This window comes from Euleptes europaea, chromosome 14, assembly GCF_029931775.1.
Source record: "Euleptes europaea isolate rEulEur1 chromosome 14, rEulEur1.hap1, whole genome shotgun sequence".
Lineage (NCBI taxonomy): Eukaryota > Metazoa > Chordata > Lepidosauria > Squamata > Sphaerodactylidae > Euleptes > Euleptes europaea.
In genome coordinates this window covers 53319758-53462053 of record NC_079325.1, presented here as the reverse complement: position 1 = coordinate 53462053, position 142296 = coordinate 53319758, and the positions used below count along the sequence as shown (strand labels likewise).

At 46.9% G+C, this 142296-nt stretch overlaps 4 protein-coding genes across 6 annotated transcripts in view; 2 read left to right on the top strand and 2 right to left on the bottom strand.

Annotated features, from left to right (window-relative positions):
* Positions 1–27829, top strand: part of ZER1 (zyg-11 related cell cycle regulator) — a 30171-nt gene extending 2342 nt beyond the window's left edge. The window contains exons 3-15 of the mRNA XM_056860971.1: positions 1966–2396; positions 6027–6203; positions 8138–8252; positions 9077–9223; positions 11141–11314; positions 14741–14956; positions 15451–15492; positions 17167–17286; positions 19280–19395; positions 20281–20469; positions 22352–22449; positions 26191–26293; positions 27641–27829. Of these exons, the coding sequence (XP_056716949.1) occupies positions 1966–2396; positions 6027–6203; positions 8138–8252; positions 9077–9223; positions 11141–11314; positions 14741–14956; positions 15451–15492; positions 17167–17286; positions 19280–19395; positions 20281–20469; positions 22352–22449; positions 26191–26293; positions 27641–27698 (1986 nt within the window). The 3' untranslated portion in view covers positions 27699–27829. The remainder of the gene's footprint in view (positions 1–1965; positions 2397–6026; positions 6204–8137; positions 8253–9076; positions 9224–11140; positions 11315–14740; positions 14957–15450; positions 15493–17166; positions 17287–19279; positions 19396–20280; positions 20470–22351; positions 22450–26190; positions 26294–27640) is intronic.
* A 12384-nt stretch (positions 27830–40213) lies between these two features.
* ZDHHC12 (zinc finger DHHC-type palmitoyltransferase 12) lies at positions 40214–47933 on the top strand. The gene is made up of 5 exons (XM_056860181.1): positions 40214–40445; positions 44688–44824; positions 45806–45895; positions 46354–46520; positions 47624–47933. Exons 1-5 carry the CDS (start codon positions 40214–40216, stop codon positions 47931–47933), a joined length of 936 nt encoding a protein of 311 aa, XP_056716159.1.
* Positions 47934–54659: 6726 nt separating this feature from the next.
* On the bottom strand, positions 54660–118227 carry PKN3 (protein kinase N3). The gene is made up of 22 exons (XM_056860180.1): positions 118204–118227; positions 95111–95396; positions 88118–88269; positions 85835–85926; positions 84511–84658; positions 79130–79328; positions 77901–78092; positions 77055–77164; positions 74355–74498; positions 73538–73613; positions 71430–71619; positions 70106–70262; positions 65656–65723; positions 64074–64140; positions 62136–62227; positions 61288–61464; positions 60021–60083; positions 57815–57891; positions 56689–56831; positions 56393–56500; positions 55548–55628; positions 54660–54872 (listed from the first exon to the last, which is right to left on the bottom strand). Exons 1-22 carry the CDS (start codon positions 118225–118227, stop codon positions 54660–54662), a joined length of 2859 nt encoding a protein of 952 aa, XP_056716158.1.
* Positions 118228–122975: 4748 nt separating this feature from the next.
* On the bottom strand, positions 122976–129667 carry SET (SET nuclear proto-oncogene). 3 transcript variants are annotated; one of them, XM_056860456.1, is made up of 8 exons: positions 129559–129667; positions 127612–127669; positions 126443–126591; positions 126242–126345; positions 125988–126101; positions 124745–124915; positions 124503–124649; positions 122976–123858 (listed from the first exon to the last, which is right to left on the bottom strand). In XM_056860456.1, the coding sequence occupies exons 1-8, from the start codon at positions 129629–129631 to the stop codon at positions 123835–123837; spliced, it is 840 nt and encodes a 279-aa protein (XP_056716434.1). In that variant the 5' UTR covers positions 129632–129667; the 3' UTR covers positions 122976–123834. The 3 variants fall into 3 exon arrangements, with proteins under 3 accessions (XP_056716434.1, XP_056716436.1, XP_056716435.1); XM_056860458.1 differs by having other exon boundaries at positions 124559–124649; XM_056860457.1 differs by having other exon boundaries at positions 126449–126591.
* Between the last annotated feature and the right edge of the window lie 12629 nt (positions 129668–142296).

Below are 142296 nucleotides of genomic sequence, written 5' to 3'. Positions count from 1 at the left end.
TGAAGTGGTGAGAAATTACGATCCACTCAGCTAAAATCCACATCTCCCCTCCAAGGAGATTAGCGTGGAGTATGGGGTTGGTAGCATTTCCTTTCTCTTTCATGCCAGAAAGAATACCTCTTCTAACACCATCTTAGAAGAGGTGTTTCTTTTTTCTCTCACGGCTTCTAAAATACCATTTTAGAAAAAGCATTCCCACTTCCTCTCACAGCAGAGGGCATGATTTTCCTAATACCATCTTACAAGAGGCATTCTCACTTTTTGTCTCACATCTGATGGAATTCCTCTTATAAAGGAAAGGTATTCCTCATTCACCTTGACCTGGATGGCCCAGGCTAGCCTAATCTCATCAGATCTCAGAAGCTAAGCAGGCTCAGTCCTGGCTAGTACTGGGATGGGAGACCATCAAGGAAGTCCATGATCACTGTTCAGAAGAAGGCAATGGCAAACCACCTCTGCTCTGACCTGGATGGCCCAGTCTCGTTAGATCTTGGGCTAAGCAGGGTCAGCCTTGGTTAGTTATTAGATGGGAGACCCCCAAGAAAGTCCAGGGTTGCTTTACAGAGGCAAGCAATGGCAAACCACCTCTGAACATCTCTTGCCTTGAAAACCCTATAGTGTTACTGTAAGTCAGCCAGCATTTCCCCACTATGTTAAAGAAACAAAGCAATAGCAAAATACAACATAGGTAGACCTACATGTAACACTAGCTGTAAATCACAATAAACACTACTATGAAGCAATGTAAAGTGTTATGTTCATTCACAATGCAGGCATATACATCAACTGCTGTCTTCTCAGGTACAACGGGAATTGATATTCCCCACAAAAGTGACTAAATCAAGTCCATCAACTGAAGGCACTCCGCATAGCGTTTTCAGCATTTTTGTGTGGAGTGCCTTCAGTTGATGTACTTGATTTAGTCACTTCTACAGTAATGCCTTCAAAAACAGAAAGTTGTTATTCCTATTCTAATGTATTTGCTCGACTAATTGACTAAAACTCACACAATCAGTCCCTTTTTACTCAAATGCAAGACTAGTGTTTCCCCAGGTATCCATAAAAAAAGAGGGGGTCATCTTATATTTGCATAGATGTAACATTTATGTCCAATTATCCATTTTTGTGTGTGTATATAACATTTTTTTAAGGGAAACATCTTCCTTTCAAGTAAATCCGGTCCTTCTCTGATTGGGGCAATAGCTTTCCTTTTTCAGGCTCCCATGAGCCAAAGGTCTTGAGCAGTAAATGGGGAGCCTTTTTTTCTTTAAGGAACACATGGTGGAGAGAAACTAGGGCGCCACCAGTGTTGTTCTTGGCTCTCTACCCACCAGCAAAAAGGGGACTATTTTATCTTTTGTTACGGTGGCAGGTAATTTAATTAAAATAGGTGTAATCCATTGATTGCAGTAAGAATTGTATTGGGGACATTCTAACATTATATGAAATAGTGTGTCAGCTCTCTTCAGATCACATGGACAATGTCTGCCTGAATAAGGTAAGTTATCGTATCTTCCATTTAACACCGCTGAAGGAGCGGCATTCAAACGAGCGAGCATAAAAGCTCTGTGGTAACAAGGCACTGTTAGGTTGCTAAAATAAGTTGGGGTTCGCAGAGTTGGAAGGATACCCAAAAATTGGGTAGAGCATACTCTCCGAGCACGCATTATGGAGCTGGAATAATCTGATTTTTTAATATAATTTTTGATGGTTAATATAGATTCTTTCCCCCCCATACTTAATAAAGTATTCTTAGATAGGCCTAGATATGATTACTTATCAGTTTCTTGCATCCAATGGGAGCATTGGGGCAATAACCTTGGTCCTGTAGGAACTCCTTCTTTCCTGCATAACGGACGTTGGCTTCCTAGGGAGGCAAGCCTCACACTCGGAGAGCCCTGTGCGCAAGCCATTTCTAATTCCTAGAATTAGGAATCCTAACTCTCTGTGGTTCCCTGCTCTTAGGACCTGGTGGAGCTCTTCCTAACGAACTGTGAGAAGCTGACGGCCAAGAGCTTGCAGACGCTGACGAGCTTCAGCTCCACGCTCGTCTCCCTCAGCCTCTTCGGCTGCAGCAACATTTTCCTCGAGGAGGAGAACCCAGGGGGCTGTGAGGACGATTTCAACCCCAGCCGCCAGGTCTTGGTCAAGGACTTCACCTTTGAAGGCTTTAGCCGCCTGCGCTTCCTCAACTTGGGCCGGATGACCGAAGGGGTGAACGTGGAGACCCTGATCCGGCCGTTGGCCTCCCTCACAGCCCTGGACCTCTCTCACATCCAGCTGAACGACATCATTTTCCTGACACAGTGGAAGGACAGCTTGGCTTCTTTAGTGCTTTACAACATGGACCTCTGCGAGGAGCACATCCAAGCGATAGCACAGCTGCGGAAGCTCAGGTCAGCAAACGCTCTTCTGCCATGTTTAGCCTCAACCGCATGTGTGCATTGCGTTGCGGAACTTGCTGCCACAAGGTGGTGGCTTCAGCTCTTTGATGAAAAATCACCGAGGACAGATTTATCAGAGTGCGCTAGCAATGATAGCTAAAAATAGAACCTCCTTATTCTGAAGCAATAGACCTTTGATTGCCAGGTGGCGTAATCAGAGCAGGAGAAGGCAAACAAAAGAGTTTTGCACGCTAAAAAACATTCTGAAGTTGGGCGGTGCACATTCTGTGCCGAGTAAAACTGAAATCTGTAAATGACACATACTGAACAAATTTGTACTTTGTCTTTTTTTGCATGATTTATTCTGCAGTTTAACTTTTTTGCACATTTTAGTCTGCTTTTTTTTTAAGTCATGGGGAACATCAAGGAGCTGTTAAGGTACAGAAGCTGTCTCCCAACCACTAGAATTATTGACTGTCCCCTTCCTAGGTTCTCAGGCAATGAACCATATTTTTCACATGCGTAAGAGTTAGAAACTTGTTTCAGATTTTGTTTTTTTAAAAGGTTAATTCTGTAGCCAGAGCCCTCTGTTCTTCACACTCACCAGACTGTGCCACACAGGCCGCTCTGAATGCCTTTAGTACACTGCCTCGTGACATGGTAGTAGCCACTTTGAGGCTTTTAAAAGATGAGTTCATGCAGGAAAGTTCTGTCAGCGACTATGATGGGTAATTTCAGCCTTCCTTTTCAGTAGCAGTCCACCTCTGAATACCAGATGCTGGGGGACAAACAACCTGGAGAGGGTGGTTGTCATTTTGTTTGTGGGTTTCCCAGAAGCATTTGACTGGCTGGAAGCTGGACTAGATGAGTGTTCTACGGTTCCCTTAAAGGATGAGATATATTTATGGTCTGTTCCTAACTACAGTAGCTCAGAATGGAACCTCCGTGGTCAGCCTGCCTCTACCAGACCCCTGGAACAAGCAACAAGAGAAGGCATGTATGGGCTTGCTGGAAGTACCAGGCTGATCACTATTGGGACACAGGGATAGCTAGGGCTGGGTGGGCCTTCAATCCAGTCCAGTGGGGATTCTTCTGAGAGGCATCAATCTGGCTGCTCTTGGGGACGTAAAGCTTTGATCTGATTCTACAAGGCAGTTCAAGGGATCTAATTCTTAAATATTTAGCTTGCCATACTCAAAGCTCATTGCGGTTCATAACTCCAGAGTTAAGGTAAAAGTAACTACCTCAATTTAATTTAATATGGGGGGAGGTAGTTGTGAATTTTCTGTATTATGCAGGTTGGACTAGATGACCCTGGTGGTTCCTTCCAACTCTATGATTCTAATATATTTTTTTACCCTGATTTTCAGCCAGGTTGGCTTCCAGATTTGTAATTAAAACCAAGCTGTACAGCTCATTTTGTTTGCTTGTTTTACACTGTGAAATAAGCTTCCCCATATGCAACACATGTTGCAGCCAGTAGGAATGGCATCATTTAGGATTTAAATCCCTCTTGACCACAAAGCTGAACGGGTAACCCTGGCCTGCTCCCTCTCGGCTGGACCATCAGAATGGGATCTGGAGACCCATAATTGAATCCCACTCTGCCATGGAAGCTTGGCAGGTGATGTTGGGCCAGGCACGGACTCTCTGCCTCGCCTACCTCACAGGGTTTTTGTGAGGGGGGGAAATGAAGGAGAGGAGAAGGTTGTAAGCTGCTTTGGGTTCCAGTTGGGGGAGAAGGGTGGGTATAAATGAAGTAAGTAAATTAATTAAAAACAATTTACCTCACAACATTGTTATGAGGATAAAATGGGGATGGGAGAATTACGGAAGCTACCCTGATTTCCTTGAAGGAAGAGCAAGATATAAACCAGAGATATATATGCACAATTTATGGGATTCCTTTCTTTCAAGTAGCTTAGAGTAACTATGTGGTCCTACCCTCTACCATTTTATCCTTGCAACAACCTAGTAAGTTAGGTTGCAACAACCTAGTAAGTTAGGTTAGGCTGAGAGAATATGACTGGCCCAAGCTAGGGATGTCGGCCTCCCAGTGGGACCTGATGATCCCCCAGAATTACAGCTCATCTCCAGACTACAGAGATCAGTTCCCCTGGAGATATTTGATTCTTTGAGGGGTGGACTCTATGGAATTGTAACCCACTGAGGTTCCTGTCCTCCCCAAGCTCAATCCCCAAATCTCCAGGAGTATCTCAACATGGACCTGGAAACCCTACCCTCCACTCCCCCATTGGTAGCCAGGGGGACCTGGCCATCCTAGCCCAATCTCATCTGATGAGCGTCATGGCTGAACAGGAATTTTAATCCCGTTGTAACATTCTCACAGCACTGATTCTCATTTTATCAAAGTCCCTAAAATGCTTTTCAAAAATGTCTGGAAACTAACACTAGAATCACACAGGAACTCCATTCTTAGGAACAGGAGACATTTTCCAATACCCTTCTTTTTTTTGTACCAGGAAAGTTGGCTGGAGTATGATACCTTGTTCATGTCACAGGTGACATTACCTTTGTGTACCAATGACTTACCTAGCATGGGGCATTTCAGTTACAGGCTGTACTGCGTATTGTTCCAAGCCTTCCCAAATTCTTCTCCAGTGCAAGCTAAATTCTGTAATTTATTCTACATTTTAGCATTTGTTTTATTTATTCTACTTCTGTTTATCATAGGAAGGGTTAACAGTCTATGTAGGGCCCTAAGTTCCCCCTTCCTTCTCTTCCTGAGATTTCATCAAGCATAGTTTAACCATATTTTAAAGAGTAGCTTTCTCTTAAAAAACATGAAAGTCAAAATTGCCAGTCTGAGCTTGCAGAAATTGTGACAGCTGTGCTTATTTCTTGGCCTGCCACTAACTTAAGGAAATCTTAGTTCATTAATTATATGAGTTGTTATTTGTTTAAGTAGTTTGGTCTGCATAAATATACAGATAAGTAAAGCGGTTCTAAAGCAAAAGGCATTCTTTGTTTTTAGATGAGCCTTACATAGCTATCACCATCCTTTAAAAGACATTCCTTCCCGTGTGAGAGAGGTAGGAATATATTTTCAAGATGGTATCAGAAGTGGGATTCCCTCTTGGGTGAGAAAGATGGGGAATGCCTCTTCTAGAAAGGCACCTGCCCTTCATGGATTTGTAAATTCTTAAATTTCAAATAGTTAACATTTTGAAAGGTTAATTAATAAGGGACTCTTTTTTAATAGATCAAAATATTCAATCTCATTGGTTAATTGACCAAATGTTGCAACTCTTTCTTGTCACCCATTAAGCCTGTCAAATAAGAGTCTCTAAAAAAACAGAGGTCGTAATCCTGCAGCATGTTTTCCATCATTTGGGTGGAGAGCAATTGACGAGCGGTGCCTCATTTTCAGGCATTTGGACATCTCCCAAGACTGTCTCTGTGTTAAGTGCCATCAAGTTGCCTCTGATTCATGGCAACCCTATGAATCAGTGTCTTCCAAAATGTCCTATCTTTAACAGCCTTGCTCAGATCTTGCAAATTGAGGGCTTTGGCTTCCTGTATAGAGTCAATCCATCTCTTGTTGGGTCTTCCTCTTTTCCTGCTGCCCTCAATTTTTCCTAGCATGACTGTCTTTTCCAGTGACTCCTTGTTTGTTTTCAGGCATTTGGACATCTCCCGAGACCGTCTGTCTAGTTATTACAAATTCAAGCTGACTCGCAAAGTTCTGAACCTCTTTGTGGAGAACCTGGTGAACCTGATCTCGCTGGACATCTCGGGCCACACGATGCTGGAGAACTGCACCATCTCGAACATGGAGGAGAAAGCAGGCCAGACGAGGTGAGGCCGGTGGGCCAGTTTATTTTGACATGTTGCTGCCATGATCTCACTAGCATTGCAGGTGGCAGGCACGACTGTTTCAGCTTAAAGAAGCCGTTGAGTGCTACAGTTTTAGCATATATTGAACAGCAGCAGCGTGTTGGGACCTGTCATATTCCTGCACTGGGGATGTGTTTTGTCACATATATGTTATGCTTGCATGTAAAAAGCGTGTTTCCTGTTCCTGCCACCACCCCAAGATATAAAACCCAGCCTCTCAGTAAACCAGGGCCTTGGGGAACCCTGAGAAGGTTGCCTCTGAGCATGTGCCAAGGGCAGAACTTCCAACTACGTCAGCTCTCCCTGTGGGTGCATGTTCTTTAGCATGTAAGAGCGGTCTTTAGTGTGTGGGTGAGATTTCTAGACATAAGCTGCTTTCTTAAACATAAAGAAGCTTTATTACAAAATATTATCCTTTGGGCTGTGGCTCAGTGGTAGAGCATCTGCTTGGCATGCAGAAGGTCCCAGGTTCAATCCCCGGCATATCCAGTTGAAGGGATTAGGCAAGTAGGTGATGTGAAAGACCTCTGCCTGAGACCCTGGAGAGCCGCTGCCGGTCTGAGTAGACAATTCTGACTTCGATGGACCAAGGTCTGATTCAGTATAAGGCAGCTTCATATGTTCATGTGTGTTCATTAAGCTAGAGCACAGATATGGAAAATAACCATCAGTAAAAGATACAGTAAAAGATACAGACCTAAGGAAATAAAAGTAAAACCGTGTTTCTAAACTTAATTGCATCATGCTAGTTACTTTCAGCTGGATCAAGCACATTTCCCTCCATCCCAGCATCAAGGATGGGTATCCACGTGTCAGAGCAGAGCTGACCTTCCATCTCTGCTCTCCTCTCAACCCACATCTCTCAGCTTCTCACTTCGCTCCCCCTTTTCACTCTCTCAGACAGAGGAAGGGTTCACCTTTTAACCTTTCTGCCTGCTGAGGTTAAAACTCACCCTCCCAATCAAGAGTCAGATATCTCTCTCGCGTGGGCTCTTCTTCCGCCATGCCACAAAGTTCTTCCTGGCACATAGCATCTGAGTTTTATGATGCTCGTCCATCACCCTCCTTTTGGCAGGTGTGCCCGATGGGGAGCTCTCAGACTGAGCCGGTTTCCTGTTCTCATGCCTTCTCCCCCCACCCCTTGGGAAAATAGTTTGCCATGGCTCGGGAAGCCCTGACCACAACAGGACCTATGTAGATCATAATAGTGAGGATTTCAGGGCTGATGGACACGTGAAGCTGCTTTTTTCTGAATCAGACCCCTTGGTCCAACAAAGTCCGTATTGTCTACTTAGATTGGCAGCAGCTCTCCAGGGACTTATGCAGAGGTCTTTCACATCACCTACCGCCAGATCCTTTTAAGTGGAGATTCCAGGGATTGAACCTGGGACCTTCTACATGGCAAACAGATGCTCTACCATTGAGCCACAGCCCCTCCTGGTCATCAGTTAGTCTGTGCCTGACTTACTTGCTCTGACTACTTATTCTGAATGAATAAATCCTTGTCTTTTTTTTTAATGTTCCCATTAATTCAAAAAGAGAAAATATTTCATAGGAGTTCCCCCCGCCCCCGTGCTCTCCCAAATTTCCATTGGAAAAACTAAAATAAAAAGTCTGGGGCTGGGAGAGCTCCCCCACCCCTAAACTTCATATCTCTGTGCCAGACTTGCAAGGACCTTTGGTCTAATCCAGGATGGGTGTCCTAATATTCTTAAACAGGGCTGAAAACAGGAGTCATCCTGGCCTGGTTAGGATAGGGTGGCTGGGAGGAGCTCATGCGTGGCATCGATGAGAATGGACGGGAAGCCTAGGTTACAGTGGTGATTGGAACCCAGACGCTAAGGTGGCACAGGCTTCTGGCGTCATGTAACCTTTGTTTCTGTCTCTCCCTCCAGCACCAATCCAGAGAAGAGCAGCATCACCCCGTTCCGGAATCTGAAGCGGCCACTCCAGTTCCTGGGCCTCTTCGAGACCTCTCTTTGCCGTCTCTCGTACATCCCGGCTTACAAGGTAAGGCAGGAACAGAAGAGAAAATGGCTGGTCTTGGCCAGTTTTTGTGAAGAATGGGACTGGGGCCGGAGCAGTCTGATCTGTTTCCCCTCCTTCCCTTTTTCTCCTTTAACTGACTCTTAGCTGCTCTCTAAATTCCAAGCCCCAGGAGCATATTCGTTCTTCATCAGGTCACATTTGATCCCTGCTTTTTTCTTTTGGTGATTTTACAAGGTCCTATTTTTCTGTATACTTGGGAGTCCTCTGGGTATGTAGAGACCCTGCCTGGTTTTGCTGCTTTTGTGATCTTTTCAGGGGTCAGCAAGTTAGCTTGTATATAGTAATAATAAAGTGGCAAGCCTCTTATTTATCAGTTTCAATTTGTGCATTTTTTACTTCATTTATACCCCACCTTTCTCTCCAAAGCAGCTTACATTGGTTTCCTCTCCTACATTTTGTCCTCACAGCCCTGTGAGGTAGGTTAGGCTGAGTGTGTGTGACTGGCCCAAGGTCACCTGGTGAGCTTCCATGGCAGAGTGGAGATTCGAACCTGGTTCTCCCAGGCTGTAGTCCAACACTCTAATCACTACGCTATGCTGGCTCCCTGCTTTTGTCCCCAGAGGGGATCCATAGCAGTTTACATTGTCGTTCTCCCTCATGTATAGAGCCATGCCAGCCAAATATAGGTCCCTGCCCCAAGGAGTTTACAGGCTACGGTTGTCTGCAGCTGCCCTGTGAGTTACATCCACGGGAAAGGACTGTTTGAATCTGAATCTCCCGCATCCAAATCCAATGCTCTGTCCACTGCACCGCACTTCTTTTCTCTTTTCCATCCCCCATGCCAGGTGACTGGGGATAAGAATGAAGATCAGGTGCTTAACGCCATTGAAGCATACACTGAACACCGGCAGGAGATCACGTCGCGTGCCATCAACCTCCTCTTTGACATCGCCCGCATTGAGCGCTGCACCCAGCTCCTGAGAGCCCTCAAGGTGAGAGGCGAAGGGGTCCTTGCTGTCTCCCGCACCCTTTTGAAAGTAGCAGCGCCATCAGGAAGTTTCAGTCTTCACTGTGTGAAATGATCAGATTCTTTTCCTTTCAAAGCAATGAAACTGACTGGTGGAAATGTAACCCAGGGCCAGGGGTCGTTTCGGTGCATCGCTTCTTCCCCCTGGTCTGACTGGGCTGTTGACTTCAGGGCAGGATCCACTTTTATAGCTGTGTTTTTGTCTTGCAGTTTCAATCCACCTGTAGCCTTCTGACGCTTTCCTTCCTCCGCACGTCCCCTGCAGACCAGTAACTTGGTTGCTAGACCAGCAGGATAGCAGGAGAACAGAGCCATCAGCTTGGACAACAGCAGCAATGGCTGCTTGTTTCTGTATTTTTCCCAATCGAGAGAAAATGATCTGGGGGCCAGAGCAATGGCCCTATGAGGAGCGGTTAAAACGCTTAGGGATGTTTAGCTTAGAAAGAAGGCGGTTGAGGGGAGATATGATAGAGGCCTATAAAATTATGCATGGTTTGGAGAGAGTGGACAGAGAGAAGCTTTTCTCCCTTTCTCATAATACCAGAATGCGGGGTCATCTGCTGAAGCTGGAGAGTGAGAGATTCAAAACAGATAAAAGGAAGTATTTCTTCACACAATGCATAGTTAAATTGTGGAACTCTTTGCCCCAGGATGTGGTGATGGCTGGCAACTTGAAAGGCTTTAAGAGGGGAGTGGACATGTTCATGGAGGATAGGGCAATCCATGGCTACTAGATCAAAATGTCATGATGCATACCTATTCTCTTCAGGATCAGAGGAGCATGCCTAATATATTAGGTGCTGTGGAACACAGGCAGGATGCTGCTGCTGCAGTTGTCTTGTTTGTGGCCTTCCTAGAGGCACCTGGTTAGCCACTGTGTGAACAGACTGCTGGACTTGATGGGTCTTGGTCTGAACCAGCATGGCTTTTCCTATGTTCTTAAATGTGGTACAAGGCACTGTGAGAAGTCAAGGGTCTGTAAAATGAACGTTCAGGCTGCAGGCCTCTCAGAGTCTTAAAAAGAACCTGCGCTCTGTCCATTAAACTATGGTAAGACCTATGCCAGCAGCCTAACAGCCCAGACTGGTCTGAGCTCATCAGCTCTCGGAAGCTAAGCAGGGTCGGCCCTGGTTGGTACTTGGATGGGAGACCGCCAAGAAAGTCCAGGGTTGCCACACAGAGGTAGACAGTGGCAAACCTCCTCTGAATGTCTTGTGCCTTGAAAATCCTATAGGATCCCCATGAGTTGGTTGTGATATGATGGCAGTCAATTATAAAAATAATAAAAATATAAGACCTGGGCCACATCCTTTCCTTTAAGGGACTTTCTGGATGTAACGTGGCCCAGAGAAGGGACACTTTAATGTAACACACATAGACAGATTCACAGAGAAGAGGTCTATCAACAACTATTAGCCATGTTGGTTAAATGGAAACTCCATGTTCAGAGGCAGTATACCTCCAAATACCAAATGCGGGGGGTGGGGGGAGAACCAGCCCTCCCCATGAGGTTCCCAAGAGATCTAGGTGGCTGCTCTTAGAAAGAAGACTGGTGTTTGGCCTGAAGCGACAAAGTGATTCCAACATTCCTATAAAGCATTATATAAATTCAGGACCTTTCCATAGATTTAAAGAGCTAAAAGTGGAACCTCCTAATATGGAGGCAGTCTATTTATGATTAGTAGCTGCTGGGAAGGCCACCATCTAAATGGCCTACTTGTGATCAACCAGAAGCATCGAGCTGGCCACTGTTGGAAACAGAATGCTGGGCAACGTGGACACTGGTCTGGTTCAGCAAGGCACATCTTATGTTCAGCCATCTGTTCCTTTTGTTGTATAAAACATACACGCATAGTAGAACATTGTGCCTTTTGTTTTGCAGCTGGTGATCACAGCTCTCAAGTGTCACAAATACGACAAGAACATCCAGGTGACGGGGAGCGCTGCCCTCTTCTACCTCACCAATTCAGAGTACCGAATGGAGCAGAGCATCAAACTACGACGACAGGTCATCCAGGTGGTGCTGAACGGCATGGAGTCGTACCAGGAAGTGACGGTAAGTCTTGTTCCACATTCTTCTATGAGAAAACATCCCCTGCTGGGATTGTAGTTCTACACCCCCATGCAGTTCTGCACCATTAAAATAAAAAAACCTTTGGGCTGGATCTTGCGTCAGCCTTCTACCAAGTTGGATCTCACGCCGACCTTCTCTGCCAAATCGTTTTGTCATTGTTACAAATCCTGAATGTTAAAAATAAAAACTATCAGATCTAAGAACAAAAAACCAGAGCCAACATAGCATAAAAAATTCAAGAGCAGTTCCAGGTAGGCGTTACAACCAAATGCTCTCTGGAGTAGTATTTTAGTCTGCTGCTTGAAGGCTGTCATGGAAAGAGCCACAGGGCCTCGCAGGGGAGGGATTTCCAAAGTTTTGGTGCCACTGCTGAAGAGGCCCTGTCACAGATGCTTACCCAGCGCATCTCAGATAAAGGAGGCCCACAAAGCAGAGCTCCTGAGAAAGAGCTTAAAATCTAGATTGCTTTGCATGGGAGAGGGTGGTACTTGATGTATCCTGGGCTCAAATTGTGTAAGGCAGGGATGGGGAACGTCCGACCCGGGGGCCGGAAACGGCCCGCGAGGACATTTTCAGTGGCCCTGGTGGCTCCAGGGCCCTGCCATAGAAACATGGCATGGCAGGGCAGCTTCAGGAACAGTTTTGGGGAGGGCCCTGGAGCTCCCGAGGGCCACTGAAAATGTTAATCAGCAAGTGGAGGGGGGAGGGAGAAAGTCGCTTCCCCCAAGGCTGCCCCTACAGCCGTGGTGTGCAGGAACGCTACGGCACACTTAAAAAAACCCTCTCACCACCTCAGCTGTTGAGCAGCAACATGCGCAACCGGGCTTCAACCTTCCCGCCGCCCCGCCCCCAGAGTCGCCTAATTGGCTCCCATGCAGATGCTCCACCACCGGGAGCGGCTGGCTTCTTCTCCCCCCCCTCGCCACTCAACAGCTGACAGGTGGCGAGAGTGGGAGTAAAGAAGAAGAAGGTTGAAGGGAAGGTTGAAGCCCGGTTGTGCGGGGTTGCGCGCACCGCCGGGTATGTGTGGAGAGGCTTTTCTCTCTTTCTCCCTCTTTTTCTGTCTCTTTCTTTGTCTGTCTCCCTCCGTCCTTTTCTTTTTCTCTGTCCTTTTCTTTCTTTCTCCCCCCTCCTTCTTTCTCCCCCCTCTTTCTTTCTTTCTTTCTTTCTTTCTTTCTTTCTTTCTTTCTTTCTTTCTTTCTTTCTTTCTTTCTTTCTTTCTTTCTTTCTTTCTTTTCTCTCTCTCTCTCTCTCTCTCTCTCTCCCCCCCTTCCTGCCTGCCTTCCTTCCTTCCGCCATTTATGCATGGGAGGTTTTGCCTTGGATTTGCCACTCTCTAGACTAGATGCACATTTTCCCGATCTGAATTCTCAAAACTCAACAGTAAGCCCCCATGCAGAGTTTTGAGAATTCAAATGGGGAAAATGTGCATCTAGAGAGCAGCAAATCCAAGGCAAAACCTCCCATGCAGAAATGGCCTTTCTTTTTTTTCTTCCACCCCAAAAACCTCCCTAGCCTCTCCCCTCCCACCCCCCACCCCCGCCGGGAGATCTACGATGTGATAAATATGTTAATGCTAGAGGAAAAAGCAGCTTTTTATATAATCAAACAACGACTCTTAGATCACGAATACCAGAAAATATGCCCACTTACTCCGCCAGTATGTTCCCCACTTTAAATGGGTTTGTCAAAATTACCCGGAAGGATGCAGCAATATTTTAGTACACTTGAGGAACCTCTTCAACGGAGAGCATTTATGCTAGCTCGACTCAATTCCTTTCCATCTAAGGTTTTAGACGGGAAATTTACTAAGACTCCCTTTAACAAGAGGGTATGTCCATGCAGAACGGGCCAGCCAGACGCCCTACATGACATTATTTTAGATTGTTGTTTACATGAAGAACCCCGTAAAAAATTTATATTACTCTTAATCAGCAAATGGATGGCCCCTTATAGAACATCCACTTGCCAATTCTTGCTGAACGACATTACAACTGATGTTACGGTGAAGGTGGCGGAGTTTTTAGCAGAAGTTGTTAAGGTTAAGATTCAAACTCAGTTTTAATCTAGATATGTATTATCTGTTTATCTCTGACCTTGTGACCATCAATTTTATTATGCCAATAAAGGTTATCTGATTCTGATAAATATGCAAATGGCCCTTGGCAGAAAAAAGGTTCCCCACCCCTGGTGTAAGGTTTTAAAAGTCGCACTTTGAATTAGGCCCAGAACCCAAAAATGGAAGCCTGCGTGGATTTTGCAAAACTTACATAAATCTACACCTGTGTAGATTCATGTAATACCATCCTGACCTGGATGGGCCAAGCTAGCCTAATCTTGACAGATCTTGGAAGCTAAGCAGAGCCTGCCGATGATAGTACTTGGATGGGAGACTCCGAGGAAGTCCAGAGTTGCTTTGCCGAAGCAGGCAATGGCAAACCACCTCTGTATGTCTCTTGCTTGAAAAACCGAGGGGGTTGCCAGACATCAGCTGTGACTTGAGCTGCAGCCAGCTCCAGTAGGTACTGTAGCAGCAGCATTTTGAACTACTTTCGCTTCTTGATTACTTGAAAAAAACAGCCTTGCCTAGAGTGCATTACAATAGAATAATATGGACATCGCCAGCCATTACCAAGCTCGTTTATTTTCAAGAGTCTTACCTGCAGGGTTTACAGGGGAAACCAGTGGGAGCCAGCGTGGTGTAGTGGTTAGGAGCAGTGGACTCTAATCTGGAGAACCTGGTTTGATTCTCCACTCCTCCACATGAGCACCATCTTTAATCTGAAGAACTGAGTTTGATTCTCCAGTCCTCCACATGAGTGGCGGATTCTAATCTGGAGAACTGGGTTTGATTCTCCACTCCTCCACATGAACGGCAGACTCTAATCTGGAAAATCGGGTTTGATTCCCCTCTCCTCCACATAAGCGGCGGATTCTAGTCTGGTGAACCAGGTAGGTTTCACCACTCCTCCACATGCAGCCTGCTAGGTGACCTTGGGCTAGTCACAGTTCTCTCTGAACTCTCTCAGCCTCACCTACCTCACTAGGTGACTGTTGTGGGGAGGGGACGGGAAGGTGATTGTAAGCCAGTTTGAGACTCCTTAAAGGCAGAGAAAAAGTGGGGTATAAAAAACCAACTCTTCTTCTTCTGGGCTGCCTAGGTAGGCAGAGCCATTCTTGAGCCTGGGAGAACATCAGCAGCCCTAGGTACCTTTTGATCTCCTTTAATTGATTAATTGCCAATTAAATGAGTTTTCTGAGATGCTGAATTCTACCGATTCCGGTGCTTGTGTGGTGCGCGCTCCTGGAACTGTGGAATACACGGGGCCCTGAGAGTAAGCATCCGTGTCGATAGGATGACCCTTCTGGACAGCCCCACCATCGGTCACCCTTGCTTCCCTTTCCCAGGTGCAACGCAACTGCTGCCTGACCCTCTGCAACTTCAGCATCCCAGAGGAGCTGGAATTCCAGTACCGTCGGGTCAATGAGCTGCTCCTGAACATCCTCAACCCGACACGACAGGACGAATCCATCCAGCGCATCGCCGTGCATCTCTGCAACGCCCTGGTGTGCCAGGTGGACAACGACCATAAGGAAGCAGTCGGCAAGATGGGCTTTGTCATGGTTAGTGTCGTCCCAAAGGCGGCTGCTGAAATGCTCACTACGTTTGCCGTGGTTTTTATAGGTGCCTGTGAATTTTTGTTGCACACATAATCCAGCAGCTGTTGGAAACCACAATCAGACTCTATTCATTTACTCCTGCTGTTAAGATATCACCTCTTCATTTAAGAAAAAGAAATCCTCTCAATCAGTTGATCCTGTCATTCAAAGTGCACTGGAGTTCTGTGAACAGCATTAGAGTGAATTGAACTTCATTGTGTGCTTGTTCAAAGAACACTGTTGTTTTATGTAGCTTCACTTGAAGGAACCCTCTGGTTAAAGCATTGCCCACTATTTATTTATTCATACCCCACTCTCTATCCCTGCCAAAGCTGGTCTCTGAGCAGCTAACATCCATTAAAAAATATTTCCTCTTTCTCTGGTGACTGCCATTGGCCTTCATTGTCCCTTCTACTCTGTGACATCTCATTTTGTTTTTGCTTGTCTCTTGCTAACAGACGATGCTGAAGCTGATTCAAAAGAAGTTGGTGGATAAAACGGTAAGATCCGGGTGTCTCAAAGGGCTCAGAGTAGAATTCAGGCATCCGGCCGCCTGTGACTCAGAGGCTGGTAGCTGGCTCAGCCCCATCGCTGTTTAGATTGAGATAAAGGATGTGATTTGTTTTGTGGCTGTGCAGGCAGCGATGGCATTCTGCATCCAGTGAAGTCAGATTCGGGTGGGGTAACCATGTTAGTCAGTAGTAGATTAGAATTTGAGCCCAGGAGATCCTTCAAGACCAACAGCATTTTCCAGGGTATAAAGCTTTCGTGAGTCAAAGCTCACTTTGTCAGGCACTCAGAAGCTCCCATTCCCTGGAAAATGCTGTTGGTCTTTGAAGGATCTCCTGGACTCACATTTTGCCACCTGTGGCAGTCTTCCATATCCAGGGTGGGGCCAGCAGGAGCACTAGTTTGCCCCACCAGAAGATGTATTTGTTGAAAAGCAGCTGCCCTTCCTTTTAATCAGGGTCAGGTTTGCAACTTGATAGTCTCCAGTTAAAGCATCAAAAACTTTTATTTTTTTAGAGTGAGAAAACGTCTGGTTCAAAAGCAAGGGTGATATCAAGTGATTATGCTCCAATGTCTTCCCTGGCCCATTGAACTGTATCTGGCTACCATTCCCCTCTGGCCCATTGTGATTGTTCAAAATAATCTGTTTTAGGTTCAAGCACATTTACAGCGCATTCCTGAAAGGAATGCCTGCACCGGTTTTAAGAGGGAACCCAGCGGCGTTGCCTCCTAAAGAGGTTTTGGCACCGCCGAAGATACGCCAGCTTCATAGGGTTGCATGGGAGATATGCCAGCAAAAAGCTGGCGTATCTTTGTAAAAACAAAAAGGGGCGTTCCCGAGCCAAAACGGCTCGGGAGGCCGACTAACATCAGCCCCGCCCGGTGCCAGAACGCCCCAGGAACGCCTCCCAGGGCGCCGGAACACCTCCCAGCTCGCCGCTGCAGTCTGTGCCGGAGGCTGGCGGGAGGCTGTGCCAGCGTCTGGCCCAAGCGCTGCTGCGTTCGAGGACCAGCGGCCGGGCCTGCACGCTGGCTCTGGGGCCACTCACGCCGGCATGTGCCTTCCGGGTGCCGGTGGTGTGGGCCCCTACCCCGGCGGAGGCTGGCGGAGGCCTCCTGAGGCCTTTCAGCCCAAATTTCAGGAATGTGCTGTTAGGGATTGAAAGGTTCGGGTTCAAATTTATTGTGTTTGGCCAAAGGCCATTACAAAAGTTAATCTAAAAACACAATAAGTCCAGGTAACAAGCATTAATAATAACAGAAAAAAAGCTTCTCAGAACCACCAAAACTTGTAAAATACTATGCAAAGAATTTTATTAAAAATTAAACATTCAGAATTATCTAGAATCTGACAAACTAACTAGAATTTGATGTACAGACCTTATAATAATTAGCAAAACCAAACAGAATTTGAAATTAAGATTTTGTGGTATCAACCTCTTGGCCATGGGATTTGCTGTTCAATTTAAGCTCCAGCACTTTGAGCCGAGCCCGGAAATGAACGGCCAGAGAAATTCTTGAACTTAAAATATTTACCAGTAGTCAGCACCCTCTAGCAGACTTATATTCCTTTCTGAACCCACTGAAATTTCTAGACTCTCTTCAGGTACATCTGCAGGACTTGATCCCAAGACATAACCCTTTTCCTTCCTCTGCTCCGGCAGTGCGATCAGGTGATGGAATTCTCCTGGAGCGCTTTGTGGAACATCACAGACGAGACCCCCGACAACTGTGAAATGTTCCTCAACTATAGCGGCATGAAGCTATTCCTGGAGTGCTTGAAGGTGCGCAAAGTTTGGGGGCTCTTGCTGCCAGCAGTTCATCTTGTGGGCAAAAAAAAATGAGAGTACAGGCAGGGAATCTAAATTGGTCGTCTTGTCCAAAGTCTGCAGCTTCAGGCAGAACACTCCATTGCTAAAGCATCTTGAATTAAGTCCTATCTGAGGCAGAAAATCCAAATAGTACTTAGCAGGTATATGGTATTTTCAAACTTTGGAGGCCTGCTTGTACTTTCGAGAGCCAGAATACTAGTTAAGAGTGGTGGTTTAGAGTGATGGACTCTAATCTGGAGAACCGGGTTTGATTCCCTGCTCCACACGCACAGCAGACTCTAATCTGGTGAACTAGGTTGGTTTCCCCACTCCGCCACATAAAGCCAGCTGGGTGACCTTGGGCTAGTCACAGTTCTCTTAGAGCTCTCTCAGCCCCACCTTCCTCACAGGGAGTATGTTGTGGGGAGGGGAAGGGAAGGTGATTGTAAGCCGGTTTGAATCTTCCTTAAGCAGTAGAGAAAGTCAGAATAGAAAAACCAACTCTTCTTCTTTATATTATGACAACCACATATTATTAATTTCCTTGGATTGCAGACTGGTTAGGGTAGAGGCAGTTGGGACATCTAGTAAATTCACGGCACAGGTGATATTCGAACTGGGGATGTCCTGCTATGTGCAGCTCAGTCTCTTGAACATACGAAGCTGTCTAATGTTGGGCAGACCATCAAGCCATCTAGAGGAGGGGCTGTGGCTCAGTGTGGTAGAACATCTTATTGGCGTGCAGAAGGTCCCAGGTTCAATCCCTGGCATCCCCAGTTAAAGGATCTGGCAGTAGGTGATTTGAAAGACCTCTGCCTGAGACCCTGCCAGACCGAGTACTGACTTCTGTGGACCAAGGGTCGGATTCATTATAAGGCAGCTTCCTGTGTACTTTAGCACTGTGGTGGCTCTCTGAGGAATCAAGGCAGCGAAAGACCTTTCTCAACACCTGCTGCCTGAGATCCTTTAAGGAGAGATGCCAGGGGCTGAACCTATGATCTGTTGCTTGCAAAATGGATGTTCTGGCCTTCCTCCATTAGGATGAAACACCATGTGTGTGGGGGCAGTGGTTCCTCGAGATGTCAGCAAAGAGTCTTTCTCAGCCATCCTTCCTTAGGTCCTTCAAATGGAGAAGCCAGGATATGCCTGGTTTTCTGCATGCAAAGTAGAGTTTTCCCTCTTCTAAATCATGAAGTAACAGTCTGAGAGTCATTAGCTTCTATGAAGGCTGCCTTAGTCAGAGCACTGGTCCACCCAGTAAGTCTGATGGACAGCTGCTCTCCAGCATCTCTTGCAGAGAATGATCTTCCCATCACCTGCTACCCGAGACCCTTGGAGATTGAACGTGGGACCTTCTGAATGCAAAACATGTGCTCTGCCATCAAGCCATGGCCCCTCTCCTAAAAGCAGGGTGGACGTAGGAGACTGCTTATGCCAAGTTCGGGCCATTGGTCGCAAGTGTATACTCTATTTGGCAATAACTCTCCATGAACTCAGAGGCCCCAGGTGACCTCGGAGCCTCACTTCTCGGGGAGCAGTCATATGGAGGGGAAGGAGCCTCACACGATGGCCCTGCAGCTCAGGCAGGTTCCTGTGGGAGCAGAAGCTCCTTTGGGTATCCTGGTCCCAGCTAGGAATGCCAGGGATTGGTCCAGAAAGAGCATGAAGCTGCCTTATACTGAATCAGGCCTGGTGGTCCATCGAGATCGGTATTGGCTATTGAGACCGACAGCAAGTCTTCTGCGTCTCTGGTGGAGGTCTTTCACATCACCTGATCCTTTTAACTAGGGATGCCGGGGTCTGAACCCGGGGCCTTCTGCATGCCAAGCTGATGCCCTCCCAGTCACGTCCCGTATGCAAGGCCTGGGCTCTGCTCTTGAGCCAAGGTCCCTCTGAGCTACAGCAGCTCTTCACTCTGCCATCCCTTTTTCCCCAGCCAAACGTGTCATTTGTTGTCTTCTCTCAGGAGTTCCCGAACAAACAGGAACTACACCGCAACATGTTGGGTCTTCTGGGAAACGTGGCAGAGGTGCAAGAACTCCGCCCACAGCTGATGACCTCACAGTTCATCAGTGTGTTCAGGTGGGTGCATCCCTTACAGGAGCATAAAGAACCGAAAGCAACTGCTGCTCATATTTTAATGTGTGTGTTTCATTGCTCGAATGCAGTTCTCATCTGGTCTGATGGCAGAGGCCAGTTCAACCTTGTAGGGCCCATAGCTGACATCAAACTATGAGAAACGGTTGCAGAATGAGCCTTCTTTATTCGGATCAATGGTGCTACAACAACTGCCGGCACGGCCTTCCTTCCCCTAGACGCCTGGCCAGTACACCACTGTTCGGATCCTGGGACTGCCACCTCCGGGATGGCAGATCGCGATGGGTAGTCTATCCATAGCAGTAGAAAAGAGCCAAGAGTCCAGTATGACCTTAAAAAAGAATAACAAAATTTCTGGTAGGGTATGAGCTTTTGTGAGTCACAGCTCACTTCTTCAGCTACAGCTAGAATGTGTCCATGTATCACTTCTCTGTACTTAAGGACAGATGGACTCACATTCTAGCCAGCGTGGTGTAGTGGTTAGGAGTGGTGGTTTGGAGCGGTGGACTCTGATCTGGAGAACCGGGTTTGATTCCCCACTCTTCCATATGAGCGGCAGAGCGCTAATCTGGTGAACTGGATTTGTTTCCCCACTCCTACACATGAAGCCAGCTGGGTGACCTTGGGCTAGTCACAGCTTTCTTAGAGCTCTCTCAGCCCCACCTGGGCGACACTCCTAGCCCAAGGGTTAGGGATCATTGTGAGGCAAATGGATAGTATGCAGATAGTTTTGCTGATTTTGTATTTACTTATCCCCATGACAGCCCTGGGAGGCAGGCCTCTAATATTTTCATTTTAGTAATGGAGGAATAGGGTCCATCTAACATTACCAAAGGAGTGGTTGACTTTTTGTGATATGTTTCGTGACAGCAACTTGTTGGACAGCGAAGCTGATGGGATTGAGGTGTCCTACAACGCATGTGGGGTTCTCTCCCACATCATGTTTGATGGGCCGGATGCCTGGATGATTGCCGAGCCGCGCAGAGAGGAAGTTGTGGACAGGATGTGGGCAGCTATTCAACGCTGGGACGTGAACTCCAGAAGAAACATTAATTACAGGTGAACAGGAATTGGATCACGGCTGCGAAAAGGACGTATCTTTGTTTCCTGTAGGACCTAGACCCTAAGAATGAATCTTTTTATATATATACATTTTTATTTTTCTTTCATAAAGAAGAAAGGGAATACAGAAATAAAGGAATTTTTTTTTGGGGGGGAAATACAAATAATAAAGACAGGAAAAATCTATTACAGTATCATACATACTTTGCATGATTATAAAATCAAGATTCCTTTCCTATCTTATAACTATAGATATATATTCCGTTACCAAACAAATATTTCTTTTGACCACTGAGTCTAGTTGCTTATTTTTGTCAGAGGCAGGCTGACTTCTGAAGCGTTTTCTTTAAAAAAAAAAATAGAATCCCCATGGTCTGCTGACACCTTTTAAATCTACAAAGCATTGATGTCTATCTGGGATCTCGTCACAGTTATGGCTAAGTAATTAAAGCTGCCTTATATTAAGTCAGGCTATTGGTCTATCAAGGACAGTATTGTCGAAGGCTTTCACGGTCAGAGTTCATTGGTTCTTGTAGGTTATCCGGGCTGTGTGACCATGGTCTTGGTATTTTCTTTCCTGACATTTCTCCAGCAGCTGTGGCTGGCATCTTCAGAGGAGTAACACTGAAGGACAGTGTCTCGCAGTGTCAAATGTGTAGGAAGAGTAATACATAGTCAGAAGGGGGTTGGGTTTGAGCTGAGTCATTGTCCTGCAAAAAGTATCAAAGGTAAAGTGCTAATCATTGTCCTGTAAGTATCAAGATAATGTTCTAATGAGGGTGTGGTATGTTAATATGGAACCATTGTATCCTGAAGTGATCTGTTAACATGTGGAATCCAAAGCTAATCTGCATGGCTATATTGGACTGTAGTCTTCGTTAGTCTGGAGGTTTTCAGGACAGGAAGCCAAGCCTTATTCATTCTTAAAATTGCACAGAGAACCATTGAAATTCATAAACATCAGCACGACTTTAACAGAAAAGAAGAGAGTTTAAGAATGAATAAGGCTTGGCTTCCTGTCCTGAAAACCTCCAGACTAACAAAGACTACAGTCCACAATAGCCATGCGGATTCGCTTTGGATTCCACATGTTAACAGATCACTTCAGGATACAGTGGTTCCACATTAACATACCACACCCTCATTAGCACATTATCTTGATACTTACAGGACAACGATTAGCACATTACCTTTGATACTTTTTGCAGGACAATGACTCAGCTCAAACCCAACCCCCTTCTGACTATATATTACTCTTCCTACACACTTGACACTGAGAGACACTGTCCTTCAGTGTTACTCCTCTGAAGATGCCTGCCACAGCTGCTGGAGAAACGTCAGGAAAGAAAATACCAAGACCGTGGTCGCACAGCCCGGATAACCTACAAGAACCAAAGGACAGTATTGTTTACTCTGACTGTCAGCAGCTCTCCAGGGCCTGGTCCTTTTTAACTAGAGATGCTGGGCATTGAACCTGGGACTTTCTGCATACCAAGCAGACATCCTGTCCACTGAGCCATGGCCCAGTCTCTGAACTGTGTTAAGTGGGCCTGGGTATACTCTCTTGCTTAAGAAAAGTAGACCACGTCCCTCTGTGGAACTCGCTAAGAGGATATGCAAAACTCACAAAGAGGATATGCCAGAAATAATGAAATAATTCCACCAATTGTGATAAACCCAGAAACACATGTTTCTGAAATCAAAGATAGTTTTGAACTTTATGGGATAAAGAATATGCCTGAATGTAGTCGTTAATAATTTTAATTCTTCCTGAGATGTGGCAGATGTGGCCCTGTCTGTCCTCCCCATATGACTGTGTTCCCTAAATCAAGGTGCATTTTTTTGTTGTTCATTGGTGCTTGAATTTCTGTCTGTGCAGGTCCTTCGAGCCAATTCTTCGACTCATTCCCCAAGGCGTCTCTCCAGTCAGCCAGCACTGGGCGACGTGGGCACTCTACAACCTTGTTTCTGTCTACCGTAAGTCCCTGTGGCAGCCATCATAGAACCAGGGTTATTAAATATGTGTCTTAACTAGGGCTAAGCCCACCCCCCCAATATACAATCTTGTGGTAGACTCTTTATGACTACAATCTTTGTTTTACAGCAACAGTCTAACACAGCTATCACTCTGGAGTCAAAATAGGGCTCCAGCGTTTAATTGATGTGACCAATTAATTGATTAAAACAAAAACCTTTGATCATTTAACCATTGTTTCCCATTACAAACAAACTTGCCAGCTTAGGTGTTGCCCTCCCGGGCCAGGGTTGGAAATCATCGTTTGAAGCTGGTTTCCAGGCCAACTTGAGAGAACAAGAGGATATGCCACAGTTGGCTGTTTGGGACTGCAGTTTGCCTGAACCAGGAAGTGATGAATTAACTCCGGGTGGGGGGGACAAGGGCAGACGTAAGCCCCCACGGCTCATTCCTGATTCTTCTCCTGGTAGTTTGGAGGATTGGAAATTTATGTATGAACTCACCTACGATGTATGTGAAGCTCTTGGAAGAAGGGTAAGGCTAAGTCTTCCTGTTGCTGTTAACTGCCAGCAGTCAGTTATCAGTGCAATCTTATACAGGGTTATTCCAGTCTGAGCCCATTGAAAGGAATGGGCTTAAACAGGAGTAACTCTCCTTAGGATTGCTCAGTAAGCAACGTAAGGCAGGGGTTTGCAGCCTGTGACTCAGCACAGAACCAAATGTGGCTCTTTGAAAAGGAAAACAAAATCTTTAAGTTAAGGTATATTGGAGAGGGTAGGATCCCCAGCATGCAAAGGGAATGGCAGGCAAAGCAGGGAATAAAGGGCTCCTGAGTGATGCTTTCAAGACAGGGAAATGATAGAGGTGAGTAGTTGCCAGTAATTCCAAGTGCAAACCATGCTAAAACAATCACGCAGGTGCTCCAGTATATATTTATGACTTTTTGTGAGGCCTCGCGTGTGCCACTTCTTGATAAAGGACTCACAACAGCCAGTGTTTGGGCTGTGGAAACTTTACGGCTTATTAATCAACATGTCAGTTATCAGTAATGTTAACGTATATTTTCAGTTAGACAAACAGGCTTCCTTATATTGGTGTGGTAGAGTGGTTAAGAGCGGTGGACTCTCATCTGGAAAACTGGGTTTGATTCCCCACATGAGCAGCGACTCTAATCTGGTGAATTGGGTTGGTTTCTTCACTCCTCCTCATGAAGCTTGCTGGATAACCTTCGGCTACTCACAGTTCACTTCGAGCTCTCTGCCTCACCTACCTCACAAGGTGTCTGTTGTGGGGAGAGGAAGGGAAGAAGATTGTAAAGTGGTTTGATTCTCCTTAAAAGGTAGAGAAAAATTGGCATATACAAACCAACTCTTCTTCTTTGCTGATACCTTGATCTGAACTTTGATGTGGTTTTCCTCTTTAATAGTCAAAGGTTGCAGACCATTGGCTTAGGGCAGTGGTCGGCAAACCGCGGCTCCCGAGCCGCATGCGGCTCTTTGGCTCCTTGAGTGCGGCTCTGGAAAGCGCCCTCCTCCTCCTCCTCCCCCCCTTTCCCTCCCCTCACAGCGCGGCCGGGATTTGCACGCGGCGCTCGAGGGCCAGCAGCACCAAGGTGGGCATCGGCAGCCAATCAGCGGGCGGGATTTTTCCCGCTGGTTTTGGCTGGCGGAGGAGGCCGAGGCATTGAGGAGGAGGCGGCGGCGGGCAGGGCCGAGCCGGGGCGGCGGGCATGGCGGGCAGCGAGGAGAACTACTATGGCAAGCACTGTGAGCCCCGGAACCGCCGGGCCGAGCGCAGAAGGGCAGCGCCAGCGGGGACGCGGCAGGGCGCACAGCCGCTGGCCGAGCTGGAGGGGGTGCCGGCCAGGCCCCTCGGCGGCGCCCCCCGGTCTAAATTTAGCCAAGTGGCGCAGGAAGTCGGGGCTGGGCGGCGCTGGAGTGGCGCCGAGAGCCCCGGGGGGCAGGGGGGTCCAGCGGCGTCCCAGCCGCGCGCCCAGCCCGGCTCCAAGTTTCAGCAGAGTTCGCACGGTGGCCCGCCGGCCTGGGTAGTGCTCTGGCTGGGCGCGTTTGGCCAGGCGGCGGGAGGCGCCGGCTTCAACCCCTGGCTGTTCCAGTTAAAGGGACCGGGCAAGAAGGTGATGGGAAAGACCTCCCCCTGAGACCCTGGAGGGCCATGGGGAGGGGCCGTGGCTCAGCGGCAGAGCCTCTGCTTGGCGCGCAGAAGGTCCCAGGTTCAAAACCCCCCCCCCGGCATCTCCGGTTAAAGGGACCGGGCATGTAGGTGAGGCGAAAGACCATTTATGAATGGGAGGTTTTGCCTTGGATTTGCCACTCAGATGCACATTTTCCCCATCCAGATTCTCAAAACTGCGTGAGGGGTTATTGGCCATTTATGAATGGGAGGTTTTGCCTTGGATTTGCCACTCAGATGCACATTTTCCCCATCCAGATTCTCAAAACTCAACAGTAAGCCCCCCTGCAGAGTTTTGAGAATGCAGATGGGGAAAATGTGCATCTAGAGAGCGGCAAATCCAAGGCAAAACCTCCCGTGCATGAATGGTTGTTAAAAGGCGTTTTGGCTTTCAAAAGAAATCTCAATCGTTGTACTGTTGTTATTTGGCTCTGTTGACTAATGAGTTTGCCGACCCCTGGCTTAGGGTAATGTTTAACTTAGATTGCCTTACTACTTGGGAGGGGGAGGAAAGCCACACAATTTCCCCTGTTCTGTCAGCGAGAACAGTTGGTGTCTGTGTAGTGGCTTTATAGCCATCTGCTCACAGACTCATGCTAACAGGTTGTGCTAACAGCCAATGTCTGCCACCTTCTCACGCCACTTCTTAATCACTTCTGAGTAACGTTTGATTGAAGACAATAACGAGATATGACATTATCACGCCCACACCCTGGGTTGTCCCTGGGGCAACTATGAGAGTGTTGGCACAATATTGAACTAGAGGCTTCCGTAGTCTAACTGTGGGTCAGCAGCAGTGCTGTGTTCCTCATAATGCTTTGAACATACCGCCTGGTTGGAAATGACAGGGGAGAGATCCATTTGCTGTTGAGCTAATATTGCAATATAACATATTGCTGTTATTCAGAGTATGTGATGCAAGACTAAGCAAGTCCCTGATTTAAATGTTGCCTCTGCCACAAACTCAGTAGGTGGCCTCAGGAAACCCCTTCTATCTCAGCCTTAACAGTATGTAATAATACTGGCCTACCCTATAGGGTGGTTGTAAGGATTGCAACAAGGTAATGTATGCTGTCAACCCTCTGAAGCTTGAGTAGTAATAATAATAATAATTGTCAAGTGGTGGCATCCTTCCATCTGCTTCTCTTTTTATTTATTCGTTTCCTTCCTTCCTATCCCACCTTTCTCCCCAGTAGGGACCCAGAGCAGCTTACATCATTCTCCTCTCTTCCATTCTATCATCACAACAACCCCCGTGAGTTACATTAGAGTGAGAATATGTGACTGGCCCATGATCACCCAGGCAAGCTTGCATGGCAGAGCAGGGATTCGAACCTGGGTCTCCCAGATCTTAGTCTGATATTCTAGCCACTGTACTACACTGGCTCTCTTGCCTCCTGGATAGAGCTCATCAACCAAAAAACCAGACCCAGTGCATGGAGATTTAACTCCCTTTTTAGACCCAAACATCACTTTTATTTTTAGGACCTAACAGAATGAGGAGAACATGAAAATCCAACCATCTTTTTTTCCCTCCTTCCTCCATTTTGCAGCAGACAAGTACTGCCCCCTGCTGATCAAAGAGGGTGGGCTCCTCCTCCTACGGGACATGATTAAAATGGCCTCGTCACGACCCGAAACCAAGGAAATGGGAAGGTAGGTTCTCTTGGAACAAGTCTTGGCACTCCATGAGTACCGGGAGGGCCTCAATCTGGGGGAGTGCAGCAGCCTGGCCTGTTCACTGTCTGACCTCTCCAGTGACAGGATCTCGGATGGCAAGCCTTGGGGCTGCATATCTGTTAGCACTCTGTGCCCTGAAAGTGCATGTTGGTGACGTTCCAGAAGCCTTTGCGCTCACAGCCGCTTTTCAGTGCTCCTTTTATGTGTTTTATGCTCCAAAGCCTGCCTCTATGTGCTGAGCTGTGACTATACCGCCCATGTGCCTGATGCTGTGTGCCCATAGGGGGATGCACACAAGCTCAAAGTCAACTAGGGCCTTTGCAGTAGTATCATTGTGGAACGGTGTTTTCCCAGTAAGGTGAAGAGGGACAGCTCAGATTTCATGAAGGCTGCTTTGGATTCCAGAATACTGCCCTGCAGAAGCAAAGCCCCACAATTAGGCAGCAGTCCTAATCTGGAGGACTGAATGTTTAATGAGCACCACTTTGCAAAATAAGCACAGTTCTGTTTCTTGAACAACCTAGTAGTTTACTCTTTGGATCAGATGTGGGTTTCCTTGATGAAGGTGTTTTTGGGAGGTGAAAGGGAACCACAGGAAGGTATAAAGAGCTCGGCTGATGCAGGCGGATGCCCTCTCGTGTATCTGAAAGCTCTCTGATAGCATCCAGCCAAGGACTCCCCACCCCCCCACCCCGGTACCTGGATCAGCCTTCTTTCTCCTCGTTCATGCACCAAAGTTTTTTACAATTTTATTCTCTTAGGTGCTCCTACAGCTCTTTGTTGCTTTCTGTATTTATACATTGCAATGTGTGTTAAACTTTATTTTTTAAGCCACACGGAGGACGGGCAACTGAAAAACTATGTGTCCATTTTAAAAATAAACAGGACCCCACATTTTTTGGGGGTGGGGGTGATCACCAAAGATATTTATGTATTGACTGACTGTATTTTTATGCTTCTTTTCTCCTTGAAAAGACCCAAAGTTGCTCGCAGACAGGTACCAAAATGTAAATTACAAAATTCAAACGAACAATAGAATATGTGTTTTGCTGTTAAATTCCTAGGGCTGATCATGATTGATGAGTAAAGAGCACTTTGGCTCCCACCTCTGACACCATCAAGGCATCAAGTACCTTGAAGGGAGGATGAGATATACCTGGGAGGAATGGGATTTTAAAGAAATGCATGGTGCATATAGCGAGAACTGATTATTAACATATTTGTGCTCAGCACCCTACCTTTTCTCTCCCATCTGCAGCCTTCCCTGTTGTAGGGAACCCTGTCTCTGCCGTTTCCTGCAACTCTTTCTCAATTCCCTTCTAGGAAAGTCATAGAACATTGCAATAACTTTATGGACGAGAACATGGACACGTCAAGATAGAAGACCACGGCGACCATCTCCTGCCGGCACTGGATACAGCATCTCTCCGATTCACTGTACATAGGTTGGACTTTCTCACCAGCTTAGCTGATGGAAGGAGCCTTTATGAATATTTGTGTGTGTGTGTGTGTGTGCGCGCGCGCACATGTGCGTGTGTGTGTACAAAGACCGTCAGCAAATGGAAATGCACATGAGTAGCAGTGGCCAGGGGAACATATTGCACAACAGAATGCTTTCCTTTAAGTAGTGGTGGGTATTTCCCCCCTCCTTTTGTTTAAGAAGTACAGATCGGCATTCGTGTGTTTGTGTATGTTTGATTTCAGTATATAAAAAAAGAAGCAACGGTGACATCATGTTATCTGTTGACCTTTTCCAGAGCACGTGAGACGCATCCCGTGGGCGTGAACGCAAAGATCTAGCTGTAAGATGGATACATAGCTTTCGTCTCTTTTCCCCCCTTAACTTCCTTAAATGTCTGGATTATTGCCCTCCAGTTTGTGTTGCATGAGGTCTTGTGATGCTCCCGCAAAAGAGCAGACAATCCAAAATCCGTGTGGCCAGGTCCCCACGAGTGGGGGTCCCCACTGTGTGTCGTGATGGGAGGCAAGCGGAGGCTGGTAGCCATAGTGTTGGGGGCAGTGGTTTAGGGCCAGTTCAACTGCAGCTGGGCAACAAGTTGGGCCACCCTAGGAATCAGTCCAGATTCAGCTGCCTTGCAGGGCCAGGCGGAACACTTTTGGTCCCCCTGATGTCACCCGGCCCCTGCTGAGGGGCAGTTCCATTCTCTTGCCATCCACAGCGGTGGCGCTGTGCAGCAGAGAGCAAAGCCTTCTTCTCTGCCAAGCGACCATGGTGGCACAAAGAATGAGTTGCGGGGTTACAGGTTTGAGACCCCCCTTGCAGGTGAGAGAGTCAGGTTTAAAACCCAAAAGAGAAGCGCTGATGTTTGTCAGTAAAACACCCAGGGAGAGGATAAAAGCACTGGTGTCTTAGTGGCAAGACAGATTATTTGGAATGGACAATGAATTTCTAGATGAAAATCGTTCTGTGGCCTGAAACAATCTTGTCAGTGGATCCACACCGCTCATATGCCTCATGTGGCAGGAGAAATATGGGCAGGCCGGATTTCTCTAAAGATGTATTTTGGGTTTCCCAGATTCAGTCTTCTTCCTTCCTTCCTCTGTCCATAGTGTGAGAACGTCATGTTTATTCAGACAGGAACCAGCTCCTTTTTTGGGTTGCTTCCTGTGTTGTAAGCTACCGAGGGCAAAGTCTCTTGTTTTGAATTATTATTTTCTGGTCCTGTCAAATGGCAAAAAGCTGCAGGGCGTTCAGAATGGCATCGAAACAGGGGCCCCCTACAGACAAGAGCAGGGCTGCAGTGTCCTTGGGAGGCTCTGCAGGCATGCAGGGAAATATGAGATGGTCAGTTTGAAACAGACCAAATAGATCATCCAGATGAGGACTGCCTCATGCTCGTAGTTCTCCGAGGTGCTGAGGGCAGCAAAGGGTCAGAGGGAGAAAATAAAGCAAAACAGAAGAAGGGGAGAGGCTGTTGGCTTGCTAATACCCTTTATAACTGATAGTGCAGAGGAGAGCGGGAGGCGTTCATTCCCCCCTCCCCAAAGTTCCTTCCTCCCCAGCTCTGTGCTGCTCAGATCTGGAGCTTGATGAACCACTTCCCAGCTGTCTTCTAGCCCTGGTCTTCTGGGATCAGAGAGGCAGAACAGTTGTGCTTTAGCACTGAAGGCGGCTGAGGGCAGGAAGCTGCTCATCTGGTCTCCAGGCTCAGCTGCATTGCACCCTCAGGGGAGGGGAAATCTCTCACGATTCCTTGCAGGCCCCCAACTGGTCCTTATGCAAAAGCCAGTTCCCAGAGTTCCCTCACACTTCCATGTGACCAAGAAACAGAAACAAAAGCCAGGCTGTGGAGATGATTAAAGAACCGTTGCAGTGGGGGAGAGGGAAAATCTACCCACTGTCTCACACACTGGGTGATTTGGCTTGTATTGAAGAGAACCCCACCATGGGTGGGGTGCATTTGCTATATCTTGGTTGTACCTTGCTGGATGTCCTTCACTATCCAGGCCCTTCGTCTGCCTCCACCCCCGATCCAGAACGATGGCCTTTTTGCTGGCATTTGGAATGCACACCCTAGGAGGGCAGTTAGTGGCTTCAAACAAAGCATGTTCAAGTAACGCTGCAGTCAGGTGATGTGCAAAACCATTGGTTTTAACAAACCACGGTTTATAGCAACAGTCTTGGATTCTGCTCTACCAGAGGTAAGTAACAAATCCTAGTTAGTCCATAAGCCCCAATCAGTCTGTTTTTTGCCTCTTCTGTACCCCCCAGCAGGGAAGACATCCCTCTCGGAGGGCAGTGCTACTCTACAGACTGTGCTTTGTGACTTCAGAACACCGATAGTGCATGTACCGACTCATAATCTAGCTGCAAACTAGTATGAAATGTGGATTTGGTGTCAACCAGCAAACTCTAGTTAGTTCAGCCATCTGCAATCAGATGTCACAGCTAAGCAGGATTTGGTCAAACCGCAGTCTGTAGCTACTGTTTTTCTTGATGCCTGAATTCACTCTGTGAACAGGAGCAAAAAAGCCCCAAACTTTCTGGGGATGATGTACCAAGGTTTGCCAGACGGGGCTTCTCCTTGTCATCTCTTCTCTTCCAACTATCATGCATAGTTTTGTGTCTCAGATTAAAAGGGCCCTAAGAAGTGTGGGCTGGGAAAGAGCGCAGTAGAACGTGATGAGGATGTGACTGCGGTGGGGGAAGTCAATTCCTTTAATCAAGGAAGGCGATGGGGCGTAATCTCTGGAGGGCTGTGATGTTCCATCACTTAATGGGTAGAATCAGTGGTCAAAAACCTTTTGATCAGCTTAAAAAAGTATCTCCCTTAATTGGGCCACAGATTCCTTCTTATCAATTATTATAATACAGACATGTATGAAAGCTATTGCTGGCAGGCATCATCTTAGAAGAGTCCTTCCCCCTTCTCCCTTATAAGGGAATGCCTCTTCTGAGTTGGTACCTGCTGGGACATGTATGTGAATAATCTGAAAACAAGTAAAATATTGTATTCCCCCCTTTCAGTATTATTGTTTTGATTTTATGCAGCTCTGATTTGTTTAAGTTGATCTGCTTGGTGGGGCAGACCGATTAATTCTCCGTACGTCGAGTGGTTGTCACCAAACCAGTCCCGATAGGGCCACAGTGAGGGCCCGCTAGCTAGTCACCCAGGCCAGAAATTCACAGCGGGAGCCTCCCCTTCTGTTTCAACTGACCTCTCCCTGTATCCTGTTGGTTTGTTTGTTTTTTAAAGAAAACAAGACTGTAGCTCTGCAGTCCAATTCAGAGTAGAGAGAAATCTACTCTGTAAGGCTGTAATTGAATATACGCATGACAGGGAGTAAATTCCATTGAACACAGTGAGAACTTACTTCTGAGCAAATAAGCTTAGGCTCACCTTGTGATTCATCGTTAAAAGAGCTTCCATGTGAGTAAGAGTAGATTAGATTAGTACTTCTTGAGGACGGCTTCACAAGACTTCTAAGTGAGCCACTATTTGAAAACCTTTCCTTTCTCCCTTGATTCATAAATCTTGAGCTGCATAATTCTAAATCTATTGTTTAAGGGATGTATGGACTGAGATTAATTTTGCCACTGCAACCTTAGGATCACTGCCACTTAATAAATAGGGTATTAGCTCAGACACAGAGTTACTAGTCAGATCTGTTAGAAGAGGAATAATATATCTTGGTCTTAGATCCTCATAAAAGCATCATTCCAGGAGCCCGTGTGCTAGAGAATCAGCTGAACCAGAAGAACACGGACAGGTCCTTTCCAAATAAGTGAGCCACTGTTGGGAAACTTTTCAAGCAGTGCCCCCCCCCAAAAAGCCTGGATATTTCCAGGGTTGGCCTAGCTCATTGGGGCTGTTAATTATGACAGGAGAGACACATCAGGAAAGTCTCTTGCACAAGAGAGAACATCTCCTGTGCAAGAGAATTCCTCAACACACTGCATTTTGTAGCTCAGATCCATCCCTCTCCCCTGCAAGCAGCCTGAATCCATCTTGTTTCTTGGGAAGGCCACCTTTTGATTTTCCTTCTCTTGCATTCCGTGACAGATTTGGTTTCCTCAGGCCAGTAAATTGTATACCCAACTCATTGGGAGTGCAGGGAAGAAGAGAGATGAATTTCGAAGGCCTTCTGGTTTGGGCTTTTCAGAGGTGCAGCAAGCAAACCTTGAATTCCATGTCAGAAAGTTCCAGGGCCATAAGCTTGACCAAACACCCTCACAGCTGTTCTCCCCAGTGCAGTCTTCTCCCTGACTTAACAGTAGAAGAGAAAGCTGCGTGCCTAAAAGGGAGGGAGAAAAGGACCCTGCCGGCATTGTTCCTAATCCCGTCTCAATTTCAAATAATCATTCTCGTGGGAGGTCCTCGCTTCATTTGTCTTTTCTTCCCCAAACTTGCAACAACAAGCTATTAATCGATCAAAAAGCGTGCCATTCCCTATTAAAGGAAAGGTGATCACTTGTATGTATATTACTAACCTCTGCTTCCCCTGTATTTCTGGTTAACGGCTACGAATGGTCTGGTTTACGGTCTTACAGCGGAAAGGAAGGGGAAAGAGTGGCGTCCGTGTTGCCCTCGTGCAGCTCCAACAGGCTTAACTTCGTCCACAGCATCTGCTGGGACAGGTACTCCATTTGGAACCCGCCCTGTAGCTCTTCCAGCATCTGTGACTAAGGGTGTGATTTGGACAAAGGCCTGGCTATTCCGTTTGCTGTCATGAGTTCTAATTAAATAAGGAAGAATGATTTGGCTCTGTCTGGTGTCAGTTTTGTTCCTTTGGGTGGGGGGGCTGTGTTTCTTCACAGAGCAATGCATTATCCAGCCAGCTAGAAAGGTATTCTGCAAGCTTTACAACCTTTTCCTGTCACATACTTATACCTGTTTTGGAAAAATATGTGGCAAATATCCATTGGTCATTACCATTATTAACTTCATTTATAGCCTGTCTTTCTCACTGAGAATCAAAGCAGATTACCAAAAAAGCAGTTCAATTAGACAATAAAGACTTCCAGAAACAATGCAGCAGGACAATGCAGCAATCACAGGTGGAGGAATTGTCCTTCAACAATTCCCTCACTCTGAGAAATTGAAGAAGGGTGATGGAAGCAAACTTCTTTAGTAACTCCCATTGTTGCAGAGAATGTCTACTTAAGGGGGGTGGGAAGTCTGGAGCTTTCAATTTTTTTTCTCTGCACATCATCGGGGAGGGGCTGTGGCTCAGTGGTAGAGCATCTGCTTGGCATGCAGAAGGTCCCAGGTTCAATCCCCGGCATCTCCAGTTAAAGGGACTAGGCAATTAGGTGATGTGAAAGACCTCTGCCCGAGACCCTGGAGTGCCGCTGCCAGTCAGAGTAGACAATACTGACTTTGATGGACTAAGGGTCTGATTCAGTATAAGGCAGCTTCATGTGTTCTTGTGACTAAGGTTACAGAACTGGAAACCAATGTGGACAAAAAACTGTCTAAGGCAACAAAAACTGCCTGAGGCATGGCAGACCATAGTATTTATTTACTTCACTTATAACCCTGCCTTTCTCCCCAATGGGGACCCAAAGCAGTTGACATCATTCTCCTCGCCTCCATTTTGTCTTCTCAACAGCCCTGTGAGGTGGGTTAGGCCAAGAGTATGTGACTGGCCCAAGGTCACCCAGCCTGTTCCCATGGAACAAGGGGGTTTTCCAACCTAGAACTCCGAGATCCTAGTCAGACACTCTAACCACTACACCACGCTGGTTGAAGAAAGAGGGTTACAAAGGGAGAAGATATTGTAGTAAAAAGGGCAGTGATACATACAGTAAACATTGCAATACACTACAATATTGTGACCTCATGAGCTGTCCATATCTGCAGAATGGGATTCATGATGACCTGTCAAAGGTAGGAGTGGCACCCTTAGTTACATAACTGCAGGAGTTTTAAGACAGGAATTTATTTGTTAATCTACTAAATGTGTTCTTCCATTTTTTATAGTGCCCTTTTCCCAAACCCCATGGTGCAGAGTGGTAAGATGCAGTACTGCAGTCAAAAGCTCTGCTCACGACCTGAGTTTGATCCCGACAGAAGTCGGTTTCAGGTATCCGGCTCAAGGTTGACTCAGCCTTCCATCCTTCCGAAGTCGGTAAAACGAGTCCCCAGCTTGCTGGGGGTAAAGTGTAGATGAATAGGGAAGGCAATGGCAAACCACCCCGTAAAACATAGTCTGTCTAGGAAACACTGGGATGTGACATCACCCCTTGGGTCAGTAATGATCCAGTGCTTGCACAGGGGACCTTTTACCTTTTCCCCCCCAAAGAGCTCCGGGTGCCATACATTCCCCCTTGCACACATGTGATGAGGAATGCCTCCTCAAATAAACAGCTGTGGGTTTTAATTTTAAATTTGACAGATTCAAAATTAAGTAATTAATCAACTGTGTCTTAGCCCTACTAATACAGTTTGTAGTGAAGTCTGTTCTTTCATGATGTTATGTGCACACGCAGCCTTTTCAAATGTTCTGTGCATCTTCATATACATCATCTTGTAATCATCACAACAACCACTTTATAAGGTAGGTCACTATTTCTCCATATTGCTGACACAGGAAAGCTGGACATTATGGCCGAAGCTTGCTTTGGACTTTTGCCCAGGGCCCCAGAATCACTAACAGCCTATTCTTGAAAATTGGGCCGAAATGTCTTAGGAGGCGGTGTGACCTCACCGCCAGCGTGTGTGTAATAGTGTGTTTAAACGCACTTACGCTGGCGGCAAGGCGCTGCAGGACTGCGCCTCCCCCCTCCACTGGGGCGGCCTCTCCGTGGCGCAGGCCATGGCATAGAGAGGCCGCGCCGGCACGGGGGTGTTCCAGGGGGAGGAGCCACTGGGTAGGCGGCTTCCTATCCCGTTTCGCCTTTGCCGCCGGCGCCGGGAACGGCGATGCTGCACCTGCTTTTTAGCAGGCGCAGCATCGCTGTTCCCTATGGGGTGAAAGGCCCCGGTGTGCAATTTGGCTGCGCCACTGCACCTTTTCCCCGCTGACTCCACACGCCACATTTTCAGGAATGGGCTGTAAGGCTGTCACTGAATGCAAGTTCAGTGTTGGGGCATATTTTCACCAGGGTTAAAGGAGTTTGGAAACCAGTTTCCCTAGGGAATCTTGAAAATGTCATTTAATTAATCTGATGATCCAGAGGGTCCTGGACAGAACCAATCTTACAAATATCACCCTTGACGTCCCTCCTTGCATAGAAGCCACACTTCTGCCAGAATATTAGTCACAGCTAAAGTAATACTGGATCCAAGAGCTGGGAATGCTTAGAAACAAGAGAAACCTTGGGAGCTATTCACAGTTCTCTGAAAGAGAAGAAAGTGGACACACAAGAAAGTGGACACACAAACAAATAAAATACGGGATAAAGTTTCACTTGCCCCAGGCCCACGTGCACATCATTTATCTGAGTAGGGTACTCCTCGGATTAAGAACAGAAGAGAAGCCCTGCTGGATCAGACCCAGGCCCATCAAGTCCAGCAGTTTGTTCACAGGGCGGCCAACCAGGTGCCTCTGGGAAGCCTACAAACAAGACAACGGCAGCAGCATCGACCCACCAGCCCTGGGAACTGTAGTTCTCTCTTACCCAGGCACTTGGGGAGAGTTTTACGAGCTGGGAGGGGAAGGAGTCTTGATGTCCTCACAAGCTACAATCTTCCAGAAGTCATGGCAGATCTGCAATGTAAATGGAGAGCACATCACATGCTCAGTTCTCCTGCAAGGGGCAAAGAACGTCCAGGTACATCAGTGCGGGTGCTGCATTGGGGGAGGGGCTTCAAACAATAATGGAAAACCTGTTATTTCATCACCTCCAACACAAACCACTGCAACTCCCCCATGAAATCCTTGCTATTAACTGCATGCCTTGTTAGCGTCCTCTGTTCAGAAAACAAGTGTTTACCTATCTATATTAAATATCTTCCTTAAATACATTAAATTTGTAAGTTGTCCTCCCCCCCCCCCCAGTACTCTTTATCATTTTCAAAGTAGTAATAGCTAACTAGGATCTTTCCCAGTTAACTATTACTAAGGATAGGGGATCGTGATTTTTTTTTTAAACTCCACCCTCTGACTGGTGGACCCCCAAAGAGCCCTACTGGGTCAGCCCAGTGGTCCATCTGGCCCAGCATCCTGTCTCACCCAGTGGCCAACCAGTTGCTGTAGAGGTCAGACAACAGGGCTCAGAGGCCTTCCCCTGATGTTGCCTCCTGGTGCTGGGATTCAGAGGTTTTCTGGCTCTGGAGGCTCCCTTTAGTTACCATGGCTAGCAGCCACTGAACCTTGTGGCCATCGCTACAACCACCGGCAGTGAATTCCACAGTGAAAAGTCCGAGACTCACCAACCTTTCCTTATACTGCAGTGGTTCCCAACCTTTTTTTGACCAGGGACCACTAGGACTTTTTTGTTCGGTGCAGGGACCCCAAGGTTCAAAATAAAAATTCCGAGGATTTGAAAATAAACTTTAATCATAACTGTTAGTTAAACATTAAACTTAGAATAATATTTGAATATATATATATATATTATAATAGAGAACTTTTAATTGAAAATATTAATTTATTATGGGTTTATAACTTTGTTTTGCAGACCTTAATTTAGTTCTCGGGGACCCCTGGGGGTCCGTGGACCCCCGGTTGGGAACCAGTGCCTTATAGGAAAGACGGTCCAAACCCCCAAACATCTTGGTTGCCCTCTTCAGACTTTTTTTCTGGCTCCGCGATGTCCTTTTTGTGATACGATGACCAGAAATAGACACAGTATTCCAAATGAGGCCTCACCATAGATTTATACAGAGACAGTATATCATTGGCTATTTTCTTTTCAATTTCTTTCCTAATAATCTGCAGCATAGAGAATGTGCCTTATTCACTGCTGTGGCACACTGGGTTGATATTTTCAGTGAACTATCCACTGCTGTCATGCTTGCTGTAGTAGCCAATGATAAATAATACAGTCGGAGGTTGGAAGATTAACTATCTGTTTATTGTGGCCAAAATAATGCAGTCGGGTGTGGTTACCTCAGAACAAGCAGGTAAATTCACACACCAGAACAAAGGATTGCCACGACATTTATAACCTCTGGTCGGGGGTGTTACAATACTCGTAATATTGAGCATAGACATACAAAGACCCAATGATGGACACCTTTGGATTAGCATAGGGCAGGCCTATCAGTGGGGGTTGAGGCAGGCACTTAGGCATGGCTACATGATCTGGGACGGGGAACCGAAACTTAACATATTTTAGGCCGTAGGTAATTCTGGGCCGTGTCTTGGTGGAAGGCTGTACGGGCACAGAGAGCCTGATTTACTGACTCATGGCTCCTGGGTGCCACCTTCCCAAAGCCCTCATGTGCGTGTGTGCACATGAATGCATAGTGTTTCAAGCCAGCTCTTATACTTTAGGCCTAGCCTTTCCATAAAAGCAAGTATGCAGACTGAACACAAAAGCATACATTCAACTAATAATAATGATTCCAGGCATTACACTACTACCCCAAGGTCTTTTTCCCATTCAGGGCCAAACTAGACGTTGTGATGAGCGTGGATTTGACCCATGAATGCTGACACCATTTAATAGATTAATCCAGCCATTAAAATGCCATGTTGGGGGGGGGGGCTGCTTTGGCATTTGAAAAGGCATGCAGGGAGAGGGGCATTATCACTTGGTCCTGTCATGTCACAGGTCGGGCCCTGACAGCACTTTTAAATGGCCAAATTAGTCTCCAAAATGGCATCGACATCCACAGGTTGTACCTGTGGACGTCGATGCCATTTTGGAGACACAGGTTGTACCTGTGGACGCTGTAATGTTTAATTTGGCCCTCAGCCTTAGCCAGCTCAGGTCCCATTTCTGTGTACGTAGTTAGGTGTTGCTGTTTTTTGTTCCAGTGCACATCACCTTACGCTTACCGACACTGAACATAATTTACCCCATGGTTGCCCACTCACCCAATTTGTGGACAACCTCCTGGAGCTCTTCACAGACGGCGTTGGTTTTCACCGTCCTGAATAATTTGGTTTCATCCGCAAACATGGCCGCTGCCCGGCTCACCCCCAGTTCCAGACCATTTATGAACAAATTAAATAGCACAAGCCCCAATAACGTGGGTGAGCAGAGATGGGTGGGTTGAAGTACTATTTATTTATTTGTTTTTACTTAACGTATATTTTGCCTTTCTCTCCAATGGGGACCCATAGCGACTTACATCGTTCTCCTCGCCTCCATTTTAGCCTCACAATGAGGGTTGCCATCCTCCAGGTGGGGCCTGGAGGTCTCCCAGGGTCACAGCGGATCTCCAGACGACAGAGATCAGTTCACCTGGAGAAAATGGCTGCTTTGGAAGGTGGACTGTATGGCATTATGCCCCAGTGAGGTCGCCCCTCTCCCTGAACCCCACCCTCCTCAGGTTCCACCTCCAAAATCTCCAGGTATTTCCCAATACGGAGTTGGCAACCCTACTCACAACAAACCTGTGAGGTAGGTTAGGCTGGCCAAAGGTTGTCCAGCGAAGCTTCTATGGGTGAGTGGGGATTCAAACCTGTGCCTCTCTGATTGTAGTGAGATACCTCAACCATTGCGCCGGACTGGTTCTACTAGCACTTTTGTCTGGAGTTGCCAACTTCCAGGTGCCAACTTTCGGGTGGCACCTGGAGATCTCCTGCTATTACAATTGATCTCCAGATGTCCAAGAAAACGGCTGCTTTGGAGGGTGGACTCCCTGGTGAGGTCCCCTCCCCTACCTAAACCCCACCTTCCCCAGGTTCCACCCCCAAAATATCCAGGTATTTCCCAAACCAAAGCTGGCAACCCTATTGGAGGCACGGCTTAAAAAAAAGTTCCTGTTCCGAAACCAAGACCTTTCTACAAAAGCTGTCATATTTCAGAAGTTACAATACTGTTTTTTTTTTTAAAGAGTATTCAAGCGAGGCAAAACCAGAGCTCCAGGTGGGGCCTGGAGATCTCACGGAACCACTACCACTCTCCTGCCCTAGCTCAGTGGCAGAGCCTCTGCTTGGCATGCAGAAGGTCCCAAGTTCAATCCCCGGCATCTCCAGTTAAAGGGACCAGGCAAGCAGGCGATGGGAAAGACCTCCGCCTGAGACCCTGGAGAGCCGCTGCCGGTCTGAGCAGACAAGACTGACCTGGATGGACCAAAGGGGGTCTGGTTCAGTAGAATTCACAGTGGGTCGCCGTGTTAGTCTGTCTGCAGTAGTAGAAAAGGGCGAGAGTCCAGTAGCACCTTAAAGACTAACAAAAATATTTTCTGGCAGGGTAGGAGCTTTTGTGAGCCACAGCTGAGCTGTGGCTCACAAAAGCTCCTACCCTGCCAGAAAATATTTTTCACAGTGGGTCGCCGTGTTAGTCTGTCTGCAGTAGTAGAAAAGGGCAAGAGTCCAGTAGCACCTTAAAGACTGACAAAAATATTTTCTGGTAGGGTAGGAGCTTTCGTGAGCCACAGCTCACTTCTTCAGAAAGCTCCTACCCTGCCAGAAAAGGGCAAGAGTCCAGCAGCGCCTTAAAGACTAACAAAAATGTTTTCTGGCAGGGTATGAGCTTTCTGAAGAAGTGAGCTGTGGCTCACGAAAGCTCACACCTTACCAGAAAACATTTTTGTTAGTAATATTGTCGAAGGCTTTCACGGTCAGAGTTCATTGGTTCTTGTAGGTTATCCGGGCTGTGTAACCGTGGTCTTGGAATTTTTGTTAGTCTTTAAGGCACTGCTGAACTCTTGCCCTTTTCTAGCACAGAAAATATTTTTGTTAGTCTTTGAGGGGCTACTGGACTCTTGCCCTTTTCTGGCAGGGTATGAGCTGTGGCTCATGAAAGCTCCTACCCTGCCAGAAAACATTGTTGGTCTTTAAGGTGCTGCTGGACTCTTGCCCTTTTCTGGCAGGGTATGAGCTTTCGTGAGCCACAGCTGAAGAAGTGAGCTGTGGCTCACGAAAGCTCCTACCCTGCCAGAAAATATTTTTGCTAGTCTTTAAGGTGCTACTGGACTCTCGCCCTTTTCTACTACAGAAATCTTATTTGTTGGTCTTTAAGGTGCTACTGGACTCTCGCCCTTTTCTACTACAGAAATCTTATTTGTTGGTCTTTAAGGTGCTGCTGGACTCTCGCCCTTTTCTACTACAGAAATCTTATTTGTTGGTCTTTAAGGTGCTGCTGGACTCTCGCCCTTTTCTACTACAGAAAACATTTTTGCTGGTCTTAAGGCGCTGCTGGACTCTTGCCCTTTTCTACTGGTCCAGTAGAAGGCAGCTTCGCGCGTCCACGTGTTCCACCCGCGGCTGCCATAGACCAGTAGCGCCACCTCGCGTCCGGCTCGATCGCTGCAACGCATTTCCCGGCGCCTCCGAACGCGGGGCTGTCCCAGCGACACGCCCCCCTTCGTCATGACAACCCCTCCCGCCCAATCGGAAAAAGGAGGCGGCGCTTCGCGACTTCCGCTTCTGGCGGCGGGGAGCGGCGGCCTCGTGGCGTCTCCCCCCGTCCCCTCCCCTGCCCGCCGGCCCAGGGAGGCGATGGGTCTGGGGGTGCCGTGGGGCGGCGGCGGGTGCCTGGTGCGGGCCGCCCACACCGGGCTCAGCTGGGGCATCACGGTGGGGCTTTTCCTGTACCCGACAGGTGAGCTGGCGGCTCCCCTCCACCCCGCGCCTGCGGCTCTCCGATGAAACTGATGTAGGGAAGGAGAACAATAAACTAAGTGCCGGGGCTCCGGGGGCTTTAGGAACCAACCCCCCTTTTTTAAAACCTGGAAAGCCCGGGCTCCTCATTGCATGATGGTGCGTGGCTGCAGATAAGAACTGAAATTGTGCAGAGGTTGTGGGGGGGGGGGAAGCGCTTTGCACATGGGCAGAAATGTTGGATTCCCCCCCCCCTTTATTATTGCTACTGATGTGGTAAATAAGGGTTCGTGGGGGGGGGGGAGACCTGAGATCGTTATTGCAAGAAAACAGTTTATTTGCAGCTGCTGACTCAGAGGCCCTAATGGGCAGAAATCTCTGAGCCCCGATTGTACTGAGGAAGGGATATTTATCCAAATTCAAGATGTGACAACCCATCAACATTCAGGGTAAAGCTGATAGCACTCCAGACATCGAGGTGGCAGTAGAGTAACAGTTTCACCCAGTTCTTGTGATGGTTTACTGTAACCCTCCGTGACTCTTGCCCCAATTCCTTAGCACACAGACACACACACACACACACACATATCCTGCCCAGCAACAAGCTATTCCCTTGCTGTCCTAATACATTTCAATACATTTACAAAAAGGATAAGAGATTATTACCAATTGCTAAATCAGTGGATCTTCCATAGTCAGGGGAAGCCTACCTTGCTGTCTCACTACTTCTGCAAAAGATCCTACTGGCCACCTGAGCTGGCCTCTCTGCCTGCATCCAGAGGGGATGTAGTTTCAAATTAATGTAAGCCCTTCCTAGAGAGTAGAAAAGGGCAAGAGTCCAGTAGCACCTTAAAGACTAACAAAAATATTTTTGTGGCTCACGACAGCTTCTACCCTACCAGAAAATATTTTTGTTAGTCTTTAAGGTGCTACTGGACTCTTGCCCTTTTCTACTACTGCAGACAGACTAACACGGCTACCCACTGTGAATTATCTTCCTAGAGAGTGTTTGGGCAAGCCCCGTGCTTTGAAGGGAGAATACTCTGTGTTGAAGGGGAGAAAGTAGTATCTAAGTTGTCTTTCCTGCTAACTAATCCGCGTTTCCCTCAAGTCTAGTTGCTGGTGGAGCACAGGAACGGGCAGCGGGTAACTCATGCCCTCCTTAGGGGCTTCCCAAAAGTAACTGGCCGCTGATGGAAGCAGGAGATGGGGCGCAATAGGCATTGGGTTTGGTGGAGCCAAGTGATTCTATCTGCACTCCTTAACCGTGACAGCGATGAGTTGAACTTCCCTGTTCAGAGGCTCTCTACCTCCGAATACCAGTTACTGGGGTGTAAAAGGCAGATGAGGTCTGTTGCCTCATTGCTCTGCTTGTGTTCTTTGTGTGATCAAGTTAAATCCATTTTTCAATGGAAGAAGCTACCATCTCTTCCTCAAAACAGGGGGTGCTGGGTCTCAAAACATACCTGAAAATCATGTGGTTTGACCTGGAAGTTCTGCACGTGCTCATCCGTATGATTCTCTTGCCAGTTGTGATGGCCAGACTCTCTACTTGTACACCAAACTCTCCCCCCACCATCACCAAGCTCACACACTCTTGAATTGGGACCCACCACTTTGGTATCCTCATGGCACAGTGGCAAATGAGATTTCCTCCCAAAAGTTTGAGGAATCCTCCCTCCGTCAGGCACAATAGAATTCTGCCAATAATAATAAATGCGCTCCCATCAAGTAAATAGGAGCCCCATGGCGCAGAGTGGTAAGCTGCAGTACTGCAGTCAAAAGCTGCTCACGACCTGAGTTCGATCCCGACGGAAGTCGGGTTCAGGTAGCCGGCTCAAGGTTGACTCAACCTTCCATCCTTCCGAGGTTGGTAAAATGAGGACCCAGCTTGCTGGGGGTAAAGGGAAGATGACTGGGGAAGGCAATGGCAAACCACCCCGCAAACAAAGTCTGCCTAGTAAATATCGGGATGTGACGTCACCCCATGGGTCAGGAATGACCCGGTTCTTGCACAGGGGACCTTTATTTTTTTATCAAGTAAATAGGAAGTGCTCAGCCCCAAGCACTGAATGAATTTATTTTTACTGCATTAGCCAGAATACATAAACGGTTACAAACATGTAAGGGCCATAGCTCAGTGGTAGAGCATCTGCTTGGCATGCAGAAGGTCCCAGGTTCAATCCCCGGCAACTCCAGTTAAAGGGACTAGGCAGGTAGGGGATGTGAAAGACCTCTCTACCTGAGACCCTGGAGAGCCGCTGCCAGTCTGAGTGGACAGTACTGACTCTGATGAACCAAGGGTCTTGATTCAGTATAAGGCAGCTTCATGTGTTCATGTAAGTAAAATAATCTCTTTGTAAAAGGAGATATCAAAAGATTAAGAAAATTAAAATAAACACCAGTTAAAATTAACAAATATCGTTATTAACGTTATTAGTCTTTTCCAAATGGAAAGACAAAAAGAATCTCCCTCCCATAGAAGAAATTTCATTTCCTCTGAGTTAAACTCCATTAAATTAATACAAGGATAAATAATCTTCTGCTGAATACCCTCATAATAACCGCACCTGAGAAGGACATGGCTGGTGTTTTCAATTTCTCCTGCCCCACAAGGGCATTCCCACTGTGATCTTGGAAGCTTCCTTAATTTTCCCTCCAGTGATGCTGAGGGTAAAGCTGATCCTTCTGCGAGGGCCCCAAGCACTGGACAATCTTACTTTTCAACTGTGGGGAGACACAGATGGAGGGACTACGAGGTTACTAAGATAAGCATGAGAACAAGTTGCGTATCCTTAAGACTTCAGCAGTTAGCTGGATCAGAATGGAGGAGACCCAGGTTCAAATCCTCACTTGGCCAGAAAACTCACAGGGGATCCCTGGAGGCAGTTGGATTCTTTCCCAGCTAACCAGTCGTCCAGGTTGTTGTGAGAATAAAATGGAGGATGCCCTCCCCCAAGCATGTCCCCTTCTGTATCTGAAGAGGGCTCTGAAGCATGAGCCCGTCAAGTCCCGTCCCCCCCGCGAAAGTCTCAGCCCCAAGTCAGATGACGAGGGTAGAAAGTGTCAACAATTCATAGCTGACTTAGGGTGACCCTGTTGGGTTTTCAAAGCAAGAGAGGGTGTTTTGCCCCTTCTGGCCTCTACATAGAGAGGTCCTGCACCTTCCTTGGTGGTCTCCCATCCAAATACTAACCAGGGCCAGGCCCTGTCTTAGCTTCTGGGCCCCAAGCCAGAAGTCTCTCTCATTTAAGTCCCAGAACCCCTAGCCTGCCTCACCTTGGCTCAAACAAGTGCACGTTACTAATATTCTATGAGGGTCAAATTGACCCCAAAGAGAAGCCATAGGAAGAGAAGCAGGTTGGCTTTTATATGCCGATTTTCTCTACCACTTAAGGAAGAATCAAACTGGCTTATAATCACCTTCCCTTCCCCACAACAGACACCCTGTGAGGTAGGTGGGGCTGAGAGAGAGAGAGAGAGCTCTAAGAGCTGTGAGTAGCCCAAGGTCACCCAGCTGGCTTTGTGTGTAGGAGTGGGGAATCAAACCGGGTTCACCAGATTAGCATCCGCTGCTCATGTGGAGGAGTGAGGAATCAAACCCAGTTCTCCAGGTTAGATTCTACCACTCCAAACCACCGCTCTTAACCACTGGGGAGGGGGGAAAGCCTAGGAATTGCACTGAGGAAATCATTCACTGCTAGGGGTGGGGTGGGAATTTGCCCTTCATTGAATATTTTCTTTTGGCAGTAAAGGAACAGAACAGCAGCAGAGACACCAGACAGAAAAATGTACTTTTTTCAGTGTCACTGTAAGGGCCCCTGTCTGTTTCCCATTGAATGCAATGGGAGGTAGAAATGATGCCATAGCTCAGTGGTATAGCCTCTATTTGGCATGCTGAAGTTCCCAGGTTCAATCCCCGGCATCTCCAGTTAAAGGTACTAGGCAAGTAGTTGGTGTGAAAGACCTCAGCCTGAGAGCCGCTGCCAGTCTGAGTAGACGATACTGACTTTGATGGACCAAGGGTCTGATTCAGTATAAGGCAGGTTCATGTGTGACACCAGCACCATTAGATGGTATGCTTCAATTTACAAAAATGGTGAGTTGAGATATTGAACAACTAATTTCTTTAAGGTGGACAGGGGGTTGTGGAAGATTGAAAGCAAAGTTTTATCCATCCTCCCACCCCCACTTTTTGTTTGAAGACTAGGCATGCTTTTTTGTTTGTCTGTCTGTCTTTCAGACTTGCGGCGCCAAGAAGAGCGGGGCCAGCTGCTTCAGCCCCTGTTCTTTGTCTCGCTGGTCCTCTGCTCTGTCCTTCTGTACTTCATTGTTTCTCTCATGGATCCCGGCTACGTTGAGCATGATGCAGAAGAGAAGGTATGTCATCGGCTGGTCGGGCTGCACAATTCCTCACCTGCAGATCGCCCCGTCCCCCTCCGAAAGTGGCTTTTGCCTAGCAGCTGAGGCTGCTGCCATTTTATTGTGCATCTTTGCGAGCTCCTTTTTCCACAGTTATGTCCACATGAGTCAAAACATCATCAGTGCTCTCCTCCTCCACACGCTTCATGGAGACTGTTTGCCTTTTTAAAAAAATACACATTTTACATGTTCATCCTTTTGGCTTTTATTAAAAATGCGAATTGTTTTTTAAAGTTGCAAAATGACTCTGGGTATGAGGTTGGAGGAGCTGATTTTAAGTAATGACTTAGGGCTTGCCATTAGAATAACGTTAGAGCTTGCCATTAGAATAACGTGGTAGAGCCCTGCTTGGATTGTACCACTTGAGGATGCAGGTGAGGAGGTGGCAAGGTTGAATGCTTCTCTGAGGAGGAGGAAGTCACCTGCAAGCTGAATGACACAAAAGAGGGGAGGATTAAATGTAGCCTTTTTTTCAACATGCTGCGGGGGGGGGGATATCTCTGTGTGTGAACTTTTAACATGTGGGAGGTTTTATTCCAAAAGGTGCCCTTAATCATGCAGTGTTCTACCTCCAGCCTGAAGTGGCGCAGTCCAGTTGGTATGTGTACATACACGGGGAAATGGCCCTGGAAGTAACACAGCATTCAAAGAAACACACATTCCTCAATCTAAGATTAATGTTTTCCTGGCAGCACCACCATGCTGCATCGTTCCTATTTTCGCTACCCCTTCGTCGCACCCGGCTCTTTCTCCATTCCCTTCTTGCATGTCCAACTGGATTGTAAGCTCTCTGGGGCAGAGATGGCATCCCATCTGTCCAGCATTGCTCTTGGTGCTAAACTGTTTTGTAATAGCCACCTTAGGCCATTTTTTCCTCTTAAGCGCTTAGTAACTGTAGGCCTAGCTTTAAATTCTCCTGTTGCCTTTCCCCTTCTGTAGGAAGTAGTAAGGGAAGAGGAAAAAGCAATGATACCCCAGCAAGTCCCTACTGCTGTTCGGCTTCGACGCTGTGGATACTGCATGCTGAAGGTGGGTATTTTGGCAGCGTTTGCCCCTCCCCTTCCTTGCTTTCATGCTTTCTAGTGTCTTGCATCAGCAGAAAGCTCCACACTCCTAAACATGATAGAGAAGGGAAGTCTTCTGATTTTTGATAATTTCCCATAATCCTTTTGTAAAATAGAAGAAGAGTTGGTTTTTATGTGCCGACTCTCTCTGCCACTTAAGGGAGTATCAAACCGGCTTGGGGCTGAGAGAGCTCTAAGAGAGCTGTGACTAGCCCAAGGTCACCCAGCTGGCTTTGTGTGGAGGAGTGGGGAAACAAATCCAGTTCATCATACTAGCCTCTGCCGCTCATGTGGAGGAGTGGGGAATCGAAACCTGTTCTCCAGATCAGGGCCCATCGCTCCAAATCACCACTCTTAACCACCACACCACGCTGTGGAGTGGTGGTTAAACTTTTCCCTTCCTTGCCTGTTGCTGTTCTGTAGCAGCCAATGAGAGCCAAGCATTGCCAGGCGTGTCAGCACTGCGTCCGTCGCTACGACCACCACTGCCCCTGGATTGAGAACTGCGTGGGGGAGAGGAATCACCCCCTCTTTGTCATCTACCTGGCTGTCCAGCTGGTGGTTCTGCTGTGGGCCCTTCAGGTGGCCTGGTAAGTACAGGAGAGATGGAGTGGGCCTTGATCTCTATAACTGGGGCAGGGTGGGAAGGAAAATGGCCCCCACCCACAGCTAAAGAACCTTGAGAAAAATGTAAAGCGGGATTCCCAACGTGGTGCCCGTGGGTGCCATGGTGGCTGCCAACACTTCCTGGCACCCATGAAGTTTTTTCAGAAAGTGGGTGGGGCAATGTGGGGCTCTTCCCCAACAGGGCTTCTGATTGGCCACTGGAGATCTGATTGGCTGTGCATGTGAAAATAACATTGTTCCAGTTGGAGTTGCCACCACAGCGTTGGCTTCATTCTCTCTCAATCCTCTTTCAGAACACCTGGAAATGCAGAATGCCCAGAGTTTTGAGACTGCATTTAATTTTAACATAATCAAGCAGTGACCCTTCACACCACTATTGTGATGAACTGATTTCCCTGCTTATAATTTCTTTCCATTTCAAGCATCCGGGTAATTTTAGATAAGTTATGATAAGCTACCTCCCCAAGTCCAGAGGTGAGAGCAGACAATGCACAGCTCAGACTCTCAGCTGATCTTTTACACTGTTGCCTGGAAGGGGGAGGGGCTGTGGCTCAGTGGGAGAACCTCTGCTTTGCGTGCAGAAGGTCCCAGGTTCCATCCCCGGTACCAGTTAAAAGGACCAGGCAGTAGGTGATGTAAAACAACTCAGAGTGCAGCTGCCAGTCCGAGTAAGGCAGCTTCCTGTATGGCCATTTATGCAGGGTCAATTTTAATGCTCACTCAAACCTCTTTGTTTAAATGCGACCTTTAAAATGCCTATTCACGGTCCCAATGCAAAAGGAGAAATTCCACTCCCCCACACTCGCCTGCTCCTTCGCTCCTTCATTTGCATAACCATTGGCAATGGTCCTTTGCATAGCTAAGCCATGTTTGTGATTTTTCATGGTTCCTTTGGTAAATTCGTAAATACAAAAGGTCGCTCTTAAGAAATGTGAAGCAGGTGAAAACAAAAAAATATGCGGGGCACTTCAGCCTGGAACGCTTCTAATTACCAAGCATAAATGGCCTATGTGTTCATGGGTATGGTTTGGTACTTCAGTGCCTACTTTCCCCTCTTAAACCCAAGGTCTGGTCTGAACTTTGAGCTGTCCTGGCTGTGGCTTCAGCACACTTTCCTCCTACTCCTCTCCTTCCTCGTGATCGTCATCTTCACTGTCGTGGTGTCGCTGCTGCTGGTTTCGCACCTGTACCTGGTCTCGTGCAACACCACCACGTGGGAGTTCATGTCCCGCCACCGCATTTCCTATCTAAAGCAGTGCAAAGAGGAGAACCCTTTTGACCGGGGCATCTTCCGCAATCTCTGGCGGTTCTTCTGTGCCTGCCGCCTCGTCACCTGGGAGAATTTGTACTTCCAGGGGGACGGGGGCACCGTGTGAGGGGGCAAAGGGCCGCTGAGGGATCCTCAGGCACCGAAGAATCTCTGTGTCCACAAGCTTTCCTCAGCGTCCCACCCGCTGCAGCTTTGGGAGACGGGCTCTCGTGGGCTCTAACACATGGAGAGGCTAAAAGAGCTGGGCGCTGCTTTTGGCACAGCCCGCAGGGGTGTTGGTCGTGAACAAGAAACTCCTTTGTTGTGGACACAAAGTGCTTTTATGTATGGGGGTGGGGGCGCGCATTGGCCACCTGCTGCTGCTGCTACTAGAAAACCACAAGACCAAAAACAGCTCCTCGTGGTTTCTGACGATGTGGGTGTTGTTGCCAAAGGGGCCAGCTTCCCTGTGCAAGAACGGATCTATTTCATGTTTTAAAACAGCAAAGTTGAAGTGCCAGGCAATAATTTAAGATGTATATTTCAGCAGTTAAAAAAAAAACACCCTGTTGCCTTTGACTCTTAACCTGACTGGAAACCCGGGATTTGTAGTTTGGGGTGAGTGTTCCTGCTCATCACAGATGCTGTATTGCAGGGGTCCCCAATCTGGTGCCCGTGTGTGCCATTGGTGCCCTCAGACACCTTCTCTGGCACCTGCCAAATGTTTTTTAAAAGGGGTGGGGCTTTCGCTCAGCAGGGCTTCTGATTGACTGCTAGAGAATTCACGATGGGTAGCCATGTTAGTCTTTCAATAGCAGCGGAAAAGAGCCAGAGTCCCAGTAGCACCTTAAAGACTAACAGAATATCTGGCAGGGGGTCAGTTTTCATGAGCCACAGCTCACTTCTTCAGATACAGCTAGAATGTGATTCCATCTATCATTAAGTAGAGAAGCGTGAATTAAATACAATGGCAATGTAGCAAGTAAATGACATTAGCGGGCATGATCGGATTAAACGTGATATATGGGGGTAGTAGGCATGGAGAAATTGGCATTGGTAATTAGACAGGAATTCCAGATCTCTGTTCAATCCAGGAGAAAGCATTGTCTTGAGCTTCATTATTAGATTGCCGAATCACAACTAATAATGAAGCTCAAGACAATGCATTCTCCTGGATTGCATAGAGATCTAGGATTCCTATCTCATTACCAAGGCCGATTTCTCCACACCTACTACCCTTTGCATATCACAGTTATCCAATCACACCTGCTGATGTCATTTACTTGCTTTTGACATTTGCATTGCCATTGTATGGCTAATTCACTCCTCTCTACTTAAGATAGATGGAATCACATTCTAGCTGTATCTGAAGAAGTGAGCTGTGGCTCACGAAAGCTCACCCCCTGCCAGAAGTTCTGTTAGTCTTTAAGGTGCTACTGGGACTCTGGCTCTTTTCTACTGTTAGAAAATTGATTGGCTGGGCAGATTTTTAAAATTTTGCTTTGGTAGCAGCTGCCACCACAGCACAAGGAGCTTTACAGTGTGACAGAAAGTAAGCTACAGAGGCCATTTTGTGCCTGACTCCACTTCCTGGGGCCACTATTTTGCATTGTGCCCACCACCCTGTGTCAGAATTCCAAAGGTGCCCACAGGCTCAAATAGGTTAGGGACCTCTGCCATATTGAGGCATCCCAAACAAACCATGGCGTTGTCTTGTAGACCAACCCAGGAAGTCCTCAGGCTCACAGGCAAGGCCAAGGCTGCCTTGAGATGGGAAGCAGGAAGTCCTCCATTTGTTGTGCTGCCTGAGCTGGGCAAAGTGATAAACAGAACCCACCCTTCAGCCAGCCGGGTGTAGTGGTTAAGAGCGGTGGTCTCTGATCTGGAGAACAGGGTTTGATTCCCTACTCCACATGAGCGGCGGAGGCTTATCTGGTGAACTGGATTTGTTTCCCCACTCCTTAGAGCTCTCTCAGCCCCACCTACCTCACAGGGTGTCTGTTGTGGGGCTGGGAAGGGAAGGTTATTGTAAGCCTGTTTGACTCTTCCTTAAGTGGTAGAGAAAGTTGGCATACAAAAACCAACTCTTCTTGGTTTGAAGGTAAGAACAAACCACTTCTATCAGATCCAAGAAACGTAGAACTGTGGTTAGTTCTGGACTGAGACTTCTTAGGTTTCCAAAGATGCCTGGATGACCTGGAAGACTTCCTGGCTTGTTCTTCTGAACATGCCGCAGTTGTTTATGACGTTTGATGACAGCGGCTGCAAGCTGTGCAGCTGAGACATCAGCTCCCTTCAGACTGGGGTTAACACATCAGGAGCCAGCAGCGGGCCCATGGAATCTCTCCCTGAACCTTAGCAATGTACATAACCAGGGTTTTCCTTAACCTCCGATCTGAAATCCATTGCAAAGCAGGAGTTCAGAGCCTGACGAAAGAGGCTTAACACTGTAACTGTGGTTAATGATGCCATTGAACGTGCTTGTTAAAAGGGGGGGATTTTGTTCCAGGTGTGAGACAGTGTATTCCAGAGGCTGGATCTGTTAACCACAGCAAACAAGGAGCCAGTGTGGGGCTCTACGCTGCCCCCTGCGGCTTTTACGTTGTGCCTTAAACCCGCAGAACCGAATAACTCACGCTAAAACTTTTGATAGAACCACATTTTGATGTTGAAAGTTAAAAAGTACTGGTGTATTTTTCCTGTCTCTCTAAAATCATTTTTTTCCTCTAAAGATTTTGATTAAAATGTAGTGACTAAAGAGCCCTCAGGCTAACCTTGAAAGGAAAATGTTAACTAGCTTCCCCCCCGCCAAGCCCCAACTCCACAATGAGCAAATAAGCTCCTCCAGGGACAACAGTTCCAGAAAGGTTTTCGGCAAACGTGCCTCCTAGGAGCAAGGCACGCTGGTCGAATTAAACCTGCTGCATGTGATGGATTTAGGGGCAGCCTTTGGGAATTCGGAAAGAGGACGGGTCTGCTGTGCTCAATCTCGGACTTCAACTTGCCTGTTTCATTTACTAAGGTGTTTCAGGTCATGAAACCTGTTCTCGGGTGGGCCAAAGGGGTCAATTCCTTCCCGCTCCAAATGATTCTTCCCCCCCACACACGCCTAGTTGGTTCTATTTATGAAATTCCCAGCATTACTTGTAATCAAGTGCTTATGTTAGGGTTGCCAACCTCCAGGTGGGGCCCAGAGATATGACTGATTTCTACACTACGAAGATCAGTTCCTTTGGAGAAAATGGCAACTTTGGAGGTAGGCTTTATGACATTGTACTCTGTTGATATCTATCCCCTGGCTCCACTCCCAACTCCCCAGGAATTGTCCAATTTGGAGTTGGCAACCCAGCTTACTGGCATCCAGGGAGAAGGCTCTAGCACTGCTCTGGGAAGACAATCCTTGTGCAGTGTGAAGCGGTCAATTACTGTGATAAGTGGCTATATTTCATTTTGTATTTCACTGGAAAATACATTATCTTACTTAACCAGCCACCTCAATTAATGATACATCTTTGAATTGTAACACAATTCTTTTTATTGTTAGCTTCAAGATAACCAAAGTAAAAAACACACTAGTATATACTGAATATATGAAAGTTAAGACTGTATGAAAAAACCTAACAGAATATGACAGATCTGATTACAGTGAAAATTAAAAAGACAGTAAAAATACAAAGTTTACATACCCATAGATGAGCCATGCTGGAAAAATTCTGTATACAGACAGCACAGTAGCAGCATGTCTGACAAAGAATTTTCCCAGCATGGCTCATGTAATCTGATCTGTCATATTCTGTTAGGTTTTTTTCATACAATCTAACTTTCATATATTCAGTATACACTAGTGTTTTTTTTTACTGTAGTTATCTTGAAGCTAACAATAAAAGGAATTGTGTTACAATTCAAAGATGTATCATTAATTGAGGTGGCTGGTTAAGTAAGAATGTATTTTCCAGTGAAATACAAAATCTATAAACAGCCACTTATCACAGTAATTGACAGCTTCAAGTGATTTTGGTCTTATAAAAAGGTAATTGTCACATAGTTTGAGATCTTAAGAGAGAAGGTGTACTCCGTTTTTCCCGTTCTCTGTTGCAGAGCAAGACTTCTCCCAGCAGGTGAGTGTGTTGGGGTGTGTGTGAGAAAAATGGCTGCATGACAAATGATAAGCACCCACCCTCTCCACTTCATCCAGTCAACTAATGTCTGCATTAAATCTGTCTTAAATTAAAGGATCAATACTCGCAAACGGTGACTTCCAGTAACCAAGCTCTATTTTCAGACAACTCCACATTTTGTGCTTTCGCAGGCACTGACTTGGATGTTAGCACCAGCCGTGAAAACATGCAAGAAAGAAGATTACATTTCCCCCCCAGATGGAGTATACACATACGCAATCACGTGTATCTGCTTTCAGTGTATGGTGACTGAAACGTACAGCTTTGGAAGGTGGAGTATGTGTGTACCTCCGCCCTGTTTGTGGTCACTTGCCTTTAGTTTATCAATAGCTGCATTCAGACGCGGGCTGGGGGCTGCACGTGGTACACACAGCCTTGGCTCTAGCACCCAGTTCAAAACTTCCTGGTTTGATCATGCTCCAGTTCATTGTGACAGCCAGGTGCTTGGGGGAAGGGTTCTCTCCCTCCCCCCAATTTTACCTCTCAGTTTAACTCCGGGGGCGGGAGGTAGGGAAAGAAGCCCAGTGAGGGGAGGGGCCTGCATCTGGGCACCCAGATGAGTTGAAGCTCCGTGCCCAGAGAGAAGGGAGCAATGAGCTGCCCTACAGCTCAGGCAAAGCACAGATTGTCACAAACCCAAGCAGCCTTTTGAGAGTACAGAAATAACATCAACAAGTGGGTCAGTTTCTGCAGCACTTATCAGGCTGGAGAGGAGAACACCCTTTACAACCCCTTTTGCAGTTTCTGAAAAGGCTGCCTGGATCCGACAAGCACCTCAAAGTACAGGTAGTATAGAAGGAGATGTAAAAGCTGGACTGATTATTAGTAGCGCTTTAAATCTTGGCTAGCGGCACAAAAGGAACAAATGCAGTTTGAAACCTTGACACGGTCCGTGCTATTAAATCATTAAAGGCTTAAACTTTTAAAAGTTGCATCTCTCCTGTCCCAGTTTGGCTCTTTCAGACTGGATCAGGGTAGCAGTGCTACCAACATGAGACTTTTGTTTGTGACTACTTTATTGCACCTGAACTCCAAGGAGGTCTGGGCTGCGGATATGACCCAGCCTCTGCAGTCCCAGCTGGTGGTTCTGGGCCTCATCTTGGTCTGCTCCGATAGCTGAACTTGGCCTTGGAGAACATTTAATTGCCAGCAAGCTAGGCAGAAAGAAAGACGGGATGACCAAGAGGAGCCACATGCTGGATCCAACGGCAGCACTAATTGATCTGTTCCCACAGAAAAGATGTTTGATACCAAGTTCACATTCAAAGCAATTTAATCTTAAATAGCAAATCACAAAAGGTGTTTGAAGACATTTGTTGCATGCATCTCTCAAAGACACCAAGAACTGGATTGTCTGCACCACCCCTGCCCGCGTTGGCTATTTTTCCAGTTGTTACCAAATATTTCATTTTCTCTTTAATGTAAAGCATCCCTTTTCACTAAACAAATACAGCCCTAGCTGTAATGGAATTGCACAGAAACAAAAGTACAATTTAAGCACATCCATCACAGTGACATCTTTACCACCAAAATGAGGGAGAAATCCATATGGTGCACCCTTAACAATATAATAGGAAGTGTTAGTACAGTATTTAAGGATGCCACCCTTACTGAGCAGAATTAGAATCATCAAAGGGATAGGAAGGCAGTGGAAACTCAGCAACTCTCACAGCATGAGCAAACACTGCAATTTTAATACAATCTTCATAAGAAAATCCATTATACGACTGAGCAAAGATTGAGAGTCTTTTCCCTAGCCAAGTCTCAGGGCTGATTCAAATGCATCTCTTTACAAATGTAAACTTGTGGCGTAAGTCCCATGCACAAGTGAAAGGTTCACAGGTGAAATTTCCTATGTGGTGGACCTGGGCACTGACAAATCGCATTCAAGTCCACAACTCCCAACGTCAACGGGAGCACAATGCACGGCTTACCCGCCTGCCACATAAGTCATTTGTACATCCGAAGGAATCGCCCTGAGAACTGTCCTTTTGGTCTTGAAAACATTCCATCAGAGGAGTGATTAGCAGCCTTCAACCCAACAGTTCCTTCACCCTCCTGGTTTTATGTAGACTTCATCCACCACAAGAAGAACACAACAGTAACAAACCCGAACCTAGATGCCGACCATCAATCCCTGAGAAAGCTTGCTAGATATTCCTCAAAGAGGTACTTGCTTACGTGTGTGGAGATGGGGTGTATTTCAGGTGGCTTTGGGCATGATGATGATGTAGAGGGACGTTTCAGTGCCTTGCGCTTCCTGTTCCTTCATATCACCTCCTCGCCTGAAATCAAACTTCCAAGGAGCTTATAACATCATGAGAAGAGAGTTTCAGAAGTTCAGCTTTGGACCAAGCAGATGCAGAGGGAGCAGGAAGTGACCGTAGGACTCCTGTTTCTTCCATAATACTGTCACAGCATCAGTAGTCTTGGTTCCAAATAGAATCTGGTTTTAATTGCCCAGAGCTTTCCAGGAGAGTTTGTCGCGCACAGAGAACTGGCATAAGCCATGCAGAAAATGAAGTTCTCCAGGTAAAAACATTTTGTCCTCATCTGTACTGGAAAAACTTCATCACACTCCCAACAGGCCATCTTGTGCATCTAGTGCATTTTGCAGACTTCATACCCAAATAGCATCTGAGTTTTTCTTCCAGCAGCAACTATAGAGGCCAAATTCAGGCCTCTAGGAGGTGTCGGGAGACAAAGTCGAAGTCCTTGAAGATGGCCTGTTCCTCAGGCGTAAGAGCCGGGAGGTCATTGGGTGGAGTCAGGACAGCTTTCTGGGAGGTGAACTCCTGGTCGAAGTTGCTGATGTCAGTGGCACCTCTCAAGGTTGGCACAAATGGGGGCTTCACGGTCTTGGCAAACAGGGCATCCCAGTCAATCTCCTGGAAAATGGAATGACTCTAGTAACCCAAAGTGGTCAGTGAAGAATCCCAGATAACAAGAAAAAGGATTCTCTTGTTAGGGTCCTCTTGTTTAGTACTAGAATCATAGAGTTGGAAGGGGCCATACAGACAATCTAGTCCAACCCCCTGCCTAGAGCATCCCTGACAAGTGATTGTCCAGCCTCTGCTTAAAGACTGCCAGTGAGGGGGAGCACACCACCTACCTAGGTAGCCCATTCCACTTTTGAACAACTCTTACTGTAAAAAAACTTTTTCCTAATACCTTTCCGTCCGCAATTTAAACCCATTATTGCTAGTCCTATCCTCTGCTGCCTACAGGAACAGCTCCCTGCCCTCCTCTAAGGGACAGCCCTTCAAATACTTCAAAAGAGCAATCATGTCCCCCTCTCAAACTCCTCTTCTCCAGACTAAACATTCCCAAGTCCCTCAGCCTTTCCTCATAGGGATTGGTCTCCAGGCCCCTGATCATCCTCATCGCTCTCCTCTGCACCCGCTCAATTCTGTCCAGAATCCAAACCAGATAAACTCTCGGAGCTGTCCATAATGGAGAAAGTCCAGTGGTCCATCCAGCTCCCTGCCTCCAAAGCATGACAGCAATGGACCACCAAAAGCAGAGGCTGCAGTCTCCATTACGAGATGGAGTTGACTCCCTACCTTGAAAAAGGGCTGGATTTTAATCTCCTCCGCATCGGCTACTCCGGCTCCAAGGCGCCGCTCTGGACACTTCCGGAGAAGCTGCAGGAAAATGATAAAATGCAAATGTTGTCCCAAAAAAGGACAAAAGCAGAGACTAGCACTGGCACATCAGCCAAGTGGTGGTACCTCCAGCAGCAGTTTAGGGCAGGGGTGTTGAACTCAATTGTTACGAGGGCTGGATATGACATGATGTCACTTAGTGGGGGCTGGGCCACGCCTCACCAGCCCAGATCGTGAGTGGGGTGGAGTGTGTGGCTTCCTCGGCTGGCTTGCGGGCCAGATAACAGCTCTCAAGGGGCCGGATCCAGCCCCTGGGCATGCCTGACACCCCTGGTTTAGGGCATCAGAGGGGCACAGATGCGATGCAGCAGGCAAAACCCACCAGCAAGTCCCACTCAAATGAATGGGAGTTGTATGAGACCACCTCTCTGAAGAGGCAACACAAGCATAAAAGTGAAAACACTTATCTCATTTAGCAGGGGTCTCCCATTTTGGTGAGCCTGTGTGCACTTTGGGGATTTTGAGAACAGGTAGTAGGCGCCACCATAAAATAACTGCCATGGAGGAGCGGGGGCAATCAGAAAATAGCTGTCATGGTATGCTGGGGCCAATCAGAAAACATTAGAGGCGAGCGCTCCCCTCTGATGCCTCCAGGGCTCCTCTGAGCCCCTCCTATTCCACTGAAGCAGAGGAAAGCCAGAACTACCAATCTGGCTTTGGGGAAGAAGTAAATGGGTGCCAGGAAACCCACCAGCAGGAGCCATGTTAGGAGATCACTGTCCCCAAGCAACGCTGAACCATACCTTACGGATTATGGAGATGGTCTCTGTAGAAAGGAATCGTGGGTAACAGACATCTTCGTTGACAATGCTGTCAAAAACCTCCTCTTCATTGTCACCAGGGAACGGAGACTAGAGGAAAGGAAGAGACTGCCCTAGAGCGGGGAGGTAGACTTCCCTCTCATTCAAGATCTATGACTTATGTTAAAAAAAACAATTTAATAGTTTCCTGTTCCTTCCTCTGCTAGGATGCCTGTGTTCTCACAGGAAGGCCTGAATAACTTTGCAACAAAAACTTCCACTCAAGAAGATTCACACACCTCGCCAACCAGCATCTCGAAAATGAGCACGCCCAGCCCCCACCAGTCTACTGCCCGAGTGTATGAGGGATCCGTGAGCACTTCTGGAGCCAGGAACTCCGGGGTGCCGCAGAAGGTGCTGGTCCGGTCGCCAAAGCCCATCCCTACAGGGATGAAAACAGGAAGCCGTTTTAACACACCAGGAAGATCGAGCAAGAGCAACCATCCGCTGGCTGGATGGTTCTCTGCACCAAAATGTCCAAAACTCGGAACAATTCCTACTCCAAGAGAAGGTGGATATTTCGGTCTCTATGCCGGGGTCCCAAACTTTTTGAGCCTGTGGGCACCTTTGGAATTCTGATTCAGGGCAAGGGGCACAACCACAAAATGGCTGCCGCGGGAAGCAGAGCTAAACAACCACACAAATAGGGTTGCCAACCTCAAGGTACTAGCTGAGTAGACAATACTGATTTTGATGGACCAAGGATCTGATTCAGTAGAAGGCAGCTTCATGTGTTCATGTGTTAATGACCTTCAGGTTTGCCATTGCCTGCCTCCACGTCACAACCCTGGTATTCCTTGGAGGTCTCCCATCCAAATACTAGCCAGGGTCAGTGCTGAGAGTATGTGACTGGCCCAAGATCACTCAGTGAGCTTCCATGGTGCAAATGGGGACTTGAACCTGGGTTTCCCAGGTCCAACACCATGCTGGCTCTCTTTGCAGCCACAGGGACTAGAAACTTGTTTTTTCTTTAAAAAAAAGATATGAAATGTAGTTAAGATCAGCAGGATTCTGAATTCTGTACCTGGTATCACAACAAACACTTGCATGGAATCACACAGCATTCATGTGCTCAGGTTTTGTTGCCCGGCCACTTAGTTTAAGAGAGATCTATTTGGAACAATTCTCAGTATGTTCAGGATTTTCCCAATCCTGAATAATTTTGATGTCGCTTGCAAATGGGACAACCGCTTTATTGATCCCGGACTCCAGAATTATTGATGAAGAAATTAAGTAACGCTGCTCCCAATGCAGATCCCCGCAGATAGTCTCAGGAAACTCCACACGGGCATTGCAAGTCGGATACTCCAAACTAACCATGATCCGACATCAACAGCTAGCGTTGGCATGACCAAGATTGCTCACCTTCCTTACAAAGTCCGAAATCGGCAATCTTCACAAAGCCCCGCACATCTAAGAGCAGATTATCCAACTTTAGGTCCCTGCAGACAGGGGGAAAGAATGGAAAAATTCAGGAGGAAGAGGCTAACAGACCTGGAGTCCACAAGTTCATCAGCTCACTGCTCATGCCTGGGGCTTATTAAAGGTGATGCTTATTAGAGACACAAGAAGCCCACATGTTATCTATCATTATCACTATAAAATAACATGTTCAGCTTAGGGCTGCGGTGGAGTGTTGGGGGTGGAGAGCAGGGTCTTCTCGGTGGTGGCTTCAGCTGACTGGAACCAATTGCCCCAGCGCCCAACCCTTGCAAGTGTTAAGAAACAAGACTATAAAGCCTTAAGGAATGATTTATAGGATTTATACAGCACTTTAAAGGACTGAAAGCCTTCCACATACACAGAGCATAGCCACACCACAAACTTTCAAGCCATTTAACACCAATTTTCTCTCCACAGGGAATCTTGGTTCTGTGACAGATGTGGCGGTGATAATCTCTGACAGGGAATTCTCAGTACTCACCAAACTGCACTTTATTTGACGGGGGTGGGGGGTGGGGTGGGAACTATGGCAGTAAAAGTGGTACTAAACAAATACAAGAGTGTAGTGGAACTATGGTTCTCAAGTGATCCTCGAAACCAACCTGCAAGGCAGGACGGTGTTTTTACCCCTGTACTGCAGATTTGGGAGACGGACAGCGGATTGCCTGAAGGAGCCTGCAGCAGAGGCAAATTTGGACAGGAAACTTCCCAGACGACATTTGTAACCACAACAATTCTGTCGTAAGCAAGAGAAGCCACTCAATGGGCAGTGCAAAATAATCCAGAGAATATTCATGTGTTCAAAAACACAGCTGAGGTGAACTCTCCCAAGTTTGGTGCTGAGCTTTCACCCTCAATCCCAGTTTGCAGTATTCCATATTAAGAAAGGCGAAGGAATAGGAAAGCAGATGCCCTTGAGCACATGCAAAATGCCATCTTCAATGCCATTCAGTAACCACAGCCAGTTCTCATAAATCTAGGAGTAATATGGACACGTCCCAGCATGCCAGAAGTTCTGGGATCAAAATAAATCCCTCTTTCTTCCCTCTTACCCATCTTGGATTTAAGTTGCGTGTTAAGTGACAACTGCCAACTGCAGCTGCAAATACTATCCATTTGCCTTGCATCCAGAGAAGTCTGGCTGGCTATTTCCTTTAACTTATTTGCATTATTTGCTGGCTTGCACCTGCCCTCAAGGCCATGCTGGATCGGACCCAGGCCCATCAAGTCCAGCAGTCTGTGCATACAGTGGGCAACCAGGTGCCTCTAGGAAGCCCATGGACAAGACAGCTGCAGCAGCATCCTGCCTGCGATCCACAGCACCTAATATACTAGGCATGCTCCTCTGATCCTGGAGAGAAGTTGGGAGTGATACAAAGAAGATTAGCACAGCCTCTGGGCAGGGACAAGTGGACAGATTTGGGAAGTGTTTTCAAATTTTACAACCACTTAAAAATAGGACTTTTGCAAAGGAAGAGTATGTACACAGGCATAAAACATGCGTGTTCCATGTTTTTAGCCACGGTGACTCCCCAGGTAACTCCCACACTTCCACAATAAAGGAATTAAAACAATCTGCTATAATGCATTGAAACAGAAGTACAGCCCTAGTTCTAATGACAACACCCCCCTTGCATAAACTTAAAATGAATGGTATCTAGAAGACCAAATCAAAAAAGATCAAATCAAAACAAAGATGTTTGACAGTGGAATCAGCTACCTAGGGAGGTGGTGAGCTCCCCCTCACTGGCAGTCTTTAAGCAGAGCTTAAAGCAGAGCTGCTTTGGGTCCTCATTGGAGAGGCAGAAATGATGTAAATAAATCAACAAGAGCTTCCTTAAACCAGGGGAAGGCACTGCTGTTAGGAGAAAGAATCCACAGACCTCCAACCTAATATCTGGAAGTCCAAAGCAGAGCTTAAAGTCTCTTAAAAACTTGTCAGGGATGCTCTAGGGCTAGGCTGATCCTGCATTAAGCAGGGGGCTAGACTAGATGGCCTGTATGGCCCCTTCCAACTCTATGATTCTATGGAGGTTTATTTCAATTTGGGGAAAGCTTCTCTGTTTAATTCCCCCTTCCCCCACCCTGGTCCCTTTCTCTGGATTCTTTGGATACTCAACAGTCTTACCTATAAATTATATTCTTATCATGTAGGAACTGGAGACCCAGGACCACACAGGCAGAGTAGAACCTGCAAAAGTGAGATTTATCACAGAAATGGCAACTACACACAGTAGACAACGCTGCAAGCCTCCTGTGCCCTCCTCAACCAACCATAAAATCTGTAACAACTGCAACTGCATCCACTGCACATACATTAGTTTATCAGAATCCTCACAACAGCCCTTTAAGGCAGGACTACCCTCCCATTGTAGATGGGGGGGCTGAGATAGGTGGAGGATCTTGCCCAGGGGCTAGGAAAAGGGAGGCCTGACCTGGATGGCCCAGGCTAGCCAAATCTCGTCCGATCTCGGAAGGTAAGTAGGGATGGCCCTGGTTAGTATTTGGATGGGAGACCACCAAGGAAGTCCAGGGTTGATATGCAGAGCCAATGGCAAACCACCTCAATTCATCTGCCCTGACTAGGCTAGCCCAATCTCGTCCAATCTCGGAAGGTAAGTAGGGATGGCCCTGGTTAGTATTTGGATGGGGGACCACCAAGGAAGGCCAGGGTTGCTATGCAGAGGCAGGAATTGGCAAACCACCTCTGTTTCTCTCTTGCCTTAAAAACCTTATGGGATCACCATAAGTTGGCTGTGACCTGATGGCACTTTACACACATACACATAGGAGAAGGGAGACAGTTACTCCACACACACAAAACCCTCTGGGGAGCCAGGCAACTGGGAAGGAGAAGGGAGTTTGGTGGCAGAAATGTACCCGAGTAAAAGGAAGTGGGGCTACGATTCCCTGCAAATGGGATCAAGGCCACTCACACACACGGACACCCAGGCCCCCCAGTAGCTCAGAGTCAGGGAAAAGGAGGGCCAAGGAGCTGGTGGTTATAGCAGTATCATGTGGTGGTCAGAGTGTCAGACTAGGATCTGGAAGACCCAGGGTCAAATCCTCACTCTCAGGGAAGCTTCCAGGGTGACCTTGGGCCAATCACACACTCTCAGCCCAACCCAGCTCACAGGGTTGTTGTGAGGATCAAATGGAGGAGAGGAAAACAATGGAAGCTGCTTTGGGTCCTAATTGGAGAGGCAGAAATGATGTAAATAAATCAACAAGAGCTTCCTTATACCAGGGGAAGGCACTGCTGTTAGGAGAAAGAATCCACAGACCTCCAACCTAATATCTGGAAGTCCAAAGCAGATGATGTACCATATTTTATGCTGCCAAACGATATCATAGTTGTGGCAATATTTAGAAAGGAGTCATCTCAAGCAACCCACCGCGTCACATGCTCTGAAAAGACATCAGAATGAATGCGCATCATGAGGTCCCCCCCAGGAGTGTATTCCATCACAAAACACGCATGGCTTGGTGTCTGGAAGCACGCTAACATGTTCACCAGGAAAGGGTGTCCAGAAGAGTTGACCACTTCAAAGATTCGCTTCTCGCAATTCAAGCTGCCGGGAATAAAATGGGAAAGTGTTGGGGGCCAAAACCTTGCAAAAAGAGTGACTCCCCCACCCCCCCATCTCCCTATAACCATGAGGACTGGAAATATTTTTTTTACAAGTGCTGGAGTTACTGATTTCCTATACAAACACAGAATTCTGCATCATAGAGATGTTTTAACACCATGTTAGGTGCTTTTAATGCAATAGGCTGAATTCAGACACCATACCATGGTTTCTGCTAAGCCAGAGTTTTAAAAACCTGAACCATGGTTTGCTGTTCAAAATGTACAGGCAAACCACAGCCCAGAGCGATCGGTCTGCTTAGCATGCTAGACTCTAGACACACTGGCCTTCTGCAGGTGGAACAGCCCTAACCAGGGTTTGTCAATGCAAACATTATGCCAAGCCAGTTAGCGCAAACCGTGGTTTTAACACTCATTTTGCACTACTGTTTCCGATTCACAAGCTGAGCAGAAGCCATGGCTGGCCAATTTAGACAAGCCGTAGTGGAGCTTCCTTAACCATAGGGTCAGCATGATGCCAACGAATCCAGAAGCTTCTCTCTCAAGTCTCAACTACAGCTGAAATTCATTTCAAATCATGCACGCTGATCAGCTGTCCCGGTAGAGATCTCGCAGGGCCAGTGGCTGCCGTACCAGCTCTGGGCAAACTCTCACCTGTCCATCTCATCCCGGCTGAGGATGTCGTGCTTCTTCAGGGCTTTGATGGCATACAGCTTGCCTGTCGCCTTGTACTGTGCCAACAACACCTGAAACAGGTAACAGAAGCAGCTTTGTTTATTATAACATTGATATCCCGCCTCTCCTTGTAGTTCAAAGTGGCTTATAATAATAATTAAATGATATTTAAATAACAGTGAAAACCAAAGCAAAAATAACAAGCCCCAAATCCATCACAGCTCTCGGCAAGTTGGAAGTCCTCCTCTTTCTAGCGTGGAACTGTGCAGGATTTCCCTTCACCGTGACAGTTCTATGTTCTACTAATTATTGGCTAGACTGTGGGGGAAATAAAAAAACTGACCAGTTCTTCCCTGTGTAGAGAGTTGTCACTTGGAAGATATGCAAAGACCTTTGATAGATTCTCTAGGAAGCTTCATGGCTAAGTGGGGGTTTGAACCTGGATCTTCCTGTTTTTTAACAAACTTCCACCTCTGCGACACACTGGCTGTAGACAAGCAAAGCCAGGAGGACTCAACAGGCTACTTGGCATTGAAACCAAATTGAGAGCCAGCATAGTGTAGCAATTAAAGGGTCAGACTAGGAATCTGGGAGACCCAGGTTCAAATCCCCCTTCTGCCATGGAAGCTTGCTGCTTGGGCCAGTCACACACTCTTGGCCTAACCTACCTCACAGGGTTGTTGTGAGGATAAAATGGAGGAGGATAAAATGGAGGAGAGGAGAATTAAGTTAAGTGGCTTTGGGTCCTCATTGGGGAGAAAGGCAGGATAAAAAGTTTAAAAAACACTCTTGTCTATTCCAGGCTGTCAGTGTGAACGGCCTGGACACATGGATGCAGAATACAAGAGCTGTGTGAAAGAGCCCCACAGTTCCCCAAGATGGACCCAGAGTTGCAAGAAAACAGCCAAGTGCAGGAAAGAATCCCTCCCCCATCCTGCCCAGCAGACTGAAGTTCTAACACCCTGTTGCCACAACCCCCACACACATACACAGTCTGTCCTTCCCTCACACACAAAGGCAGAGTTGAAGACTTCCTTGCTCGAAAGAAAACACCATTTTTGTCACATCCAAACTGGCCTCTTTTAACTAATCCCAGTGTTGTTGTTTCCCTCCACCCTTGCCTACAGATCAGGATTCAGAAGCATGTTGTTTCTGAACAAGCGGCACAGAAAAATCCCATCCTGGGGGGGGGGTGCGGGGGGGGCAGACAAACCATGTATCAGGTTCTTTCATCAAGCTAGGCTTGAAATTTTCAGAGCTTCCTTTCAAAGCTGTACCCACATGCACATGAAGCTGCCTTCTACTGAATCAGACCATCGGTCCATCAAGGTCGGTATTGTCTAAGACTGGCAGTGGCTCTCCAGGGGTCTTTCATATCCCCTACTGCCTGGTCCTTTTTAACTGGAGATGCTGAGGATTGAACCCAGGACCTTCTGCATGCCAAGCAGACCCCTCTACCACCAAGCCACGGCCCCCTCCCCCTTTAGCACCTGAATTACAGATTCAGCTATTTACCTCTTCTTCAAAATTCTACTGGAACGACCACTTTTCCTTTTGGGGGGTGGGAGGGGGCAACAGTTTGAAATTCTTGCCCTTGGACATGGTTTCTACTCACGCCCATCGACCCTGCTCTGCCAATCTGAAAATTTGCTGTGATGGAAGTACAGGGTCAGGTCTGGTTCACACATGCAGGAAAAGCGGTGGGAGATTGTCCTGAAGTTCAGACCGTAGATGGAGCAAACAGAAAACCAGCGCAGCAAACCAAGAGAAGGGGCAGAACCTGCTTTCTCCTTGCCGAGCTGGCTTTCTGTTTGCGGGAAGGACAATTCTAAGTGGAATCGGCCCCACCAGCAGTCTGAACCAAGGAGACTCAACACATCCTAAGAGAAAAGAACAACACGTATTTTCACACATCACCTTTCCAAAGTGGCCCCGTCCCAGCATGGCAAGGCAGCAGAAGTCCTCCAGCTGGATGGTTTTCTTCCTGTTGGCGGAGAAAAGCATGACTGAGGCCGCTCTCAGCAAAAACGTCCCGAGAAGCAAAACCAAGTCAGGGTTGAGCAGTGTTCGACAGGGACGGAGGAGGAGAGGAAAAGGTTCTGAAAGTTTAAAAAAAGAAAAGAAAGAAAAGTGACCAAGAGGGAATCAGAGAGTGGAAGGGAGTGCGCCCAAAGAGGCAAGGAAGATCCTACATCAGCACAGAACCCCAGACACCGTTATAAATGAGTGCTAGAAGGAAAGAAACAAGAGAGAACACAGAGCTAAAGTGACAGATGCCCTAGAACATTTTGTGGACCACAAGCTGTTACCAAGGAAACTCTGGAGTAAATTCCAGGAACTTGGCAGGGAGTATTAGTAGGGGAGGAAAGAATAATAGACCGCTAAAAGCACAGTCCAAGACCATCTTAACACAAAAGGCAAAAGATAAGCCTAATTTTCCTTGGATAAAGGGGACCGTCAGCAGGGGAATGTCCATCCAAAGCTGTTATCAGGTGCAATACTGGAAGCACTGAATCCAGGGCACCCTGGCTCTGAAGCCCTCATCCCCAAAAAGCTGCAAGGAAACCCCACAGAACAGCTAAGGAAGAAGGGGGCATTATAGAACCCAAAACGTTTCCTCAGAGGAGCCTGAAAAGGGAAAAGAGGAATCCTCTGGAGTTTTACATTTAGCCACAGTACTCCAAAAATTAAAAAAAAAAAAAAAACCATGACAGAGTGCCATGACATTCGCCACAAGAAAAAGAATTGGAAGAAGAAGGAGAGCCAGTGCGGTGTAGTGGTTAAGAGTGGTGGTTTGGAGCGGTGGACTCTGATCTGGAGAACCGGGTTTGATTCCCCACTCCTCCACATGAGCGGCGGAGGCTAATCTGGTGAACAGGGTTGGTTTCCCCACTCCTCCACATGAAGCCAGATGAGTGACCTTGGGCTAGTCACAGCTCTCTTAGAGCGCTCTCAGCCTCACCTACCTCACAGGGTGTCTGTTGTGAGGAGGGGAAGGGAAAGTGATTGTTAGCTGGTTTGATTCTTCCTTAAGTGGTAGAGAAAGTTGGCATATAAAAACCAGCTCTTCTTTTTTACATGCCAACTTTCTCTACCTTTTAAGGAGAATCAAACAGGCTTACAATCTCCTTCCCTTCCTTTCCCCGCAGCAGACACCTTGTGAGGTAAGTGGGGATGAAAGAGTTCAGAGAGAACTGTGACTAGCCCAAGGTCACCCAACTGGCTTCATGTGTAGGAGAGGGGAAACCAGCCCGATCCTCCAGATTAGAGTCCACCGCTCTTAAACACTACATCACGCTGTTCAAGCAAGTACAGGGTATGTTCTGGTCTCCCTCTTGGTGCTTCTGAGCAGGTTCTCCAGCAAAGAAAGACGTAGCAGAAAGGAAGTGACTGGACCAATCCAATATATGTGGAGGTCTATGCAGTTATTAATTCGAGAGCACCCCCCTTTTCCTCTTCCCCACTCTGGGCGGCCACCCTCTTCACTCTGGGGACTCACCTCAAGGAAGCCTGACTTGCCGCTTTTGAGCCGAGAGGTCTTCCGTCGAGGTGTAGTTTTTTGAGAGACTGTAAAAGCAGAAAAAGAAAAATAATTTCAAGTCACCGCTGAGGAGAAGGGCTGTTAAAGTTGTGCTGGAGTAAAAAGTAGCGGCTATTAAAAAATTTAAAGATACTGAAGAAAATGAAGAGGTCAAAGAAACCACTTTGCGAGAGCTTAAAATGCTTCATTCTTTGAAACAGGAAAACATAGTGGAGCTAAAAGAAGCTTTCAGAAGAAGAAGAAAACTTTATTTAGTATTAGAATATGTGAAAAAATATGCTTGAATTGCTAGAAGAAATGCCAAATGGAGTTCCCTCTGAAAAAGTTATATCTACCAGTTAATTAAAGCAATTCATTGGTGTCATCAAAATTACATTGTTCATAGAGCTATCAAGCCAGAAAATCTCTTAATAAGTCATAATGATGCTTTGAAATTGTGTGACTTCGGTTTTGCTCGGAATTTGTCAGAAGGAAGTAATGCTAACTACACCGAATATGTGGCCACCAGATGGTATCGTTCACCTGAACTCTGTCAGATTTCAGCAAACCTACGGCGTCTCAGGCAATAGAACTCAAATCCAGACGGAGCAGTGATTCAGAGAGTTTATTCATGAGGTAGTAGTTTCAGCAAGACGGAGAAGGTTAGAATACAGAGTATTGGGACATTGCTATATTTATAGAACGGATACAATGGATGAGATTGAGTTACAGCAATACAAAGGAAACAATGAGATTTCTTTCTCCCAGTAACAACTTCAGCAAACCAAGTACTGGGTACTTAAGGGCAATCAGAGAAGGGGCTGGTGGAGTTCCTGGCATTGTGAGCGAGGCCCGGTATCAGATGAAAGATTTACACGGGCGGGTCTCCATACAATTGTAGATCTCTGTCCAGAGCTTGTGGCTCATGTGCAAAACAGGAGGGGAGGGGGAAGTGCACGGAAGGATCCATATTGTTTACAGAGGAACCATCTTGTTTGGTCCATGCTGTCAGAAACCCTATCTGACAAACTCTTACTTGGAGACCCATATGGCAAGTCTGTAGATATGTGGTCTGTAGGCTGTATTCTTGGGGAACTTAGTGATGGAGTAAAAAGTAGCCCAAGTGATCCAAACTCTGCTTTGGGCCTTCCTTGAAAGGACTGGGAAAGAACACTCCAGGAAAAAAAAAGACACAGGCCTGGGCTCACAGGAATGCCCTCAAGAGGAGTAAATTTCTTCCCCAGCCAGAAGACGCATTTTCTGCTGCATCCGCACATCCCCTATGAGGCTGAGATATTTCAAAGTGAACAAACCACTGGCCTGTGTGTGTTTTAAAGAGTCTTGTTCTTGTTGAACAAAGAAGCTGCACCCTCATTCCTATCCTTGAACTGAACAGCCAGTGACTTATAGAAAGAACAGCTGAGGTCTTAATAGGGAGATCTGGGTTCAAATTCTTGCTCAGTCTTGATATTCTAAACTAGAAGAGGTGGGGCAGAAGTGACCCACCCTGCTCATGCATAAAGCATGTATGGAAGCCAAAATCTGCCCCCCCATTCTTTCATTCGATTTTTTAGTCACCGCTCATCCCAAGTGGCAACTTACAATGTTAAAATAGTATAAATGAGTTAAAAACAACACAAAAGCAGATAATATAAAATATTAATATTAAAATGTTAAACAATTAAAATACATGGCTAGTACCATAACACTAACAAAACAATCCAAACATGCGGATTACAATTTGGCCTTGCATGCCCTGTGGAAACTAAATAAGTCCAGTAGAGCACAGGTGTCACCAGAGACTGCATTCTACAGGGTAGAGGCCACAACTGAGAAGGCACTTTCCTGGTGACAACTAACTAAGCCATCCTAGGGCCGGGCACTTTTAATAGGCCCTTAGATGATGATCAAAGGTCAATGGGAGAGGTGGTCCCATAGGCATGAGGATCTTTAAGAGTTTTAAAGGTTAACATCAACACCTTGAATTGGATCTGGAGACTAATTGGTAGCCAGTGCAGCAGCCACAAAAAAAAAGGAGAAGAAGAGTTGGTTTTTATATGCTTTCTCTACCACTTAAGGGAGTAAGAATCAAACTGGCTTACAATCATTTTCCCCTCCCTACAACAGACACCAGGTGAGGTAGGTGGGGCTGAGAGAGCTCTGAGAGAACTGACTAGCCCAAGGTCATCCAGCTGGCTTCATGTGGAGGAGAGGGGAAACCAACCCAGTTCACCAGATTAGACTCCCCCACTCATGTGGAGTGGGGAATGAAACCCAGTTCTCCAGATTAGAGTCCACCGCTCTCAACCACTGCTCTTAACCACTACTACTACTCTCCATGACCAAGCTGACCTTGATGTTCTACTCAGCAACCTGGCAGTTGCATTCTGGACCACCTGCAATAACCAAAGCGCTTTCAAGGGTAGCCCTACACAGAGCAAATTACAGTAGTCCAATCTGGAGGTGACCGTTGCATGGATCAATGTGGCGAGGCCAGCTGGGAGGCTTAGTGTAGGGTGAAAAATCACTGACAGTGTTCCCATGGGCACTTGTTTATCCAACAGTAGTGCAGAATCCAACCACACCCTGAGGCTCTTTTACAGAGTCTACAGCTGTCAGCTGGACACCATGAAGTCCCCGGAGTGACCTTCCTGCTAGCATCTGTCTTTCCCAGCCACATGACCTCCATCTTGGATGGATTCAACTTCAGCCAGCTCCCCCTTAACCAATGGACTACCAGATCCAGGCACTGGGATAGTGCCGAGAGCCCTGCTGCCAGCTGCTTACCCAGCAGGCAGAAGACCTGAGTGCCATCAGCATATTGATGGCACAACACCCATCCCCCTGATGATCTCGGCAAGAGGGTGTACGTAAGAGTGCCGCCTCTCCTGGTATGCCCCTGAGAGAGCTTTACGATCTGCAAATAAAGTTCTGCATTTAGGTAGGAAAAATCAAATGCATAATTATAGGATGGGGGAAACTTGTCTGAGCAGTAGTGTGGAAAGGATCTTGGGGTCTTAGTAGACCATGGTGCCATGTTTTATCACTTTTAATGTTTTTAATCCTGATATAGCGCCTTAAAATAAAATATATTTCTCTATTATTATTATTTCATCTTTTCCATCCAGCTTTGGGTACCCAGCTTTTGGAAATCCCTTTGTACCAAAACTAGGGCCCTGTGGGATCTCAAACAATTCTGCAGGGCCTGCGAGACAGAGTTATTCCACCAGGCCTATGGTTGAGGACAGCTACGGTTTTGTCATCTAAGCTGGCCTCCCTACCCTCCCTTTTGTTTTCTGAATCTATGGGGGTCCTGGTTGCTGCAGGCTCTGCAGCGATGCCCGTGCTTCTATGAGTACCATCTGCTGTTTTAATTGCTTAATTTATTTATTATTATGTCGTTGTTGGGATTTTATCGTATTTTATACTGTTTTTTGTTATTATATGCTGTGAGGCGCCCTAAGCCCGGACTGGGCCGTGGAGTGAGAGCTGGATATAAAACAAAACAAATAAATACATTAAATAGCATTGGAGAGAGGATCAAACCCTGTGGGACCCCACAATTCAAGTCTTGTTGAGAAGACCTCTTCTCCCCAACATCAATCATCTGAGAGGAACAAGGAGAACAACTAAGGGTGGAGACAGAGGCACGGTGGTTGATCAGGACCAAATTGTCAACTCTTTCGAAGGCCGCTGATAGATCCAGAAGATTCAACAATGCCGACATACCTTTATCCAGATGCAAACAGATTGTCAACCAAAGGGACCAATTGAAAAGGGTTGAGATGTCTCATCCAGGAAGACCTGGAGTTGCTCAGCCACCGCTCGCTCAGTTACCTTCCCCAGGAAAGGCAAATTAGACACTGGGTGGTAGTTGGCCAGCTCCCTTTCATCTAAGGAGGGTTTCTTTAGCAAGGGTCTAACAATCGCCTCCTTAAGGGCGCTGGGGAAACAATCCTGTGAGAGAGAACCTTATCAAGTGCAAAGGATTTTTCTGCCAGCCCCACCTAAGATAACCAAAATGAGCTAGGCTGGGGAGAACAGAACACAGTGAAGAGGTTGGGGTGGGAGCAGTCCAAGTTCTCCTTATCAAGGGACTTTATTTCCTACAAAAAACCCAAACACCTTCCCCCAGTTTACAAGGAACTGAGGAAAAACCACATCACATCTGGTCTGGCCCTCTCACTGGGGGATTCAGAAACGGTCAGCAGACTGCTTTGAATCATGTCTGGATTACCATCCTACTTTCAGGTTTTAAAAAGCAAGAACGGTAATCTCATGCAGGGGGTGGGGGACGGATGTAACTGAACTGATATGCCTGAGTATCCAGGCCAGCCCAGTTCACACACAACACTTATTTAGACAGTGAGCAAGTAGGCCATAAGTTCTCTATAGAAACCTGACCGGACATCAGATGCCACCCTCTTACCAAAGAATCCACAGGAGTCTGTTCGGGCTTTTTCAGAGAAGGCTCCAGGAAGAGGCGAGGCGGCTTTGGAGGGGGTTCGTCGTCGAATGTCAGTTTAACCACTGGGCAGTCGCTGCGTTTGGGAGACATCTTTCTGGGGGATCTTTCTTCCAAAGTCCTGCAGGCAGACACCACAATGCACACCATGCGGCCTCAACTGTGACAACCCCGAAGACAATGTGGATGCTCTGTCTTGCTTCCCTCCTAGGTCTACCCCCCACAGCTGCTCTTCAGTGCTAGACGAGTCTTGGGAGACCCAGTCATAGTTCTCCCACACAGCATGCCAATTGACCCTTAGAGGCAGAGAAAAGTCTGCCTTTCAATGCAGCTGAATTGCTGTTGAGAACTAAACAAAAGCTGACAACCAGTTCAAATATTTGCAGTTGACTCATCACCAGCTGCCATTTAATATAAACATATTTGAATACTGCCAAATCCTCAGTGCCTTTTTGAGAGAGAAAAGAATGGGAAACTTTTAAAAAATGTTAGAAAAGTAGGCCATATTCAGTATTTTCCTTGTTCGTTCAGCAATATGTTAACTCACAGGAGACAAAACGACCTCGATAGACAAACAAGGGGGACTTTTAACTCTCAGCTTCACAAATAACCTGACTCCACCCAACCATCAATCAGTTTATAGATGACTAAGTAGTAGCCTCAGTATACAGGGCTCAGAGCAGAGAAGGGGAAATTTTAATGCTGGTTTCTGAGAGAGACTGCACATTTCTCAATGGGGAGAACCTCAGATCTGCAGTAGAGACCAGGCTTGCATGCAAAAGGTCCCAGTTTCACCCCGGGCATCTCCAGCTGAAGGATCATGGGAAGCAGGTGGTGGGGAAGACTTTGCTCTGCCCTAGGCCTTGGAGAGCCACTGCCAGTCAGAGTAGACCATACTGAGGTAAATGGACCGTGGTCTGACTGTAAAAGGCAGCTTCACATGTGGTTAGGGTCCCACATTTCTTCTTGACATGTCATTTACAGCCCTCTTCTCCTCCACTTTTCCCACAAAACAATCCCATAAATTAAGTTAGGCTGAGACAGAGGGCCCAGAGTCACCCAGCAAGTTGGGTTGAATGGGGATTCGAACCAGGGCCTCTCTGACCCTAGTTACGAACCCCTCATCACTATGCCATCACTTGATCTGCCAATTGCCCTGTTCCATGTAATCAACTATATTATCTACCATGCCTGAAATTTAGTCAGCTCATTTTTTGTTTTCAAGAGCATTTTGATTTACTGGCAACTGTCACAATTTGCTGACATCCATCAGAACACATTTGCTTACCCGTCCAACATAGGCACTGGTTCAGTTTGGCTTGGAGAAGAGGCTGCAGAAGTGAGACCCGTGCGGGGGGAAGCCCGAAAAGGGGGGCTCAAGTTGGTCAGAGAACTGCATGGCGGTAAGATGCTCATCATTAGACGTCCCCAAGTGGCAATGTTGATATTCATCTGAGAGGCTCGAAGGAACTCTTTCCCTGCAGGAATCGGAACGCACAAGCTCAGAAGAATGGCTTAAAACAATCATGCCTTTAAATTACCTGGGCTCTTTGCTCTCTTGGTGGTTCCCAAGAGACTAATCCTTAAGAACACAGCAAGATAACTACTCGGACATAGCATTTATCACGCTTTAAGTCACTTTTCTCCACAATGACTCAGTCTGCCAAGGAATCCTGCAAGGCAGGGTACAGAAGCTCCTTGTGTTCCGGAGGATTCTAGGGCATGATTTAGGAAACACATGCACCTCAGCATGGTGTAGTGGTTAGGAACAGTGGTTTGGAGCGGTGGACTTTAATCTGGAGAACCGGGTTTGATTCCCCACTCCTCCACATGAGCGGTGGATGCTAATCTGGTGAACAGGGTTGGTTTCCCCTCTCCTCCACATGAAGCCAGCTGGGTGACCTTGGGCTAGTCACAGCTCTCTTAGAGCTCTCTCAGCCCCACCTACCTCACAGGGTGTCTATTGTGGGGAGGGGAAGGTGATTGTAAGCCGGTTTGATTCTCCCTTAAGTGGTAGAGAAAATTGGCATATAAAAACCAACTCTTCTTCTCAAGTGGGGCACAGTCAAGCCCGGCCAAGTCTGGAGCCAACAGATTTCTTAACAAGCAGGGCTGTCAAGGGAATCAGCAACCCTCCATGCAAGGACTTCCCCCCAAATACCATCAAACATTTTTTGAAAAACAAGCCACATGACTTGTTAACCTGAACAGACCAAAATTTTTGTCTCCCTCTGTATTCTATCTTTTCAATTTTATTCCAGTGAGGCATATATGCCCCCCACCCCTGTTTTTTCCTCACAGAAAACCTGGATGGTAGTTTTTATTTATTTATTTAAACATTTATATCCCGCCTTTCCTTGTAGTTTAAGGCAGCTTACAATAATAGTTAAAAACATTTTCAGTTTAAAAACCAAATAACAAACCCCAAATCTTTCCCTCTCCCCCCTTAAAAAGATACCTGTCAGCTCAAATTCCCTCAAAAGCCTTGCAGCACCTCCCCCTCACCTCTTCAAGGAGCCCACTCCTCAGAGGTGGAGCCACAATGGAAAAGGCCCAGTTCTGGTCGAGGCCAGACAGGTCCATCTTCAGTGGTGGAACAGCCCACTGATGGCTGGCTGATGACAGTAGTTGGCACACAGGGGCATACGGAAGTTTTACTGAGAAACAGTAACTGGCCCAAAGTCTTACTTCTCCCCCACTCTCCCCAATAAAGAACACAACAGATTTATACCTCAGGTATTTCTTGGCCAAATCTGTGATACTTTTGCTCCCCTAGTGCCCCGTCTCTCAGCAGCCCTGCTAGCAGACACTTTTACACAAAGGAGTACAGCCCTGAACCAGATTTGTCCAGTTCTAAAGAAAAATCCGTACCCCTCCAAACTGGTGGTCAAAGAACAAAAAATATGTTCATTTGAGAAGAATGCTGTGACACATTTTTTTTTGTTCTCGTGCTATTGCAAAAAAACAGCAAAATCACTAAAAGCCCAGTAAAAAAGGATGGATGCTTTCCCAAAATAGGCAGGGACTGGGCCCATCAGACATCCTCAAGTAGGCCAGTCCATAGAAAAAGCCCTACAACAGAGAGGAGTCTAAACTGAGCACAAGACAAACTCAGAGAAGTGGTTGAATACAACCCAAAGTAGAGCTAGCACAACTGCATACAGGGAGCACATGGATGCCCGAGTCCCGGGTTCATGAAGAGATGCAGGGCAACAGAATATATTGTCTACCTTTGTCAACCTGCTCATTAAGGAACCCACAAGAGGTTTCCAAAGAACCCCTGGAGCACAACCGGAAAGCGATTCAGGCTTCCACAGGCAGCACCACAATCACATAAGAAACACGACCCAGTGAAACGAAAATAAATAGCTGCCCGTCCACCAAGAACCCCCTAACCTTTTTGTTTGGGAAAAATCCGTTTCTGACGCTGCAGCTTGGAACGCTTCTCAATCACGGGGTTGCTGAATGTTACCTGTGGAGGAAAGGGGGTGGGGAGAAGATGATTTTTTTTTTTTTACTACAAATTCATCTATGTTTGTCCAGTTCTAACGACTATTAAATCACCTCACAGCAAATGAGCTTTCTAGTTTGCAAAAAGATGAACCATAACATCACAATTAAACATCACAGCAATACACAGCAGAAAATAAAACAAGGGAAAACAAACGACTACATTATAAAATGGCATAAAAAATTAAAGCAGATTTTAAAACATCAGCCAGAAATAAAATTGAAGAGAAAGCCTGCAATGTAAAATTCATGGAAGTCCTAAGCATAGGAGGAAGTTCCAGACATGGTGCCACCACAGAGAAGGCCCTGACCCCAGAGAGGCAACAGGCCTTTTGATAAAGATCCTTTAGACAAAGAGGCAGTCTTTTAGGCATCCAGGTCCCAATCTGTTTAGGCTTTTAAAAACAAAGCACCAGCGCTTCAGGTTATACCCAGAAACAGTGAGGCAGCCAGTGACCCTCTTTTAAGCCTGCCTGAGAATGCATGTTGGCATACAGAGCAGCAAGCAGTCTTGCAAACATATTCTGCATCAAATGTAGCTTCCAAACAGCCATCAAGGGCAACCCCATGTAAAGTGTGCGGCAGTAGACAAGCAGGGTTGCTATCCAAGTACGGATAACTGTGGCCAAATCTTCAAGCAGTTTGGGGTAACTCCTATCAAAAGGAGTTACCCCAAAAGGAGAAAACGCAGTTGTTCCTTTACCTCTGCAAAAAGCATCCCTTGAGGTTCAAGGGCAAGGCACATGCCGTGGCGTTCATTATCGAGGAAGTCATCCAAGCGCAAGTATTTTATTGCGCACAGCTCTCGCCAGTCACGCCAATAAACCGAGATCTCCAGCTCTCGGGACTGCAGAGAAGAGGAACAGGAAACACAGAGAATGTTATTCTGTTAACCGTACAAAAGTAGTTCAGCATCTGGCAGCCCTTAAGCCAAATCTGGCCAGCCAATGAAAGGAATTAACTGGTGCCCCTTCTCTCCTCACCCAACACTTGTGACCTAGACTCTGCTGGTAAAGGCGAGTGGCTCAGCAACAGAGAGTGAAGAGGTGACGGCCTTCTCAATAGGGCATTTAAAGTACACCAACAAGAGCAGCCAGACAGGAGCTTGGGGATGAAGCAGACCAAGCTGTAGGGAGTGTGGACCGAAGACACAGTTACAGACCAGAGATGGTAATACTGCGTTTGCAGAAGGCCAGAGAGCCAAGGAGGGATGTGGAGAGACATGAAAGCAGGGGACCAAGAGAACAGGAAGCCTAAGAGTCAGCAAGATGTAATCTAGAGGTGGGCAATCATGCCCTGGGGGCCATATTTCACCCACAGGAGCTTTTCTTCTAGACCAGGGGTCCCCAACCTTTTTGAGTCTGCGGGCACATGAGGAATTCTGACACAGCATGGTGGGCACAGCAACAAAATGGCTGCCACAAAATGGCTGGTGCAGGAGGTGGAGCCAGCCACAAAATGACTACCACAGCTTAACTTCAGTAACACAGTGCAGATCCTTGTGCTGTGGCGGCAGCTGCTGCCAAAACATTAAAAAACATCTGCACAGCCAACCAAATCTCTAATAGTCAATCAAAAACCTTGCTGGGCAAAAGAAGAAGAAAAGTTGGTTTTTATATGCAGACTTTCTCCAACACTTAAGAAAAAATCAAACCTTCCCTCCCCCTCCCCACAACATACTTCCTGTGAGGTAGGTGAGGCTGAGAGAGCTCTAAGAGAGCTGTGACTAGCCCAAGGTCACCCAGCTGGCTTCATGTGGAGGAGTGGGGAAACCAACCCTGTTCACCAGATTAGCCTCCGCTGCTCATGCTGAGGAAATCAAACCCGGTTCTCCAGATCAGAGTCCACTGCTCCAAACCACCACTCTGAGTTTTTCCTTCCTGAGACACCCACAACATAACCACTACACCATGCTGCCTCTCTACCTGTTCCCGCCCACTTCCTACAAACACTTGGGGGATGCCAGAAAACGTGTCAGTAGGTGCCATGGCACCCACGAGCACCATGTTGGGGATCCTAGACCAAGAGCTGCTTAGCCATTTGCTAGTGCCATCAGCACACTGGAGCCCAGCACTGGACAGCAGGCCAATGAGCATTAAAAATGGGGAGAGGGGTTTGAGGCCCCGGTGCTGTGAAGAGCAGCAGAGTGAGAGAATAGGCCAAACCTGGGTCTCCACCCACTTTTGAGGGCTGCGAAGCAGACATGCTGCCAGCCCATTTTCAGAGCTGCAAACAAGAGCAGCCACATGTCTGCCTCACAAATGGGCAGAGACCCAGTTGTGGCCCACAGGCCAAAAAAAATCTGCCCATCTCTGAGAAGAGCTTTGAACTTTTGTCCAGAGAGATCTGGATTCATAGAATCATAGAATTGGAAGGGGCCATACAGGCCATCTAGTCCAACCCCCTGCTCAGTGCAGGATCAGCCCCTAGAGCATCCCTGACAAGTGCTTATCCAGCCTCTACTTAAAGACTGCCAGTGAGGGGGAGCTCACCACCCCCCTAGGAAGCTGATTGCACTGTCAAACAACTCTTACTGTACAATTTTTTTCCGTCATATCCTTCCCGCAACATTTCTGCCCGCAATTTAAACCCATTATTGCGGGTTCTATCATCTGCTGCCAACAGGAACAGCTCCCTGCCCTCCTCTAAGTGACAGCCCTTCAGATACTTCAAGAGAGCCATCATGTCCCCCCTCAGCCTCCTCTTCTACAAACTAAACATTCCCCTCAGCCTTTCCTCGCAAGGCTTGGTCTCCAGGCCCCTGATCATCCTTGTCGCTCTCCTTCGCACCCTCTCCATTTTGTCCACATCCTTTTCGAAGTGAACTTCCTTTTTGAAGCGATTTTGAAGGGATTCAAATCCCTGCTCAGCCATTAAACTCACTGGCTTTGGGCCACAGAGCACACGTGGTACCACAACATGGGCAACACTCTGTCCAGAGAGGTGTGGCTGTTTTTCTGCACATCCAGATTCTCCCAGGTGCACTCTAGACATAAATAGCAATAGACTCTAATGCAAGATCTATGGTGGCATATTTAAAGGGATAAAAAACTTCAGGGATCCTTCATTATAAAAACAGTAAAGGTCCCCTGTGCAAGCACCGGGTCATTCCTGACCCATGGGGTGACGTCACATCCCGACGTTTCCAAGGCAGACTTTGTTTGCGGGGTGGTTTGCCAGTGCCTTCCCCAGTCATCTTCCCTTTACCCCCAGCAAGCTGGGTACTCATTTCACCGACCTCGGAAGGATGGAAGGCTGAGTCAACCATGAGCCGGCTACCTGAAACCAACTTCCGTCGGGATCAAACTCAGGTCATGAGCAGAGCTTTTGACTGCAGTACTGCAGCTTAACACTCTAAGCCACGGGGCTCGTTATAGGAGCCTAGAAATACACGTATACTCACTCGATCCAGTTCAATGATAAAGGTTTGGTCCCAAGCTTGGTTGTTCACTGGTCCCCAGTTTGTGTGCCCAACCACTTTGTTGTCCACCTTGAGCAGAGCGAGAACTTCGCCTGCGCAGAGAAGAAAGGTGAGGAAGGGTCACACAGCAGATCGCGGAAGGTCTGCCTCGCTTAATCAGGAGGAGATTGGAGGGACCCCTGCTACTGGTCACCCAAAGACCCCGGATGCCCCAGCCGAGAACCAAACTCAGGTGGGGTCATTGGAAAACACCAAACTAAACAATCCAGCAGCGTTGGCAAACATCCACCCATCTTGCACAGCCAGAACTGGCCAGTCACACTTGTCGCTATTCTTAAGAGCCGATAACGCGGCAGGTGGGCTCAAACTGGAAGGTGGGCTCAAACCCCAGCTAGTACTGGGGGGAAGCGGAGGAGGAGGGCGTGGTGGGGAGAGAGAGGGGTCTGGAGGGCGGAAAGGTGCCACCTCTGCTGCTGCCACCGGGGCTAGCCAGGGCCTACAACCGGGGAGTCGACCCAGGTGCTGAAACACACCATCATACACCCGCAGCTGCAGTGAATCTCCCGTTACACTCGGCACAACCCAGCGCTTGAAAAACCCGCGGAAGGTCCAGAATTGGGTGGGTTGATTCCGCAGGCGGGTAACGGCCATGCTTGTGGCCTGGGGAGATTCACTACATTCGCAGGAGATTCACGGGACAAAACGGCCATGCGTTTTTGGACACAGAGCACAGGTCAGCCCATTTCCAAAAACGCACTGCCAACCAACCAGCCAGCAGAACTCAGAAGAGGCACCACCAAGCAACCCGGCCGGAATCAGCAAACTTACTGCCCAGTTCCTCGTTCCAAACGTGTTTCGTAGCAGCCCCACGGCCGTGGATGCTCACGCCGGCCCACGTCCGGGTCAAGGGCTTCAAATCAGTGGGGCTCCTGAATACAGGCGTTGAGCTGGCCACTCGGGAACGGCCGGGAACCCTTTCCAGAAGATCCTGGCAGCCCATCAAGCGCACTTCCAGCGTCCCTGAGAAATGCCATCAAAGACCGGAGGAGGGAGGGTGAGGGAAGAGGAGGGAAAGAAGAGAAAGACAACCCAGCAGGGTCACAGAACACATTAGGTTCAAGAGGTGCCCAAACCCAAGAAATTGCCTGGTCTTATAAAAAAATCAGAGTGTGAATGAGCCAATGATGGATTGATATAAAGCATTTCTACCCTGTTTTCCTCCAGTACACAGGACTCAATCCTTTATTCCTTCCCCTCTGTTTACTTCCCTTCTACTGTGATAGTTTTAAGGGCCCACAACAACAAAGGGGGGGGACTTAACAGTAAAAAATGAAGAATTAAGTACCCTGTCAAGAGACATACATACAAAAGGACCAAAATGAATACTAAGTAGGAATGATCTTATGAAAATGTATCTAATATACTAGCTGGAGATCTCCTGTTATTACAACTGATCTCCAGCCGATAGAGATCAGTTACCCTGGAGAAAATGGCCGCTTTGGCAATTGGACTCTACGGCATTGAAGTCCCTCCCCTCCCCAAACCCGCCCTCCTCAGGCTCTGCCCCAAAAACTTCCCACCAATGGAGAAGAGGGACCTGGAAACCCTAGGCTTTCATTTTAGCCAGAGCAATTGCAGGCACGGAGGGAGAGAATGCTGAACCCTTGATTTCCACAGAGACTAGGGTTGCCAGGTTGCTTAGATTGGTGGGCAGTTGCCTGCCAATCCAGTGCCCGGGTTGGAAGCAGGAATCGCCTATGTGCACGGCTGCCCTGGCGTCATCACATCACTTCTGCTTTACACCCGAAAGCACCGCATCACAATGTGCCTTTTACCACTCAAACTCCCAGTCTGAGTGGTAAAAGGCCATTGCGTTGCGGCGGTTCCGGGTATAAACCGGAAGTGATGCAATCACATCAGCGCGGCCGCGCATGCACGATCCCTGCCTCAGCTCCGCCCCAAAAACCTCCTGCCAGAGCCAAGGGGGGATCTGGCAACCCTAACAGAGCCCCTCTCTCCCCCACCCACCTCTATACCACCAGAAGTTGAAGCCGTACCGGTGAGGGCCGTGGGCTTGATCAGAGCGGCCAACGGCTGCCCACCGCCCTGCTGAGCGCCCACACAGAATGTGTTCACCAACTCCTGTTTGATGAGCGTCCTCTTGGGATGATCAGGAGAAAGTTCGCCCAGGAGTCGCTCGAGGGAGAGGCGCAGCAGGTCGATTTTCTGCGCGGATTCTTGCAAGCAAGCCTGAGCCTGGAACAAGGGAAAAGGTAAGGAAATAAAAGCCAGGGCATTCAGGACTGCCACTGCAGTCTACGGCTGCACCCTGACGTCCCCTCAGGCAGGGTTTTCTTTAAATGCAACACACACAGTCGGGTTGGGTTCCCACTGTCCCGCTTGTGGTGGGAGACCTCTAGGCATGGTGTAGACAGTCAGCGTGGTGTAGTGGTTAAGAACGGTGGTTTGGAACGATGGACTCTGATCTGGAAAACCGGGTTTGATTCCCCACTCCTATAAATGAAGCCAGCTGGGTGATCTTGGGCTAGTCACAGCTCTCTCAGCCCCACCTACCTGACAGGGTGTCTGTTGTGGGGAGGGGAAGGGAAGGAGATTGTAAGCTGGTTTGATTCTCCCTTAAGTGGTAGAGAAAGTCAGCATATAAAAACTAACTCCTTCTTCTTGTAGGCAATTGCAGCCCTTGCCTGCCAATTAGGGTTGCCAGCTCCAAGCTGGGAAATACCTAGAGATTTTGGGGGCAGAGCCTGAGGAGGGTGGAGTTTGGAGAGGGGAGGGACTTCAATGCCATAGAGTCCAATTGCCAAAGCCGCCATTTTCTCCAGGGTAACTGATCTCTATCGGCTGGAGATCAGTTGTAATAGCAGGAGATCTCCAGCCACCACCTGGAGGTTTAGAAAAACAGTACAGGAAACTGTATATACACAAAGTGCAAATATTTATAAGCTACTGAGGTGAAACATAGACCATATACGTGACATATACACAACACAATTATATACAATATGTACAGTTCACACAAAAAATGTAGAGAAATTTCCAAAGGTCTCAACTGAGTACCAAAAATATATAAAGGAAGTTCCAAAGGTCTCAACTGAGTACCAAATGAATGCTAATATGTAACAGCACTTTTGTATTAAGGACTGAAGAAAGATTTCCATTGCTGTGGATCTGAAACGGCCGTATCCATCGATGATTGTGGCTCTATATGAACTTTACACAAGGATTACAATATTAGCATTCATTTGGTACTCAGTTGAGACCTTTGGAACTTCCTCTATATATTTTTGGTACTCAGTTGAGACCTTTGGAAATTTCTCTACATTTTTTGTGTGAACTGTACATATTGTATATAATTGTGTTGTGTATATGTCACGTATATGGTCTATGTTTCACCTCAGTAGCTTATAAATATTTGCACTTTGTGTATATACAGTTTCCTGTACTGTTTTTCTAAACCTTTTGGTACGAGTACAGAGGTGCCATTTTTCTCCCCACCACCTGGAGGTTGGCAACCCTACTGCCAATGCCCAGCTGATCAGCAGGTGGGAACTGGGGCTTAGGTTGGGGACATGATCATCCAGGGCAGAAAAATTATGAAGAAAATTAAGGCCTTGGCTGTTTACAGGAAGTTCCGACCACAGACTTTCTAGCAATTGCTAAAGCTACCCTTGTCACTTCCTTTCCTTTTATCCCTTAGAACAGGGGTGGGGAACCTTTTTTCTGCCAAGGGCCATTTGGATATTTATAACATCATTTGCGGGCTATACAAAATTATCAACTTAAAAATTAGCCGACCAGTAAGTTTCTTCATGACCCGGGTGGGAAAGGGTTAACACAGTTTCTTGGGTGGTCCTAGCAGCTCCATAGCTCATGACTCTTCTGCAAGGGGGGGGGGAAGGTTCCTTTTCTCAGCAAAACAAGTACACATCTGCCTTGAGAAGAGGCTATTCCTGTCCGTGGGAGGGTGTGGATCACCAGTCTTAGATCCTTCTGAGCTAGAGATCTGCCAGGACTCACGAAGGGCCAGACCTAATGATTTTGCGGGCCTTAAACGGCCTCCGGGCCTGACGTTCCCCACTCCTGCCTTAGAAGCTCCTTGATCAATTGATCTTGAGCAGCATATATCTAGTGTTGGAGGGATATAAGGATTGAAACAAATCTTGCCACTGACAATGTAGCCTTGGGGTCCCTATCACTTAGTAAAAAAGGAATTATGTCAATCACAGAGGCATTGGATTTGTATATTAAAAGGGGGGAAATCTAGTGCGATCGACGTTCCTCGTAAAAGCGGCCTTCCAAAAGGGCATGGGCTCATGAGTCAATAGAGCCAGAAGAGCAAGGGCAGATCCTGTCTGAGTAGGGTATATTCAGAATTCTGCCCTGCATTACCATAGAAGGGTTAGCATTCAATCTAGCCAAGCAAAAAGCTCTACAGAGACGAGGAGTTGTCAGATAATATGTATAGGCAGGCAGACCACGTGGAGGGGGGTATTCCGAAGAACTGAGATGAACAGACGCGACGAGCACGAAAAGTACCGTATTTTCCGGCGTATAAGACGACTGGGCGTATAAGACGACTCCCAACTTTTCCAGTTAAAATATAGAGTTTGGGATATACTCGCCGTATAAGACTACCCCTCTTCCAAAGCACTCCAAATAAAAATTAAAAATAACCTCCTGCTCCGCTTCCCCCTCCCCGGAAGGACGGGGGGTGGGAGGGGACGGGAAGGGCTCTCCCCGCGCGACTGCTTGGACCGGGATATGGGGGGGGAGAGGCACAAAGGCAGGCGCGGCGGCCATCACGGGGACGGAGGAGGGGGGTTCCTGCGGCGCCCATGAGGGGAGGGGGGATTCTCCTTCCTTTTCCTCCCTAGCTTCTGGAGCAGGGGTCCTCAAAGGGCTTTCTTCCAGCCCGGGAACCGAAAAAGCCAGTCCCCCCTTGCCCCCCTCCCCAGAGCTTTTCTGGGCTTCCTGGCCGCGTGCGCCCAGCCGGAAGCCTCCCTCCTGCCCCAGTCGCCCCCTTCCCTGCTCCCTCTCCAGCCCCAAACCCCCTTTTCTGGGCGAGCGAGGCATCTTGCCGCCTCGCATGCCACCCAGTCGCCTCCTTCGCCCTCTCCCTCCCACCCTCCCCGGCCCAAAACCCCCTTTCCTGGGCGCACGAGACGTCTTGCCGCCTTGCGCACCGCCCATTCGCCCCCTTCGCCCTCTCCCTCCCAGGCCCGAAATCCCCTTTCCTGGGCCCGGTCGCCCCCTTCTCTTCCGCAGCACGCCCCACCGGGAGACTTCTCCCATTGCCTAGCTTTGTGGCTGGGCCTGGGAGAGAGAAAGCAGAACGGAGAGAAAGCAGGGAGAGAAAGAGAGGGAGAGAAAGCAGAACGCCCCTCTTCGCCATTCAAAGCGGCTTAGTGGCAGGGGACGGTCTGCTGATCGCCAGGCTGGAGCATGGCGCGGCTGCAGTTGCGACGCCGGAGCGGGTGGGCAGGAGCCAGGAGGCGGAGAAGGACGCGGGGAGAGCGGCCGCCCCAGCCCCGGCCAGCCAGCCGCCTGCCTGCCTTGCGCTGCCGCCAGAGCGCTGCCGAGCGCTTCCCTCCGTGCGCCCCGGCGCGCCTGGCTCCGACTCCCAGCCGGGCAGCGGCCGCCCTCACCGGGCTCGCCTCCCCTCCCTCCTCCGGCGGACATGGACATTCTCCAGTCCGGCTCGGAATTCAGCACCCGCCCTTATATACCCGGCGTATAAGATGGCCCCCGACTTTTGAGGAGATTTTCCTGGGTTAAAAAGTCGTCTTATACGCCGGAAAATACGGTAGTGCTGTTATAATCGAGCTCTTTAATGCGCTTTTTAATTTTGGTAAAAGCTTCAGTTTTCCCAAGATCTAATAACATATCCTGCGAGAAGCCCAACAATGACAGTTTCTCATGTAGGATTTTTTGCCATGAGGATTTAAAAGGGTCATACTTCAGAGAAGCTAGGAACCCCTCAGTGATAAGGTACACTTTAAGGTGTAGTTTAAAGGCAGCCAACCACGCCCTAGCTTCAAGTGACATTTGGCCAAACTCGGAACGAAGAGTAACGCCAGCAACACATCGGGGGGCATTTAGGAGTTTTCGTAAGAACTGAAGCAGTGGATGATCTATAGATTCATTGATGACTGTTATCCAGATGGCAACACCAAAGAGGATAATTGGGGTAATTTTCAGGTTAAAAACCTGAATAGCCCCTGGAATATATTTGCCACCTTTGGTGTAAAAAAAGTTGACAATAGCACCAACCCCAGGTTTAATTTTGTTGGACACTGCTTTTTGATGGGCATTCCAATTTAGGTTATGGGAAAACAGAATGCCAAGGTAAACAAACTCCTTGACTTGGTCAATCTCAAAGCCATCTAATACCCAGCGAAAAAGAGTCTACTTCCAGGTAGACCTAGAAATTTCCAGGAACTCTATGGGCCGAACTTCCCCTAAGTAGCCATGGTCTTTTCATGTTTTCTCCCAGGATGCTGCCCGCCCCCTACAACCCTGTCGCTGGCAACCCTACACTCACATGATTCTGCTAGATCTAAGTGAAAGGTCTCAGGATACTTTCACAAGTACCCCCAGCTCCCTGGCTCCCCAAATGCAGCTTCTCTTCCGGGGACCTCTGCACAACATCGCCGTCCAGTTGTTCCTTGTTACAGGTTGTCACAGCAGAACTGGGGAATTTTCCCAAATTGCTTTTGATATAATCTCCCTAAAAGAACCTAGCCCAGAGCGGCTTTGGGGCAAGTGTGGAAGAGAAGGGGTGGAGTTCTGCACCTCTTTTGCCCACGCCTTGCGCCCCTTCTTCTCCTATTACCTTCGTCCCACCCACCACCAGCAGGATTTTTGACAGATTAAAAAAAAATCTTCAGTAGTAAATATATTCCAGAGTCCTGTGGGGCAGAGTGGTAAAGATGAGGATTGAGCCCTTGAGAATGAATGGTGGGGGGGAAGGGCAGCACATACAGCACATATGCACACACATACAACTGAGAGGAAGTGGTATGCTTGAAAAGCACTGGACATGAGGGGGATTTTATGTCTGTAATGGTGTGCTTATTGTTATTTCTGTTCACTTCTTTGACATCCTTGAAAAGGGATCCAGAAATATCACAAACAAAAGGGGCTGAAATAAATTCAAGCAGGAAAGTGTGGCCACTAAGCATGATAGCTAAAGGGAACCTCCAGGTTCAGGGGCAGAATACCTCAGACAGCCAGTTGCTTGGGAAGCAGGTGGTAAAAGTGGGCAACAGCCTCGCTGACCTCCTGTTGGGAGTTCCCAGAGATATCTGCTCTGCCACTGCTAATTGCAAGAGGCTGACCTGTGGCCTGATCCAGCAGGGCTTTCCTGCAGAACCTGGGCCAGGTAACCAGTGGGAAAGGAGGAGCCACCCTTGCCTACCTCAGCCAACACTTTACGGTCCTGCACTCGCCTGCTGCCCAGAATCTTCACCACATTTTTGGCTCCTTCAGCCACCGCGGCTTCAATCCGCAGGTGATGCCGGAGCTCCTCCAGATGCAGATCCAGCAGGCTGATCATGCCTCCGTTCCTCACTGAGAAGAAGAACAGGAAAATAAGGTCAGCCAGCAGCACAGCTGCATGGAACCTGGGTTCGGTTTATTCTGGAATTACAGGTTGTGGAGATGCAGAATTCGGAAATGGCAAAAAAATTAGCATCCTGAGAATTTCAGTGTGCCTGCTCTTTAAAAGCAGAGGTTGGACAAACTCTTGTCAGGGATGCTCTAGACTGATCCTGCATTGAGCAGGGGGTTGGACTAGATGGCCTGTATGGCCCCTTCCAACTCTATGATTCTAGTCCTCAGGGTGGTAGAGACCAACAGAGATGAAGCAGAGTTGGTTTTTATATGCCGACTTTCTCTACCACTTAAAGAAGAATCAAACCAGCTTACAATTACTTTCCCTTCCTCTCCCCACAACAGACACCCTGTGAGGTAGGTGAGGCTGAGAGAGCGTGACTAGCCCAAGGTCACCCAACTGGCTTCATGTGTGGAATGGGGAAACCAACCCAGTTCACCAGATTAGCGTCCACTGCTCATCTGGAGGAGTGGGGAATCAAACCAGGTTCTCCAGATCAGAGTCCACCGCTCTTATCCACTACCCCACGCTGGCGTGGAGGGGTGTCAGTGCCTGGTGACCCCCACAAGGGGCTGCCAGACAGGATTTCTTGTGCTTTAAAGAGAGGGCCTCCAGTGCCTTTCGTAAGTATTTGCCCCTCCCCATGACATGTGCTAGGTGGAAAGTGCTGTCAAATCACAGCCAATTTATGGCAACCCCGTAGGGTTTTCAAGGCAAGAGTCATTTGGAGGTGGTTTGCCCTTGCCTGCCTCTACGTGGGTTGAGAGAGTTCTGAGAGAACTGTGTCTGGTCCAAGGTCACCCAGCAGGCTTCATGTGGGGAATCGAATCCAGTTCTCCAGATTAGAGACTGCTGCTCTTAACCACTACACCACACTGCCTCTCGCATGACATAAATTAGGTTAAATTACTTTTCCATGCCCCCTTTTTAAAAATATACTTGCTTTGGTTTATAGAAGCCAGGCTTCATTTTGTTTTCTCCGTGCCAAGCGTGAGTTATTTTGGCACAGCGTTTTGAAGCACCCAGCCTGACCAGGAGGGCAGGGCTCCAGCACTCCCCCCACAGCCATTGCCCACAGCTCCCCTCTTTACCTGCTGGATCCGCCACAGCATCCCCGCCACCTGCAGACTGAGATGCCTTCACAATCTGCATCCGGATCAACTCGATCTTGATCTTGCTATCCTGGAGCATCTGTTGAGCGGCAGCCAGGAGCTTCCGTTCCTGGGAAGAAAAAGGCAGCTGAGGTCCTGGCCATGCGGAACTGGAGGACAGGCCCCTACCACATGCAGCGATACAATGCCCTTAGGCATGAACACATGAAGCTGCCTTATACCGAATCAGACCCTTGGTCCATCAAAGTCAGTATTGTCTACTCAGACCGGCAGCAGCTCTCCAGGATCTCAGACAGAGTTCTTTTGCATCACCTACCTGCCTAGTCCTTTTAACTGAAGATGCCGGGGATTGAACCTGGGACCTTTTGCATGCCAAGCAGATGCTCTGCCACTGAGCCACAGCCCCTCCCCACGTGAAGCTGCCTTATACCGAATCAGACCCTTGGTCCATAATCTCCCTAAAAGAACCTAGCCCAGAGCGGCTTTGGGGCAAGTGTGGAAGAGAAGGGGTGGAGTTCTGCACCTCTTTTGCCCACGCCTTGCGCCCCTTCTTCTCCTATTACCTTCCTCCCACCCACCACCAGCAGGATTTTTGACAGATTAAAAAAAAATCTTCAGTAGTAAATATATTCCAGAGTCCTGTGGGGCAGAGTGGTAACGATGAGGATTGAGCCCTTGAGAATGAATGGTGGGGGGGAAGGGCAGCACATACAGCACATATGCACACACATACAACTGAGAGGAAGTGGTATGCTTGAAAAGCACTGGACATGAGGGGGATTTTATGTCTGTAATGGTGTGCTTATTGTTATTTCTGTTCACTTCTTTGACATATTTGTCTTCTCAGACTGGCAGCAGCTCTCCAGGGTCTCAGGCAGAGGTCTTTCACATCACCTACTTGCCTGGTTCCTTTAACTGGAGATGCCAGCAATTGAACCTGGGACTTTCTGCATGCCAAGCAGATGTTCTACCACTGGGCCACGGCCCCTCAGCTGGCAGCATCCCGCACTTCTGTTTGGGTGCTGCAGGCATCGATCGGGGGCATGGAACGCAGCTCCCAGAAAGGCCACCCTTTTTCACTTCAGGGCACCCCTGAAGCCAGGCAGGTGGCCATCCAGCCCACGTTCATCCCCATCAGCTCATCAGGAGACAACCACATGCTGATCCCCGCATGCCAGCAAAGTGGGGCCTCCCAACCTTTAAAATTACAGGCCCCGTCCTTTCGTTATTTACTAGTGAAACTCCTATTAATTTTGAAGAGGGAAAGGCGAGCAGGTAGAGAGGAAGAGCACCATACACCTTTGTGCAAAGTCAAACTGCAGTGCTCTGCAAACTCCCTGTGAGTAGGGGCATAGCCACCCACCAGAGGGCAACGCATGCGCTTTGAGCTCTACTACATTACCTTCCTCCCATGGACCGGAGGACTGAGTTTCTAACAGAAATTCACAATGGATCTCTGATTTCCTTAACCTTGTGGGGTGGGGGAGGAAATGTAACACGTAGCTTGAGCCTCAGCCAACTTATTTGTATAACCCCCATCCCCTTTGCCTGCCCACACAGCCCTGGGGCAAGCCAAACCAAGTGGCCCCTGCAGTTACGGTTGCCAGCTCCGGGTTGGGAAATACCTGGAGATTTTTGGGACGGAGCCTGAGGAGGGCAGGGTTTGGGGAAGGGACGGACTTCAATGCCACAGAGTCCAATGGCCGCCATTTTCTCCAGGTGAACTGGTCTCTGTCGGCTGGAGATCGGTTGTAATAGCGGAAGATCTCCAGCTACTATCTGGAAGTTGGCAGCCCTACCTGCAGTGCTGGCTGCATCACCAGATCTGCTTGGCTTGGCCCTTGGCAAGGGGCCCAGGTATGCCCACCCTGATGCCATCGCCTCCAGGGCCCACTTGGCTCCCTCTGCTCCTGGCTGCCAGCTGTCCTCCACCATAGTGGCCCACCTGCCAACATTCCTGGCAAGTCAAAGGGCCAGTCAAGCCTTGCTGGCACATTCCCGTCCTGGCTTCTATTTTGGGCCTTAAGCTAGTATTTGATGCATCCCTGGGAACTTTAGATGTTGATGTATTTAGATGTTGATGTATTTCGACATCCTGCCAAAATTCTAAGCAGCTTACTATTAGGAGCTCAGATGGACTCTCCAGAGCAGCTATCAATGAACATTCAACTCAAATTTATAATATGAAAACCACGTTACCACGAAACAAAAAGCCATTTAAATAAAAAAATGTTTTTACAGCATCGAGTAAAGATCTGCCTCAGCATGTGATTCGGCCTCTTCTGTTTAGTCGGACTCACCCTTGGGGCACTCGAATACATCTGGATCATGTTCTCCGCTCCCTGCTTCACCTTCAGCTCGATGTGAAGCTGTTTCTTCAGAGCCTCTATTCTCCTCGTCACGGGGCTCGGGTTCCTTTCCCAGAGACAAGGGTCCGGGGACACGTTTCCCTCTGCGCAAGCCAAACCAGACACCCCATTACGTTGCCTTACCCAAGCCCCATCAGATCTCAGCATTACCCAAACAAGGGGATCAGAAACAAAACTGTTCCCTTAGGAAAAGTCCAAAATGCTAATGGCTACAAATTAATTCCTTTAACCACCTTGCTGGACATGCATTCAAGAATAAGGATCCCTCTGTCCTACAGTGGTCAGCCTTGAAACTAAACATATGAAGCTAAGATTTACTTTTACGTGTGCTGATTAATACACTTTCAATGCACTTTGCAACTGGATTTCAGTTTGAAATGGTAAAATCCACTTGCAAACTACCACGGAAATGTATTATTCAGCATGTGGGAAAGCACAGTCAGTCCACTGACCCATCTAGTTCAACGCTGCCTACTCAGACAGAGTCTACAGGTAAGTAGTCTTCAACCTTTCCACACCTGGCTTGAAAACCCAAGTGGCAGCCCACAGCACTGACTGGAAAGCATGTGACATCAGAGTGACATGACAGGAAGAGGAAGAGACACATCCTCTAACCCGTCTGTGCTAAAAAGGAATCCTCCCCAGCACCCAGTGGCTTCGCCTTGAGGTCCTGCTACATTTCTCATCATGCAAAGGGGGGTGGGGGGGCTTGCCACCCACTTGCTTTCTACATAGGGGCCTCAGCAGCGGGCCCTTCCAAAAAGAAAACAACTCCAAACCAACAGCTCTGTTGGGGCCCTGCGTCCCAGCAGATGGGTCCCGACCCAGCAGTTGAAGACCTCCGGGCTACAGCAATGGGAGGTCAATCCCAGCAACTGCAATCCAAGATCCTTTTTCACAGCCTTTTCAGTACATAGTACATGTTCTCCATTGCCACCATATTTCAATTGTACAGCTTCTTACCACTGGGTTTAAAAGGTGAGCATACTGACATTTTATTGTAGTATTTTAATTGCTCTAACATTCATTGTTGAATGTTGCCTTGGGATCAAGGAACTCAGCAGCAGGATAGATTTTAAATAAACTACTGTTAGGGTTGCCAACTTCCAGGTACTGCAAAAAATACTCACAATACTAGTAACAGCAAATGCAGGAAAAAAGAACTAGCACGACTCAATTAAGAAAATGAACAATTCATTAAAGTGCTATAAATGAAACCACCACAAGTGTGCAATATATACAGTATAAACAATGGAATACAAGGAGCAAATGGAAAAAATCCAAAGTCCAACGGTCTTATCCTATTCCAAAATCTTCTGATCTAAACGTAGATTCAAAGTCCACATAAGTCCAAGGTAGTATCAAGAAAAACGGAAGAAGGAAACGCTATTCCGGATATCTTAGTGCTTTCACCAAAGCATAGCTTTATCAGCCTATAAAATTTACATAATATTTTTGATAATATTTTTTGATTTTCCATTTATGTATAATCAATAATAAATAAATATAAGGATAGACAACAATAATATATAATAGCTTACCTCTTAGTGTGTTAGAAGGCATACTAATTGGGAGGAGTATAATTCATAGTTTTAATTTTTTCTTTTTATCATTCAAACGTATTAGTTTTGTATAAAAGGTTTTTTTTGCAGTTTTTTGTAGTTTTTATGCTCCCAAAAAAGGGCTGCTAAACCTTCCGGTCCTAAGTTGGATTGTAATGTACTGCGTAAGCAGATATAGAGCTCATGGGTCACATGTTTTATTGCTGCTGGATTCTTAAAGGCACAGTGTCAAAAAGGTAGCTCAATTCATAGAAAACAGGACAAATCAAATTCATTATTTAACCCATTGGGGGCTAAAGTATTAAATAAATGTATGAAGCGCATTTCATTTTGAAGGAGCACTTTCTGTACATCCCTATGGTCATGTGGATGATCACGGTAGACCCACAACACAAAAAAACTCATATCGGTTTCAGAATGTTTATATTTCACAAAGTGGCTGCTTAGTGGGGCCTCAAAATTCAAAGAGCGCAATCTCGATCTGAGTTCTCCTATGCGCAACTGAACTGGGCGAATGGTGCTCCCAATGTATAATTTAGAACATTTACACGTGACCGCGTAAATTACGTGGCTTGTGGCACAATTCGAGAAGTGTCTTAATTGAAATCTAAAGTCTGAGGTCGCTGAGCGAAATTCCTTGACAGGAAGACTCAGCGGGCACATGGAGCATTTCCCACATTTAAAATGGCCGACGGCCGAGACCCGTTGCGCAGGTTTCTTAAGAAAATCAGAGTGTACTAGACGGTCCCTAAGAGCTTCAGTCTTACGCATTCCAAAAATTGGTGGAACGTTGCATCCAAGAAAGTTACTGCTTCCAAGAAAGTTACTGCTTCCAATCACCCGGCTCATCTTAAAAATAATCTTCCCTTCAGTAACTTTCTTAGATTAAAAAGAAATGCAACCTGTGCTGCTGACTTTGAAAAAGCCTCAGAAAAAATGACTGTCTCTTTAACTAAAAGAGGATATCCACCTCAGGTCGTTTCTCAAGCCTGGAATAGAGCCAACGAGAGAGAACGTCAATGCTTGTTCTCCAAAAAAAACACCAACTCCAAAACAGAATGTGTACTGCTCTCTAACTTATAGTAAACATTCCTTTGCAATTAAACAAGCCATTAGAAGACATTGGCACATTATCCAAGACATTCCTGGATGCAACGTTCCACCAATTTTTGGAATGCGTAAGACTGAAGCTCTTAGGGACCGTCTAGTACACTCTGATTTTCTTAAGAAACCTGCGCAACGGGTCTCGGCCGTCGGCCATTTTAAATGTGGGAAATGCTCCGTGTGCCCGCTGAGTCTTCCTGTCAAGGAGTTCCGCTCAGCGACCTCAGACTTTAGATTTCAATTAAGACACTTCTCGAATTGTGCCACAAGCCACGTAATTTACGCGGTCACGTGTAAATGTTCTAAATTATACATTGGGAGCACCATTCGCCCAGTTCAGTTGCGCATAGGAGAACTCAGATCGAGATTGCGCTCTTTGAATTTTGAGGCCCCACTAAGCAGCCACTTTGTGAAATATAAACATTCTGAAACCGATATGAGGTTTTTTGTGTTGTGGGTCTACCGTGATCATCCACATGACCATAGGGATGTACAGAAAGTGCTCCTTCAAAATGAAATGCGCTTCATACATTTATTTAATACTTTAGCCCCCAATGGGTTAAATAATGAATTTGATTTGTCCTGTTTTCTATGAATTGAGCTACCTTTTTGACACTGTGCCTTTAAGAATCCAGCAGCAATAACAACATGTGACCCATGAGCTCTATATCTGCTTACGCAGTACATTACAATCCAACTTAGGACCGGAAGGTTTAGCAGCCCTTTTTTGGGAGCATAAAAACTACAAAAAACTGCAAAAAAACCCCTTATATACAAAACTAATACGTTTGAATGATAAAAAGAAAAAATTAAAACTGTGTGAATTATACTCCTCCCAATTAGTATGCCTTCTAACACACTAAGAGGTAAGCTATTATATATTATTGTTGTCTATCCTTATATTTATTTATTATTGATTATACATAAATGGAAAATCAAAAAATATTATCAAAAATATTATGTAAATTTTATAGGCTGATGCAGCTATGCTTTGGTGAAAGCGCTAAGATATCCGGAATAGCGTTTCCTCCTTCTGTTTTTCTTGATACTACCTTGGACTTATGTGGACTTTGAATCTACGTTTGGATCAGAAGATTTTGGAATAGGATAAGACCGTTGGACTTTGGATTTTTTCCATTTGCTCCTTGTATTCCATTGTTTATACTGTATATATTGCACACTTGTGGTGGTTTCATTTATAGCACTTTAATGAATTGTTCATTTTCCTAATTGAGTCGTGCTAGTTCTTTTTTCCTGAACTTCCAGGTACTAGCTGGAGATCTCCCGGGATTACAACTGATCTCCAGCTGATAGAGATCAGTTCCCCTGGAGAAAATGGCCGCTTTGGCAATTGGACTCTATGGCATTGAAGGCCCTCCCCAAACCCTGCCCTCCTCAGGCTCCGCCCCAAAAACCTCCCGCCGATGGCGAAGAGGGACCTGTCAACCTTAACTACCGTCTAGCCTGCTGGGTTAGATCCTCTTCTCGAGCCCTGTTCTCTGTTTGTCCCCACCCCAACCTTCCAAGGTGAAGAAAGTAGACAGGGCTTTTTCAGTAGCAGCCCCATATCTTTGGAATGCACCTCACCCCTTGTGGTTCATCTGGTGGCCCCACCTTACTGTTCTTTTGGTCCTTTTGTTTTAACTCAGGCTTTCAACTGTGGGGTTGCATCTTCGTAAGCTGTTTTTATGGTCTGCTTCCTGGATGGGGACTGCTTTATGAATGTCAGTTTCAGTTGCTGAATGTATGTTCATGTTGTTTTTATGGCTTAGCTTTTTTTTAATGGCTTGGTGTTATTTATAATGCTTATTTTTAAAATTAGTATTGCATCGTATTGTTTTTACTTAGTAAGCATCCTCGAGCGGGTCACTGGAGAGGCATCATTTAATAATAACTGTGTGCCATCAAGAGGTTACCGATTCACAGAGCCCCGAGCACCACGGGGTTTTCGAGGCAAGAGATGAACAATGGTTTCCCATTGCCTGCCTCTGCATAGAGACTCCAGTCTTCCTTGGTGGTCTCCGATCCAAGTACTAACCGTGGCCAATCCTGCTTAGCTTCCAAGCTCCGGCAAGATCAGGCTATTCAGGGCTATTCAGGCTGCTTTTCAATATTCTAAATAAAACAAATGTTTCTCTGTACACACAGAAGGCAGAGAGGAACCAGAGGAAGCAGTGCTATACCCAAGCAACCCAAGCAGTCCACCTAGGGCTAGGCCCTCCAGAGCAAGTGGGGGGAAAGATCTTTCCCCACACCAGCTATCGGAGATTCTTTTTCACTGGTAGCAATCTGGGGCCTTCTGCATGCAAGGCATATATTCCGCCACCAAACTATGAGCTCTCCAACAGGACTGGTGTGTCCATCAGGGGCACCGAACTGATTTTGCCTAAGGCCCCAGTGGTGGACAGCCCACGCCAGTTCTGTTGCCACTCCACAGTAGACTCAGGACAGCCTGTTTCAGACGATCCACAATTAACCTGAAGAACTCATTCCCACATAATGTAGCAGTGACCACTAACTTTTAAAGAGGATTAAGTAAATTCCAGGAGGAAAAGGAGAAGAGTTGGTTTTTATACCCCAATTTTCTCTGCCTTTCAGGAGTCTCAAACTGGCTTACAATTGCCTGCCCTTCCTCTCCCCACAACAGTCACCTTGTGAAGTAGGTGGGGCTGAGAGAGTTCGGAGAGAACTGTGACTGGCCCAAGGTCACCCAGCAGGCTTCATGGGGAAGAGTGAGGAAATGAACCCGGTTCTCCGGTTTAGAGTCCACCACTGCTGACCACTATACCACGCTGAGAGGAGCGGTCCATCAATGGCCATCTGCCCCACTGGCTAAATAGGACTTCCATTTCACAGGTAGCATCTCTCTGGAAGCCGGTTGCCAGAGGCAGCAACAGAGAACGGCCCTACTTGGGGACTGCACAGGCCATCCGGTTGCACACTACGAGGGAAAGGATGCTACAGGGACCTTTGGTCTGCTCCAGAAGGGCTCTGACGTTCTTAGGACAGGCATTTTGCCAAGTTCTCTATAAAAGCCAGCTTATTTGTGCATTACATAAGGCCATCACACGGTCAAAGGGATTCTCTAGGGAACTTCCAACACAGCACAAAAAAACAATTTAAAAAAAATCAGCAGCTGAAAGAAGCAGGCTGAAGACCAGGTTGGAAACAACATTCCCCTCTTCTTACCATACCAACAATTCCAGGGAAGGGCTATGCAGGTAAGGGGTGGGACTATGAAGACAGCAGCAGGCTTGATTCTCAGGAATTCTCTGGGACCACCAGCAGATTAACCCCACCCCCATGTACCTCCAAATACAATCCTTCAGTCTTATTATATTTAGTGCCAGTTCCCCAAACATACCAGTTCTCAAAGCCCCAGACACAAAGTACATACTTGGGTATGCAAGCATATGGGAGGGGGTGGGGCAGGGTGGTCGAAGCCTGTGCTGCTCACAGTTTTCTTTCCTTCTTGCATTCTGGATTGCTTTTAGCACCCCCTGGCTAGTTCATTCTTTCTTCATATCTTCTTTTAAACCTTCCAAGAACCATCATCAGTCTTCTGGCGATGGCAGACAGATGCAAAGCTCTATGCCTTTTATTTTTTATTAACATAGGAAGAAGTTCATTTGTTTAATTTTTTTGCTGCTTTTAATCTGGGTGTTAGTTACACTATTTTTATTTAATTACTTCCTTTGCCTTTCTTGTCAATATGGGCCCAAAGCAGCTTACATCATTCGCCTCTCCTCCATTTTATCCTCACAACAACCCTGTGAGGTAGGCTAGGCTGAAAGTACATGACCAGCCCAAGGTCACCCAGTGAGCTTCCATGGCAGAGCGGGGATTTGAACCCAGGTCTCCCAGACCCAAGTCCAACCACCACAGCACGCTGGTCTTAACTCCTACCTGCTAGCATTAACCACGTGTTGATTTTAATCTGCTGCTATCACTTTACCATCTTTTTGTTTTTGCAATTTGCCAATTCAGCAGGGCATTTCTTACATTCTTAGGAAACACTGCTGAGGCAGGGCCAAACCCTGCGATTGTCCCCTCAATGACAGGCGGTCTCTCCAAATGACGGGCACCCAAGGTGACTGCCTATAGGTCCCCCACAAAATGCAGCCCTTCCCTCCAGAGGGACTGTGCCCATCACCATGTGCATGGGGCAAGTAATTCAGGAAGACTAGCCACAGACGATGCCCAGTTGGGCCCCATCACTCACCCCCACATCCTTCCCTGGCCCCTTGCACGCACCCACCTGTTGTCTTCTCCTTCTCTTTCTTAGTGGCCACTATCCGGGCATTGAGCTGTTGGAGTTCCAAGTGCAGCCGCTCCAGTTTGCGCTTGGAAGATTTCAAGACATTGTCCACGTGCACCAGGTTCTTCTTGTCGGTGGTCACCCGGCGCAGGTTTTCCGCCCCTTCCTTCATCTTCAGCTCCTTCTGGATGGCTCGATGGATGAGCTCCTTCTCGTCTTCAAGCTTCTGTTGGAAGCCTGGATCCATGAAGTTCGCACCGTTGTTCAACTGCTGGAGGCAGCTGTCCTACAGTGGGTTCAGTTCCAACAAGAGAGAATGACAAGGATGAGACAATGCCCTACAGACAAATGTGGTGCTTTAGGGTAGCAATGATAAGTTTGCTCTCTTACAATGGCTTCTCATGAAGGGTTGTGGTAGATTACCTCTTCTGCATGCAGAAGGAGCCATCTATACTTAAAAGGATATCAGGAAGGAGGACTTGGAAAAACTCTCTTGGCCAGAGACACTGGAGAGCTGCGATCAATTGGAACAGACAGAAAGTGCAGTGTCTCTTTCACATCTAGGGTTGCCAGGTCCCTCTTCGCCACTAGCGGGAGGTTTTTGGGGTGGAGCCTGAGGAAGGTGGGGTTTGGGGAGGGGAGGGACTTCAGTGCCACAGAGTCCAATTGCCAAAGCGTCTATTTTCTCCAGGGGAACTGATCTCTATCGGCTGGAGATCAGTTGTAATAGCAGATCTCCAGCTAGTACCCGGAGGTTGGCAACCCTATTCACATCACCTGAGAACACTTAAATAGTGATGCTGGGGACTGAACCAGGGACCTTCTGGTCACAACTGGAAAAACACATGCCGCACCACGCAACTATGCCTCTCCCCTAAAAACCGACGGCACACACAAAGCTCACGGGTGGTCTTACTCATAGGGCAGCTTGAGCAATTACCTATGGCCTTTCACTGAGTGGTCCCATATGGCCAGTGGGAGTGATAAAAAAAGGGTGGTGGAAAGAAAGCAAAGTCAAAATGCAAACTGTGGTGCATTGTGAAAATGCAGAGCTTTAGTCTTGCTCAGTGGGAATAAAGGGGGGGTGTGGGGCCCATCCTTGACTTTTGCTCAGGGGTCCAGATTCGGACCCTAAACCCCAACAGGCTTCATTTACAGCCAACTCACAGCTTCCTCTGGCTCTTTTCCACACTTCGGACCTGACAACACATCTGTGTAAGGTTGCCAACCTCCAGGTACTAGCTGGAGATCTCCTGCTATTACAACTGATCTCCATCCGATAGAGATCAGTTCGCCTGGAGAAAAGGCCGCTTTGGCAATTGGACTCTGTGGCATTGAAGTCCCTCCCTTCCCCAAACCGTGCCCACCTTAGGCTCCGCTCCAAAAACCTCCCACCGGTGGCGAAGAGGGACCTGGCAACCATACATCTGTGCCCTCTCCCTTCAGCTGAAACTGCCAATCTGTTCTAAAACTACCTATTGTGAGGGTCTCTGTCTATGTGTCTCTGCTTTCCATCACCTGCTTTTGCTTTGTTATCAGCGAACTCGTAAAAGCAGTTCACACCTTCTGGTCTCAGGCGCCAGGCCTGATTGCCCCTAGTATCTTCCCCCCCCCCGCTGTTCTTCCTGTCAGTACTCCCTCAGGCCGATGCGGCCTTGGAAGTGTGATAGCTTCACCAGACTTCCTGGGACTCGTCTGATGTTTTGTATTATGCCAAGCTTGTAACTTCCCATAACAATAAGTGTGAACCCCAGTGCCCCAGTGCCCTGGAGTCAATATATTCTGTAAAACCGAATAGCCCCTCACTTGCAGCTTTCTACCTGTGCCTGTCTCATCTCCTGATGTCTTCAATAAATCCTTTGTTTCTTTATCAACGTCTGAACATTTGATTTGGAGAAGTAAACTCAGAGAGAGGGGATCTCTCACATTAAGCTGCAAGTCTCTGCCTCTCGGACTGCTGCTGTACCTTTTGGGACAGAATGCAAGGCGACGAGGAAAACACCCCTACTACCCCTGACGCACCGAATGAACCGGTGGTGCCGGAGAAACCGGACCCCAAGGAGGAGGGTGCCAAGCCAAAGAAGCCTAGGGATCCCATCCCCGACCAAGGCCGGGACGGACGTCCCCGAGGACTTTTTAACAATTGGCTGGACTCCCCCAAGGGTTGGTCTCTCTCCCGAACCGCGGCGAAGGATCGCCGGTTGGCCTTCCCCAGCACGGGACTCGAAGGGGACCCGGCACGCAAGGAGGCCCTGATGGAGGAAGAACGCAAGCAGTGGCAGGAGGATCGCCAAGCTATGCAGGAGCAGATGGAAACCATGCAGCGGGTGATAGGTGAGATGGCAGCGGCCCTGGACGCGCTGAAAGTGCAACCGCCCGCCGGCAATCTCCCGGACGGAGCACCGGCAGCCCCTCCCGCGCCTCCTAGCCTCCCGTCCCGTCGGGACCTGAAAGTCACGTATGACGGTTCAGGGGACCAGTTGACCTTTTTCATGGTCCAAGTGGACATTTTTATGCGAGAACAAGGCCGAACCTTCACCTCCGAGGAGTCCCGGGTGCAGTACGTGGCTTCCTTACTGCAAGGGGAGGCGGCCGCCTGGATGGTGTTGCAGTATGAACTCCGCTCGCCGGTGCTGCGAACCCTGGACGAGTTTATGGTAGCACTCCGAAACCGCTTTGAGGACCCGACTCTGGGAGAGCGGGCTAAAGCCTCCCTGATGCAACTGCGCCAAGGGACCAAGTCGGTGGCGCAGTATGCAAGTGAGTTCCAGTCACTGGCCAGCCGAATCCTGGACTGGAGTGAGGCCACTTTGGTACAGTGTTTCAGGGAGGGCCTCAACCCGGACCTCCAACATTGGGCCTTCATGCAAGGGAACCCCCCGGATGTGGAAGGTTGGGTTCGCCACGCTGCCGACATCGAGAATCGCAAACAACTTTTGACCTTGTCCAAACAACGCATTGGACGAGACCCGAGACCCCGGAGCGACCGGGGCCGAGACTTCCGACTGGGGGGCAGCGGGGGTCCCTCGGCTGCTGAACGCCGCAAGCGTTTTGAGACCGGTGTCTGCCTGACCTGCGGAGGTAAGGGACACTTTGCGTCACAGTGCCCCTCTCGTTCGGGCCGTCCCAACCCCCCACGCCAAGCCCCGACTGAACCACAGAAGGCGACTGCCGAGGACCAGCCCCGCCGCAGGAGCGGACCGCCGGGCCGACGTTCCGGCGCACCCTCCGCTCTCCATGCGCGCCCCCAGGACGGAGCCTCCACTTCTACTGGCCCGACGGGGTCCCGGATTACAAGTACCACTTTTGATTCGGACGGGTCCCCGACCGCCACCACTCCTTCCCCCTCTTCCAGCGAGGAGGAAGAGTGGGAACAGCCGGCAAAAAACGCCGTCGGTCTGCTGTAGAGGGGGCTCCGCAGCAGACCGCCCCTGTTGTTGTGCAAGGAGCTCCACCGATGGTAAGCGCCCAAGAGGACAATGTATATGTGCGTGTTCACCTTTCCCTACCAAAAGGGGGTCCCAGTTTAGAATTCCCCGCTTTGGTTGACTCGGGGTGTGCCCGCACCATGATTAGTGAGGACACAGCCAAGAAACTGGGAGTCCGGCGCAAGCGGCTTCCGGGACCCCTCCGCTTTTCCCAAATGGACGGGAGTGATTTTAAACGGGGTCCGGTGACCCACAGAACTGCAGCCGTGATTATGTCCGTGGGGGAACATTGGGAACGCTTGTATTTTACCATCGCCCCTATAGTAACCCCGGTGGTATTAGGGATGAACTGGCTACGGGGACACAACCCGTCCATCGACTGGGTTGAACGGGTGCTCTCGTTTCCCGAAAACCCCTGTAGTTTACATGACAAGGAACGGGTTGTCCGGTCTCCGGCCGCCGCTGTGGTAGGGTCTCCCCCCCCAGCCACCGTTCCTCCTCAACTGCCCACTGAATACTCGCAGTTTGCGGACGTCTTTGATGTTAGAGAATGTGACGAACTACCCCCCCACAGAGAGACGGACTGCGCCATCGAAATTGTGGGGGAAGGCAAACTGTCTAAAGGGAAGGTTTACCCCATGAGCCCTAGTGAAAAGGCGGTGTTACGGGACTATCTGGATGCCAACTTGGCGAGGGGTTTCATACGCCCTTCCAAGGCTCCTTATTCGGCCCCAGCCTTCTTTGTGAAGAAAAAGACGGGAGATTTAAGACTGTGCATTGACTTTCGTAGGCTAAACGCCGTCACCCAGTCTAACGCTTACCCTCTCCCTCTTATTCCCGACCTTCTAGCACAATTAAAGGAGGGCCGAATCTTCACCAAACTGGACTTAGTGGAAGCATACCACCGCATTCGCATTAAAGAAGGAGACGAACCCAAAACAGCCTTTTCCAGCTGTTTTGGAATGTTTGAATACCTAGTCATGCCTTTCGGACTTTCGGGGGCTCCCAGTGTGTTTATGCAATTAATTAATGAGGTTTTGCATGATTTGCTGTTTCGGGGGGTGGTGGTATTTCTCGATGACATCCTTATTTACTCTGAAACCATGGAAGACCATGTGCGCCTAGTGCGAGAAGTGCTCCAGCGGCTGCGGGAGCACAAACTATATGCTAAGGTGTCCAAATGTGAGTTCCACCAACCTTCCATTACATTTCTTGGGTACGTGATTTCCCACCAAGGGTTAGAAATGGACCCCGCAAAGGTCCAGGCGGTGTGGGATTGGGAACCCCCCACTACCCGCCGCCAGCTTCAGCAGTTTTTGGGATTCGCTAACTTTTACCGCAACTTCATTCCCAACTTTGCCCAAGTTGCGCTTCCCCTCACTGCCCTGTTGCGTACCAAGGACAAGGGGGCTAGCGCCGCGCTTCCCTCAGCCCGTTTGCAATGGTCCCCCCAGTGCCAGCAAGCTTTTGAACGTTTAAAGCTGCTTTTTTCATCCGAACCCGTTTTGGCCCACCCGGATTGCACCAAGCCTTTTGTGGTGCAAGTGGATGCCTCGGATGTGGCCATGGGCGGGGCCCTATTGCAGAGGGATGAAGGGGGGGGGTTGAGACCTTGCGCCTACTTCTCCAAGAAGTTTTCCCAGTCCGAAATCAACTGGGCTATTTGGGAGAAGGAGGCGGCGGCGGTCAAACATGCCCTCACCATATGGAGGCACTTTTTAGAAGGTGCCGAGCTGCCGTTTGAAGTGTGTACCGATCACAAGAATCTCGAGGCTCTCAAGGGAGCTAGAAAGCTCAACGCCAAACAAATTCGGTGGGCCCAATTCTTCGCAAAATTCCGGTTCACCCTCAAGCATGTCCCTGGCAAAGAGAATGCCCTAGCTGACGCTTTGTCACGACTTCCCCAGTATCGCAATGATTTCGATCGCCCAGTCGACTCCCTGTTCACTCCTGAGCAGCGAGGGGAGGTTCCTAGCTTAGCTGTCACTACCCGGTCCCAAGCCCAACGACCTGACACCCCCCCTACGCTCAAAGGTATCCCGGAAGCCTTCCAACAGCGACTCCGGGATGCCTCCTTACAGGAGGAGGAGCACCATCTCCTCCCCACGGGCTTGGAACGAACCAACACCTGGTGGGTGCAAGGGGGAAAACTATATGTCCCATCCTCCCTTCGTAAAGAGGTATTGGGACTTGTACATGGTGCCAGGTTGGCGGGTCATTTTGGTTTCATAAAAACTCTTCACCTGGTACGGAGGCAGTTTTGGTGGCCCGGTATGAGATCCGATGTAGAGCTGTACGTGCGCAGCTGCCCCACTTGCGCCACAGCCAAAAGACGGATGGGAAAACCCCCAGGGCTCCTCAAACCGCTTGAGAACCCCTCCCGACCCTGGGAAGTCATCGCCATGGATTTTATCACCGACCTACCTCCAAGTCGGGGAAAGACGGTTCTCTGGGTAATCACGGACCTCTTTTCCAAACAGGTCCATTTCGTTCCATGTGCAGGTCTTCCTTCAGCCCAGGGCTTGGCTAAACTGTTCGTCACACACGTCCTCAGGCTACACTCGATCCCGAGGAAGGTCCTCTCCGACCGGGGGGTCCAGTTTGTTGCCAAATTTTGGCGAGCCTTCCTGAAGCTAATGGGGGTGGAGGAACAGGGCCTTTCTTCCGCCTATCACCCCCAGACGGATGGTCAAACGGAACGAGTAAACGCTGTGGTAGAATGTTATTTGCGCTGCTATGTAAATTTCCACCAGGACGACTGGGTCGACCTGCTGCCATTTGCCGAATATGCGTACAACAATGCGCCTCATTCCTCTACCGGCTTTAGTCCCTTCCAAGTAATATACGGGACGGAATTCGGTCCTTTCGGTTCCGCTCCCGTCACGCCAGAGCTCCAGTCCACCCCTGATCTTCAGGAGTGGATTCAGGTAGTCAAATCTACCTGGCCATGGCTGCTCAAGAATCTTGAGAGGGCAAAAAGCAAGTACAAGGAACAGGCAGACAAACACCGGTCTCTGGGATGGGAGCTTAAGGTGGGAGAGCAAGTCTATCTATCCACTAAAAACCTCCGCTCTCTGCGTCCCTGCAAAAAATTGAGCGACCGTTATGTGGGACCTTTCCCCATTACCAGAGTAATCAATGAGGTTACCGTGGAACTGGAACTCCCAAAGACCCTCAAGGGGGTCCATCCAGTCTTTCATATAAGCCTCCTCAAACCTTATGTGCCAGCTCCCCAGTTCCACCCCCCTCCCGCACACGAGATTCCTACCGTGGTAGGGGGAGATACCCATTTGGAAATATCCAAGGTTTTAGATTCCAAATGGAAAAAAGGGAAACTGTTTTACTTTGTTCGGTGGAAAAACCTTGGGTCCGCTCACGACGAGTGGGTGGCCGCACCCCACATGGCGGCCCCTCGCTTGATCCAAGAATTCCACCTCGCTTATCCCGATAAGCCTCGCCCTCTCGAGAACCCTGGAGGGGGGCCTTAAGGGGGGCAGAATGTGAGGGTCTCTGTCTATGTGTCTCTGCTTTCCATCACCTGCTTTTGCTTTGTTATCAGCGAACTCGTAAAAGCAGTTCACACCTTCTGGTCTCAGGCGCCAGGCCTGATTGCCCCTAGTATCTTCCCCCCCCCCCCGCTGTTCTTCCTGTCAGTACTCCCTCAGGCCGATGCGGCCTTGGAAGTGTGATAGCTTCACCAGACTTCCTGGGACTCGTCTGATGTTTTGTATTATGCCAAGCTTGTAACTTCCCATAACAATAAGTGTGAACCCCAGTGCCCCAGTGCCCTGGAGTCAATATATTCTGTAAAACCGAATAGCCCCTCACTTGCAGCTTTCTACCTGTGCCTGTCTCATCTCCTGATGTCTTCAATAAATCCTTTGTTTCTTTATCAACGTCTGAACATTTGATTTGGAGAAGTAAACTCAGAGAGAGGGGATCTCTCACACCTATAAACCAGCCTTAAGGCAGGTTTTCTTAAAAAGGGATGGCAATTTCCACCAAAATCCCCATTTGCAGCATTATTTTTTGTGTTTAACACTACTTCACATTCCCCAGCACAGAACATACTTATATTTTGTACAGAACATCTCAAAAATACTTTTAAAATCTCTTTTCAAAAAGCAGCATAAAGCCAAACCAGAGTTTCAGAACTCTGAACTCCTGGAAAGGTCAGCTGCAAGAACAGGAAACAGGACAAAGTGGCTTTCATTTAACATCCTGACTTCAGGAAGTTCTCACCCCAATGAGTCAGATGTCCAGGAGCTGAGCCAAAGTCCCAGAGCGGGAAAAATAAAAGCTTTTAGTTGCCAAAGGACATGTGCAGGGCCTCCGAATATTCTGGATAAATATTAACCAAGGTGCGGAAATTCAAAAGTCTGTTTGCACAGCGTACAAGAGGAGTTTGCAAAAGTACATTTTGAAAGGGATTCTACGTATGTTTGGGACAGATTTTTAATGATCTTCTAATTCATATTTATTGTCCCCTGCCCAAGAAAAAGTGATCCAGTAAATAAAAGCTACAGCAACAAAGAAACAAGAAAAGAAGTCTGATTCTCCCCCATGAATGCACTCTCAAGCCCTAGGGTTGCCAACCTCCAAGTACTAGCTGGAGATCTCCTGCTATTACAACTGATCTCCAACTGAGAGAGATCAGCTCACTTGGAGAAAATGGCCACTTTGGCAATTGGACTCTATGGCATTGAAGTCCCTCCACTCCCCAAACCCCGCCCTCCTCAGGCTCTGCCCCAAAAACCTCCTGCCGGTAGCAAAGAGGGACCTGGCAACTCTACCCAGTCCCCATCGTTCCTCAAGGAGAGGGGTCAGGGGCACATTTACACCACAGTCTGAAACTGGTTTAATAGACATACCCTTTTCCCCACAGAATTATAGGAAGTGTGGTTTTTGTGATAAGGGGGTAGGACTAGGAATCTCTGATGGAGAATTCACCAAACATATAACTCCCAAGGATTCCTTGGGGGAAGCCATTACTGATTTATTTCAACCCTTCCTCCAAAAAATTCAAGGCAATGTGCATAACTCCCCTTATCCCCTTAATCCTCACAACAATCGATCCCAGTTTCATTGGTCTAACGTTCAATATTCTAATGACTACTCAAATTAATTTATGCTGGTTTTGTTTAATATATCAAGTACATTTTTATCCCACCCTTCAAGGAGGGCATGTAAAACATCTCATGCTTTGGAAAAAACAAACTTCTAGCCTGCCTGCCTCCCAGTCACAATTTGGTCATCTGAAGCTGCACCCAACCTATCACTGGATATTGCCCCATGTTAAGCTACAGCAATAACTTGCAAAGGGATTTTCTGATGCAGACAAAGATTTCAGAGGGTAGTTGGGTCGGTCTGTAGTAGAACAGTTAGATTCAAGTCCAGAAGCACCTTAGAGACCAACAAGATTATCGGGATATAAGCTTTTGAGAGTCAAAGCTCCCTTCATCAGATACGAGCAGCAACAGACTATCCAGGAAGTAAAAGATTATATAGCACAATATACAGCGATGTAGGGTTACAACCTCACTCACACTCCTTTAATGCACAATGGGTAGCTGTGTTAGTGTGTCTGTAGCAGGAGAAAAGAGCAAGAGTCCAGTTGCACCTTAAAGACTAACAAAATTTCTGGCAGTCACAGTTTATTTCTTCGGATACCTTCAGATTTTGTTAGTCTTTAAGGTGCTACAGGGCTCTTGCTCTTTTCTACTAGTCTTTTAATGCTTATGACATGTGAGTTTATTGCACACATAAGACATGATCTAACTGAAGTCAAACTCTCCGGTTCTACTGATTTCAACGGGAGAGTTAATCTCCCAGCAGGAGTCCTACGTACACTTCCCTGCATCAGACTGTTGATCCATCAAGGTCAGCATTGTCCACTCTGACTGGCAGCAGCTCCAGGGTCTCATGCAGAGGTCTTTCATATCACCATTAGGGTTGCCAGCTCTGGGTTGGGAAATACCTGGAGATTTTGGGGGTGGAGCCTGAGGAAGGTGGGGTTTGGGGAGGGACTTCAATGGGGTATAATGCCATCGAATCCACCTTCCAAAGCAGCCATCCTCCCCAGGTGAACTAATCTCTATTGCCTGGAGATCAGTTGTAATCCCAGGAGATCTACCACCACCCCCGGAGGATGGCAACCCTATATCACCTACTACCTGGTGCTTTTAACTAGAGATGCTGGGGATTGAACCTGGGACCTTCTGCATGATGAGCAGATGCTCTGAGCCAAAGCTCCCTCCCCAAGTCCCTTTGATGCCAATGGAGTAAGAATGCATAATAGTGCTTCACTGCCTCTTAATAGTGCTTCACTTTGGCCGACTCATTTCTAGCCAGAACAACCAACGTAAATAAAGACACATTTTCACCCTTTCCAAAATCATCCCAGCAGAGAGAGCAGATTACACAGAACAGTTAACAGTTAAATGCATTTCGGGTCTGGTGCGCTGCTACAAGAGAGACTTTAGAATTGCATTGTAAAAGCATGGCTGCTATTCCTGGGGCCCCATTCCCCCGGAAGTAGCATTTCAGGGGGTCTGTGGAAAGGCCATGTGAGAAGAGGGGCGGTGGGTCAGTCTCCTAACAAAGCGAGGAAACGGGCTCCTTAGTACTGAAACAAAGAAAGCACCGACGGCCAACACTTTGAAGAACAAGAGAGCAAAAGTATTTCCTCCATACTCTCCTCTCCCTGCCAAAAACACCCAAGCCACCAACCTATGGCTGGTTTCTCAATATATTTTTATACCCCCAAAGCGATGAACAGACATCTTGCTTCAGATTTTATGTTAACCTTGCTATGCATCTCTCTCAAGGCCGTGGTCCTCCTCACCTCCCCCTTTGTGGAGTGACCATTCTTGTTTTAAGCTGGCCTCTTTGTAACCCCTCCCCTCTCATTTGCAACATTTTGAATAAAAAGGGATGCATCCCTGACACACAAAACCTTACGCTTAGGTAGGGTTGCCAGCTCCAGGTTAGGAAATACCTGGAGATTTTAGGGTGGGGCCTGAGGAGGGCGGGGTTTAGGGAGAGACTTAAATGCCATCGAGTCCAATTGCCGAAGCAGCCATTTTCTCCAGGGGAACTGATCGCTGTCGCCCGGAGATCAGTTGTAATAGTGGGAGATCTCCAGCCACCACCTGGTGGTTGGCAACCCTATTTTTGGCATTTTTAACGGGGGGGGGGAGAACTGGGCTTTGCCATTTTATTTTTAACTGGAAATGTTTTTAACTATTATTGTAAGCCACCTTGAACCACAAGAAAAGGTTGGATATAAATGAATGAATGAATGCTTGAATGACATCTTGTTAATCTTTATGGTTACCACTGGTCCACTGTTTTATTTTGTTCCTACGGACTCACATGGCTACCCATTTAGAAATATTCTCTTTCATGTAGACTACTGTCACTCAGTACTTACTTTAACAAACTGCCAAGTGTATTTTTTTCAAATGTAGTTCATTTTTATCCCACACTTCCTTCAAGACACTCAGCAACAATTTTAAGATTGTCACCCTCCAGGCAGGGGCTGGAGATCTCCCAGAATTACAGCTGATCAGACAACATAGATCACTTGCTTATTATTTATTTATCTAAAGCATTTATTCCACTTCTCCTGGAGAAAATAGCTGCTTGGGAAGGTGGGCTGTATGGCATTATATCCTTCCTAAACCCCACCCCTCCTAGACTCCACCCTCAACATTTCCAAACCTGGAGCTGGCAACCCTTGGCAACATACACGATTGTTCCCTCTTCTATTTAATCCTCAGAACAACCCTGTGAGGTAGGTTAGGCTTGAAAGTGGAACCTGATAAAAGTTTCATGGCGAGTGAGAATTTGAATCCAGGTCTCCCCGGTCCTAATCCAGTACTCTAACCACTAAAGTACATTGGCTCGTCAACAACGTTTCTAGATCTCTTGAATGGTAAAAACTATAGTTGAAAATACAGGCTGAACACTAATGAAAGGTTGTTGGGGCAAATAAAATCAGGCTCCGCTGGCTCCCAAATTCCACCACCACTCCTTCCACCTCGTCTCCTTTCCAACCAACCTACCACGTTTGGGAGCATAACAGTTCCTCCATCTTTACCACCTCTGTTCTCTAACATCCATTTCCTCCCTTAATAAACCATATCTTGCCAGGATTCCTACTTTCCCAGAGAGTACAGTAGACTGCGTATCTGGGGGAGGGGACAGAAATTTTTTTTGGGGGGGGAGGCGTTCTTCCCCAAGGAATCCCCCCCCCCAGTTTTTCCCAACGGTGAAAAAATTGGCAATTCTGGGGAGATCTGAAAACACCCGCCTATGAAATATTTCCTCTTTTGGAATGAGTGAAATGCCTTTTAAGACAAGCTTGTATTTACTCAATGAAAAACAAGCTGCACCATGAGAGAATGAGGAGTCCTGAGTACAGGGTTGCCAAGTCCCTCTTCGCTACTGGCGGGAGGTTTTTTGGGTGGAGCCTGAGGAAGGTGGGTTTGGGAGGGGAGGGACTTCAATGCCATAGCGTCCAATTGCCAAAGGGGCCATTTTCTCCAGTTGAACTGATCTCTATTGGCTGGAGATCAGTGGTGCTAGCGGGAAATCTCCAGCTACCACCTGGAGGTTAGTAGTCAAAAACCGGCTACAAGTGCTACTCAGGAGTTGCGAATTCAAAGTGAAAGCACAAGCAAAAGTAAACCCACAACAAGGTTGCTACAATACAATATTGCTGTTTAGAAAAATATATTGAGAATAAAAATTCACAAACACAACCTCAGTTGAGCAAACAGGAAATTTGCAGTTGGTCTAATATAGACCCAATATAACGACGCAAAAAGCTTTACAAAATGGTAAGTATAGGCGAAAATGCTCAATTCGTTTCAAGTCCATACATATAAATCGCAACAATCAGGCAATTTGTTGCAATTTATATGTATGGACTTGAAACGAATTGAGCATTTTCGCCTATACTTACCATTTTGTAACGCTTTTTGCGTCGTTAGATTGGGTCTATATTAGACCAACTGCAAATTTCCTGTTGTGTTTGTGAGATTTTTATTCTCAATATATTTTTCTAAACAGCAATATTGTGTTGTAGCAACCTTATTGTGGGTTTACTTTTGCTTGTGCTTTCACTTTGAATTCGCAACTACCTGGAGGTTGACAACTCTACCCGAATATCCTGTAGACATACACAGCTCTCTATCAAAAGGAAGTGTCGCTGTTCAGCATACCCGCACCATTTGTGATTTCACTCGTTCGTGGTCCGAGGCCTATTGACGTGATATGGTCTACAGCTTATTTTTACTACCACATCATAATAGTTGCATTATTAAATTGCCAGAAAATTTGGCTGTTTTGGTACTGGCGTGGAGATCCCAGGAACCGATCTGACAGAAATGGCAAGCATCTACCGCAACGCCACCACAATTAGCTATTCTGGGTATGACAATACAGTGTCAAAGTCCTCTCGAGTCTGAATGAAACTGTTTCTGTCTAGAGATGTGAAGGCTTGCTTGTGAAGAAAACAAACAGAAAAGCATTAAAAAACCCCCCCCATGTTTCCAATGGGGAAAATATGAAAAATTTGAGGGCGTATCGGGGGGGGGATTTGTTTGCATTTGGAATGAGTAAAACACTTCTTTAAGACAAGGTTGTACTCCAAACACAGAGCATTAAAAAGGCTGAAAGCTTTCCCCACCCCAATTTCCTGACCAAAAAACGTTGGGGAATTCTGTTTTCTACAAAAGCTTTTTTCCCAGCTTTTCTTTTTCCTACTAAGTTGTAGCACAAGGTACAGCAGTTTGTAGCTATTAAAAGTGGAAAAATAAGTCTAGATCTGATGAAATCATTCATCAATTTCAACATTTCCTAACAATTCCATTAAAAAAACAAAAGCTTCCCCCCACCAGCTTCAACATTTCCAGAAATGTTACATCTCTAACTGTATCCAAAATAAAACAGAACCCCTAATGAAACCCATCATTCCCGTTACCGGTAATTTGTCTTTCTAACCACAAATGGCCAAGACCCAAACCTGCCTCTAAACCCTGCCGGCCTTTCCTATCGCTGAACGGGATGCTTGTGCAGGGGCTACATTGGATGCTCTAAGCCAGAGGTTCCCAAACTTTTCGGGCCACCGCCCCCTTGGTTCCACAAACTCAACCCCATCGCCCCCTACCCTATCCAACAACACAATTGAAGGGGCCCACCTCTAGCGCCCCCCTGCTGCCCCTTTGCCTCTTAGTGCCCCCCTAGGTAATCCCACCGCCCCCCAGGGGATGGTGCTGCCCACTTTGGGAACCACTGCTCTAAGCAAAATGCACTGGGCTCATATTCCGTTATACCTTCTCATGAATGAAATCCATTTAATTGCAGCTGCCTGTAAAATATACTTTGGGTATGTTTCACAGATGTTAGCTATGATACAGCGGGACCTGTTGTTTTTATTGTATAACTTTCATGTATTTTTCTTAGGTACGTGTATTTTAAGATACACCATTTAAAATAGGGAAATGCACTTTGTACATGCTCAAAGTCACTCCTTTATTCCTACTTCCTGAGTTTCAGGCAGTGAGCACTTACCATCAAAAGATTTCAGGCAAGATCTGGCGAGAAATTAAGGCCTGCTCTAATCCACCCATCTTCACCTCAAAAATGCTCCAGACTTGGCTTTCTCTATCTTCCTCAGGGTTTCCCCCCAGAATCTTACTTTCTTCCTTTCAATGCTTTGCTCCAAATGCTTTACTTGAGCAAAAGTTCATCAGGGGTTAGCCTCACATACTATCATAAATAGCCAGGGCTTAATCCCGTGTAGCAAAGAAAATAAAGCCCTATGAACATGTGCAGAGTGTTTTTCCTTCATAATTGCACGATCATCCCAAGCTTCACATAAAGCATCTTGAATCAACATCTTTGACTGCAACAGATTGCAGATACAGGTGCTTCCATGCCCACTAACAGCAAAGCCATACACACACACCCGTCCCTCCCATCTTCGCCACCAGCAGCTTTTTGGGGAGGAGCCTGAGGAGGGCGGGGTTTGGGGAGGGACTTCAATGCCATAAAGTCCAGTTGCCATTTTCTGCAGGGGAACTGCTCTCTATCAGCTGGAAATCAGTTGTAATAGCAAGAGATCTCCAGCTACTACCTGGAGGTTGGCAACCTTACTTCCCTTTCTTGGAAGAAACGTTGGAAGAACAGTTCTGCAGGATTCAAAAGCCAGATCACAAGAGCTGATGATATCCAATCTCTTCGCCTCAACTCACCCCCTATTTGCAACATGGAGATAATACTGACCTACCTTACAGGGTTGCTGTATGAAACACAAAAAGATATGTGCCATGTGCTTTGAACAATGAAAACGCTATTCCAAAAAACGACAGACAAGAAATATGGCCAGTTACCTACAATCTTCACCTATTTTTGCAACATAGCTACCTACCCTCCTTGGCACCACTATATAAATGTTAAATATTATGTTGTGATGTTTGGTTTGTCCTTATAAAATTTTGCCTGTGTTTTTTTCCTTTAATGGACCCATATGGCTGTCTGCAATGGATTTTTTAAAATTACCAAATTCATATATATCCAAGATAAGGAGATGGAGGGCACAACCTCTGTGCCCTCCAAGTAGGATGTGAAACCAGAACTCAATCCAAAACAGAGCTCAGTTCCCACCCCCATACTACGGTTAATTTCTGAAAGATAGAAACTAAAGGAAATGGGAAAGGCTTTCCAAACACATACTGGATTCCAGACAGCTCTCCGCGTGATCCACTTTGGGCCCCTTTTGGGGAGGAAAAGGCCAAAGGCAAATATTTTAAGAAATCGGTTAGTCTGCTGTATCAAAACCCAAGTGTGTCTTGTGACACCTTCAAGACTTAAGAGATTTATTGCAGCAGAAACTTCCATGATCCCTAAAGCGTGCCCTCAGTTGCTTTGTGCACTCACCAACCCAATTACAGAGAAATAAAAATAGCAGAAAACAGAAATGGAAGAGGTCCAGCCTGCGACATTGCTAGGGTTGCCAACCTCCAGGTACTAGCTAGAGATCTCCCGCTATTAGAACTGATCTCCAGCCGATAGAGATCAGTTCACCTGGAGAAAATGGCCGCTTTGGCAATTGGACTCTATGGCATTGAAGTCCCTCCTCTCCCTAAATCCCACCCTCCTCAGGCTCCGCCCCAAAAATCTCCTGCCAGTGGTGAAGAGGGACCTGGCAACCCTAGACATTGCTCAAATGTATAAAAGGGCAAAGCGGCCAATCCATCCACAACAGCATTTCCAAAGCAGTAACGCCGCCCCACTAGCCTTGCAAAGCTAATTCCACCCCTGCAATTCCAAGAAGAATTAAGAGCTGCAACAAGACAGAAGAACCACAGCAAAAAGCCCTCTACACCTCTGGGATCAAGGGACTCCAGCTTCTAGACTCCCAGAGAGATTCTGTATATTACAAAGTATATGCAATACATCCCGAGGCATTACATACACAAGTGCGCTACGTTCAAGTCAGTTCTAAATTCGTAGCAGATCTCGATCTCTCTTCTCCACCTTTTAAAGTAGCCAGCCTGGAGAACATAAACGCTTCCACAATAAAAAAAAATACATGCATAAAATGACCGCAGATTGAAGATCCAACTAATCACATCTGAAGAAGGGAACTGTAGGACCACAACAGCTTCTACCGGAATAAAACCTCGTCCGTCTTTAAGCCGCTACGAGACGTCTGCTTATTTCTGCTAACACAGAATGTGTGTGTAAAGTGCCTTCAAGTGTCAGCTGACCTATGGCAACCCCTTTTTTTGGGTTTTCATGGCAAGAGACTAACAGAGGTGGTTTGCCAGTGCCTTCCTCTGCACAGCAACCCTGGTATTCCTTGGTGGTCTCCCATCCAAATACTAGCCAGGGCTGACCCTGCTTAGCTTCTGAGAGCTGCCGAGATCAGGCTAGCCTGGACCATCCAGGTCAGGGCAACACAGAATACCCTGCTGGAATTACAATGCTGTTCTGGTCCTGATAAAATGTATTAGACAGGTTCCAGATTCAAAAGTAAAATTCAACCCATGCAGCCACCTGCAAACTGCTTACTACTTGGTGTGTGTGAGATGCCACCAAGTCACAGATGACTTATGGCAACCCCATGGAGTTTTCAAGGCAAGAGATGTTCTGAGGTGACTTGCCATTGCCTGCCTTGGACTAGCAACCCTGGACTTCTTTGGTGGTCTCCTATCCAAATACCAACCACTGCTGACCCTGCTTAGCTTCTGAGACCTGATGACATCAGGCTAGCCTGGGCCATCCAAGTCAGGGACCCCTAGGATTATTAGCTCCAGCTTGGGAAATACATGGAGATTTTGGGGGTGGAGCCTGAGGAGGGCAGGGTTTGGAGAGGGGAGGAACCTGAATGCCATAGAATCTACCTTCCAAAGCAGCCGTTTTCTCCAGGGGAACTGATCTCTGTTGCCTGGAGATCAGTTGTAATTAGGGTTGCCAACCATCAGGAACTAGCTGGAGATCTCCTGCTATTACAACTGATCTCCAGCCAATAGTGATCTGTTCACCTGGAGAAAAATGGCCACTTTGGCAATTGGACTCTATAGCATTGAAGTCCCTCCCTAAACCCTGCCCTCCTCAGGCTCCGCCCCAAAAACCTCCCGCCAGTTGCGAAGAGGGACCTGACAAGCCTAGTTGTAATAGCCGGAGATCTCCAGCCACCACCTGGAGGCTGGAAACCCTAGGGAGCCCCCTACTTTACAGTATATTTTTGCTTATGCTTCACAGGCTTATTCTGGACATTTGCTAAGATTGGAGGAAATTCTTTAAAAATTAAATTATTTATATTTTATTTTTATAGTGCTATATAAAAACAGAATATAAAGACTAAAAAAGAAATTAAAAGGCCGTATCTTAACAAGCTACATCAACTGCTTCAGAAAAAAGGCAAAAACATAACAGACAGTAATATTATAAACAATGCACAATAAAAACAGTACCCGTTATGAGTAGTATATAATAAAATAAAGATAAGTATTAAAAGTAATCATCATTAATCATCATAAGTAATCATCAGTATTAAAAGTAATCATTAAAAGTAATCATTAAGTAAATAATCTTTATGTAAATCATAAGATACTATGTATAATACTTGATAAGCACGATACTGAGATTAAGCAATGTTATAAAATGAATTCCAAAATATAAGAGATGAAACTTGCAATAATGGTAATTATTCTATATTAAGATTGGAGAAAATTCTAACAATTAAAGTACAATTTTCAGTGATGCTTATGCTTTCATGGCTCAAGGGTACAGCAAATTTACCCAAAACTCAAGCTCAGCACCTCGAGTTAAATCCAGATGGGTAGCCTTGGTAGACGGTAGCAGTAAAATAGAACAGGAGTCCAGGGCCAACTGGCAAAAATTTATACCAGCATAAATGCTTCTGAGCCAAAGCTCACTTTCTCAGCTAACATGTATACAAAAAGCTGCATCTGCCTAACAGAGGAACACTTTTATGAAGTGAGGTCCGACGCACAAACGCTTACGGTAGCATAATTTGTTGGTCTTAAAAGGTCCCATTAAAATCCTGCTTTTATCACCAGTGATAGGATCATAGATACCGGAGCTGGGCAAGGGCTTTCTTCCTCTGTGCCAGGGTTCCCGAACGTGGTGTCCGAGAGCGCCACGGCGGACACCTTTTATGGCGCCTAACAAGTGTTTTTAGAAAGTGGGTGGGGACAGGTGGGGTTTTGCCCAGCAGACCTTTTAACTGGTTGTGCAGATTTTTCAGAAGTTGCTTCAGCAGCAGCTGCCACCCCAGCACAAGGATCTTCACCGTACGACTGAAGATAAGCTGTATGTATGCAAGGAAAATATTTTTAAACAGTTTGTTCCAAGGCACCCTGTTCAACAGAGCTTCTGCTTGAAATGTTGGAGAATTCTATTAGAGGCCCCGTGGCACAGAGTGGTAAGCGGCAGTATTAAAGTCAGAAGTTCTGCTCACGACCTGAGTTCGATTCCACGGAAGTCGGTTTCAGGTAGCCGGCTCAAGGTTGACTCAGCCTCCCATCCTTCCGAGGTCACTAAGTGAGTACCCAGCTTACTGGGGGGAAAGGGAAGACAGCTGGGGAAGGCAGTGGCAAACCACCCCGTGAACATAGTCCGCCTAGTAGACGTCACCCATTAATGACCCGGTGCTTGCTCAGGGGACTACTTTTATCTTTATAACCTAACCCCCTGACATTTTGTGGTTGGCTCCGCCTCTTGTGGGAGCCCTTTTGTGGTTGCTCCTACCATCCAGTGTCAAAATTCTAGTGGTGCCTGGAGATTCAAAAAGGCCGGGTATCCATGCTCTGTGTCATGGGCACAGCTGGTATCAGGCAAAATATTTAGATATTTACAGCCTGATTTTCTCCCCAATAGGAAAATCCTTTGCACTCCCCTCCAGCATATCCGTACAAACACCCCTGCGAGGAAGGTTGGGCTGACAGACAGAGACTGGCGCTGTAAGCTTCCACACATGGCGCAACTGGGGATTTGAACCTGGGTCTCCTAGATCCTAGTCCAACACTCTATCCACTACACTACACCAGCTCTCACAAAGAAGACCATACTGAGTTAGATGGATTCATGGTCTGTTGCGGTATGTTCACTTCTTCCTTTTTCAGACAAGCTCAACTAGAAAAGAGCTTGAGCAGGGAAAAAGGAAGACGATACAAAATCTCAAGTAATCAGAGAAAGAGAACGCAGCTAGGTAAAGATAAAGGTCCCCTGTGCAAGCACCGGGTCATTCCTGACCCATGGGGTGATGTCACATCCCAACGTTAGCAGACTTTGTTTACGGGGTGGTTTGCCGGTGCCTCCCCCAGTCATGTTCCCTTTACCCCCAGCAAGCTGGGTACTCATTTGACCAACCTGGGAAGGATGGAAGGCTGAGTCAACCTTGAGCCGGCGACCTGAAACCGACTTCCGTCGGGATCGAACTCAGGTTGTGAGCAGAGCTTGCAGTACTGCAGCTGACCACTCTGCGCCACGAGGCGCCTGAGAACGCAGCTAGGATTTGTTAAATCCACAGAAAAAGATAGCGATGTGGGACAAGCGCATTCCTTTATGGCGACTGAGCATGCCAGGCAAAATCAGCTGCAGAGGAACAAGGATTGGTTCTTCCACCCCCTTGAGAATCCCAAAGGCTTTATTGGTAATTCACAAACTAGACCTGTGACCGGCATGGTGTGATGGTTAAGAGCGGTGGACTCTAATCTGGTGAACCAGGTTTGTTGCCCCATTCCTACACACAAAGCCAGCTGGGTGACCTTGGGCTAGTCACACTCTCTCAGCCCCACCTACCTCACAGGGTGTCTGTTGTGGGGAGGTGAAGGTGATTGTAAGCCGGTTTGATTCTTCCTTAAAAGGTAGAGAAAGTCAGCATATATAAACCAACTCCTCCTCCTCCTTCTTCCAGGGTAACAGTTGTATTGTGGCAGAAGCTTTTTGGGCACAGGAGCCTATTTCATCAGATGTACGGATATATGCCCTCAGTTGGCAAGCAGACGGGTATGGGGGGGCCATGTGAGCAGTAAATTTAAAAAGCCATCAAATGCGAGAGAGGCCTCAAGTCTGAGACATGCACGCACAAACATATACCAGACAAGCACACTGGTCTTTCCCCAAGATCATTGATGCCACAATCTGCCTAGTTTTGCAAAGCTAATTTCACACCTGCGGGGAGCGATAAAATCTTAATCTCAATTCAAACTGGGATTAATATAATCAAACTTGCTGATACGTCCTAATTCAGCAACAGGCGCCAGAGTGTCTCTTTCAATTTGGCGACTTTTAGGGCAGCCGCAACAGTTTCCTGGGAGACCACAACACTTGCTCACATAAAGCGCAAAGGATCTGCTCCCCCCAAAAAAGTCCCATTAATGGATCCCTTTGGGATCTACTTTCCAGCAGAGGGGAGAATCAGAAATATCTCTGTGTCTCTTTTCTCTCCTTCCCACCTCAAGAAAATCTTCCCAATTGCAACCATAACTATGTCAAGGTGAAAGAAGAGTCCTATGAAATTCAAAAGCTTGTTCACAGTCTTGTGTTTTCCTGTTGATCCTAAGGAAGGTGGGCACAGCTTCCTAGAAGCCCCAGAACCTCTTCTGGGATTACAGGACATGCCGAACCATACCATGTCTCTCAGCACATGGTGCCTTTCCCTCATCCTAGAGAGTCAGTCACACACAACATTTCCACTGTACATGGAGGGGCGGCTTTTCCATCATATCCTGTAACAGCTTTTTCTTTATCCCCACACACTTTCCTGTCACTTAACATCTACTCTGATTAATCCAAAGGTCTTTTATTTAATCCATCCTCAGAGAAGCAGGCTTTTGTTTCTCTATGCCAGCTAGGGTTGCCAACCTCCAGGTGGAACCTGGATTTCTCCGTGGAATTACTCCTTATTTCCAGACTACTGCGATCAGTTCCCCTGAAAGGAAAGGCAGCTTTGGAGGACAGGCTCTTTGGTATACCATAGCATCGACAAGAAACTAAATCCCTATGGTGACACTGAGCTTCCTCCTTTCCCAAAACACCATCTTCCCCGGGCACCACCCCAAACATGCAGGAATTTCCCAAACCAGAGCTGACAAACCTTATCCCAACAGCCGCCTGTGTATCTTGGGTTCTATTTACACCTCACACCAATGTAACCTCAATCTGCAATATCTCCCCATTCCAAACGGCAGACTTTCGGCTACTCCCCACCCCGCTCCTACCTTAAAACCTGCCTCTGTAGGGTCTTGAACCCATTTGGTTTCATGAAGGGCTCTGGAGGAGTTGAAGGGTCGCTACACAAAGCACCGAGCAAGTGGGTCGCGGTCTCTCACTGTCCGTGTCCCCCGCCCTGCCTCCCGGTCAGTGGCAGATCTACTATGAAACTAATGCAGTTTAAGCTTCAGGGCCCCCAATCCCAGAGGGGCCCTGAAGCAACTTTTTTTTTTTAAACGAGTGAATTTTTCACCAAAATCGATGGCGTTTTTTGTAAGTGTTTGTTATGACAATAAGGCTATTTTAGTGATAGAATAATAAACCAGTGGGTTGAAGTACTTAATACTGACCTTAGAATATGCTCTAATACCCATTTCATACAGTCTAAAAATGTCCCAGTAATTGGTCAAATTTCAACATTTTCTCGGGGGCTTGCAGCGCCCAAACCCCCAGCTGTCTGGGCTCCCAGAGCTCACCAGAATCTATTCATAGCCTACATTTGGCCAGCTGGATCCTTGAATCCTTCATTGGTGCTGGGCGTAATAGTTCTATAGCTCAGCCCTTAGGCTAAGCCAGTCGGAACCATAAAAAGACATCTGAATTCTCAATTCAGGCTGCACTCGTCTGGCTTGTGCCTTTTAACACCCAAACCCAGATGTTCACCTCTTTATCCTAATGAGCCCCCTCGGATGACCTTGTACCCCTCTACTAGAGAATGACCCAATACAGCTGCCATAGAACAGCCCCATTGAAGAAGATAACTGTGGTTAGTTACCCAGACCTCGTTGCTGGTGGGAAGGGGCTCATTGTATGGCCCATTTTCAAGGACTCCACCCCACCACCCTGTTCTCTCTGCCATTTGGGCCTCGAGGTCCTTGCAAGGGCAGCAGGGACCTTGTTGGACGTTGCCCTGTCGTTGATGGTTGCGAAGGGGCCCCCGCAACAGTTCGAGCTTCAGAGTCCCCAACACGTAGGTCCCGGCGGTTCAGAGCGGCGTCCGCAGTTTCCATTCAATTCTCACAACAGCCGTGCCAAGTGGGCTAGCTTAAGAGCGAAAGGAGTGGCCCAAAATTGCTCGAAGGGTGGATTTTTAAAGTCCCCAGACCTCCAACACTTTTTTTAAAAAATAATTTTTTTTATGATTTTCACAATTATTTACTGATAGGGAACTTTTCAGCAACACATTCATTTGAAATAGAAGATACAGAGTAAATTTAACAGCGTCGTTGAAAAGCATTTCATCCATTAATAAAATGTTATTAAAATAAAAGACTTCCCCCACAACTTCCTCCACCTTGCTATAAATTTGTCTACTCTTTTGTATTGAGATTCTAATCCAAAAATATACATCCTAAACTTAATTACTAAATCAATTCTGAAATATCTAATTCATTACAGTAGTTACGTATTAATTAAATATATAATAAAAAAAACTTTTTTCCCAAGAATATTCCTTAAGCAAAAGGATTAGATCAGTAGTAACAAAATTCACCAGTTATCATTTAGTTTCTTCTTTAACCCTCCATCTTTCTCTATCACCCATGAACTGCCTGCTTCCTGTTAACCTTTTTCTTGTTGTAAGCTTTGATTTTCCCAGCACTTTTATCCCATATTGGCAGGTACGTTGCACGGATGGGTTGGGGGGTTTTGCGGGGAGGGGGGGCGATATCACCGTATCGTCACTAGCAGGTCCTCCCCTAACCAAGTTAAATCCACCCCAAAGAGCCCCGAGAACGTGCAGAGTGCCTTTCCCCCCTGCCCCAAACCAGGGAAGGGACACCCTCCAAGCGGTTCCTCTCCTCCTCCTCCTCCACCACCACCACCACTCCAAGGTGAGGACTCGCCCAGCAAAGGTGGCTCATTCCGACCCCGCAAGGGGGACCCGACCCGACCCCTCTCCCCCGCTCTCACCTGCTGGATCTCTCCGGCCGCCATTGCTGCAGGCGAGCGAGCCAGGCGTGGCCCTCTGTCCTGCCCTCCGGCCCCGCCGCAACTTTTGCAAACTCCGGCCAATTCCCCGAAGGAGTCCAGCTGGGGTGCAGCGCCCTCTGCCGGCTCTGAGCTGCCACGGGGCTCGGACGAGGAACCTTGTTGGGTCTCTTAAGCCCACCCGCGCACCCCCCGGTTCGAGTCCCTTTGCAATCAATCCCACCCTTTTCTTCTTTCTGGACAGGGAGAGGTTTCCCAAAGCAGGATTCTCAGCGAGGCTTGACACCCTCTCCTGGGACAGCACCAAAGGTAGTGAGTAAAGTGCCATCAAGTCGCAGCCGACTTATGGCGACCCCTTTTTGGGGTTTTCGTGGCAAGACACTACCAGAGGTGGTTTGCCAGGGCCTTCCTCTGCACAGCAACCTTGATCTTCCTGGGTGGTCTCCCATCCAAATAGTAACCAGGGCTGACCCTGCTTAGCTTCTGAGATCAGGCTAGCCTGGGGCATCCAGGTCAGGGCCAAAGGTCGCAACAACAAATTGGGAGCGCCCTAGCACCCAGGGAAAGGGAACTGGATGAGGTTCATCCGAATCCGGGGCGCCGTTGCAGATCACGCCCTTTCGAGCAAGATTTTAAAACCCGCGCTCCGGGGTGTGTTTCTTAATGGTTACGAAGAACTCGTCATCGTTACTATCCGGCTGTCAACTGGTTCAAGAAATCTTGGTTGAGCCTGTACTGTGCTTACTTGGGAGTAAACCCCACTGTCTTGTGTGTGTGAATTTGAGGAACTGTGCATGGGACTGCAGCGCCTGCCATTGGAGGTACTAGAGAGCTATTTCGGATCCCAGAATTCTCAGCCAGGCAAAGGTCTGCTCAGATACAGTTAGTGGTTTATTAAATTATGATTAGGCCTGTCATGCAATTAAAGGAATCTTAGTAGATCAAACAGATGCATGAATCAGCTACTTTATTGAACATGCCTGTATTGACCACACAAGTACAAGCAATAGATCAATGGTTTGCAAAAAGGGTTATTGCTTTGGTTTTGTATGTTGTGATAGGTGCTGTTCTAGAAGAGGCATTCCCACCTGTTAGGGAAATGCCTCTTCTAAGAGTCCCAACATTGGGTTGCCAACCTCAAGGTGGGGGCTGGAGAGGTCCTGGAATTACAACTGATCTCCAAACTAAAGAGATCATTTTTCCTGGAGAAAATGTCCTGCTCTGGAGGGTAGACTTTTACCCTCCACCTCCAAATCTCTTAAGAATTCCCAAATCCACAGCTGACAACCATAACCACTCACTTTTTTTGCTGCCTACTTGGGAATATCTTTTTAATCAATAAAAAATGTGTTGACATAAGTGTCTTAAATAGGAACACTGCAGTTTATCTGGTTTGCCATCTGAAGTGTGCTCACAGCAGCCCTATGAGACAGTCCAGACTGAGCATGACTGCTTCAAGAGAATCCAGTGAGCTTCCATAGCTGCAGGTGGATTTGAACACAGGCCCTGATGAAAGCAGCCTTAATTGGTTAATTGTGACAAGTGCAGGAGCACCATTTCAAATACTCATTACATCACCCTGTCTCTGTTGCAAAAATAAACCTAATTCTTAAGAGAGTTGTGGAAACTTCAGTAAGTGCATGTATTTGTTTGATCTATTTCGATCCTGCCCTTCTTCCAAGGAGTTCAGGGCAGTGTACATTGTTCTCCCCCCTCCGTCTTATTCTCACAACCACCCTGTATGGGTGATGTGGTTATATGGGCCCAAGGTCACTTAATGAGCTTCATGAGAGTGGGAATTTGAACTTGCAGTTCACAGATCCTAGTCTGACTCTAATCAGCAACCACACAGACCAGTCATGCTTCTCATTTAAGTCAAAGGACCAATGCCCTTGGCATGTTGCTCATATCCATTGAGCACCTTTAATACAACATTTTTCCTTAAGTGTGAAAGCAGAACATAGCAGCTAGTTGATTGGTGATCTGCTTGGTCCCTAGTTCCAATCTCACCCGTTCTGCAAAATCACAAGGGGACCCTTCCTTAAACCTCACTGCCTCCCCTGCAATATGAGATACTGGCCTACCTCATCAGGCAGTTGGAAGGATCACTAGCTGTAAGGGCATACTGAAACGATCATATAAATACTAAGGATTGCAATGACTTGGAGCCAATGCTGACAAAAGTAGTTTCAGTCCTGTTTTGGTGTTGTTGAGAATTCTAACCAAGGAAGCTGGCCCAAAAGAGATGCACTCAAGTGCAGGTGGTCACAAAACCTGAGCACTTCTAGCATCCTTAGAAGAGGGCTGGGACACGGCCCCTTTGCTCCTTTTTGAGGAATAGGAGCTAGTGGTGTTCGCTCCTTGCCCAAGGTGGATGCCAAGTATCCAACACATATTTATGAAGCTTCTAGGTGGTTATTTGGCAGAAGCTACTTGTGAAATTCAGACTATATAAAGCACCTACCTTTTAAGGGTCAAGTTAACAGCCATTTTATTGACTTAAGCGTTTGGCAAATGACATTATTTGTTGCTGCTTCTGTTACATTAAATCAATCTAAAGCCATATGATGTGCAATCTGACTAGTTTTTGGAAAGCCACCTTAAAGACCTTGTGGTGGAAAAGGCAACATACACATTTTTAAATAAAAGTTTGATCTTGAATACATGAAGCTGCCTTATACCGAATCAGACCCTTGGTCCATCAAAGTCAGTATTGTCTACTCAGACCAGCAGCAGCTCTCCAGGGTCTCAGGCAAAGACCACCACATGCCGATCTCCCATATCTCAAACCTGTGCAAAAACAATAAGGATTCGAATCTTGCTCTTGCATTGCTGAACATGGCCACCCTCTGAAATAATCTATGCTTTTTTCAGAGTAAAAGGAGACAAATTTCAATAGATTGCAAAAGCTGGGAAGGTGTAAATTTTGAAATTTGTCACCTTTTACTCTGAAAATAACACATCAATTATTTCAGAGGGTAGCCATGCTGCTCAGCAACAGAAGAGCAAAATTCAAATCCTACTAGTCTTATTTATAAATTGAGACTAACTACATTGTTTTTACATTTAAATAAATGGTTTATTCCATTAGAAGACTCACAAACCTTGAAAAAGTTGATCAGAACCTCCAAAACAAAGAAGTCAAAGCATTCGAGTGTTAGCCTAAGTGAAAGGGGTGCCTGCAGTCACTTTCCATTCTTCTGCCTGCTCCACAAAACTGTTTCTGCTCTTGATTTTGTCCCAGCAAAATTCGAGTTATTTCTTGCCCCAGCAAAAATGGCCTGCAAACATTCTTGTCAAGTGTCTAACTTGCTGACAAGGCATGTTTAAAAATCATACCTTAACAGCCTGGTCTTGCATTGTGTGTGTGTGTAAAGTGCCGTCAAGTGTCAGCTGACTTATGGCGACCCCTTATGGGGTTTTCATGGCAAGAGACTAACAGAGGTGGTTGCCAGTGCTTTCCTCTGCATAGCAACCCTGCTATTCCTTGGTGGTCTCCCATCCAAATACTAACCAGGGCTGACCCAGCTTAGCTTCCGAGATCAGGCTGTACCATGCTGCCTTCCCTCCTGGTCTTGCATTACTTCCAGTTAAAAGTGCCGCTTAAGGTTATTGTTAGTGCTCTTTGCGCTTACTATTAATGTTTTGGAATCCTCAAGTTGCCTGCATTTCAGTTTTAACAAAATTGCTATATATGAACAAAAGTAGTTTTCGCTATAACCTGTTGACAAATGAGGGGCTCAGTTTCTAACTTTTTCAGCATAATGTCAGCCATTTGGCATGTCTAGACTCATAAGCCTGTACAAATGAAGTATTTGCTATAAAATTACTCTGTTCTGAAATGCAGTTTGCAGTATATTGATAGGACATGTAGCCTTTTACTGATCTAGATGGTCGCACACACATTTGTATACATTACATTTCTGGAGTAAGATATTTAGTTAAAACCATTGTAGATATTCATCTAGAACATGGCATGGAAATGTTTTCTGCTGACCTATTTGTATGCATCCTTGATTGTTTTGTAACCGGTTTTTCTTACTCTATATGCAAGCCTTAATTACGTACTTCACAAGAAGGAGCAGTGAAGATTCTTCCATGGTCAACTAAGATTACAGCATGCTGAAAGAACAAGAGTTTAATCCAAAGGAAAGAGGCCAAAATTCAAGAGACTCTGAAGGACCAACACCCACCGACATGTGCCAATCCAGTGATGATCTTTATTGATACCAATAGATGAAGTTACAGTTAATTCCACCTACATCAAATATGATTTTTTAAGTATCACTCCTACTAGATCTCAAAACAGGGCCTCAGCCTCTACCCAGCCCCAAGAATGACTGAGGGCCAAGGGCCAAATTCAGAGAACTAGATAAAACAGAGTTTTGCTTGGCTATCCATTGATGTGGCAATTGCAGCTCTTCCACAATGATTGAGACAGCAAGTCCCAAGTAAGCTTTGAACAAGCTGGGATAGCACAGACAGGCAAATGCCTCTTCTGCCTAAACTGTGAATCCTTTCCACAACTTTAACCTTGGAAAGCATTAGGCTGCACGAAGGACTTACTGGTTTGGTTAGAGAAAGGGAGGAAACTACAATGATTTATATATACAAGTGGATGTTGCTTTTTAATCGTTGTCTTTCCTGCAATATATATATTTAATACTAATGGAACATTTGTACACTGAGAAACCAAACTAAAGGTTCTGGGTCAAAAGCATGCTTCTTCAGTGAAGACTATCAGCCCCCTGGTGTACACATTAAGTTTTATTGTAACAAAGCAACTTGTACACTTTTTAACGTTTAAAACTGAGCATCTTTCTTTTCCAGTGAAACAAAAAAAAATTGAAAAAACAAAACAAAGAACAAAATTACAATAGAGAATGTCAATTCCAAATAAGATCCTACAGGTTCTGCTGATTCTCCATCAAGTGGCAGGGCTCAAAAGTCATCATTAGGAGAGAATTTTTATTTTAAAAGTGTCATCTTTAAACTGTAAGGATGTTTGTTCAAACATCACAATTAAACATGCCAAAGGAGAAGCCATGTTTTGTCAAAATGCCCACTTAACCCACCCAACATCTGAAACCCACCCTCTCTTACCCTGTCTATAACCCCTTTTTTTAGCTTTTTCGTTTTTTTTTTAAACAAGAGAGTAGACAGATACATGTTGGTAAATGCTAACTGTCCATATTCACATAGAGACACAATGTAATCTCCGAGCCCAATATACAGAGAAAGAAGGAAAAAGCTAGATTCTATGCACTACTACACAGGGGCCTAGCACTCTTCAGCTTCCAGCAGAGTGGAGGGAGCAGAAGGTTCTCTTTCTTCCCCACAGAACACGGCGTGTTGATTTCATTTAACAGTTTGTTCAAAACAGAGGGATAAAAAAATTGAAATGAGTAGAGATTCTTTTCCACTGTATTCTGCTCAAGATATTTTCTCCAAAAATTTGTGAACCATGGTGAAGAGAGGAAAAAAAAGACCTCAAGAGAACAAGGCGACTGAGCACAAAAGGAGGGGGGAAATAGACGGTAACTTGCTCCCAGGGACTGGAGGGGGGAAAAAAAGAGAGGAGGGGGATAGAGGGTGGTTGGAATCCATCAGTGTTCAGTCATCTTCTCCTTCATCCTCCTGTTGAAAGAGAAGTAACCTTTAGAATACTGCTGCTTACTACCTTTTAAATCAAACTTCATCAAGGAAGACTTAAAAGTTCATTACTAACTTATTTTTTCAGGTGTTCAACAATCTCCTACAACCCCCCATTTTTCTCAGAAGTCTTACAATTGGACTAAGGTCCAGAATCCATATTATGGCCTTTATACCCCCACCCTGCCAGCAGAGTTCTCTAAAATATACCATAACCAGGCAGCCCCATCCAATTAGATCATGCTATGCCACACAGGAAGAGAAACCTACAAACTCACATGTTAGCACTAAGCCAAGATTCAGCTAGTTTTTTTTCCTAATTAGAAGAGTTTTTCAGTCTATTAATGTTCCAGGAATTACCTAGGTACAGACGATCAGGTGAACTAGCAAATTCAAGTGTGCATCTGTCATTTTTTGGGTTTTAAAGTCAATGCGCAAATAACAGGATTCAAATAATTTGTAATTTTAAGCACACGTAACCTGTCTTAACCCAAAAGTATCTCAAATGGCAATATATGTGATTCATGGTAGTAAAATGCTGTTGCTTAACTTGTACCCAGTTCTGCTCCATTTACAGAGCAGCCTTTGGCACCTGGGTCATTGCAAGAGTACAGCTTTAAGTTTCTAACCTCTCCTTCTTCACCCTCCTCATCATCTTCATCTTCTTCACCCTCATCTTCATCACCTTCCTCATCTATGTCCTCCAGTCCTTCCTCCTCTTCATCATCATCGTCGTCCTCCTCTCCTTCACCTTCTTCGTCATCCATATCAGGAACCTTATTTGAAACATATACACTCACATTAGTGAATCTTACTAAGCCACCTGTAAGAACAGAGCTTCAAATGTGGTGAGCTTATTGAAGACCCTTACCAAATAGTACTGCAATGGATTTGGCCAGATGTCATCTTTAATGACCTCGCCTAGCTCATCAGCTCCTGCATCAGAATGGTCAGTGAACCAGGTGAAGAAGCTCTCTGGTTCTTCATGCTGCCTCTTTCTGCTGGCCTTGTTCTGTGTCTGGCTTGAACGCTTTGTCAGATCCTGGAACAGGAACACACAGAATATTTAAGGTTTCTCTTCCAAAGTGTGGACTTTTCACCTTCATGACTGCTAAGTATTTGTCATCTGATTCAGAGATTACTCCTCAAAGAGCTGACTGGCCAAGACATGGGGAACTATCCCGGACATACCCAGCGTAATTTTTCCCCCTTTGAGAAGCTTTAACGCAAGAAACTTTTCCAGACAAAGCAGACCACAGAGAAACCCAGCATGCACAGGGAGATGTGAAGTTCTTCGAAGTATTGGCCATACTGAAGCAGCCCCACTAACTTTAATGGGGCCACTGACCTGACTGGAATAGGGGAGGGGATGTGGTCAGTGGTAGAGCATCTGCTTGGCATGCAGAAGGTCCCAAGTTCAATCCCCGGCATCTCCAATTAAAGGGACTAGGCAAGCTGGTGATGTGAAAGACCTCAGCCTGAGACCCTGGAGAGCCGCTGCCAGTCTGAGTACACAATATTGACTTTGATGGACCAAGGGCCTGATTCAGTATAAGGCAGCTTCATGTGTTCAATAACCAAGGTCACCTATGTGAAGCCATTCTAACAAGAGTGTAAACAAGACTGTTACAGTTCTAATTTATTCAGCAGTTGATTTCTAGCTCTTTACCCATCACAGTATTGGGGAAACAACAATTGTTTTTGTTAACATGGAGATCCAGACAACTCCTGGCAAATAGCAGACTTTTAACAATGAGTGAAGTTTGACTTCAAAGCCTCAATTGAGCTTTTCATGACTGAATCAAAGCAGTTCAATTAATTCAATTTTAAGCATTACTTGCTGTGGGGAATTTAGGAAACAACTGTAGAGTGCACATGCTGCCTCCCCAACAATAGTTTGATCTCCTTTAGAAAGGTTTAATAAGAGAGCACCAAATTCTCTATCGAGATGCAGCCCCGCTCAATCTCTCCCATCAGGAGGCCACAAACTTTAGCTAGAGGATAAGAAGATCGGGAGCCAGAATCAAGAAACCCACATGGAAACCAAACTGTTATAATAGTGTAGTTTTAAAAATAATAATGTAGTTTTAAAAACAAACTACTCAGATGCATACCTTCCCAGATTTCCACTTGATTTCACTGGATTTTGATGACGGGTCCCCACTCTCATTCAGGTGAAACTCTTTGGAGAGCATCTTATTTTCAAAATATGGATTTTCATCAAAATACTGTGGCAGAAGAAACAGAAGATTTAAAAATGTAGACTCTGCTACATATCATGCAGATGTCAAAGCTACTATCAATGAGCATCAAATCTCTCCCAACCATGCCAAGACATGCAAGAATGATACCGTGCACCGACACTTACAAAATCTATTCTGTAACCTGATTTGATGTCTTCAAACTCCGTCACCTCAACTCTGGTCAAATAATGCAGTGCTTCTTCATCTTCTTCCCCCAACAGTGCAGATACTAAGGCAGAATTATGAGATGTCTGTCATAATCTGCATTATTAAGCAACAAACTAGCTTGCAAAAAGATGAAATATATTAGATATATAGTGACTTACACTTACCTTGTGGGTGGTTGACAAATGTTGTTACCCAAAAATTTGGGATTTTGGCGATCAATTCTGACCTCTTCTGGAAGAATGGTTGGCGGAGTTTGTTGTATTTCTGTTCTACTTTCAAAATTTCCTCACTGGCTTGTTCATTCAGTCTGCAACGATAAGAGGCAGACACAGCATTGGGATCGGAAGCTTATATAAGTACCAAAGCAATAGAAACTCTACACTAGATTTAAATAATTAGACTACTAATGTAAGATGGTCATGTGGTAACACGCTAGCACAACCAACACTCAATAACTGTGCCATCTATTCTGAACTATTATAACTGAATTCAGATTAATCTTGACGCCAGTTGTATTCAGCCCCTCATCTGACTGATAGGGTAATCTAGGTCTCCCATTGAAATTATGTTGAAACAAGGAAACCTAATTGCAACAGCTAATACTACTGACTTAGGTATGTTTCCACAGACCAGAAATCTACAATCTATCCCTTCTGAGGACCTCAGCTCTTAATAAGTATACTTACACATGTTCTCTGATCACAGACTGGCAAAACTTGACATACTGTTAATTTCCCTCAGCTATTCTCCTGCACAGCAGATTCCACACTGCAGATCTTGCTTCAAATCTCCGACTCACTTTAACTCAGAAGTGTATTAAATCAGCAGCAGACCCATATTTGACAGTTGGCCTCTCTGACTGGGGGTGGGTGGGTTTTGGATCAAAGTGCTTAGAAATCTCAGCCCAAAACCATTGGTCAGACTCCATATAAAGTAGCTCCTTCATTCAGCCCAAGCTTTAAAGGATTCTGTAAAATTGCTAATAATTTCAAGACTGCAGATTAAAGCTATATAGGTAACATTTTGTTTTTGTTTTCTAGAGTCTACTTTTGATACACGAGACCATTATCATTGTAATAGTTCCCATCCAAACTAAACACTTGGGTTTAGTCTGCTTATTTTCTTTTCAAGTAAGAACTGATTTTTTTTTACACATTACATACTGCAAAATTACTTTGATTACATTTCTCTTCATAACTAAAACAGTGATGAATTGTTCCTTTTCAATCAGATTATCGGATTTTGGAACCCATGTTTTGTAAATCACCATATAAGTGTAGCACAACCTTCTTAACTTCTGTACAAGAAACATGAATATATAGATTACCTGTCTATTTCATTCTGTACTTCATCAATATGTTCAATTGCTTCCTGTTGCTCTTTGTCTGAAAACAAAACAATAACATTATCAGTCACATGGTTACAGCAGGCTCAAAGGAATTATGGTGCAATTCAATACAAATAATATGAATGGAATAAAAAAACTTTCTGGACCAATTAAAGATAATCTTCAAACTCTCCCCTGAGAAAAAAACTTATTGTCTCCCAGGCCCAGACTCAGAGGGAAACATGCTAGTTTATTACTTAGGTTACAATCCTGAGCATACTTACATTAACTGAGTTAAACGTTTTACTCCGCAGTGTATATATTTCCAACTATACATAGGCTTGGTTTAAAAATTTTTTTTTAAAGAACATCAGCTCCTCACAATTCACAGTCAAGGTGAGAAATGCCAGAGACCTCTCTCTTAAAATGTATAATATTGCCGTATTTTAGACAACCCAATAGACAGAAAGAAACTTAGTCCTCTTTCAAGTTCAGTACAACTGGAAAGGCTATAATAAGCAAAGCTAAATACCATGAGTCTTCAGACCTGAAACACAGGCGTACCATAACCAAACAACCAATGAGTTTGCCTTAGAGGCACAGTATATCCTGCAGAGTTTGGGACAGATGCAAGGAACAAAACTGGGCTCTTTACAGTGCAATCCTAAACAGAGTTACTTCAATCTAAGTCTATCAAAAATAATGGACTGAGACTAGAGTAACTATTTTTAGGACTGCACTGGGTTATAGGTAAACGGCGGGATTCCACATACCCCATGGAGCGGAGTTGTAGTCTTATCCCGCCCATCCAAATAGCTCAACTACAACTGCAAACCTTTGCATGCTTAGTCGGGAGCAACTCCCATGGAACGCAGCAAAGTGTGTGTGTAAGGTTCTGCAGCAAATTTCAATTACTCTAAGAAGCCATTCCACTATTACGGTAAAAAAAGAAAAGAAGCAAGCATAAAAACGAAAGGAACACACGTGCGCCCGCGTGAGTCTTTGCATGCTTGTCCTAGCCAGCTCGGGGGGAGGAGGTTTTTTTTACAAAGTTGGAAAAGAAAAAGGGCCAGCTGTTTTTCCCTACTAGCCAAGGCACGCGTTCTATTTCATGCATCTCGCAATATATATATCTACATTTTAAAAACTCCGATTTCATAAGATCGCGGTATTCTTCGCTATATTTTTTAAAAAAGACTCACCCAATCGCAATCCTGCGGCGCTTGCCTATTTTTAAAAAAACAATTTTCTCCCTCCCTTTTGCAAAACCTAAACTCAGAACCGCACGTGGCGGCGAGATAACTTGCAAACTGTCACCCCAAACGACGTTATAAAAAGCAGAAGGGGGGGGAAAGAAGGGGGCCGTCCCAACACTGCGATGCATTTTAGGGATCCCCTTTAAAAAAAAAGCCATCCTCATCCCGCCTTCCCTCCCCTAAAAAAAAGCCACCGCAAAACCAACGAGGCGGCAGCAGAGCAGCCAACCATGCGGCGGAGGCAATCATGGCGGTGGCCCCCCCTCCCTCCACAGCCAAAAAGAAAGCGCAACAAAAAAAGGGGGGCGAGCGCTCGTCTGGAAGCGCGTGGAGAAGAATGGAGGGAGGGAAAAGACGTGGAGGCTGGCGGCGGGGGGGCGGGCGAGGGAAGCGCCTCCACGGGCGAAGCGGGGCGGGAAGAAAGGCAGGAAAAGACGGCGCGCGCCGAGACAAAAGGGACGCCGAACATGGCCTCCTCCTCCTCCTCCTCCTGGCTGCCCCGCCGCCGCGGCCTGCACATCCGGCCCGCGCGCCCCCCTTCCCGCCTCCGGTGATGGCGGCGGCTGGGCAAGATGGCGGCGGCTGTGGCGGCCTCGGCGGCGGGCTGAGGGGACGGGCGGGTGGGCGCACGCGGGCCTCCCCTCCCCCCTCCCCCGCGGCCCCCCCCACCTTCCCCCCCCCGGTCGCCCACCTGAGATCTCGTCGGCCCCGTCGTGGTTGGAGTTGAGCTCCTTCTTGCTGACTTTGGCCGCCGGCGCCGACATGTTGGAGGGGAGGAAGGGAGGAGAAGGAGAGGGGGGAGGGAGCGCGCGCGAGCGAGGCTGTGCGGGGCTGGGGGCCGAGCCGAAGCCTCGCCTCCGAGCGGGCTTCCTTGAGCCGCTCGTCGTCGCCTTCGTCGTCGTCCTCCTCCGCGAGGCCCTTCCTCCCTTCGCTCTCCGCGCTCTCCGCGCCCGGGCTCTCCGGCAGTGGGGTGGCGGCGACGCCTGGGCTCCCCTCACGCTACCTCCACACAGCCAAAGCCTCCGCCTCCTCCTGCTGCTTCTGGCGAGGGGCGAGCGAGCTGTGCGCACGCGCAGTAGCGCTCTCCGCTCCCCCCCTCCTCCTCTCTCACTCCTCCTCTTCCACCACAGGGAGAGGGATACGGCAAGGCGCACGCGCAGGACTTTCCCTCCTCCGCCTTCCTCCAGTGCGCGCGAGAGGGAGTTGTGCGCAACCGCAGAGGAGCTTTTCCTCCCCTCGCGCTCCCTCTCTCTAGGCGCTCGCGGCCACCATACAGAGAGGAACACCCCCAAGGCGCCTGCGCGAAATTCAATCTTTTTTTGCTCTTTCCGTGTGTGTGTGTGTGCGCAGGTGGGGAATTAATACGCATGCGCGTACATTTCTCTCTGACCTTATCTGCGCAAGTGTACAAGTTCTCCCCCCCCCCCAGAAATCGGGTATAATAGAAAAATTATCTCGAGTAACTGCGCAAGCGCGCCAACTCCAGCCTTCTTCCCTACGGGTATGTGTGAGGTTTTTGAACTCACTGCGCAAGCGCTCAAACTCTCCCGCCCCCAGGATGAAGGACTTCTGAGGGATTGCGCGCGCAGAGTTTTTTTTTTTACAGCCCCCTTCCCCCCATTTCTCCCGTAACACTTTTTCTTTAAAAAAAAGCAGGGGGCAAGTCATGGGCGCAGGCGTACACCTCGTGAATTTAACCCCACCCTTGCCGGCTCATGTACACTGTAGCGAGACACAGGCGAAGATGCAAATGGGCGGGGCGCCAAGCCCCAGCGCGCGCAGAACAAACAACGGAGAGAAGGGAAAGTAGGACGGCGGCGAGAGCGCGCGCGCGCAGTGGCGCGTGCGTGAGTGGGCGGGGACGCGCTCCGGGGAGGTGGATGTCGCACGTGGGTTGGAGGAGAAAGCGGATGGTTCCCGAAGGAGCCGCTGCTTCCGAAAGCGCGCGCCCCGGGGCTGCTCTTCCGTTGCAGCGAGGCCGGGCTCTCCGGAGCCTCCCTCGCAGAAGAAAGGCATTTCACTTGAGTTTGCCTGTGAACTTTGCATCCGCTTGGCAGGCTTTGGAATGAGATTTTTAAAAACAATTGTTTTAGCATCCTCGGATGGAGCACATATGCAGCCCGATCCTCTTCTCTAGGTTTACTGGAAAGTAAATTCCCACGGTGCCTATAGTTATTAAGACTTTGCATCCGCTTGGCAGGCTTTGGAATGAGATTTTTAAAAACAATTGTTTTAGCATCCTCGGATGGAGCACATATGCAGCCCGATCCTCTTCTCTAGGTTTACTGGAAAGTAAATTCCCACGGTGCCTATAGTTATTAAGACCACGTGCGCTTCGCCTTTATATTGTGGTTAGCGTTTCTATCAAAAGTGAGTCGGAAGGCGGCTTATACAGTTTAAAATGTAAAGGTTTTCGTTTTGTTTTAAGTAAAGGAAGTTGCATTGAGCCCAAGCTGTTCTTTTTGGCTTTGTAGCGTCGCCATGGACAGCCCCTTTCCTCCATGATCATGTCCACTTCCCTCTTAAAGCCTTCCCAAACACAATTGAAATACAAAGTGTCCCTTTGACCTGCAAACCACAGTTTAAGCTGTTTGGCACCCTGGTTGGAAAGGAGGTGAGCGAAGACTTGCTTGTTAGGTTTGCTGTTTTGTGTAATTTGTAAGGACCTGAGCCCAAGCCAAGGGGAGAAGGAGGCATTCCGGCCAACAATTCCAAGGCTCATTCACGTTACTATTTTAAATGTTATGTTACTTTATTTATATCCCACCTTTCTTCCCAATGGGGGTTCCAAGTGGCTTGCATCGTTCTCCTGTCCTCCCATTTATCCTCACAACAACTCTGCGAGGTAGGTTAGGCTGAGTGTGTGACTGGCCCAAGGGAATCCCATGGCAGAGTGGGGATTCAAACCAGTTTCTCAGATCCTAGTCCAGCACTTCAACCACTACAACACGCTGGCTCATTTATTTCAATTGAGCATCAGACTGCTTCAGTGTGGAGGCTTATTTCCTGCACTTGGAATGTAGCATGACCCTGCAGGGAGGGGCAGCAGTGAGGGGATAGGTGTGTGGATGACATACCTGCTGATCGCGACCTTACTGTTGCTTCTGCAGTGGGTCACTTTCTGCACCCCCATGCGGAAGCATCCTAAACCTGCAATGCTATGCGCACTTAATCTGTGTCCAGTGGGGCATTCTTCTGAGCAAACATGCACAGCAGGATTGGGTTAGAAATGTGCGAACAAGCTAGAGCGGTTCCTCAGTGGAACAGGCTTCCTCGGGAGGTGGTAAGCTCTCCTTCCCTGGAGGTTTTTAAGAAGAGGTTAGATGGCCATCTATCAGCAATGCTGATTCTGTGATCTTAGGCAGATGATGAGAGGGAGGGCATCTTTGCCATCTTCTGGTCACTAGGTGGGGGGGAGGTAGTTGTGAATTTCCTGCATTGTGCAGGGGGTTGGACTTGATGACCCTGGTGGTCCCAACTCTATGATTCTATGATTCCATTGGAATGTATATTGATCTAGTACCTGCTGTTAAGGGTACCATCATAGCTTTTCTACAGTGTGGTTTTCTGTCAGATAGGGCTTCTGACAGCTCTGTCCTCAAACAAGATGGTTTCCCCACAAACAAAATGGAGTTCTCCGTGCACTCCTTCCCCCCCCCCCATTTTGCACACGAACTCCGGCCAGAGATTTACAATTGTATTGGGACCCGCCCGTGTAAATGTTCGATCTGATATCGGGTCCCGCGCAGAGAACTCGGCCATCTCCACTGATTGTTCATAATTGTTTCTTTTTCAGTTTTACTTAAGTCATTACCGGCAGGAAACGACTACATTGTCTCTTTGTTCCTGTAACCCTATTGTATCAGCCCTATGAATGTATCCACACTCCCCCTGCCATGTATTCCAGCCTTGTTTGTCTCCTTACTGAAATCATTGACTTTCGGAATAAATCTTTGAATCGCTGCTCTGCCTGGATTTGAGTTCTATTGCCTGAAACGCCGTGCATTTGCTGAATCTTGACATTTTCCCAGTATACACAATGGGATTTCCTTCTGTGGAAATACACATAGTGTCACCGTGTAAACGTACACTCGTAGGCACACTCTTTGGGAGCAAGTCCCATTTACCAGAGCACTTACTTCTGTGTAAACATGCTAAGGATTGAACTGTATGAACTCTTTATATGGAAATCTTCAGCAAAGTAGGGCCTTACTTCCTAGAAAGTGTACATTGGTCATTTAAGCGTGGGAGTTTTACCTGAGGTTTGTTGCTCACTAGACCCACACTTCCCTGTTAGGAATCTATGCACCAGCAGTCTCCAAGCTCAAATCAACCCTCCCCTTGAAATGCTGCTTTGTAATTGCCTTACCTGTAGTGCTTACTGTGGCTGCCCACAGATGTTAAGGCCTGTTGAGGGGGATGAAAACGCTTGGAAGAAAACAATTTGAGCACTTTTCCCCACTTTTCCAGTTGCCACATAAAAAAGCATTTTAAGAATAACAACAAAAATGGAGCAATCTGAAAGAAAGAGGGGAGAAAACCAAGCTTCAGTTTTAAAAAAGATTTTCTTCTGCTCAGAAAGAGCTCCATGAAAGCAGGAAGTATTTTAATCCCCTTCCCTGGACATGCTGCTTTGTAATTGGCTGTGAGAGAAACCAAGCTTGCATGCCCTGTACTTTGTCGTCTGCATGGGGATTTCACCTAGGCTTTGCTCAGGGAAAATGGAAGAGTTGGGTTAAAAGAAGCATGGGAAGACCCAGACATTGTGAGGGCTGGGCACAAGATCATCTCTAATGGATGGAAAATTCATGCATAACTCCAAGGAACAACTGATTCAGACCGGGGCGAACGTGAGTGAAAGTACCCATCCATAAATGACTATTGTCATCCCAAAGTTGCTGCCTTCAAAATACATTGAAGTCAGCAGGCTTAGAAAGTTTTACATAAGGACGTCACTGTTCACTGGGTCCATACATGAACGTTACTAATGTGGCCTAAGGAATTAGGGGGAACCCCCATTTTAAAGTCATATTTGCGGACATTGCATTCATGCATATTCTCTTTTCAGCCTTCTGCCAGGGGAGGCATCTTTTGTATTGCGGGAGATCATGCTGTTCTAGACAGTGGGTCAGGAGATGGAAATAAAGGTTCTGAGGCAGAACACAACTTCCTTATGGGTGATGGGTCTGTATAATAAAGACAGCGGCAAGAAATTCTACCGGGGTGGCTTGTGTTTGCCGCAACAGGAAACACAGAAACCTCTTATGGCATAATAAATTCTATTGCAGTGCTTGCGGCCGAAACTTTGGTTGGCCACCGCCCACTTCATCATATGTAAAAGGGATTGTGTAGTGAAGTGGCACATGAATTACACAGGAGATCACCGGTGAGATGGTGAGAAAACACATATGCATGAAGCAGAATTGTTCAAGAGGGCCGTCTTAGGGATATATTATAACAAAATGGTTCAGGAAGATGCTTTTGTAAAGGGAATGGGATTATGAACTATACTACGGTGATTAGTATACGTGTGTTAAGTGCCATTGAATCTCTTCCGACTCATGGCGACCCTATGGATCAATGTCCTCCAAAATGTCCTATCTTTAACAGCCTTGCTCAGGTCTTGCAAACTGAGGGCTGTGGCTTCCTTTATGGAGTCAATCCATCTCTTGTTGGGTCTTCCTTTTTTCCTGCTGCCAACGTTTCCTAGCATGATTGTCTTTTCCAGTGACTCTTCTCATAATGTGACCGAAGTACAACAGCCTCAGTTTAGTCATTTTAGCTTCTAGAGTCAGTTCTGGCTTGATTTGATCTATAACCCACTGTTTTTTTGGCAGTCCACGGTATCCATAACGCTCTCCTCCAACACCACATTCCAGAGGAATCTACTTTCTTCCTATCAGCTTTCTTCATTGTCCAGCTTTCACACAAATACATAGTAATAAGGAATACGATGGCATGAATTAACTTGATCTTGGTTGCCAGTGACACATCCTTACACTTAAGATTTTTTCTAGCTCCTTCATGGCTGCCCTTCCCAGTTTAATATATATTCACTGTTTATGCTGCATGTGTTATGCAGCTCTCGCTGCATTATTTTATACTTATGTAATACCATTTTCTGCATTGTGTAGTATATTGCCCCTAATAATTTTGGTTCATATTTCTGTAATCCTAGTCCTATTATGTTGCTTATTAGATGTCTCATCCTATTGATTGCATTGATTTTTGCTATGTAATCTGCCTTGAGTCTCAGTGAGTAAGGTGGACTATAAACAAAGTAAATAAATAGCTCTTTGGGGTATGAATGTATGTAGCTGCCTTATATTAAGTAGAAAAGAGCAAGAGTCCAGTAACACCTTAAAGACTAACAACATTTCTGGCAGGGTATGAGCGTTCGTGGGTCATAGCTCCCTTCTTCATCTGTGAGTCACAAAATAAATTTTGCCAGAAATTTTGTTAGTCTATAAGTGGACTCTTGCTCTTTTCTGCTGCAATAGACAGACTAAAACGGCTACCCATCGTGATCTGCCTTATATTAAGTCATACCCTTGATCTTTAGTTCAGCGTTGCCTCCTTTAGACTAGCCATGGCTCTCCCAAACTCTCATGCAGAAAAAAAGTATCCTGTTGCTTGTGACCTGAAATCCTCTTAATTGGAGATTATGGGAATTGAACCTGGAACCTTCTGCATGTAAAATGTGTGGGATGCAGGTAAGGTGGTCACACAATAAAACATGCTTGTGGTATCTTATTGCTTTTCCAAACAGCTGTCTACCAAAATAAATCCCAAAGAAGAGGCGAAGCATTTGATTGATTGCTTTGTTTAATTTGAACAATTTCTCCCTATCCCTCAGCCAGAGGTGTACGTAAAGGCTTCACAATAAATTGCACATAGGACCACAATTCAATTAAACATCTCTTAAAAGCATAATAAAACAACAAAGATATCCAGTATCCAGCCATGTTTGGTAAAGCAACATTCAGTATGCACACTCAAAAAAGTGTGCAGTATCTGTCTCTTGCAGCTTCTAAATTCTTTTTACAGTGAGTGCAAACTGTGGGTGACATTTGTAGTATGCCAAATAAAATTGTTTTATAGGTTGTAAGCTTGGCCAACTAAGGCCTCTGTGATTAAAAAATATGTTTCTTCTGACAGAAGCAGCAGTCACACTTCAGCAAAGGGGCTTGTTTTACCCTATATTTCCAAACAGGGATTACTTTTTGACCCAAACTAGACTAGCACAGGAGTGTCAAACGTGTGGCCTGCAGGCCAGATCCGGCCCCTTGAGAGCTCTTATCTGGCCCACGAGGCACCCCCACCCCCCAGTCCCGATCTGGGCTGGCGAGGCATGGCTCAACCAGACCATGTGACCTTTATTTTATACCCAGCCCTCCTAACAAATGAGTTTTACATCCCTGGACTAGCAGATCCCTTAGCTGAGTTTTCCCCAACCACATGAGAGAGGAGGAGGATTCCTACAGCAGATCAGGCAAACAGATAGGACATGGCAAATCTTGAAAACATTAGCGTTGCATGCCTGAAAAAGTTGCTAAGCATTTCCCTCAGGACAGAAAAAAGAAAGTACTTCACATAATGTGCTGTTACCTTGTGAAACTCACTATTGCAGGTTGTGGTAATGGCTGTGAACAGTGGTGGCTCAAAAGGTTTTTTTTAGACAAATTCATCCATTTATTTATTTTATTTATACCCACTTTTCTCCCCTCTGGGGACCAAAGCAGCATTGTTCTCCCCGCCTCAGTTTTCTCCTCACAACTACAACCCTGTGAGGTAGCTTAGTCTGACAGAACGACTGGTCCCAGGTCACCCAGCGTGCTTCTGAGGCAAAGTGGGGATTCGAACCTGGAAATTCACAGAGGAATAGGCCAGCATGGTGTAGTGGTGGAGCGGTGGTTTGGAGCAGTGGACTCTCATCTGGAGAACCGGGTTTGATTCCCCACTCCTCCACATGAGCGGCATACTCTAATCTGGTGAACTATATTTGTTTCCCCGCTCCTACACATGAAGCCAGCTGGGTGACCTTGGGCTAGTCACACTCTCTCAGCCCCACCTACCTCACAGGAGGTCTGTTGTACGGAGGGGAAGGGAAGGTGATTGTAAGCCAGTTTGATTCTTCCTTAAGTGGTAGAGAAAGTCGGCATATAAAAACCAACTCTTCTTCATCAAAGGCTATTGGCCATGATGGCTACATGGAACCTCCATGTTCAGAGGTGATATACCTCAGATTACAATTTGTGTGTGGTGAGGGGAGGGGGACTACTCAGCTTTCCTATTCTTGCTTGTAGGCTCTGCAGGGATATCTGGGGAACGGGATGCTGGGCCATTCGTATGATGTGGGAAGACTCCTCTGTCACCCTTAACATGCCCCCGTAGCTTAACCCCTTCCAGATAACTCCTCCATTTATCTGTCTCCCCAGGCACACTCTGGCATTGAGATAAAGGTGGGGGGAGGCTAGAGATAAGCAAGTAGCCCACATGGGGTGGGGGGCTCAGCTCCCTTTAGCTGCATGCCCCTTTTTGCTTTACAAATCAGTTATCCCCCACCCACCCACTTGAAGATAAATTGGGGGTTTCCAAACTGGTTCCCACCCTCCTGTGATTCTGAATAAGCCCACATTTGTTATCAGTGTATTCCTTTAAACATTAGCAGAGTATCACTCATATCTCTGTACACAGGCAGTGGTGTGTATGCTATCAAGCGTGGCTCTTTAAAAAAGAAAATGAAATCTTGAAGCTAAGGAATGCTGGAGGGGTAGGCAGGATGCTAGATTCATGAATACAGTAAGGAAAAGGCAAGCAAAGAACTTTGGGGGAATTCTTAGAGATGCTTTCCAGAAAAGGAAATATGAGAGGTGAACATTTGCCAGTACTTCTGTGCTTGAGCCATGCACATTTTTATGCCAGGGTACTAAAATAATTGCACATGATTCTCCTATGTATATTTATTGACTTATTGAAAGACCTTACGTGAGCCACTTCCTAATAAATAGGGTTGCCAGGTCCCTCTTCGCTACTGGTGGGAGGTTTTTGGGGTAGAGCCTGAAGAGGGTGGGGTTTGGGGTGGGGCCATTTTCTCCAGGAGAACTGATCTGTACCAGCTGGAGATCAGTTGCAATAGCAGATCTCCAGCTAATATGTGGAGGTTGGTAACCCTACTAATAAAGAACTCCCAACAAGCAGTGTTTGGGCTGCAGAAACACTAATGGATGTATTAATCCATGTGTTGATCATTAATGTTAAATTGTATATTTTCAGATCTGCAACTGGGCTTTTTTGTGCCAGCTCATCTGAATTTTAGCTCTTTAGTTATAAAAGGTTTCCGACCCCTGTGGGAAACTTGGCCTTGACAGGCTGAGAGCAGTTGCTAGGCCAGAACATATTCCACGTTAAAAGTGTGTACTAGTCACTGTACATCTCCAATGTACACCTAAAGATGGTTGTTACCTAAAAGCTGTAATATGTTGGAATAGGGGGGAAACCTATTTGTAATGCCCGTTTACCATAGAGCTAGAAAGGCACTGCGGCCATTTAAAATCAAGAGACAGCAGCCGTTCTAACATGGTACATTCGCCGTAGGAACTGGATGGGACTCAGGCCTCTTACAAGGTCAAATTAACAGGAAGGGAGATCTAATTTGTAGCTCAGAATGGGTGGACGGGGGTGGGGGGGATGCCCTGGTTATTAATACATTTGAATTACTTGGAACAAACCCAGGGAGACCTCAACAAGCTACATTCCCAAGTTTCTCTGAGAGGCGAGGTTTGTATATCTGCCTATATGCCAAGCAGCCAAGCTCAGATGCTCATTCCCACCACTTCCCTGTGGGTAATCTCACTTGACAGGCTGCAGAACCACTTCGTTTCCCAAGTTCCGCAAAGACAGACACACAAATAAAATAGGCAAATGTCTCTGCAGTTATTTGTTTGGTGATCCTGACCTGATCACTCATAGTGCTCAGTGATTAGATCTAGGGTTGCCTCGTGTTCTGTGTTTACAAGCCTGTCTACATGCAACCGGGAGCTGCCTCTCTTTTGTTAGGTGCAGATGAACAAAAGTGTAATTTAGTAGGATCAATAGGGTTGCCAGGTCCCTCTTCGCCACCATCGGGAGGTTTTTGGAGCGGAGCCTGAGGAGGGCAGGGTTTGGGGAGGGGAGGGACTTCAATGCCAATGAGTCCAATGGCCAAAGCAGCCATTTTCTCCGGGTGAACTGATCTCTATCGGCTAGAGATCAGTTGTAATAGCAGGAGATCTCCATCTAGAACCTGGAGGTTGGCAACCCTAAGGATCAACAATCTCTCCCAGCTCTTGTTACATCATGACCAATGTCAGGCAGCTTCAGAGTCCTTCATAATAAAAGTTGTAAATTGAAGTTTATAAGTGGTATCTTACATTGTATTAAGCAAAGAAACAAAACACAGAGAAAATGCATGTGTAACTAAATAATGGTAAGGCTACCAGAATATTTTAAATGTAAAAAATGCCGAATCAGTAAAGTCACACAAACAAGTAAAAATACATGTAAATAAAGGAGGATTTAAGCGAAAGGGTATATTTCTGGTGGAATGATGTGGGGCAGTGGAATGAGGTGGTAGAGTCCTGAAGTGGCAGAATGGACTGTACCAGATCAGACTGCAGGTGGAGATTATATTTTTAAAATGTTCCCTGGTGTTTAAAAAAGAGCTCAAATTCCCTATAAGCAGAAAATTAGCCCAGCATCCCTGATGTGCTGGTGTTCTGCTTGGAGGAAGGTATTTTTGTTTTGTTTTTAATTCAGGGCACGATTACAAAAAATTGTGCCCTCTGCTTTGCAGTCTTATGAGATGGTGTGTTCATGCTGTATGAGTAGACCAGGGCTCCAATACATACAAACCTAAGAACAACCATAAAATGCTTAGCTTGGTATTCATTCAAATGTAGGCCCAAGCCCTCATCCCTTTCAGAAGGCAGGCATTAATAAGTTCCACCATTTCCTTCTTGAAATGGACAAAAACAGTCTGGGAGGGGCAATAGAGTTTGCCACCTGTGAAGCAAACATTTATTGGGCACCATTACAAAAGGAGATTAATATATGGGGGCCACGATCCACTGGGAAAGTTCTCCTGTAACCGTTCTTGCACAGCTCCTGTTCATTTCAAAGAGGTCTGTGATGAGGAGAATTTCCGTGTGGATTGTACTCCCATGTTAATAAACAGTGAACAGAAGGGACCCGGTGCCATTTTGATTCCTCACAGAAATGTTGGGTTGGGTTGTGAAATGTTGGGGTTGGGTTGTGAACTTCCGGGAGATTTGGGGTGAAGCCTGGGGAGGTCAGTCAGGGGTATAATGCTATGGAGTTCACTCTCCAAAGCGTATACCCTGAAAATCTTGTTGGTCTCTTAAGGTGCTACTGGACTCGAATCTAGGGTGCAAGAAAGACCTCCAGAGATCCTGACGCACCCCTAGAATTTCATCTTCTCTCAGCTAGCAATGGGGCAGGTCTGAATGGTGCATTTTGCTTCTCAATCAATGTCTAATCACATTGATTTTTGAGCTCATTTTAAATTAGAATGCAAAATGCACAAGCCACAAGTTTCTAGAGGCACTTACTTTGATCAAGAACCTAAGAGCAATCCCACTGGGTCAGGACAATGGTCCATCTAACCTGATTTCCCGATGTGTAGATGCTGTACCAAATAAACCTCAACTCAAAACACACCCATCATAAATGATTACCGTGAAGAAGCCATCAGTTTCCCTTGGCTCCAGCAACAATCTGAAATTGAAATTTATTTTTTTGTCCAGTAGTAAAGTGTAGCCGTAACAACAACCAGCAAATTTTAAAAAATTAATGTGATAATTAATATATTCTAAAAATAAGTATTTGAATATTGACCTTGTTACCCAAAGTTTGAAAAAAAAATGCATTTGTACAAACCAGGGGTCCCCAAACCTGGTTTTGAGCCTGTGGGCACCTTTGGAATTCTGATACAGGGGTGTGATGGGTGCAGCCACAAATTGGTGGCTGCAGGAGGCAGAGCCAGCCACAAAACGGCTGCCACAGCTTACCTTCAATCACACATTGAAGACCATTGTGCTGTGGTTCTCAGCTGCTGCCAAAGCAACAAATTTAAAAAATGCAGTCAATAAAATCCCACTTAAAGGATGACATCTTTATCAGGCTCCTCCCCTGATTCTGAGTCATTGGACTGGTCAGAGGAGATCATGACACCGCTCCCTAATAATTTGGTTCTCAGTATCAAGGACTCCATTGCCTGACACACTTGGAGAGCCAGAGTGGTGTAGTGGTTAAGAGCGGTGGACTCTAATCTGGAGAACCGGGTTTCATTCCCCACTCCTCCACATGAGCGGCGGACGCTAATCTGGTGAACAGGGTTGGTTTCCCTACACCTACACATGAGAGGTGGACTAATCTGGAGAACCAGGTTGATTCCCCACTCCTTCAAATGAGCGGCAGACGCTAATCTGGTGAACCGGGTTGGTTTCTTCTCTCCTCCACATGAGCAGTGGACTCTAATCTGGAGAACCGGGTTGATTCCCCACTCCTTCAAATGAGCGGCAAATGCTAATCTGGTGAACCGGGTTGGTTTCCCCTCTCCCCGCGTTTTCAGAGACCTGTTTTATCTCAAATGTGAAAACGTGGGCAAAACACGGGGAAATGCAGGGGGAGAGCAAGGCGACCTCTGACGGTCAGAAATGGCATGCATAATCAACACAAAGACCTGAAGTCATAGGAGGGGTGATGGTGAGGGAAACAGCCATGCATTAAACACCTATATCCCCTTGAGTTTTGTGGATGAAAAGGAGAATATAGATAGATAGTTGTGTGTGTGTGATAAATATTTATGTTGTTTCCAAAATGTAGCAGTTCAGTTCTGGTCTTTTATCCTAACCACTAACTGAACCAAAATATATTGGTATAACAAGAGAGATACAAAGGGCCTCATCATAGAAACCCACCAACAACATAGACATTTTATTTTATTTATTTATCTTTACTGGGTTGACCAAGGGACCTCTCCTGAAAAAAACGTTAGAGGTATTTAGATCTGCACTCTTTGTGTATTGAGCTCTGAAATCAGTAATATGGCAGATCTTCATCAAATATTGTAATAAAAATTTCTGCAGCTGAAAAAAGGAACGCTTCGTTTACTTACTTAAAATGTTTCTACCCCACAGAATAAAATATTCTCTAGGCAGTCAGTTAAAACAATAAAACCCATTAAAAGCATCTAAAATGCAGCAGCATTAAAACGGAGCAAAGCAAGCCTATTAAAAGCAGTGTCAAGCAGAACCAACATTAATGCATTTATTTATCTAAATATTTCTCCCCTTCTTTTCTCCGCAATGAAAACCCGAAGCAGCACACAACATCATTATGCCCTCCTCCATTTTATCCGTACAACAAC

Excerpts from the sequence above, each read along its gene's own strand:
- ZDHHC12 (XM_056860181.1), top strand. The coding sequence starts at position 40,214 with ATGACAACCCCTCCCGCCCAATCGGAAAAAGGAGGCGGCGCTTCGCGA. Across the intron at positions 45,896-46,353 it reads GTGGATACTGCATGCTGAAG|CAGCCAATGAGAGCCAAGCA; the intron begins GTGGGTATTTTG and ends GCTGTTCTGTAG. Across the intron at positions 46,521-47,623 it reads TGGGCCCTTCAGGTGGCCTG|GTCTGGTCTGAACTTTGAGC; the intron begins GTAAGTACAGGA and ends CTTAAACCCAAG.
- PKN3 (XM_056860180.1), bottom strand. The coding sequence starts at position 118,227 with ATGGCGGCCGGAGAGATCCAGCAG. Across the intron at positions 95,397-118,203 it reads CGGCCGGAGAGATCCAGCAG|GACAGCTGCCTCCAGCAGTT; the intron begins GTGAGAGCGGGG and ends AACCCACTGTAG. Across the intron at positions 70,263-71,429 it reads CCAGTGCCTATGTTGGACGG|GACTTTGGAAGAAAGATCCC; the intron begins GTAAGCAAATGT and ends GTCTGCCTGCAG.
- SET (XM_056860456.1), bottom strand. The coding sequence starts at position 129,631 with ATGTCGGCGCCGGCGGCCAAAGTCAGCAAGAAGGAGCTCAACTCCAAC. Across the intron at positions 124,650-124,744 it reads ATCCATTGCAGTACTATTTG|GTTCCTGATATGGATGACGA; the intron begins GTAAGGGTCTTC and ends GTTTCAAATAAG. Across the intron at positions 123,859-124,502 it reads AGGAGGGTGAAGAAGGAGAG|GAGGATGAAGGAGAAGATGA; the intron begins GTTAGAAACTTA and ends CTCTTTCAACAG.